This window comes from Thalassophryne amazonica, chromosome 20 (genome assembly GCF_902500255.1).
Source record: "Thalassophryne amazonica chromosome 20, fThaAma1.1, whole genome shotgun sequence".
NCBI classification, from domain to species: Eukaryota; Metazoa; Chordata; class Actinopteri; order Batrachoidiformes; family Batrachoididae; genus Thalassophryne; species Thalassophryne amazonica.
Window position 1 is genome coordinate 33732249 of NC_047122.1, and position 129297 is coordinate 33861545.

The 129297-nt window shown below is 39.9% G+C and overlaps 5 protein-coding genes and 2 long non-coding RNA genes across 9 annotated transcripts in view; 3 read left to right on the forward strand and 4 right to left on the reverse strand.

Moving 5' to 3' along the window:
• Positions 1–4540: 4540 nt before the first annotated feature.
• LOC117501374 (histone-lysine N-methyltransferase EHMT2-like) lies at positions 4541–29776 on the reverse strand. Its single transcript, XM_034160236.1, is given in 31 exon segments — positions 4541–5353; positions 6504–6679; positions 7885–7963; positions 8058–8144; positions 8461–8576; positions 9260–9337; positions 9418–9562; positions 12036–12203; positions 12519–12673; positions 14942–15046; positions 19192–19293; positions 19439–19561; positions 19815–19921; positions 20487–20569; positions 21062–21295; positions 21387–21706; positions 22608–22648; positions 22651–22693; positions 22695–22751; positions 22853–22927; positions 22930–22991; positions 23339–23425; positions 23540–23660; positions 25761–25901; positions 26009–26088; positions 26223–26301; positions 26474–26695; positions 26697–26725; positions 26855–27016; positions 27157–27226; positions 29696–29776. Coding segments are annotated over 31 exon segments (3561 nt in total). The 5' UTR covers positions 29729–29776; the 3' UTR covers positions 4541–5172.
• Positions 29777–30830: 1054 nt separating this feature from the next.
• On the forward strand, positions 30831–47236 carry LOC117501380. Its single transcript, XR_004558026.1, has 3 exons — positions 30831–30843; positions 36827–36835; positions 46994–47236. It is a non-coding gene; the product is annotated as an uncharacterized LOC117501380 (long non-coding RNA).
• LOC117501373 (histone-lysine N-methyltransferase EHMT2-like) lies at positions 38184–63164 on the reverse strand. Its single transcript, XM_034160235.1, is given in 34 exon segments — positions 38184–38749; positions 39898–40073; positions 41277–41355; positions 41451–41537; positions 41853–41968; positions 42648–42682; positions 42685–42724; positions 42805–42949; positions 45410–45577; positions 45893–46047; positions 48317–48421; positions 52560–52661; positions 52807–52929; positions 53180–53286; positions 53850–53932; positions 54424–54565; positions 54568–54633; positions 54636–54655; positions 54746–54858; positions 54860–54916; positions 54918–54978; positions 54980–55026; positions 55028–55069; positions 55975–56118; positions 56221–56357; positions 56709–56795; positions 56910–57030; positions 59126–59266; positions 59365–59444; positions 59579–59657; positions 59830–60080; positions 60211–60372; positions 60513–60582; positions 63038–63164. Coding segments are annotated over 34 exon segments (3555 nt in total). The 5' UTR covers positions 63071–63164; the 3' UTR covers positions 38184–38568.
• Positions 63165–63200: 36 nt separating this feature from the next.
• LOC117501376 (zinc finger and BTB domain-containing protein 12-like) lies at positions 63201–78117 on the forward strand. 3 transcript variants are annotated; one of them, XM_034160240.1, is made up of 5 exons: positions 63201–63332; positions 66409–66617; positions 67127–67321; positions 67646–67855; positions 76624–78117. In XM_034160240.1, the coding sequence occupies exons 2-5, from the start codon at positions 66414–66416 to the stop codon at positions 77764–77766; spliced, it is 1752 nt and encodes a 583-aa protein (XP_034016131.1). In that variant the 5' UTR covers positions 63201–63332; positions 66409–66413; the 3' UTR covers positions 77767–78117. The 3 variants fall into 3 exon arrangements, with proteins under 3 accessions (XP_034016131.1, XP_034016130.1, XP_034016129.1); XM_034160239.1 differs by having other exon boundaries at positions 63263–63340; XM_034160238.1 differs by having other exon boundaries at positions 63264–63385.
• Positions 78118–84778: 6661 nt separating this feature from the next.
• nelfe (negative elongation factor complex member E) lies at positions 84779–97606 on the reverse strand. The gene is made up of 11 exons (XM_034160241.1): positions 97473–97606; positions 96188–96273; positions 95328–95397; positions 93077–93222; positions 92793–92867; positions 86875–86912; positions 86549–86790; positions 85495–85639; positions 85351–85405; positions 85137–85239; positions 84779–85030 (listed from the first exon to the last, which is right to left on the reverse strand). Exons 2-11 carry the CDS (start codon positions 96260–96262, stop codon positions 84957–84959), a joined length of 1023 nt encoding a protein of 340 aa, XP_034016132.1. The 5' UTR covers positions 96263–96273; positions 97473–97606; the 3' UTR covers positions 84779–84956.
• Positions 97607–129297, forward strand: part of skiv2l (SKI2 homolog, superkiller viralicidic activity 2-like) — a 35568-nt gene continuing 3877 nt past the window's right edge. Inside the window, exons 1-27 of the mRNA XM_034160234.1 lie at positions 97607–97771; positions 97927–98045; positions 99735–99856; positions 103132–103249; positions 106714–106828; positions 106910–106984; positions 107071–107124; positions 107235–107395; positions 107543–107698; positions 107832–107977; positions 108628–108774; positions 108848–108932; positions 109030–109136; positions 109903–110049; positions 110196–110292; positions 110437–110649; positions 111061–111171; positions 115000–115111; positions 117059–117177; positions 119139–119270; positions 119364–119501; positions 119589–119693; positions 119847–119982; positions 121716–121842; positions 121949–122159; positions 125054–125164; positions 125781–125999. Of these exons, the coding sequence (XP_034016125.1) occupies positions 97759–97771; positions 97927–98045; positions 99735–99856; positions 103132–103249; positions 106714–106828; positions 106910–106984; positions 107071–107124; positions 107235–107395; positions 107543–107698; positions 107832–107977; positions 108628–108774; positions 108848–108932; positions 109030–109136; positions 109903–110049; positions 110196–110292; positions 110437–110649; positions 111061–111171; positions 115000–115111; positions 117059–117177; positions 119139–119270; positions 119364–119501; positions 119589–119693; positions 119847–119982; positions 121716–121842; positions 121949–122159; positions 125054–125164; positions 125781–125999 (3396 nt within the window). The 5' untranslated portion in view covers positions 97607–97758. The remainder of the gene's footprint in view (positions 97772–97926; positions 98046–99734; positions 99857–103131; positions 103250–106713; positions 106829–106909; positions 106985–107070; positions 107125–107234; positions 107396–107542; positions 107699–107831; positions 107978–108627; positions 108775–108847; positions 108933–109029; positions 109137–109902; positions 110050–110195; positions 110293–110436; positions 110650–111060; positions 111172–114999; positions 115112–117058; positions 117178–119138; positions 119271–119363; positions 119502–119588; positions 119694–119846; positions 119983–121715; positions 121843–121948; positions 122160–125053; positions 125165–125780; positions 126000–129297) is intronic.
• Positions 109798–110293, reverse strand: LOC117501379. The gene is made up of 2 exons (XR_004558025.1): positions 110200–110293; positions 109798–110053 (listed from the first exon to the last, which is right to left on the reverse strand). It is a non-coding gene; the product is annotated as an uncharacterized LOC117501379 (long non-coding RNA).

A 129297-nucleotide genomic window follows, 5' to 3' on the forward strand; every position in this document is an offset into this window, starting at 1 on the left:
TGTTATGTTCCCAAAAAAGATGCCCTGTCCCCAAAAATGATTTTGTGCAAACAAGATAAATGATTTTATGAGAACAGGTCAAATTGTGGAAACATAGGTGGGAACACAGTATTTCCACATGGCAATAGGAATCACATTCCCCCAGATGAGTCCCACTTCTGGCCTTGAGTTATTTTGTGTGCACAATAGTATTAACTTGTTACAACAGGTGTATAAACACTATTGCTTGCTTCAATAAGTAAGAATTTTATCCCCACCAAAAGATACAAACTAGTTCCCACAGGACAATTTATACTGTATCCACAAAATGTTCTCGTTCATTATTTTGGATGGGAACATATTGCTTAGTTGTAGGAATGGCTACAGTGTTCATGAACAAGAATGGGAATTGCTAAAATTTTAATTGATATTAAACTTTGATAAAAGGAACTGATAGGGTCATACAATTCTGATTTATTGAAAAATCTGGATCTGGTTCCAATCACGTTTCCAAGCTAATTGCTAATTATCTTGTGTAAGCAAAGCAATAACCTGTGGAAACAAGTTACTGTTTCTTGTGCAGGAAAACTACACATAATTGTTCCCACACAACACGTCCTTCAATACATTATACATACTTGATCATCTTGTGTACACTAAAGTTAAACAACTTAAAGGAACAAGTCTTGGGTTGAAAAACATTTTTATTTATGCCCACGAGTAAATTCTATCCACACAAAATAACCTGTTCCTAACAGTTACTTTGTGTGTGGTAAATTACCCGAGAACAAGACATCTTGCGTTCAAACAATACACTAACTTGTTGCCATTGAATATATACTTCATGCATAAAATAATTAATGAGAAGAAGTCATTTATAAATGCGATACCACGTTTTCCCACCAGTAAATGTTGTTAATGCCACACAAGTAGCTCTATATCATGAATGGGCAATTATGAGTAGAGGCCATGAAGGTCCAATAATATGCAGGTTTTTGTTCTGATCATTGATCAGCTGGCTGGAAAGCCAGTTACAGTTAATCAACAAGTGCCGCTTTGTGTTTAGAGATTCCGAACATACCCAATATTTGCAGGTTGTTGGCACTTCGTTTTATCATTCTTATCTAGATGCAAGATTTTAAGAACCTTTGTGTCAGATTCATTTGTCATGCACAGAGTGACTGTCAGAGTGCCCCATCTTCCTTTTCCCTGTACTTGTTCTCTTTGCAAACTCCAACTGACCCCTGCTGGTTTAGTTACTGTGCATCCACAAAGTATTCACAGTGCTTCACTTTTTACTTTTTACACAATTTATGTTACAGCTTTATTCCAAAATCGATTAAATTAATTTTTCCCCTCAAACGTCTACACACAATAAGGTCATTCCATGTGAAATCAACCAGTTTGTACGAGTACATTATGAGTTAATGGCTATAATGGTTTTCCCAATTTCTACTGATGCAACCAGGGTGTTGCTCAATATTCATGAAGTGAGCTCATCCCAAAGTGACAAGATCCACCCAAAATAACTTACATTTCTGATGAATGTTGTGAAATATCTGTGATTAATTAACTTGTGTTGTGAAATAAAATATCATACCAAGATATATTGTTGTGTTGTGAATCTCACAGCTTTGATACTGCACAGACTGCAAAAATATAAGGTTAATAAGTTGTTGAAATATTAACTAGTAATTTCACCATGCGTAATAAGTGTGTTACTCTGATGTGCAACACAATGCTACCAGAAGGAATCTCAAAAACACCACATTTGCAATATACCATCTTTAGCTGTATACGAATACATGGTAAAATATGTATTTGAATAGCAATTACCTCCATTGTTATCTGGGGTGTCAAAAAACGCCATATTTTAAGGCTTTTTGAAAATTAGCACAATTCTAGCAACCATAAATTTTCAATAAAAAAACTTTATATATAACCTAATAGCCAGTGTTGCCACAGTTACTTTGAAAAAGTAATCCAATTACTGATTACTCCTGGAAAAACTAACTTAGTTACTTTACTGATTACTCAATTGTAAAAGTAACCAAGTTAGATTACTAGTTACTTTTTTAGCTACTTTCCCCAGCTGCCGACAACAACCCATGTCAACATGACAATGATACCTGTTTTGCCAAAACTCACTTTATAGTCACCCTTTCTTGACTTCAATGAAAACAAATACTTGTTTTATAAAAAGTAAAATAAAGACCTCTTTCTTGACCTCATATTTAACTGTTGTCAGCACTGTAACAGTAAAACTTGCAATTTCAAACCTACATTGTTTATAAATGTAACTATTAAATTCTAACATTCTTCTAACATTTAAATTCTCTAAACATTTTACTTGTCGAAATTATTATTTTAAGCAGTATTAGTAGTTGTAGTACAAAACGGCTTCAAAACTGGACCTTTAATCTAGGGGTGTTGTGAGGGGGGCACATCCTTGCCCCACGCCCCCATTCCATCTGGATTCGCCCCTGCTTTGGCGTTTGAGCACAAAGAATGGATAACATTTATTTATGCAGAAAACAGGACCAGATTTACAGGTAAGAAAGTTTTATTGCGTTTTCACATCATGTGGTCCTCAGAAAGAGAGTTTAGGTGCATTTGAGTGGAAAACAGTGTTAGTTGTTGACGCGTCGCGGAGGATCAGCTGTTTTAACGTGCAGATACGGAGCGGCTCAGCTCAGAATTCTAAATAAAGGAGGGAAAAAAAGTATAAAAATGTCTTTGTAAAGCTCAGTGCAGGTGTGCTGATCACCGCGCTTTAAGAGGAGACGACGAGTCGAGCAGCTGCAAAAAACCGTGGATGAAAAGCTCACAGCTCACTTAAAGTGGGCCGTTCAGTCGAACCCCGACCTCCTGCCCACAGACCAAGTTTAATGCTGCTATCGACCCACAATGAAAAATAATAGTAACGCACAGTGACATGGAGAAGTAACTTTAATCTGATTACTGATTTGGAAAGATTAACGCGTTAGATTACTCGTTACTAAAAAAGTGGTCAGATTACCGGCATCACTGCTAATAGCAATGCTCAATCATATCAGAAGTCATAGTAAAACAAATTAGATTGCCATAGCACATTTATTTCCTTCATTTTGGCACTATCAGAAATATGACAGACAAGTCAAATTATGGGATTGCTACCATTTGAGGCCTTTATAGGTGGCAGATCATACCAGATAAACCACAACTGACTCAATTTTCCACCTCTACACAAAAAGCTAACCTAGGATACACAGTTTCAATGCTGTGACATTAGCAGAAGTCTAGTTATTGCTGTCCAAAGTTGGCAAAAACAGTTTTTGCAAAATGTGAAAAATTCACAAAAAATTCTCTGGGCTATAACTTCAAAAGTTTTCAAGATATAGACCTAATATTTGGTATTTCACCATAACTTTGCAATAGGAACAACATATTAAATTTGCAGACCAGGGCTAAGAGGTGACCTGGGAGCCTCTGGTTTACTTGAGTTGGAATGACCCAATACCCCATAAGGACAATGTGAAAAAGGTTTTTTTTTTTTTTTTTTTTGGAGCTTTTTACAAATTTCTTGGAAAAAAAAAAGAAAAAAATAAAGAAAAAAGAAATAAGTCTTTGCGATGAAGCTCAAAAATTAAGCTCAGGTTCATCGTGTTTCCACTGTCACCCTTGCGATGTTTCTACAGCTTAATTGGAGTCCACCTGGAGTAAATTCAGTCGATTGGACATGATTTAGAAAAGCACACACCTGTCCACATTTAAGGTCCCACAGTTGACAGTGCATGTCAGAGCACAAACCAAGCATGAAGTCAAAGGAATTGTGTGTAGACATCTGAAGCAGAATTGTCTCAAGGCACAAATCTGGGGAAGGGTACAGAAACATTTCTGCTGCTTTGAAGGCCCCAATGAGCACAGTGGCCTCCATCATCCATAAATGGAAGAAGTTTGGATCCACCAGGATGAGAATAGCCTTAGTCAGGGATGCGACCGAGAACCTGATAGGCGTTCTGTCAGAGTTGTAATTGCTGCCAAATGTGCATCAACAAATTACTGAGCAAAGGATGTACGCGTGCTTTCTTAGTTTCACTCACATATCTTCAACCGCTTACTCCAATTGAGGGTTGCGGGGGGCTAGAGCCTATCCCAGCAGTCATGCAGCGTGAGACGGGGTACACCCTGGACAGGACGCCAGTCTGTTGCAGGGCCACATATAGACAAACAAACACATTCACACCCGCATGCACACCTACGGACAATTTATAGTTTCCAATCCACCTAACCTGCATGTCTTTGGATGTAGGAGTAACCCGGCGAGAACCCACGCAAACACGGTGAGACCACGCAAACTCAACACAGAAAGGCCACAAGTAGGCATCGAACCCATGACCTTCTTGCTGTGAGGCAACAGTGCTAACCCCTAAGCCACTGTGCTGCTGCTTTCTTAGTTTTATATTTTTAATAAATTTGTAAAAATTTTAAGAAAACATTTCATGTTGTCATTATGGGGTGTTGTGAGTGCACTGTATGACATGATGCAAGTCCAGCTTGTAGACACAAAAACCATGTTTCACAGAGTGTAGTAGAGGTCTAATGGCCAGTAAAATTGTGAGACTCCTGTTTATTCCGTGTGCACTGTGGTCAAATCTTCTGAAAACACTTTAAATTTCCTGTACTAAGTACTGATATAAAAAGAACAATGAAAGATCAATTTGTGAGCTTATTCATTCCACATTACTTTAAAAACACATACAATGTTAAAAAAAAAAAAAAAAACATAATACCATCATCAGAACAAACCACCATTGTTTTGTCCCTACACAATCCATCAGGAATTACACTTTGCATCTGCGTACTTCTTGGCACAGCACTGAAAATTACTTGACAGAAGACAAAAAGCAAAAACAACTTGATATGGAGTCAGAAATATAAAGTATTACACAGTAAACATGTTTAATTACAAAGTCATGTAATTTTCCTTATACATCACTTCCTCACAGTTTAAAAATATGTTAAGGCCTGCGCCCTCGACTGTAAGGGAAATGAAATGACAACTCTGGAGTGGCAAAGTTGACCTACAAAAACAAATAAAACAAAACAATTTCAAGTACAAAAACAGCACCAAATAGAACGATTAGAACAAAGGTGCACTTCCAATGCTCTGCATGATTGACTGATGTGGTCGATGCAAAGGCCTCATGGGTGTTAAGAGTTTCCCACCGTACTCATCCCACAGTCAATTCCTGATTCCACGCAGGCCTCCATTCGAGCCAGCCTGCTCTGCTCCAACGCGATGGCCTCGGCCGAGTGCTTGCATTTTTCCGAGCCACACTGACAAGTGAAGTACTTGCTTTTTATGTCCCAAAAGCGATCTCCGTAGTCAAACCTAATGACAAAGACGAGCAGAGTTAAACTTCTATGTAGGAACCTCAAAGTACAATAATGCACATTTAGGGCTGCCATGCCTAGTCACGACTACGTCGACTATTAAAGCAGTTGACAACTAATTTAGTAGTTGACGAGTCATTTGCTTTGAACCTTGAACCAATGAAGCAGTGGTTTGATCCGCTGCTTTGTTGGATCTTTGCTTCACTCCTCTTCAGAAATGGCAACTCCGCTTCTTATTCTCTCTCAAAGCCATTAAAATATGTCAATCGTGAGTCACTTTTGTGCAGATTAAAGTGACTAACTGGGATTCCTGTCTTGTTGTGAAAAAGAAACGAGAATCGTCCTCTGTTCTGTTGCTCAAAACGCTGCGCCGCTGAGTCAAGTCAGAAAGACAGAGTCCACTCGGAATTTTCAAAGTGAATCGCCGTTTAAATCAAATGACATCTCTTTCCAAACACTGTAATACAAACAAACTGTAAATCGATCAAAATGTTTTTTTCCTTCCAAAATGAGAGTCCTGGCTGATGTGCAGCAGCCCAAGACTGTATGGCTGCAGAACTGCAGACTCCAACAGCCAGCTGAGCTCAGCTCAGAAGTATGGGGAGACATCCATGACGTTAATGTCTGACAGGAAATGTTTTGACAAAAACTACAGATTTTTTTTCTGTGTCCAGAGATCAAGGATCCACCATGTAGAGTTTATGTCCAGAGTTAAGGATCCAGTGACTAATTTCATATTTATTTACTTTAAAACTCAATAAAATGTTGTTGACCTAGAAAACCTGTAAAGCCTACTTGACTTGTAACACACAGAAAATTCAGAGGAGGTATCGATAAGGGAACTGATAAGGAATCAGATTGATTAGTGGAATCAGTAATGGTATCAATATCCATAAAATGCGATAAGCTGCAATTTACATATGATCCGACTAATCGCAAAAATAATCGCTGACTAGTCAACTATCAAAATAGTCGTTTGTGGCAGCTCTACACATGCTGTCCACAAATATTTAAAATATTATTAGACCAGCGATGATGAGAAAGTCAGGAGTGATTGAGTTTAGCATGAAAATATAGAATCAGCTGAGAACAGAGGATGTAGAGGAGGGGAAAAGAGGCTTTCAGAGTGTGATGATAAACATTCTCACCCGAGCTCTTGTCCACTGAGGATGTCTCTGGAGCTGAAGAAGGCAATGCGGGGAAATCTCAGGTCCTGGTGCAGCATGAACACGCGCACTGGGATCAGGTTGGGATCACAGAGGTGGTTAATGAAGCGGCTGATGTTGCCATAGTACCGTGCATCAATGCAGTACACCTCCCCGTCCTTCACAGAAAGCACAAGAGAAAAGATGGCTACAAGACTTCTTAATGACTCTGTATACATCTCATCTCAATAACTCTGACTCATTAAGATAAAGGAATAAAAATACTCAAGTCTCTAGTGAATTCAAGTTGCTATTGTATCTAGAACATGCCCACTTCTTATAATTCACAGCTATGTTCTGATGTATGATTTAGTCCTGGCAGTTAGGGAGTTATTAGAGGGGTAGATGTGTAGATTTGTCTAAAGGCATGAAATTTGACATAGCTGTAGGCCGGTCATGCTAAATTCATTATTGGAGGGCATCAGAGTCCATGATTTTTGGAGCCACCATATTGGACAAATCCATGATGACCGCCAGAAGACATTTGATTTTCTTATAACTTCACAACCAAAAGTCACAGGATCATGACTGAGGGTTCTCAAAGCGGAAAAACCCAAGTTATTTTATCCAAACGATTAAGCCTCATTGGATTTCTATAATGTGGCCACTCAAATGACTGCTAACTAGGCACACTCCAAAAATAAATTTAGTATTTTCTACTCTCTATCTGAGCCAAAAGACATTCTTGTAAACATATCTGTGCAATACCCACCTAATGGCTCCCTAAAATCGATTTAATTTGAATAACATATGTTTTCAACCTTCTCAACCTTTCAATCAGTGTACTTAGATGCATTTATGTCAAAACAGAGTACAGATTTGTATTCTCTGAGGTCAAAAATCTATTCAAAAAAGAACCCTCAATCATGATCCTATGATTCTTGGTTGTGAAGTTATGAGAAAATCAAATGGCGATCTTGGATTTGTCTAATATGGTGGCTCCAATAATTACAGAATCGGGTGCCGTCCAAAAATGAATTTAGCATGACGTGGCCCTATATCTGTGCCAAATGCCACACTTTTGGACAAATCTGCAAAATAATATTCTTTAGGGCCTAAACTAGATTACATTCAGCGGATTTCTTAGCAAACTGTTGCATAAATGTGAACTGTTAGCTTAAAATTTGGAGAATATTGTGTAGATCAGCTGTTGTGAAGGCACTGCATGTGCAAGTTCCGTTAAACTAATTGCTCATTATACTACTGGTTTATAATCAGTCAAACAGTGAACAGGACAAAATTCTCTCATTTTCCCATTAGAAACTTTTGTCCTTTTCACAAAACAGAATTTTTTAAATTAATTAATTTTAAAAGAGAGTTTCACCTTGTTGTCCAAGTCAAACAAATAGGAATCGTCTTCTCTAACGTCTGCCTCAGCGTCAGAGATCAGCTCCCCCACATACCTGTTTAAAACAGTTATGCTTAAGTTTTCAACTCTAAATTTTCATTTTAAAGTAACTTTTATTTATTTTTGCTCAGTGAAGCAAGCCTTCTTACTCGCAGATGAAGCTTCCCTGTGGAATGTCCTGCAAAGCTCGCACCCCCCAGCCCATCTTCTCTGTCCTGTAGAGCTGAAGACGAACTCTAAGCAAAGACAATGTAAAAACAGGCCACGCTGACACTCATCTCTTAGAAAAGAAATGAAATACATTTAACAAAAAAAAAAAAACCCCAAAAAAAAACAAACAAACTGTAGTACTGTTAATACTGTGACAACTCCACCTTTATTTTATTTTAAAATCAAGCTGTATTGCTGACACCATTTCCCCTTAAAGCCTAAAAATATACCCTATTTTAATTCTATTCCCTAATATCTTCATGTTGCATGAAACCAAAACCTACACAACTGTGCACCTTAAAGACAAATTAACATCCAGCATTAGATTGTTAAATTCCTTACTTGATGCCAGCCTGCACCACCCTGTTCTTGCATGTTCTGTGACAGGAACACACCATGTTACATTCAAATATAAGTGGAGGTTCAATTTTGTTGAACTCCTGCAGCAAACGTTGGTCCTGGAACAGAAATTGCAAAATAAATAGACATTAATTTCAGACCTGAATTAATCCGTTATTAGTGAATTTTGAACCTCACAGAGCTGGCAGGGTAAACATCTATCTTGACTACAAAATGTGCATCACTTTATTAAATCAAGAGTTTAGACTGTGATGATCAGTGATGTGAGTGACCCTGGGAAAAAAAATGTGTTTTTTTTTTTGTTTGTTTTTTTCATGACGTTGGGGCTGCAGCAACGAGTTTTTTTTTTTTTTGAAGGTGGGGGTATTACATTCAAGAGGAGCAGAAAATTTTATCCCTATTGAAAATTGACCTGATTTATGACTCCACCACTGTGCTTGCTGTCCGAGCAAATTCTGCCACCATTAAATGGAATCCAAGCAACCAATGCAGTAAAGGTGACAAAGGTACATGCCTGAGCATATTTAAATGAAAGGTCATTCTTGTCATTGTACTGTACATACAATGAAATTTGTCCTCTGCATTTAATCCATCCTAGTTACTTAGACACAATACTAACACACCAGTGGGCAGGCACAGTCCAGCGCCCGGGGACTAATTCCAGATGCCTTTGTTGGGGCAGACCCTAAATGAGCATGTATGGGATATTTTTATGACATATATCTTTGATTATATTTTTTTATAGAATAATGATTATGTGCCTTGAAAATCATTTCCATACCTTGTCATACCAGCAGCGAATGCTGAGCTGCCCGCAGAGGCAGTTACTGGATGAGCAGTCGTCAGTGCAGCTGCAGTGCTAGAAGAAAGACATTTTTAAGAAAGCATATGATGATACAACATCTGAGCCCCCCTAACAGAGACCGACTTGCACTTTACCTGTAAATGTGTAATGTTGCGGTCTATGTTCATTGCTGAAGTTTCACAGTTTTCTGAAATGTATTTGTAGTCTGAAGGACAGCCTTCATCATCCACTGCATTCACACATGGAATGGGCACATTTTCGTAGCCCTGTGCAATATCACTGGATCAGAAAAAGGAAATACAGAGGTCAAAAAACAGCAGGAAATAAGAAAACATGTCCGGTAAATCTATTGAAGAGGCCAACAGGTCTGTTAATACATGTAAGATATCAGACTGGAATTATTTTCCTTCATACAAATCTTCATATGATGTACTACCACTTTGTGAAGTTTCACTGAAATCTATCAATCTGTTTTCAGGGATTAAAATAATAATAAAAACAAAAAGTATAAATAATCTGACTGAATTTTTTTAGAACCAAATCATAAGCTGTTCACCATCTACCTTTTTATAGAAACCCTTTTGCGATCACCTCCTAAAATTTAAGGTAAACAAGGTGGAGACAGCTAAGAAAACAATTACAATCAACAGAAATCTTTTAAAATACAAAAGATTAAATACAAACTGAATTTCTTTTTCTTGGTATATAAGAAAGGGGTTGGTTGATTGATTGATTGATTGGTCAAAAAAGGATGAACAGAAATTCAAAACAAAGTTAAGATTTTCTCTTCATACTTTCCACCCCTGAGAAAATTCTTTGAAAATGAGGTAGCAAATGGTGCATTTTGAGTGCAATTTTGATGACTAGAACAAAAAGTCCATATTTATTTTACATAATTTCACAAAGTGAGGGTCGTGGTAGCAGAATTTTTTTTTAGTCATTCCCATTACAACACAGAAGTCATAACATAGAAGTCAAGCCACAACGAGGACACAATTGGGCAGCGTAGTCTCGTTTGAGGGCGGGCGCTAAAGGGGTAAAATATAACACATATGATGTAATTTCTCTACTTCCAGGGACAGAAACAGGGTAATTTTTCTGAGTTTTTGGGCAAATTACATGCAAACAAAGTGAAAATGCAAAGAAAAAGTGACGACGCTGTGGAAAGTGGACATGTGTTGCGGTTTGTTTATGACCCGGAGCTCAAACGTGTCAAGGCAGTTTTGCAGGCGACAGAACGTAGCTACTCTGGTTAGCTGTATAGGTTAACACTTACTGACACGACCTCTCCCATTTGCCTGGTCTTCCCTTCTCCACTGGAAACTGAAAAAAAAAACCCCTGCACTTTTCACAACTGCTTCGGTGATTGCAGCTGAAAACAAAATAGTACACCATTTTTCCATGTGAAGTTATGTTGCATATATATTGTGCAATGGGAGCAGATGTCAGTCAAATCCCGCGATATCACACAGGGTTCAAGCAAGACTGCACTGCCCTATTATGCAAAAATTTGAAATTGCACAGCTATGCATGGTAAACTGACTTAACAATATTCAATTAAACTTATTTGAAATGATATTCAATAATATAATAAGTTTGTCACTCATAGCTGCGTAGATTCAAGACGAGGTTCTAGATGATATGAGCTAAAATAAATCAGTTTTAAAACTGCGTCAGTGCTGTTTCATCATGTATCAGAGAAAATGAAACAGCTTAGATTGAACTAAAACATTACTGAGCCAATAGGACATCTGAACCACTTGGGTCAGAATTTATCTGTTTCATTGTCATTTTAATTTGTTTCCAGGTTGCCCACAGTAAATTCAGGTGGCATTAAGCGAGTGGGTGACCGGCTTTTTAAGCACAGTCAACACACGAAAATGACATGATCAGTCTTTCAGCAAAAACCCAGAATCAATGAGAAAAAATGTGGGAACTAATACTTTTTTAAAGAATCTATTTTTACAAACAACTGACCATCAATAGACTTCTTTGTTGCGAGAAACATCGCTGGAAGTTGTTGCGTTGACTGCGCAGACTTTTGGCAAACTTTGTGTTTCATGGTTTTGTATGGTCACGGAGGTGCTGTTTCCACATCAAGAGCCACAACTTATGGCAATTTAAGTTAAATACGATGCAAATGTCATATTTCATTATTTTTTTATATTTCACGCCACTTGATGTTACGCATAGGTCCTAAATAATGAGAGAGAGCTGTGTGTGTGTGCGTTTCTGTTCACTCCAACATCAAGCAGAGACGAGTGAGGAAGAATGTGCCCAATTAGAGAATCGGGTTCATTTATCTTAAAACAGTTGATCAGAAAAACACTTCTGCTGCTGCAGGAACATCACTGAAATACATAGATTTTTCACCAGATTTCATTCTAAATGCAGCTGAAAAATAACTTCAGGTCGGGCAAGTGAGGGATGTGAAGCACGAGTCCGACAGCACCGTTAACTCGCCAATGTCGAGCGGACAAGCGTTACTGTAGAGCCCTGTAATATATGGCCTTTTGGCAGCCCAATTGATGGAAATCCGTCGTAGCGACAGAGACCTTTAATCCCTGCATTCTGTACAAATGTAAATATTACAGGACACATCAATTTTGCACCAGAGTCCAATTATGCCCCCTCAAAGACAATGGACAAACAGGATGGACAGGGTGCTTCCTTTATACCTCCTAAACACTTGTTTTTAAGGGTAGAAAAAAAAAAACTTGACATATGTCTATTAAAGAGGAATGACATCTACCTGCAAATGATCCTTTCTGTCCGAATCATGCGATTTGTTATTCCTCTTCGCAGCTTCCTGTTAATTTGAAGCGCAACCCAAACCGGAGAATCGACCCGTGCGAGGCTGAGGGGTGTGTCTCCTTCTTTGTTGATGATATCAATATCTGCACCTCTGGACAGGAACAACCTGGAGAAGGAAGCAACAGAGAAATTAATGTGACAGCCACCCCAAATGCACGTTTTAGTCACTGCATGTTAGTACAACAACACAGGCAATTTACGATCTAAATTGCTGAAAGCCAGACGAAGGATACTGGCTGAGGAAATAATGACCGTGCTGGTGCAAAAAAAAAAAAAAAAAAAAAAATGGATATAAGAAAGTGCTCTTACCAAAAAAAATATCTCTCCATTTTATTTCATAAGCACATTTACAATAATTCAGTGCAGCAGCTCCAAGGCCAATCAGAGGACAGAAAACCTGGCTGCTGGTTGTAAGACTCACGTAACACATTCCAAGAAGCCTTCTCTGGCAGCGATGTGGAGCGGCGTATCTCCATGAATATTCATTGAAGCTAGGGAACAGCCCGCGTTCAAAACCAGCTCCGCTATGTCCACGCTTCCTGCATACGCTGCCCAGTGGAGGCACACGTTCAGCTCCTGGACAGAAAAGTGGGCGGAACATTTCGTTTCCAACAGCAGCATCATAAATAGAAGGAAAACCAAGGTGTATTCAGCATGAGCAGCGCAAGTCAACAGCGAAGCAAACCCACATCAACAGAACCCCAAACTCTACACTGACAACCAAGAAAGGTCTGGTATGAGAGAGCATGTGCTGTTTCTGCACACTGCCGCATCCACCTCAGTGTGAGCCCAGGGTCCTGATTAACAGCCACCCAAGCAAACAACTGGTGCATCCTCACCTCTTCAGCTGCTCTAATCATGCCCAGACAAATGCACCACATGGCCAAAAAGTTGTAGCTGACAGTCTGCCACGACATAAGTAGTATGCCTCATCTGAGTCTCTGTACGTATCTTCTCATTTGACACAAAGTCATACCATCAGCACCCAAGGATCCTCTGAAGACACGTCAGACCAAAGCTTTCCATACACTGGGTGCCGGTTATTGTCAAATTCTGACATCCACACAGTATAAAAGGAAATACAGGGACCCTGAAGACTTGGAGCTTGGTTTTCCTGAAACGATATCAGCTTCACCAAACACCTCTATCCACCAATCTTACAGCTCCCCAAGCTCCTCAGACATCTCTCAACCTCATAGGCCAAGCTCAAGGAAGGAAGGAAGGGGGAGAGAGAGAGAGAGAGAGAGAGACAGACAGACAGACAGTTTATTAATTCAGAAGGATATTATGTGGTGGTCTGTTACTCCCATTCACACAGATAAAACCCACATATTAAAATGCATATAAAAATAACAATAAATAATCAAGTAAAAAAGCAGAAGGCGTTTAAGGACTACATGGGACATTTACGGAATTTACGGCTCACATCTCCTGCTCCTGTCTGAAGTGGCTGCATTATACAGCCTGATAGCGCAAGGGACAAACGAGTTCTTCAGTCTCCCAGTGGAGCACCTCACTGAGAGGAATCTGTTGCTCACTGTGCTTCTCTGGTGAGAGAAGACCGAGTTCAGTGGGTGGTTCTGATTGGACAGGATCGCCCTGATCTTGGAGAGCATCCTGTGCTCCACCACCTTCTCCACAGAGTCCAGACCCAGTCCAACCAGAGCCTGCCTTCTTAATGAGCCATTTCAGCCGGAGAATGTCTTTTTTCTTAGAACTGCCCCCCCAACACACAACACCATAAAAAAGGGACACTGGACACAATGGACTGATAAACCATGTACAGAAGGTTCGGACTGACACTACTAAAAGAAGCCAGCCTTCTAGGAAAGTACATCCTGCTCTGCCCCTTCTTGTACACAGCGTCCATGTCGGCTGTCCAGCTCAGCCTGTTGTCCAGCTGCAGCCGCAGTGACATGAGCATCACTGCGGCAATACAAGAGGTGATTGAGAAGTTTTAAACCTAAGCCAGAAGGGAGTGGTACTCCATATTTTCCATTCTGAGAAACCAACATTTCTCAACACTGCACACATTAACTCAAAAGGTCACATATTCACATGATGACTTAGTGGTTAGCACTGATGCCTCAAGGCAAAAAGGCCATGAGATTGCTTCACAGCCTTTCTGTACAGAGTTTGCATGTTCTCCCAGTATCTGAGTGGGTTTCCTCCGGGTACTCCAATTTCCTCCCACAACCAAACAAATGCTTATTTAGGGTCTGCTCCTTTTCTCTGCCCCCTGACTAAGGCAGCGTCTCTACAACTTGAGTTGGTCCCCGGGCATCAGACTGTGGCTGCCCACTGCACCTAGTAGTTGGATTGTGTTCAATTGTAATCAGGCCTAAAATACATCCCCAACAAATGTCAAAATTCACTGCCAAGTGTCCACTTCTAGACAGCACTCATGGTGCTGGTGTGTAGGCCATCTATGAAAATCAACAACTTATTGGGCAATTCTCAGGATGTTCCAAAAAGCAGCCTGATCAACCGAATAAAGTACTTTGTGAAGTTCAACACAAGTCACATAGAAGCCCTGTTGATATTCAAGCTTGTGTTTAATGAGTACTAGCAGAGCTAGGATGGGGTTAGTGGTTCACTTCTTGGGCATGAAAACATACTGCTTTGGTAACCCAGCAGTAACCAGCTGGCACTGAAAGCGTAAAACATTGATTACAGCTGTGCAACAAGAATTTAGTAGTTTGTAATCAGCCCTTAAACTGGAGTGAAAAGCTCATCCCCCATTGGCATCCCTTTGGTGCAATTTTCTATGTTGGATTACATTAGCATTGAGTCATATTTTTGATTTAAGTTGGATTCCAAGGAACTGCATGAAATCTAACTTACCTTGTCAGTGATGGTGACATCAGCTCCTCTGTTTAGCAGTGCTTTGATCACCTCAACGTGTTTGTGCTCTGCAGCCCAGATGATCGGTGTCCAGCCACCACTGTCCTGGGCATGGACAATCCATAGACAATCATTACTACAACCCCTGGCAATAATTATGGAATCACCGGCCTCGGAGGATGTTCATTCAGTTGTTTAATTTTGTAGAAAAAAAGCAGATCACAGACATGACACAAAACTAAAGTCATTTCAAATGGCAACTTTCTGGCTTTAAGAAACAGTATAAGAAATCAAGAAAAAAAAATTGTGGCAGTCAGTAACGGTTAGTTTTTTAGACTAAGCAGAGGGAAAAAAATATGGACTCACTCAATTCTGAGGAATAAATTATGGAATCACCCTGTAAATTTTCATCCCCAAAACTAACACCTGCATCAAATCAGATCTGCTCATTAGTCTGTATCTAAAAAGGAGTGATCACACCTTGGAGAGCTGTTGCACCAAGTGGACTGACATGAATCATGGCTCCAACACGAGAGATGTCAATTGAAACAAAGGAGAGGATTATCAAACTCTTAAAAGAGGGTAAATCATCACGCAATGTTGCAAAAGAGGTTGGTTGTTCAGCTGTGTCTAAACTATGGACCAAATACAAACAACATGGGAAGGTTGTTAAAGGCAAACATACTGGTAGACCAAGGAAGACATCAAAGCGTCAAGACAGAAAAGTTAAAGCAATATGTCTCAAAAATCGAAAATGCACAACAAAATAAATGAGGAACGAATGGGAGAAAACTGGAGTCAACGTCTGTGACCGAACTGTAAGAAACCGCCTAAAGGAAATGGGATTTACATACAGAAAAGCTAAACGAAAGCCATCATTAACACCTAAACAGAAAAACAAGGTTACAATGGGCTAAGAAAAAGCAATCGTGGACTGTGGATGACTGGATGAAAGTCATATTCAGTGATGAATCTGCATTGGGCAAGGTGATGATGCTGGAACTTTTGTTTGGTGCCGTTCCAATGAGATTTATAAAGATGACTGCCTGCAGAGAACATGTAAATTTCCACAGTCATTGATGATATGGGGCTGCATGTCAGATAAAAGCACTGGGGAGATGGCTGTCATTGCATCATCAATAAATGCACAAGTTTACGTTGATATTTTGGACACTTTTCTTATCCCATCAATTGAAAGGATGTTTGGGGATGATGAAATCATTTTTCAAGATGATAATGCACCTTGCCATAGAGCAAAAACTGTGAAAACATTCCTTGCAAAAAGACACATAGGGTCAATAGGGCCTGCAAATAGTCCGGATCTTAATCCAATTGAAAATCTTTGGTGGAAGTTGAAGAAAATGGTCCATGACAAGGCTCTAACCTGCAAAGCTGATCTGGCAACAGCAATCAGAGAAAGTTGGAGCCAGATTGATGAAGAGTACTGTTTGTCACTCATTAAGTCCATGCCTCAGAGACTGCAAGCTGTTATAAAAGCCAGAGGTGGTGCAGCAAAATACTGTGATGTGTTGGAGCGTTCTTTTGTTTTTCATGATTCCATATTTTTTCCCTCTGCTTGGTCTAAAAACGTAACCGTTACTGACTGCCACAATTTTTTTTTCCTGATTTCTTATACTGTTTCTTAAAGCCAGAAAGTTGCCATCTGAAATGACTTTAGTTTTGTGTCATGTCTGTGATCTGCTTTTTTTCTACAAAATTAAACAACTGAATGAACAACCTCTGAGGCCGGTGATTCCATAATTTTTGCCAGGGGTTGTACACTGACACTTGTAATCAGTGTGAACCAGCTTCAGTAAGGCAGATATAATGCATTTTGTTGAATGATCACACACCTTCTGTTAAGGCTGCACTTGCACATTTTGAGCAATGTGGAGTTAAATACAATGGTATTATTTCAACCATTTAAAAAAACAAAAAACTAACAAACATCAATAATGGGTATGAGATTATGGGTCTTAAATTGCACTGAAAGCTACACGAAGACTAGATGAAGCCAAATGGCAAATAACCCAACCGGAGGACACTTCTGAGAGGTTAGTCAGAGATGGAGGAAGCCGAGCTAAACAGATGGAGGAGTCCCCAGTAACTGAGATGGAGGTAAAGAAAGCAGTCTCATTAATGAATAATGATAATTCACCTGCTAATGATGGTTTCCCAGTTGAATACTACAAAGAATACATGGCTATTATAGCCCCAATAATGTGTAAAGTGTACCAAGAAATATTCATGAAAGGGGAGATGCCTCACACTTTTAATGAGACCTGGATAATGTCAATCCAAAGCAGATAAGGACACAACTGACCCCTCAAATGTTAGACTGATAAGCTTGCTCAATTTGGATTACAAAATATTGACAAAAGTCTTAGCATTAAGAATACAACAGGTAATCATCTAATCATTTAACAATGTTGCTGCATTTGATGTGGTTAAATCAAACAAAGAAGGTTCCTTTGTTATTTCTCTAGATGCTGAAAAGGCCTTTGATAAGGTGGAATTGGAATTTTTGGTTTTTACCTTGATATAATTTGGTTTTGGGCCAGGCTTTATTAAATGGGTGAGGAAGTTACATAAAGAATGCCATAATTTCACAGTTTTTTGGTCTTACTAGAGGAAAGCATCGGGGCTGTACACTTAGTCCTTTACTTTTTATATTTTTTTGGAAGTACTAGCTATTGCCATTACATATACCCCACATGTTCAAGGGATTGAAGGGGATACTAAGGAGCACAAATTACTGCTTTATGCGAATGATATCTTGAAGGCTGTAACTGATCTGGTGTCCTCTCTGCTGCACTTAATAAACAATATAATTTTTTTTTCAAAGCTATCAGGTCATACAATTAACTTGAATAAATCAGAGGCCATGCCAATTTCAAAAAATTGTTCTTGAAATATAGTTGAGAGGTTTATTTTCAAAAGGACTTCAGTAGGAATGAAGTATTGTGGAATCAAATTAAGCCAAGATTTTGAAGAGATATTTCAATTAAATTTTAGCCCCCTGTTAGAAAAGATAAAAACACATTTAAATGACAAATGATCAAACTTACTTTATGGGGTAAAATTAACATCATAAAAATGGTAGTTTCTCCCCATTTCAACTATGTAGCTATAATGCTACCCATCAAAATATCAAACATAATTTTATTAAAAAACACAAAGGTATACATAGTGAAGTTTTTTTTTTTTTTGTGGGAGCAGAAAAGACCAAGAATAAATTTAAACAAATTGTACATATCCAAAAACAAGTTTTGGAGATATTTACAGATAAGGAATTGTGTGATCTTCAGCTATAAAATTGCTAGTAATAGCAGTCTTGGGTATCCGAGTCTGCCACAGGAGTGTCACACAGCCTCACAGGTTTAGAAAACTACCAGTAGTTTCAGGAGCACTGACTGTATTAACATGAAAAGGTTCTGGGAGAAGGATTTTGGGGAGGAAATTGAACAAGAGATATGGTTGACAATTTCAGCAGAATGTGGCAAATTCACTCAATATAAAACACTTCATAGGTATTATCATACACCAGTAAGGTAACACAGAATGAAACTGATGCCTGATCATTTATGCTGGAAATGCCACATAACAACGGGAACTTTTCTTCATTGTATTTCGGAATGCACTCAAATTGGACTATTCTGAGTGATGGACATTCTAAATGGATGGTATGGCACTAGAATTCCTTTGATTCCACATCTTGTTTTTTTTTTCTTGTTAAGGGATAAGTCTTGAGTGTTAAAATGGTCAAAGTCTACTTTTTCAGTTATTATGACTGGTATAATTACAGCTTTAAGGATCATCTTGAGACACTGGAAAACAACCAGGGCTCCGGATGTGGAAGAATGGCTAGACACAATTGTGGAAACAGCAGCATATGAGTGTATGCTCAACAGACTGAAAGGAGAAGTGGATGATGGGACTTCATTATGGAATAAGTGTTGGACTTATGCAAGAAGGTTTTCTGTTTAGTTAATACTGACAAAAAAAATTTGTATTCTGTGTCCTTTTTGGTTTTCTGTTATTTTACTTCATGCGACTGTTTATTATGTACTGTGCCTATCAAAAAACTAATAAAACTTAAATTATATTTTTAAAAAACCCACAACACCACCACCTTAGGACAGCTCTGTTGTAACTTGACACTGTATATATGAAATAAACTGAAATGAACAACAACAATGGGCATGAATATATATGGTCCTATAAAGGGAACAAGCTACCGCTTCATTTACTTGTGCATTTACTTCAACCTGCCCCGTCTCCAGTAGCATGTTGACAATTTCCAGGTTGCCCAACTTGGCTGCATGGTGGAGGCCAGTGTAGTCATCCTCCTCCTGAAAAAAATCATTTTAGGCTGTTCAGACAGGCAGATTTAAAAAGTTTAAGTCTTTAAAAATATCTTCAGACACTGGAATGTGTAACAACCACAAAACCGTAAGTTTACATTTATGTTACTTTCAGAAACGAACAGACACTCACAACATGGTAAACACATGCACCACTCTGGACCAGGTAACGAGCCACCTCCACATGATTGTTGACGATTGCTTCCAACAAAGGGGTCCTCATAGCTTTGTCTTTGGCATCAACTTCAGCACCAGCCTGTCAGCACAGAGTCAAAAATAATCTTTAATCTCACGCACAAAACCCACAAAAAAAGTTTTCAAAATATAAAGTGTGGGGAACTATTTCAGAAGAGGAATGTTGCTTTCAAATATTCCTATAGCATTCTTTTCACTCGACTTTCTTCCTTTATGCTTATTCAATAGGCTTTAACAAATAAATAAACTGAGCCAACTCAAAGGTAGAAGGGTAAAAAAAAAAAAAATTAACAACACTACACTAAAATTCTCACCTGTACTAGTATGTAACAGACTTCCAACAGACCTCTTTGTGCTGCAGCATGTAATGCAGAGCGTCTGTTCTGAGAATCAGGCTGGTATGTTGGATCGATACCTTCCACTAGGAATCACAGACACACACCACGTTAGTGCACAATTTAAAGCAATGGACCTTGGATCTACAACCCCAAACCAGAAAATGTTGAGATGGTATGAAGATTTAGAAAAAAAAGTGATTCTTCTATTTATTTCATTATAGACAGTATCATCTCAAGATATCCATGTTGTGTTTTTCTGGTCAACTTCATTTTATTTGTTAATATGCAACCATTACTGCATTTAAGACCTACAACACACTCCAAAATAAAAAAAGGGACACTAAAGCATTTACACTTTGTAATGCTGCCATGTCTTCTCACACTACTTAAAAGATGTTTTGACACTGAGGACAAAAAGTGGAGTGTTTTATGTGTTATTTGTTCCCAATTTTCTTGCAAACATGTCTTAAAGTGTCGAACAGTATGGGGGTGTTGTTTTTTGTTGTTGTTTTGCATTTTCCATCTCATCCCAACTGTTTCTGATTTGGAGTTGCAGACATGCAATTAAAGAAGCTTGCCCTTTAAATTTTTTATTTATTTAAATCAGCGTGCAGTGTTTGTAGCAGCGCCCACACTAAAAACACTCACTCAGCATAAGCAGGACTCTCAGCACCTCGCCTTGCTTGGCAGCAGGGTAGAGCTGACGGGGGTGGAACCTTAGTTTCTTCCTCCTGGTTAAGTACAAACACCAGTAACCAGTGTTAACTGAAAAACCCTGCAGTTCTCTTTTCTACTGATACCATACAACATAGCAGTGAAGAGCTAAATCAAAACAAAAAGGACATTTTTTTTTCTCAGTTACTATAACCTCAACCTTGCTTCTGGGCTGTCCATTCAGGCCATCTGTCACTGTGAACATTGTCTCTACATGATTGTTTACCTGTAACATTTATATCACTGCATGTTCTGACAATTCTGTTGTTTTCTTAGTTTGCCCAAAGCTGATGGTCACCCCACTGAGATTTGTCTACTTGCGGTTTCTTCCTAATCAAAGAATGCCTGAGGGAGCTTTTCCTGACTACTGCCACCATTGTGCTTGCTCGTGGGGTGGGTAAACCTTGCTTGTGTAAAGCACCTTGGAGGGACATTAGTTCTGATTTTGTCACTGTATAAATAAGATGAATGGAACTGGGGGTGAGTAAAACCTTAACTCAGAGTCAAACCTCTCAGTGTCCTGTGAAAGAATGGCTTTCTGAAGTGCAGTCCTGCTGGGCCCAGGTGGAAGTGCACTGGGGCTGATGGGTTTTCCATTTGGCATGCAAAGGGAAGGTCCCACACTGTCCACGCCCTCCTCTGCTGGGGGTATTAATGTCTCAGGGGCTGCTGAGACTACAATCTGCGGTGGCTGCTGCTGTTCCACTTCCTGCGCTGCTAGCCCATGGCTACGCATACGCGCACTGATTAAAGCAAGAGGTAAATGTGGATTAACTTCTTTCCTTGGCTCAAGTCAAACCAACCACTATCTTTTCCTATTTAATCTAGTTTTACCTGACGGGTCTTTCAGGCATTTTCCCATCCTTCATTCCACCTGTGGAGGCTGTGAAGGACGGTGCCGTGGGGGTGGGTGGTGGGAGAGATGGGGTGGTAGTAGAGGAAGCTGACATGGTTACAACTGTGGCTGAGGAGGGCATAGCTGAGCTGAAGGAGGGGATGGTGACCTCTTGAGCCTCTGAGGCATCCTCACCACAGTGTGGGCAAAAAAGCATCTCCCCGTTTCCGCGGTTGCGCCCGCCGGCCAGCACTGTCACACAGCCACGGTGGAAACGGTGAGCAATGCGCTGGTCTGGGCAGCACTCCAGAAAGGTTCCCTTTAAGGAGAAGATGATGATCAGATATGGCACGAGCGCAAGAAACAAACTATGTTACTGGCACGGGACTTAGATCTTTTAGCTGTTCTGCTCCCCGGCTCTGGAATACACTCCCACAAGGCCTCCATACAGTAACATCTCTGCCCACCTTCAAATCGCAGCTCAAAACTTATTCATCAGATTACCTTGTATGAGACCATTCCCCACTCACTACTATTTTACATCATATATGTGATGTATTTTAAACTGTTTTAGTCATTTGAATTGTATCTATCTGGACTAATTATTGTAGTAATTTGTTCATTTTAATAGGTTTATGTTTATCTGTTGTAAGGTGACCTTGAGAGTTGTGAAAGACACCTAAAAATAAAATGTACTACACTGGTCACCAAGATTTTCCTTGCATGGAGTTTTCCAATGAATTCTGGGTAATTTGGGGATGCTGAGTCTGAATCTGGTGTTAGTTTTTGCCAATCACATCATGTTTATGAGATATTTGTCATATACGTATTTTTCATATCAAGCATTGAAGCAAAAGCTGCAGTCTCGCACACCTGTTTGGTGCCATCAACAATATTACGTCTTGTTCACATTTTGTGGAGCTGGTTTAAAAACTATGCTTTTGGAGCTGCGTTTGTGCATGATAATTATTGGCATCAAACTCATCCATGAATGAGCATCTTTTGCGTAATCTATCAATACAGAACATGCAGATTGCAAAAAAAAAAAAAAGTGATGTGATAGAGGAAATCTGAGCTCAGATTGTGATTCAGCACCCCAAAATTACCCTAAATCAGTTCTCAAAGTCCATGCAAGAATTTTTTTGACCAGTGTTATTATTTAGAAATGTAGTCATAGTAAAATCATGGAAAACTAAGCCAAGAAACTGCTACTCCCTTACCGTGAGACAAAAGTATCCACAACCGGGGCAGCAGTGGTGTTAACCATGTGTGAGCGATGGGCATCGCAAAGAACCATGAGGGCCACTGCGACTTGATGGCCGCATTGTTTCCCCTTTAATAGTCCGACTGGTGCAAGCCCTCAGCTGAAAAAGCAGAACAAGAGAGGAACAAAAGAGGAGGTGAAGTTTTATGTCACCTTTGTGTACACCTGCAAACACAAATTAAACCAATAAAAAAAAAAAACCTCTCCATTGATGCTCTCAGTGGCCATGCACTGTCTGCTGACAATGTGATTGGTGTTGTCAACACGTGGGGCCTCTCCATCCTACAGCTGCACAGAGGAAGCTCCTCCATCCGCTCTGTATCTCCTGCGTCGCTGTCGTCTGCACAGAATAGTTAATTGTTCATAAAACTAATGAATCATTATAAGACAGTCATCCTTTTAAATCAACGTGATCACAATACTGTGTAAAAGGATCACCAGCTGTGAATGCTGACATATCCAGATAAATGCAGAGGGACTGCTGTGGATTACACACAGCCAGTTACTAAAGTCATTCAGAAACAGAAGTTTTCTCACAGATCGTCTTTTAGTCAGAACTTTTATTCTCTCAGAACATCTTTCTTGGACAGTGTGGCTTTTTGCATGATTGGCATTAATGAAGAACATATAAGATTACACTTTTCAGCCAATCCACATTATAGTCACCGCTGTAACCAATAAACCCACCATGATTAGGAGAAAGCGTCAGACTGTCAGCAGCAGCGATGTCCAGTGCACCTAATGGAACCTCTGTGTATTCAGTAGGATTTACTCCTGGAGAAAATTTATATAAAGTGAACATTATAAACAAAGGCCATGAGGAAAAAACAAAACTGGAAATTAAGCAATTAATTGCAGATGGTATCAGCACAAATTGATGTTGCTCACCTCCCCGTATCTCCACCACATCAGTGGTGTTTCCGTCTTTGTCTTGATCTGATTGCAGCCATGAAGAATCATCACTTTCATTTCTAATCTGGACACCACTCTGTGTGTCAGACTGTGAACTCTGTAAAGCAGAAATGCTCTCAGTCAGCATAAACATGCTACATCCATGCCAAATTGTGATTTAGCACTAACACTACAGGCCCACAATTTAATTCTGTAATCAAACATTTGCATTACGCATTTACAGTAGCTGTATATGCAACAGCGTTCTAGCAGGAATGAGAACATCTATCTCTTCTGGACAAAAGACTGTTTCTCAAACATATGTACATGATGATGGGATTGTCATTGCAAAGAATTAACATCCTGCATGTGGTGTGAGGTTTGTACTTCTTTCTTTGTGAAGATCAGCACGGGTAGAGGATCTGTTTAGTGAGGACCATTTTGGAAAATAAGGACAATTAGGCCGACCATCACAAGTTTTTAATGAAAAGGCTTCCAGAGGCTGTAATAATGCTCATCTCAAAGTGATTCTTCAAAATCCAAGGTGACAACTTGACTGAGAGAGACATCTAGAGTTTAAATGCAGTACCAGTTTATTTCTAAGTATAGCAGAAAGGGTGGTCCTCCCTCCCAATGGCGATTCCTGGACCTCACTTTGGTACCCGTACAGGAAGGGGGAGTGTGTGTGTGTGAGAGAAACACCACTGATACAAAAAATTCAACGTAATACAGCCTAAAGCCTGGTTCACACGGGCAAGATAATTAGGGCCAATATTGGACCAGATCTTCCCCTTCCAACAATCTTAAGGACCCCCGACAATCGTGATGACTCTAAAGATAAGCTTATCAGATATTCCTGCCGTGTATGGTGTGTTAAGAGTGCTCTCCTGATCTGCTTGGAAGGAAGTCAGCGCGTGCCGACCACAAAATCGGTGATATTCAACATGTTGGATTGTCTTGGCCCGATATCGCAGCGTGCGTGGTGTCCTCCGACCACAAATGAGCACACAGCCCTGCTGAATGTGCAAAATCAGAAAGCAAGGTGATGGACCACGTAGCGGAAAATAAGAGATCAAAAACAGCTGTTCTGACTTACCAGAAAGTCCGGGGGTCGCGCTGTCTCCACTCCTTTAAGAACGCCTTTTCTTTTTGTATTGTTTTTCCCCCCTCCGTTTTAAATAGTCCACAAACTATCTCCGTCGGTTTACTCTGAAGTCATGTTTAATCTTGAGAGATTTCACAAGATTTCCTGTCTGACCTGGGAATGTTCGTGTGTGAAATCTGTGTGGTGGTGTTGTCTTTACCGTGTGGCTCAACACCACACACTGTACGACCAAACCTGTTAGATCTATGATTTTTTTTATCTTCATGTGCAGATAATTTTAAAATCCTGCCATGTGAACCAGGCATAAGTGTGAAGTGTGAATCTCAATCTCTGTTCTTACAAGCTGCCTTCCTTTAAACACCTTTATACTTGAGATACAGCACAGGAAAAATCCTCTTCCATAGGAAAAGACAGAATATTTGACCCATGTATCTGCATGGGATTAGTATAACCTGAGGTAATTCTACAGATCGTTTTACAGAAGGTTAAGTCTTTGGGATCTTTACTATCATGGGAGTGTGCAGTCCATGAACATGACAAGGCATTCGGATAGGACTAAAAATCACAGAGAAACTCTGGTAATAAGTACATTACCCCACCTCCCAAGATCAAACGAAGCAATCCGAATACGGCTGGTGCACCCTCACCCACCCACTTCATGACAGAATCACTTGCATAATTTGATACTCCTCTCTATCTTTAGCATGCAGCCTTGCTTCTCTTTCACCATCATCAGACTATAAAATTAACAATTAAAAATTAAGTAATTGCAATAATAAGAATTACATTTTTCTTCTGTAAAAGTCAAACACATATATAAGCGCTATAGCAGAGCTCTCACACTGTCATCTTAGTGAGCAGATTACATACTAGACACATTAGCCTGAACCCCCCCCCCCCCCCCTCGAATATTTAGAGATTATTAAATCTGGCAACCAAATTGTTCCTTTGTAAACTGGAATGGAAATCCCAAACAGACAGGAGGTCCATTTGAATATTTGCTGATTGTTCAAGTAACCCCATTCCCACCCCAAGAGAGAACCGCTCAATCTTGCGATACAGAATAATGTTTGTTCACCACTGTGAGTAAGTGATCACATTCAATGGACAGACCTTATTTGAGTCTTGGCTTGACTGAATGTCAAGCTGAATTGTCTCTTCTGCTCCCTCCTCAGATTTCCTCACACAGCTGCTACTTTTCATTGGTAAGGACTTTGTAACAGACTCCACTCTTTTATGGAACAAAGCTTCTTCCTGATTTTTAAGAGAAATCAAGAAAATAAGCAGCCATATTGTTTTTTTTTTTTTTTTTTTTTTTGTGAAGTAACTATGTACCAGTAAAGATAGTGATTTCTGTTTACCACAGTTTGAGCACTGTTGGGAATGTTCTCAGACTTCTCATGGGTGTTATCAGACAAATCCAGTCTTCTCCTTTTTGCAGCTGTTGGGAAAATGTCATCCTTTTAACAATGAAACGTGTGACCAAGAGAGGTTTAACTTCAACATCTATTCATACATAAATACAGTGCAACCTTGATGATTTCACATAAACATTGAGTTATTACAATAACTAACCTGTTTCAGTGTCAGTGGAAAGGCAGGAAGAGGACCCTGAAATAATCACAGGTCCAACTGGGCTCTCAACATTGGCCATCTGTGCAACCAAATTAATCAATTAGTAATGAAGATTTGATCACAGAATTCAAATGGTGCTGTAGTTGGTAAATGTGTTGCTTATTTAGTCAGCCTGACACAGATAATGTCAAATACCACAAGACATGGCTAGATAATTTATTTTACATTGCTGAGGACGTATTGAAGCTCACCTGTGTTAGGGGTGGCCTGTTCATAGTCTTGCGTGCTCGATGTATCTTGTGTGGGGATGGAGACACAGATGGAGATGAGGAAGGTGTGGCAGAAGAGGATGAGGAAGAGAGAGGCGCAGGTGGCAAGACAGGTTTACTGCTGCTAGGTCCAGAAACACTCATCTTTGCTCGGCCAGGGGAAAATGCTGAAGAAGTAGAAGGAGACGAGGACAGTGAAGAGGAAAAGTGATGGAAGTGACTTTGCTGCATGTCCTACAAAGGAAAAAAGCAGAAGCAATTACCACTTGTATTATTCACCTTCAGGATCAATAAAGTTCCTCCACATCCAGACACACCTGTCAGCAACACTAGTGAAAACTGAGATAAAGATACAAGCTTCACCTGCAGCATATTTGTTTGGTGGAGAGGAAACAGAGGACTGTTTTTCATCTTCCTCTAACGCTTTGGAATTATCCTTCCCAAACTGTAGTTGTGATGACAACAACGATGAAATACCTCCCATGGGTTCAGTCTTCTCATCTCCAGCTGTGCAGGAGCCGTTATCTGGGAATGGGGAAGAGCTCTCAGTAGACTTTTAAAATAAGTAGTAACCCTAAGTGAATATCACAGTAAAAAAAAGTTTTATATGTTACCAAATCCGGCCTCTCTGTCAATGGTGTGAGAGTGAAATCCATTTTTCATACCTTTCTTTTCTTGACCTGGCTCCGGTATCTGTGCTGCTTGTATTTCTAAGACATCTTCTTTAGCAGACTCCTAACAGACATAAAAAAGCACATAGCAGCAAAATGTGAGAGCATATAAAAATATGCTTTTTGTTTTAATAAATTATGTTATGTTGGATGAGGAATGAAAAGATACTCTATTTGATATCACATAATATAATTAATGTTGGTCTTAACCCCACTGCAACCACACTAATACCTCTTGGAACCAGGACATGCTTGAGATATTTTAATGCAAATCTGATAAACAATACAACTAAAGATAAAATCACTGGTTCAAAAACAGAAACTTGCCAAACTATTTTGATAAACAATCATCTAAAGTAATTTATAAATGATCTATTTTTATTTGTTCTTGCTTATCGAATATGAGGACTGACTGGTTTTATATTTATGTGAGATTAACTTGTTTTGTCAGGACAATTTTGGAAAAAAAAACAAAAAAAAAAACAACAACAAAAAAGCCTATGGTTGGGTAGAGCTAGAAACTGTAAAATAAAAACAAAAATTGTGAAAGTAATGCAGTGCACGCAGTGCATCCCCTGCATGTTTTCCAGCTCTTCCTCAATCAAGAGCTTGGAAAGGCACACATGGAAAACATGCTGGACAATTTGAACTCCAGAACAGGGCTGGTGACCCTAATTCACAGATTTGTTATGTCTCACAAATCCATATTAACCCTCTGGGGTCCGAGGGCATTTTTTGGACAGTTCACTCGCCTGGCATAAATGTTTTATTATTGCTGTTAACAGCTCTCCCTGCATCCCACAATCAAGTTTTATGTCTCTTTTTTCAGAACAAACTGTGCTTTCAGAATATATATGTTTTTGTTGTGTTTTATAAGTGTAATAAAGGTTTACAATCAAAAATAGGCAAGAAAAAATAAAGCAAAAAATAATTTTCCACACACATTTATTCAAAACACACAGCAAACCAAACTATAATAAACAACTGTTTTGACACTTTATAAAGGTAATTTGAGGTCTTGTGTGAAAGACTGTACAACACAAAGGATCAAACATTAAACACAAATGCACATTTTGAACAATATATACAAAATGGCCTATGCGTTTTGTTGTCCATTGATATGGTAACAGTGCTTAAATAACGCAGAGAAAGCAACAGAGTTATCCAGTAACATTCACATGCAAAACTGGTGGAGCAATCCTGATAGTTACACACTCTTTGTTTAAGCATGTGAGATTGTCATCAAAGGCTCTCCATCTGCTCCTGCTTTCACTGATCGCTGTGCGTAATGGCGCAGGGCACACTGGTATGTACTAATAGTATGTACTCATTGGAGCACCCATGGGGGCTATTCAAACAGGCCAACTAGTAACATATCACTCCTGAAAACCAGATCTTTTGGTCTTTTCACGTGAGGTATATCTGCCCTACGATTAGATTTTGGCAAAACCCATGTGACGGTGAACACTTCCGAGTGGAACACTCACATTACGCACCGTCCTCACACCGCTTCTATGAGGAGTACAAAGATGGGCCGATGGTGTGCTCAAAAGGTCTGCAGAGTTACCTTTTCCGCAAAAAAAAAAGTAACTTTCTATCATATCATTAAAAAGTTATTTATAATTTAGTAAAGCTTGGTCTTAGCCGTCATATACAACGGCGTCTGCCCCAGAGGGTTAATAACAGGGCTGGCATTATTTTTTTTTAAATAATCAAAAATTATTTTGAGATGGTTTGGACATGTGCAGAGGAGGGACCCAGATTGATCTGCTGTGGTGACCCATAATGGGAACAGCTGAAAGACAAAGAAGAAGAATTTTTTTAATAAATCAGTAAATCAAAATATGAAATCAGTACCTAATGGTATGATTTCATTTTATTTTCATTTCATTTTATGATTTATGTTTTAACATGTCAATAAAGATTGTAACTAATCATATTATTTATATAGTCTCATTTAGAAGCGCGAAATAAATAAAAATGAAAAAAGCATGACTTTTTAGAAAAAAGTCGATTTTTTTATTTTTATTTTATTTATTTATTTTTTTGCCGGCCCCAAATTAATAACCGACAAACTTTTTCTTTCGATTTTTTTTTAACTTCAAAATACCATAAAACTTTTCAGCCAATGGCCGGTGTTCTCTGTTGTTACGTCAGCGCCGCCTTCAAGCAATCAAATCATTCATATCTTAACACAAACCAAAGCAGCAGCCTAAAACAAAAATAGGCCACAAAGCGCTATATAACAACCAGTAATGGACGTAGGGCAATAAATGCGTGGTCATACAACTCATAAAAATCGACAACACGCCATTATTATGACTGCTGCAGTCCTTTCACACAAAACTTCACATAAGCTAACATTGTTAGCACTGTAGCATATCCTGCGAGCTAGCAGCTCCTACAACGACATGGTAAATTGGAATAATTTGCAACGCGACGAACCGCAGTTGTCGCATGATACCTTTCCTGTACTCTGTAATTCGTGTTCGAGTGTTAAACATGAACTGCATTACCACGCAACTGGTTTTACCTTTGTCGTCGTCTCGCTCTCAGATGCAGACATGTTTCTCAGAGCGTGCTGACGTACGACGTGCGTGCCGTTTCGCCAGCCGATCCCGCCTTCTTTGTCTGTTGATTCGGCGAAGGCTGATCAGAAGTCAGCGCGTGTATCTTGGCGCAACGACGTTCAGCAGAGAAAACGTCGCGTCTCGCGAAGAAGACAGATTCAAAGTCAGTTTAGTCGCGAAAGGCCACAGTTCAGGAAATGTGCCGCGTTCAACAAGAGGCCAAAAAGTAAACAGAGGTGGCACCGTTTGGCAAGAGAGTAAGTGCGTGAACAAACGTTCAATTGATTTTTTAAGCTAAGGCAGTAACTGGGTAGGTTGCTCATACTTTGCTGGCAGCTTTTCATTGTTTGTCTGCCAAGTTGTTATTACGGCGAGACGTCAGTGCGCTAACTAGCATCAGAAGCTAAGTGGTAACGCTGGCTAACGTTCACACAAGTGTGTTAGCTAGGCCGAATGCCAAGAAGAAATGATTTGTCTTACAGTACCTGATAATTCAGCAGCCTTTAATCAATGTCACCAACCAATAAGAAAAGGTGTTTTTAATAGTCTGCATATATTAGCTGACTTTTCAATATCACTCAGTTCATCGATGTTAAAATACTGATATATTAATTCAATTAATATCGTGTTTTTTGTATAAAACATTTAGCATTACTATCAAAAGGGAAGCTAATGCCGAATATGATGTACTATGTTTAACATTTTTCAGGCATTTAAAGGGGTCATATTATGAGCAATCCCTTTCTTGTTCATGTTTTTGTGTGGAACATTTACAGAGGAATCCTTCAAATGGTGATACAAGCACCAAATTTGGCAAAAGTACACCTTAGATATTACTCTTTTGGAAAAAAACAAAAAACATGGGGTCAATTGAAGAATTACATAGGGGTCAAATATAAAAATGCTCTAGTCATATTGAAAATTATACCACATTATTTGTCTGATTGTAAAGGTTCCAAAAAGGTATAGTTTGGACTATCTATGACTGAATTATCATCAGCTGGTATGAGGATCAGCACCTCTAAATCTGAGGCCATGGTTCTCAGCGGAAACCGATGGATTGCCTGCTCCAGGTAGGGAATATGGCCTTGCCCCAAGTGAAGGAGTTCAAGTACCTCGGGGTCTTGTTCACGAGTGAGGGGACGATGGAGCATGAGATTGGCTGGAGAATTGGTGGCAGGGGCGGTATTGCATTCGCTGTACACTACTGTTGTGATGAAAAGGAAGCTGACCCAAAAGGCAAAGCTCTCGATCTACTGGTCAGTCTTCGTTCCTACTTTTGCCTATGGTCATGATCGAAAGAATTAGATCGTGGGTACAAGCGGCCAAAATGGGCTTGCTCAGGAGGGTGGCTGGTGTCTCCCTTAGAGATAGGGTGAGACGTTCGGTCATCCGTGGGAGGCTCGTCAGTAGAGTCGCTGCTCCTTCACGTTGAAAGGAGCCAACTGAGGTGGTTCGGGCATCTGGTAAGGATGCCTCCTGGGCGCTTCCCAAGGGAGGTGTTCCAGGCACATCCATCTGGGAGGAGACCCTAGGGAAGACCCAGGACTAGGTGGAGAGATTATATCTCAACACTGGCCTGGGAACGTCTCTGGATCCCCCAGTCAGATGTGGTTAATGTGGCACGGGAAAGGGAAGTCTGAGGTCCCCTGCTGGAGCTGTTGCCCCCGCGACCCGAACCCGGAAAAGCGGTTGAAGATGAGTGAGTGAGTTAGTGTGACTGAATTCTATAGAGTTATGGGGTAAAAACAACAAGAATGGTGACAAAGTTCAGTTTCATTTTGTACAGGGGTCAAAAGTTAGAGTTGCTCCAATTTTGTTCAAAGGTGATGCAGATTATTGGTTCAGTTAATAGGGTTTCAAAAAGGAATAGTTTGCACCATGTATCATGCTTGGTTATCATGTTACGGGGTAACACATGTCACATGTCATAGAATTCAATGGACATCAATATTATTTGACCTTTACTTTAGAGACCAAGCATTCAACACAGTCAAAACTATTCCATTTATTAATCCAAGTAGCTCAATCAACAATTTGCACCATTTTTTTTACTAAAATTGGAGCAATTTTAACTTTTGACCCCTGTACAAACTGAAACTGACCTTTGTCACCATTCTTAAGGTTTTTACCCCATAACTCCATAACATTCAGGCCCGTGGTCAAGTGGTCAGTGCAGCTGCTTTCAAAAGAAAGTCTTCTTTTTAAGATAGCTCGTGTCCATTCTCCAAGTAATATGGCATTGCGTCAGGAAGGGCATCTGCTGTAAAACATGTGCCAAATCAACATGCAGATCAGCTGTAGTGACACCAAGCATAAAGACAAAAGCTGAAAGAACTTAATAGGTTTCCAAGCCCACAATATAATTCTGAAAGCAGTCGTCTTTTAATCTACTTTGTCAAATGTCACGGTTGGCCAAAACAAAAGGGACTTCAGCCAATGTGGCCCACGAGCCCCAAATTAAACAGCCCTGGTGATACATTCACTGGAAGAAGAAAAAAAAAAAATACCAGATCCTAAAATGAAATTACGAATTTAAGAGTCAGTATTGCACCATTCAAAAAAAAAAAAAAAAAAAAAAAAAATTAGATTTTTTTTTTTAAATCAAAGTTTAATCTCGCAATCAAATTAGACAGAAACACAAACATGTTTCATGGCGTCAAATCATCAGAATCATCTTTTCTTGTGAAGTTTGCAACAAGACGACACATTTAAGTAAACTTTCTACATTTTATTTCATTTTTTTAAACCAGTCGAAAATGGAGCCTGCCGTCAGCTGACGTTAACTCACCACACTCGGACTCCGAGTTCGTTTCCTGTTTTTTACCCATTTTCCGCCTGAGCGGCCACGTTCTTTGCTTTAAAAAGAAAAAAACCTATAGACACTTTAAATTATCTTTAAAAAAACTTTGCCTAAAACATCCAGACTAAAAACCAAATAGCTCAAGTCGACTGGACGAGCTACTACTTAAATCTTTTCTTCCTGGCACTTGTTGCCAATGACGACACACGCGAGCGCACCTGTAGATGGATGTGTCCGCGCACCTGCTTTGCGTCAAAGATTGTCTGTTGATAAGATGGTTCACTCGAGCTCGACAGCTGCTGGAAATTCGTTACTTCTACTGGAGTGGAGTTCGACACTTATTTCGTGGTGGTGGCAAAAAATGTAATAAATCAATAAATCTTCATTTCGGATGGTGGAAAAACGAAGTAGTTCGACTTGGGCAGCTTCAGTCTGAAAACTTTACTCTTGAAGCATGCATAGGTGCAGTAATTATCTTGTATACATAAAATATCATGTTAGATCACATAACCAAGATTCTAACTTGTTCCTTTATTTTCTGTGCACAGTATAATTATGGCAAGCAGATTATTTGCCACTGTTTCCACACAAGAAATTTCTTTGTCGTCAAGAAAATGGGTAAAATAATAACTTGTGTGAACAACTTATCTTGTAAGAACACTGTGCTCAAACTCCTCTTATGCTGAAATTGTTCCCACAAGATATTTTATCTTCTGCACACAAAACAATAATGTGTGAGAACAGATTCATTGGAATGCAATATTTACTTGTGGCCCTATTGTATTCACATATGGGATAACTTTTTTGTGTGCACAAAAGTTGTGGGAACTAGTATCTTTGGAAAACTATACTGGTTCCCACACATTATCTCTAGATCTACATAAGACAAGTGTTATGTTCCCAAAAAAGATGCCCTGTCCCCAAAAATGATTTTGTGCAAACAAGATAAATGATTTTATGAGAACAGGTCAAATTGTGGAAACATAGGTGGGAACACAGTATTTCCACATGGCAATAGGAATCACATTCCCCCAGATGAGTCCCACTTCTGGCCTTGAGTTATTTTGTGTGCACAATAGTATTAACTTGTTACAACAGTGTATAAACACTATTGCTTGCTTCAATAAGTAAGAATTTTATCCCCACCAAAAGATACAAACTAGTTCCCACAGGACAATTATACTGTATCCACAAAATGTTCTCGTTCATTATTTTGGATGGGAACATATTGCTTAGTTGTAGGAATGGCTACAGTGTTCATGAACAAGAATGGGAATTGCTAAAATTTTAATTGATATTAAACTTTGATAAAAGGAACTGATAGGGTCATACAATTCTGATTTATTGAAAAATCTGGATCTGGTTCCAATCACGTTTCCAAGCTAATTGCTAATTATCTTGTGTAAGCAAAGCAATAACCTGTGGAAACAAGTTACTGTTTCTTGTGCAGGAAAACTACACATAATTGTTCCCACACAACACGTCCTTCAATACATTATACATACTTGATCATCTTGTGTACACTAAAGTTAAACAACTTAAAGGAACAAGTCTTGGGTTGAAAAACATTTTTATTTATGCCCACGAGTAATTCTATCCACACAAAATAACCTGTTCCTAACAGTTACTTTGTGTGTGGTAAATTACCCGAAACAAGACTCTTGCGTTCAAACAATACACTAACTTGTTGCCATTGAATATATACTTCATGCATAAAATAAAATGAGAAGAAGTCATTTATAAATGCGATACCACGTTTTCCCACCAGTAAATGTTGTTAATGCCACACAAGTAGCTCTATATCATGAATGGGCAATTATGAGTAGAGGCCATGAAGGTCCAATAATATGCAGGTTTTTGTTCTGATCATTGATCAGCTGGCTGGAAAGCCAGTTACAGTTAATCAACAAGTGCCGCTTTGTGTTTAGAGATTCCGAACATACCCAATATTTGCAGGTTGTTGGCACTTCGTTTTATCATTCTTATCTAGATGCAAGATTTTAAGAACCTTTGTGTCAGATTCATTTGTCATGCACAGAGTGACTGTCAGGTGCCCATCTTCCTTTTCCCTGTACTTGTTCTCTTTGCAAACTCCAACTGACCCCTGCTGGTTTAGTTACTGTGCATCCACAAAGTATTCACAGTGCTTCACTTTTTACTTTTTACACAATTTATGTTACAGCTTTATTCCAAAATCGATTAAATTAATTTTTCCCTCAAACGTCTACACACAATAAGGTCATTCCATGTGAAATCAACCAGTTTGTACGAGTACATTATGAGTTAATGGCTATAATGGTTTTCCCAATTTCTACTGATGCAACCAGGGTGTTGCTCAATATTCATGAAGTGAGCTCATCCCAAAGTGACAAGATCCACCCAAAATAACTTACATTTCTGATGAATGTTGTGAAATATCTGTGATTAATTAACTTGTGTTGTGAAATAAAATATCATACCAAGATATATTGTTGTGTTGTGAATCTCACAGCTTTGATACTGCACAGACTGCAAAATATAAGGTTAATAAGTTGTTGAAATATTAACTAGTAATTTCACCATGCGTAATAAGTGTGTTACTCTGATGTGCAACACAATGCTACCAGAAGGAATCTCAAAAACACCACATTTGCAATACCATCTTTAGCTGTATACGAATACATGGTAAAATATGTATTTGAATAGCAATTACCTCCATTGTTATCTGGGGTGTCAAAAAACGCCATATTTTAAGGCTTTTTGAAAATTAGCACAATTCTAGCAACCATAAATTTTCAATAAAAAAACTTTATATATAACCTAATAGCCAGTGTTGCCACAGTTACTTTGAAAAAGTAATCCAATTACTGATTACTCCTGGAAAAACTACTTAGTTACTTTACTGATTACTCAATTGTAAAAGTAACCAAGTTAGATTACTAGTTACTTTTTTAGCTACTTTCCCCAGCTGCCGACAACAAACCCATGTCAACATGACAATGATACCTGTTTTGCCAAAACTCACTTTATAGTCACCCTTTCTTGACTTCAATGAAAACAAATACTTGTTTTAAAAAAGTAAAAAAGACCTCTTCTTGACCTCATATTTAACTGTTGTCAGCACTGTAACAGTAAAACTTGCAATTTCAAACCTACATTGTTTATAAATGTAACTATTAAATTCTAACATTCTTCTAACATTTAAATTCTCTAAACATTTTACTTGTCGAAATTATTATTTTAAGCAGTATTAGTAGTTGTAGTACAAAACGGCTTCAAAACTGGACCTTTAATCTAGGGGTGTGTGAGGGGGGCACATCCTTGCCCCACGCCCCCATTCCATCTGGATTCGCCCCTGCTTTGGCGTTTGAGCACAAAGAATGGATAACATTTATTTATGCAGAAAACAGGACCAGATTTACAGGTAAGAAAGTTTTATTGCGTTTTCACATCATGTGGTCCTCAGAAAGAGAGTTTAGGTGCATTTGAGTGGAAAACAGTGTTAGTTGTTGACGCGTCGCGGAGGATCAGCTGTTTTAACGTGCAGATACGGAGCGGCTCAGCTCAGAATTCTAAATAAAGGAGGGAAAAAAAGTATAAAAATGTCTTTGTAAAGCTCAGTGCAGGTGTGCTGATCACCGCGCTTTAAGAGGTGAGGACGAGTCGAGCAGCTGCAAAAAACCGTGGATGAAAAGCTCACAGCTCACTTAAAGTGGGCCGTTCAGTCGAACCCCGACCTCCTGCCCACAGACCAAGTTTAATGCTGCTATCGACCCACAATGAAAAATAATAGTAACGCACAGTGACATGGAGAAGTAACTTTAATCTGATTACTGATTTGGAAAGATTAACGCGTTAGATTACTCGTTACTAAAAAAGTGGTCAGATTACCGGCATCACTGCTAATAGCAATGCTCAATCATATCAGAAGTCATAGTAAAACAAATTAGATTGCCATAGCACATTTATTTCCTTCATTTTGGCACTATCAGAAATATGACAGACAAGTCAAATTATGGGATTGCTACCATTTGAGGCCTTTATAGGTGGCAGATCATACCAGATAAACCACAACTGACTCAATTTTCCACCTCTACAAAAAGCTAACCTAGGATACCAGTTTCAATGCTGTGACATTAGCAGAAGTCTAGTTATTGCTGTCCAAAGTTGGCAAAAACAGTTTTTGCAAAATGTGAAAAATTCACAAAAAATTCTCTGGGCTATAACTTCAAAAGTTTTCAAGATATAGACCTAATATTGGTATTTCACCATAACTTTGCAATAGGAACAACATATTAAATTTGCAGACCAGGGCTGAGAGGTGACCTGGGAGCCTCTGGTTTACTTGAGTTGGAATGACCCAATACCCCATAAGGACAATGTGAAAAAGGTTTTTTTTTTTTTTTTTTTGGAGCTTTTTACAAATTTCTTGGAAAAAAAAAGAAAAAAAGAAAGAAAAAAGAAATAAGTCTTTGCGATGAAGCTCAAAAATTAAGCTCAGGTTCATCGTGTTTCCACTGTCACCCTTGCGATGTTTCTACAGCTTAATTGGAGTCCACCTGGAGTAAATTCAGTCGATTGGACATGATTTAGAAAAGCACACACCTGTCCACATTTAAGGTCCCACAGTTGACAGTGCATGTCAGAGCACAAACCAAGCATGAAGTCAAAGGAATTGTGTGTAGACATCTGAAGCAGAATTGTCTCAAGGCACAAATCTGGGGAAGGGTACAGAAACATTTCTGCTGCTTTGAAGGCCCCAATGAGCACAGTGGCCTCCATCATCCATAAATGGAAGAAGTTTGGATCCACCAGGATGAGAATAGCCTTAGTCAGGGATGCGACCGAGAACCTGATAGGCGTTCTGTCAGAGTTGTAATTGCTGCCAAATGTGCATCAACAAATTACTGAGCAAAGGATGTACGCGTGCTTTCTTAGTTTCACTCACATATCTTCAACCGCTTACTCCAATTGAGGGTTGCGGGGGGCTAGAGCCTATCCCAGCAGTCATGCAGCGTGAGACGGGGTACACCCTGGACAGGACGCCAGTCTGTTGCAGGGCCACATATAGACAAACAAACACATTCACACCCGCATGCACACCTACGGACAATTTATAGTTTCCAATCCACCTAACCTGCATGTCTTTGGATGTAGGAGTAACCCGGCGAGAACCCACGCAAACACGGTGAGACCACGCAAACTCAACACAGAAAGGCCACAAGTAGGCATCGAACCCATGACCTTCTTGCTGTGAGGCAACAGTGCTAACCCCTAAGCCACTGTGCTGCTGCTTTCTTAGTTTTATATTTTTAATAAATTTGTAAAAATTTTAAGAAAACATTTCATGTTGTCATTATGGGGTGTTGTGAGTGCACTGTATGACATGATGCAAGTCCAGCTTGTAGACACAAAAACCATGTTTCACAGAGTGTAGTAGAGGTCTAATGGCCAGTAAAATTGTGAGACTCCTGTTTATTCCGTGTGCACTGTGGTCAAATCTTCTGAAAACACTTTAAATTTCCTGTACTAAGTACTGATATAAAAAGAACAATGAAAGATCAATTTGTGAGCTTATTCATTCCACATTACTTTAAAAACACATACAATGTTAAAAAAAAAAAAAAAACATAATACCATCATCAGAACAAACCACCATTGTTTTGTCCCTACACAATCCATCAGGAATTACACTTTGCATCTGCGTACTTCTTGGCACAGCACTGAAAATTACTTGACAGAAGACAAAAAGCAAAAACAACTTGATATGGAGTCAGAAATATAAAGTATTACACAGTAAACATGTTTAATTACAAAGTCATGTAATTTTCCTTATACATCACTTCCAGTTTAAAAATATGTTAAGGCCTGCGCCCTCGACTGTAAGGGAAATGAAATGACAACTCTGGAGTGGCAAAGTTGACCTACAAAAACAAATAAAACAAAACAATTTCAAGTACAAAAACAGCACCAAATAGAACGATTAGAACAAAGGTGCACTTCCAATGCTCTGCATGATTGACTGATGTGGTCGATGCAAAGGCCTCATGGGTGTTAAGAGTTTCCCACCGTACTCATCCCACAGTCAATTCCTGATTCCACGCAGGCCTCCATTCGAGCCAGCCTGCTCTGCTCCAACGCGATGGCCTCGGCCGAGTGCTTGCATTTTTCCGAGCCACACTGACAAGTGAAGTACTTGCTTTTTATGTCCCAAAAGCGATCTCCGTAGTCAAACCTAATGACAAAGACGAGCAGAGTTAAACTTCTATGTAGGAACCTCAAAGTACAATAATGCACATTTAGGGCTGCCATGCCTAGTCACGACTACGTCGACTATTAAAGCAGTTGACAACTAATTTAGTAGTTGACGAGTCATTTGCTTTGAACCTTGAACCAATGAAGCAGTGGTTTGATCCGCTGCTTTGTTGGATCTTTGCTTCACTCCTCTTCAGAAATGGCAACTCCGCTTCTTATTCTCTCTCAAAGCCATTAAAATATGTCAATCGTGAGTCACTTTTGTGCAGATTAAAGTGACTAACTGGGATTCCTGTCTTGTTGTGAAAAAGAAACGAGAATCGTCCTCTGTTCTGTTGCTCAAAACGCTGCGCCGCTGAGTCAAGTCAGAAAGACAGCGTCCACTCGGAATTTTCAAAGTGAATCGCCGTTTAAATCAAATGACATCTCTTTCCAAACACTGTAATACAAACAAACTGTAAATCGATCAAAATGTTTTTTTCCTTCCAAAATGAGAGTCCTGGCTGATGTGCAGCAGCCCAAGACTGTATGGCTGCAGAACTGCAGACTCCAACAGCCAGCTGAGCTCAGCTCAGAAGTATGGGGAGACATCCATGACGTTAATGTCTGACAGGAAATGTTTTGACAAAAACTACAGATTTTTTTTCTGTGTCCAGAGATCAAGGATCCACCATGTAGAGTTTATGTCCAGAGTTAAGGATCCAGTGACTAATTTCATATTTATTTACTTTAAATCAATAAAATGTTGTTGACCTAGAAAACCTGTAAAGCCTACTTGACTTGTAACACACAGAAAATTCAGAGGAGGTATCGATAAGGGAACTGATAAGGAATCAGATTGATTAGTGGAATCAGTAATGGTATCAATATCCATAAAATGCGATAAGCTGCAATTTACATATGATCCGACTAATCGCAAAAATAATCGCTGACTAGTCAACTATCAAAATAGTCGTTTGTGGCAGCTCTACACATGCTGTCCACAAATATTTAAAATATTATTAGACCAGCGATGATGAGAAAGTCAGGAGTGATTGAGTTTAGCATGAAAATATAGAATCAGCTGAGAACAGAGGATGTAGAGGAGGGGAAAAGAGGCTTTCAGAGTGTGATGATAAACATTCTCACCCGAGCTCTTGTCCACTGAGGATGTCTCTGGAGCTGAAGAAGGCAATGCGGGGAAATCTCAGGTCCTGGTGCAGCATGAACACGCGCACTGGGATCAGGTTGGGATCACAGAGGTGGTTAATGAAGCGGCTGATGTTGCCATAGTACCGTGCATCAATGCAGTACACCTCCCCGTCCTTCACAGAAAGCACAAGAGAAAAGATGGCTACAAGACTTCTTAATGACTGTATACATCTCATCTCAATAACTCTGACTCATTAAGATAAAGGAATAAAAATACTCAAGTCTCTAGTGAATTCAAGTTGCTATTGTATCTAGAACATGCCCACTTCTTATAATTCACAGCTATGTTCTGATGTATGATTTAGTCCTGGCAGTTAGGGAGTTATTAGAGGGGTAGATGTGTAGATTTGTCTAAAGGCATGAAATTTGACATAGCTGTAGGCCGGTCATGCTAAATTCATTATTGGAGGGCATCAGAGTCCATGATTTTTGGAGCCACCATATTGGACAAATCCATGATGACCGCCAGAAGACATTTGATTTTCTTATAACTTCACAACCAAAAGTCACAGGATCATGACTGAGGGTTCTCAAAGCGGAAAAACCCAAGTTATTTTATCCAAACGATTAAGCCTCATTGGATTTCTATAATGTGGCCACTCAAATGACTGCTAACTAGGCACACTCCAAAAATAAATTTAGTATTTTCTACTCTCTATCTGAGCCAAAAGACATTCTTGTAAACATATCTGTGCAATACCCACCTAATGGCTCCCTAAAATCGATTTAATTTGAATAACATATGTTTTCAACCTTCTCAACCTTTCAATCAGTGTACTTAGATGCATTTATGTCAAAACAGAGTACAGATTTGTATTCTCTGAGGTCAAAAATCTATTCAAAAAAGAACCCTCAATCATGATCCTATGATTCTTGGTTGTGAAGTTATGAGAAAATCAAATGGCGATCTTGGATTTGTCTAATATGGTGGCTCCAATAATTACAGAATCGGGTGCCGTCCAAAAATGAATTTAGCATGACGTGGCCCTATATCTGTGCCAAATGCCACACTTTTGGACAAATCTGCAAAATAATATTCTTTAGGGCCTAAACTAGATTACATTCAGCGGATTTCTTAGCAAACTGTTGCATAAATGTGAACTGTTAGCTTAAAATTTGGAGAATATTGTGTAGATCAGCTGTTGTGAAGGCACTGCATGTGCAAGTTCCGTTAAACTAATTGCTCATTATACTACTGGTTTATAATCAGTCAAACAGTGAACAGGACAAAATTCTCTCATTTTCCCATTAGAAACTTTTGTCCTTTTCACAAAACAGAATTTTTTAAATTAATTAATTTTAAAAGAGAGTTTCACCTTGTTGTCCAAGTCAAACAAATAGGAATCGTCTTCTCTAACGTCTGCCTCAGCGTCAGAGATCAGCTCCCCCACATACCTGTTTAAAAACAGTTATGCTTAAGTTTTCAACTCTAAATTTTCATTTTAAAGTAACTTTTATTTATTTTTGCTCAGTGAAGCAAGCCTTCTTACTCGCAGATGAAGCTTCCCTGTGGAATGTCCTGCAAAGCTCGCACCCCCCAGCCCATCTTCTCTGTCCTGTAGAGCTGAAGACGAACTCTAAGCAAAGACAATGTAAAAACAGGCCACGCTGACACTCATCTCTTAGAAAAGAAATGAAATACATTTAACAAAAAAAAAAAAACCCAAAAAAAAACAAACAAACTGTAGTACTGTTAATACTGTGACAACTCCACCTTTATTTTATTTTAAAATCAAGCTGTATTGCTGACACCATTTCCCCTTAAAGCCTAAAAATATACCCTATTTTAATTCTATTCCCTAATATCTTCATGTTGCATGAAACCAAAACCTACACAACTGTGCACCTTAAAGACAAATTAACATCCAGCATTAGATTGTTAAATTCCTTACTTGATGCCAGCCTGCACCACCCTGTTCTTGCATGTTCTGTGACAGGAACACACCATGTTACATTCAAATATAAGTGGAGGTTCAATTTTGTTGAACTCCTGCAGCAAACGTTGGTCCTGGAACAGAAATTGCAAAATAAATAGACCATTAATTTCAGACCTGAATTAATCCGTTATATGGAATTTTGAACCTCACAGAGCTGGCAGGGTAACATCTATCTTGACTACAAAATGTGCATCACTTTATTAAATCAAGAGTTTAGACTGTGATGATCAGTGATGTGAGTGACCCTGGGAAAAAAATGTGTTTTTTTTTTTTGTTTGTTTTTTTCATGACGTTGGGGCTGCAGCAACGAGTTTTTTTTTTTTTTGAAGGTGGGGGTATTACATTCAAGAGGAGCAGAAATTTTATCCCTATTGAAAATTGACCTGATTTATGACTCCCCCACTGTGCTTGCTGTCCGAGCAAATTCTGCCACATTAAATGGAATCCAAGCAACCAATGCAGTAAAGGTGACAAAGGTACATGCCTGAGCATATTTAAATGAAAGGTCATTCTGTCATTGTACTGTACATACAATGAAATTTGTCCTCTGCATTTAATCCATCCTAGTTACTTAGACACAATACTAACACACCAGTGGGCAGGCACAGTCCAGCGCCCGGGGACTAATTCAGATGCCTTTGTTGGGGCAGGACCCTAAATGAGCATGTATGGGATATTTTTATGACATATATCTTTGATTATATTTTTTTATAGAATAATGATTATGTGCCTTGAAAATCATTTCCATACCTTGTCATACCAGCAGCGAATGCTGAGCTGCCCGCGAGGCAGTTACTGGATGAGCAGTCGTCAGTGCAGCTGCAGTGCTAGAAGAAAGACATTTTTAAGAAAGCATATGATGATACAACATCTGAGCCCCCCTAACAGAGACCGACTTGCACTTTACCTGTAAATGTGTAATGTTGCGGTCTATGTTCATTGCTGAAGTTTCACAGTTTTCTGAAATGTATTTGTAGTCTGAAGGACAGCCTTCATCATCCACTGCATTCACACATGGAATGGGCACATTTTCGTAGCCCTGTGCAATATCACTGGATCAGAAAAAGGAAATACAGAGGTCAAAAAACAGCAGGAAATAAGAAAACATGTCCGGTAAATCTATTGAAGAGGCCAACAGGTCTGTTAATACATGTAAGATATCAGACTGGAATTATTTTCCTTCATACAAATCTTCATATGATGTACTACCACTTTGTGAAGTTTCACTGAAATCTATCAATCTGTTTTCAGGGATTAAAATAATAATAAAAACAAAAAGTATAAATAATCTGACTGAATTTTTTTAGAACCAAATCATAAGCTGTTCACCATCTACCTTTTTATAGAAACCCTTTTGCGATCACCTCCTAAAATTTAAGGTAAACAAGGTGGAGACAGCTAAGAAAACAATTACAATCAACAGAAATCTTTTAAAATACAAAAGATTAAATACAAACTGAATTTCTTTTTCTTGGTATATAAGAAAGGGGTTGGTTGATTGATTGATTGGTCAAAAAAGGATGAACAGAAATTCAAAACAAAGTTAAGATTTTCTCTTCATACTTTCCACCCCTGAGAAAATTCTTTGAAAATGAGGTAGCAAATGGTGCATTTTGAGTGCAATTTTGATGACTAGAACAAAAAGTCCATATTTATTTTACATAATTTCACAAAGTGAGGGTCGTGGTAGCAGAATTTTTTTTAGTCATTCCCATTACAACACAGAAGTCATAACATAGAAGTCAAGCCACAACGAGGACACAATTGGGCAGCGTAGTCTCGTTTGAGGGCGGGCGCTAAAGGGGTAAAATATAACACATATGATGTAATTTCTCTACTTCCAGGGACAGAAACAGGGTAATTTTTCTGAGTTTTTGGGCAAATTACATGCAAACAAAGTGAAAATGCAAAGAAAAAGTGACGACGCTGTGGAAAGTGGACATGTGTTGCGGTTTGTTTATGACCCGGAGCTCAAACGTGTCAAGGCAGTTTGCAGGCGACAGAACGTAGCTACTCTGGTTAGCTGTATAGGTTAACACTTACTGACACGACCTCTCCCATTTGCCTGGTCTTCCCTTCTCCACTGGAAACTGAAAAAAAAAACCCCTGCACTTTTCACAACTGCTTCGGTGATTGCAGCTGAAAACAAAATAGTACACCATTTTTCCATGTGAAGTTATGTTGCATATATATTGTGCAATGGGAGCAGATGTCAGTCAAATCCCGCGATATCACACAGGGTTCAAGCAAGACTGCACTGCCCTATTATGCAAAAATTTGAAATTGCACAGCTATGCATGGTAAACTGACTTAACAATATTCAATTAAACTTATTTGAAATGATATTCAATAATATAATAAGTTTGTCACTCATAGCTGCGTAGATTCAAGACGAGGTTCTAGATGATATGAGCTAAAATAAATCAGTTTTAAAACTGCGTCAGTGCTGTTTCATCATGTATCAGAGAAAATGAAACAGCTTAGATTGAACTAAAACATTACTGAGCCAATAGGACATCTGAACCACTTGGGTCAGAATTATCTGTTTCATTGTCATTTTAATTTGTTTCCAGGTTGCCCACAGTAAATTCAGGTGGCATTAAGCGAGTGGGTGACCGGCTTTTTAAGCACAGTCAACACACGAAAATGACATGATCAGTCTTTCAGCAAAAACCCAGAATCAATGAGAAAAAATGTGGGAACTAATACTTTTTAAGAATCTATTTTTACAAACAACTGACCATCAATAGACTTCTTTGTTGCGAGAAACATCGCTGGAAGTTGTTGCGTTGACTGCGCAGACTTTTGGCAAACTTTGTGTTTCATGGTTTTGTATGGTCACGGAGGTGCTGTTTCCACATCAAGAGCCACAACTTATGGCAATTTAAGTTAAATACGATGCAAATGTCATATTTCATTATTTTTTTATATTTCACGCCACTTGATGTTACGCATAGGTCCTAAATAATGAGAGAGAGCTGTGTGTGTGTGCGTTTCTGTTCACTCCAACATCAAGCAGAGACGAGTGAGGAAGAATGTGCCCAATTAGAGAATCGGGTTCATTTATCTTAAAACAGTTGATCAGAAAACACTTCTGCTGCTGCAGGAACATCACTGAAATACATAGATTTTTCACCAGATTTCATTCTAAATGCAGCTGAAAATAACTTCAGGTCGGGCAAGTGAGGGATGTGAAGCACGAGTCCGACAGCACCGTTAACTCGCCAATGTCGAGCGGACAAGCGTTACTGTAGAGCCCTGTAATATATGGCCTTTTGGCAGCCCAATTGATGGAAATCCGTCGTAGCGACAGAGACCTTTAATCCCTGCATTCTGTACAAATGTAAATATTACAGGACACATCAATTTTGCACCAGAGTCCAATTATGCCCCCTCAAAGACAATGGACAAACAGGATGGACAGGGTGCTTCCTTTATACCTCCTAAACACTTGTTTTAAGGGTAGAAAAAAAAAACTTGACATATGTCTATTAAAGAGGAATGACATCTACCTGCAAATGATCCTTTCTGTCCGAATCATGCGATTTGTTATTCCTCTTCGCAGCTTCCTGTTAATTTGAAGCGCAACCCAAACCGGAGAATCGACCCGTGCGAGGCTGAGGGGTGTGTCTCCTTCTTTGTTGATGATATCAATATCTGCACCTCTGGACAGGAACAACCTGGAGAAGGAAGCAACAGAGAAATTAATGTGACAGCCACCCCAAATGCACGTTTTAGTCACTGCATGTTAGTACAACAACACAGGCAATTTACGATCTAAATTGCTGAAAGCCAGACGAAGGATACTGGCTGAGGAAATAATGACCGTGCTGGTGCAAAAAAAAAAAAAAAAAAAAAAAATGGATATAAGAAAGTGCTCTTACCAAAAAAATATCTCTCCATTTTATTTCATAAGCACATTTACAATAATTCAGTGCAGCAGCTCCAAGGCCAATCAGAGGACAGAAAACCTGGCTGCTGGTTGTAAGACTCACGTAACACATTCCAAGAAGCCTTCTCTGGCAGCGATGTGGAGCGGCGTATCTCCATGAATATTCATTGAAGCTAGGGAACAGCCCGCGTTCAAAACCAGCTCCGCTATGTCCACGCTTCCTGCATACGCTGCCCAGTGGAGGCACACGTTCAGCTCCTGGACAGAAAAGTGGGCGGAACATTTCGTTTCCAACAGCAGCATCATAAATAGAAGGAAAACCAAGGTGTATTCAGCCATGAGCAGCGCAAGTCAACAGCGAAGCAAACCCACATCAACAGAACCCCAACTCTACACTGACAACCAAGAAGGTCTGGTATGAGAGAGCATGTGCCGTTTCTGCACACTGCCGCATCCACCTCAGTGTGAGCCCAGGGTCCTGATTAACAGCCACCCAAGCAAACAACTGGTGCATCCTCACCTCTTCAGCTGCTCTAATCATGCCCAGACAAATGCACCACATGGCCAAAAAGTTGTAGCTGACAGTCTGCCACGACATAAGTAGTATGCCTCATCTGAGTCTCTGTACGTATCTTCTCATTTGACACAAAGTCATACCATCAGCACCCAAGGATCCTCTGAAGACACGTCAGACCAAAGCTTTCCATACACTGGGTGCCGGTTATTGTCAAATTCTGACATCCACACAGTATAAAAGGAAATACAGGGACCCTGAAGACTTGGAGCTTGGTTTTCCTGAAACGATATCAGCTTCACCAAACACCTCTATCCACCAATCTTACAGCTCCCCAAGCTCCTCAGACATCTCTCAACCTCATAGGCCAAGCTCAAGGAAGGAAGGAAGGGGGGGAGAGAGAGAGAGAGAGAGAGAGACAGACAGACAGACAGTTTATTAATTCAGAAGGATATTATGTGGTGGTCTGTTACTCCCATTCACACAGATAAAACCCACATATTAAAATGCATATAAAATAACAATAAATAATCAAGTAAAAAAGCAGAAGGCGTTAAGGACTACATGGGACATTTACGGAATTTACGGCTCACATCTCCTGCTCCTGTCTGAAGTGGCTGCATTATACAGCCTGATAGCGCAAGGGACAAACGAGTTCTTCAGTCTCCCAGTGGAGCACCTCACTGAGAGGAATCTGTTGCTCACTGTGCTTCTCTGGTGAGAGAAGACCGAGTTCAGTGGGGTGGTTCTGATTGGACAGGATCGCCCTGATCTTGGAGAGCATCCTGTGCTCCACCACCTTCTCCACAGAGTCCAGACCCAGTCCAACCACAGAGCCTGCCTTCTTAATGAGCCATTTCAGCCGGAGAATGTCTTTTTTCTTAGAACTGCCCCCCCAACACACAACACCATAAAAAAGGGACACTGGACACAATGGACTGATAAACCATGTACAGAAGGTTCGGACTGACACTACTAAAAGAAGCCAGCCTTCTAGGAAAGTACATCCTGCTCTGCCCCTTCTTGTACACAGCGTCCATGTCGGCTGTCCAGCTCAGCCTGTTGTCCAGCTGCAGCCGCAGTGACATGAGCATCACTGCGGCAATACAAGAGGTGATTGAGAAGTTTTAAACCTAAGCCAGAAGGGAGTGGTACTCCATATTTTCCATTCTGAGAAACCAACATTTCTCAACACTGCACACATTAACTCAAAAGGTCACATATTCACATGATGACTTAGTGGTTAGCACTGATGCCTCAAGGCAAAAAGGCCATGAGATTGCTTCACAGCCTTTCTGTACAGAGTTTGCATGTTCTCCCAGTATCTGAGTGGGTTTCCTCCGGGTACTCCAATTTCCTCCCACAACCAAACAAATGCTTATTTAGGGTCTGCTCCTTTTCTCTGCCCCCTGACTAAGGCAGCGTCTCTACAACTTGAGTTGGTCCCCGGGCATCAGACTGTGGCTGCCCACTGCACCTAGTAGTTGGATTGTGTTCAATTGTAATCAGGCCTAAAATACATCCCCAACAAATGTCAAAATTCACTGCCAAGCGTCCACTTCTAGACAGCACTCATGGTGCTGGTGTGTAGGCCATCTATGAAAATCAACAACTTATTGGGCAATTCTCAGGATGTTCCAAAAAGCAGCCTGATCAACCGAATAAAGTACTTTGTGAAGTTCAACACAAGTCACATAGAAGCCCTGTTGATATTCAAGCTTGTGTTTAATGAGTACTAGCAGAGCTAGGATGGGGTTAGTGGTTCACTTCTTGGGCATGAAAACATACTGCTTTGGTAACCCAGCAGTAACCAGCTGGCACTGAAAGCGTAAAACATTGATTACAGCTGTGCAACAAGAATTTAGTAGTTTGTAATCAGCCCTTAAACTGGAGTGAAAAGCTCATCCCCCATTGGCATCCCTTTGGTGCAATTTTCTATGTTGGATTACATTAGCATTGAGTCATATTTTGATTTAAGTTGGATTCCAAGGAACTGCATGAAATCTAACTTACCTTGTCAGTGATGGTGACATCAGCTCCTCTGTTTAGCAGTGCTTTGATCACCTCAACGTGTTTGTGCTCTGCAGCCCAGATGATCGGTGTCCAGCCACCACTGTCCTGGGCATGGACAATCCATAGACAATCATTACTACAACCCCTGGCAATAATTATGGAATCACCGGCCTCGGAGGATGTTCATTCAGTTGTTTAATTTTGTAGAAAAAAAGCAGATCACAGACATGACACAAAACTAAAGTCATTTCAAATGGCAACTTTCTGGCTTTAAGAAACAGTATAAGAAATCAAGAAAAAAAATTGTGGCAGTCAGTAACGGTTAGTTTTTTAGACTAAGCAGAGGGAAAAAAATATGGACTCACTCAATTCTGAGGAATAAATTATGGAATCACCCTGTAAATTTTCATCCCCAAAACTAACACCTGCATCAAATCAGATCTGCTCATTAGTCTGTATCTAAAAAGGAGTGATCACACCTTGGAGAGCTGTTGCACCAAGTGGACTGACATGAATCATGGCTCCAACACGAGAGATGTCAATTGAAACAAAGGAGAGGATTATCAAACTCTTAAAAGAGGGTAAATCATCACGCAATGTTGCAAAAGAGGTTGGTTGTTCAGCTGTGTCTAAACTATGGACCAAATACAAACAACATGGGAAGGTTGTTAAAGGCAAACATACTGGTAGACCAAGGAAGACATCAAGCGTCAAGACAGAAAAGTTAAAGCAATATGTCTCAAAAATCGAAAATGCACAACAAAATAAATGAGGAACGAATGGGAGAAAACTGGAGTCAACGTCTGTGACCGAACTGTAAGAAACCGCCTAAAGGAAATGGGATTTACATACAGAAAAGCTAAACGAAAGCCATCATTAACACCTAAACAGAAAAAACAAGGTTACAATGGGCTAAGAAAAAGCAATCGTGGACTGTGGATGACTGGATGAAAGTCATATTCAGTGATGAATCTGCATTGGGCAAGGTGATGATGCTGGAACTTTTGTTTGGTGCCGTTCCAATGAGATTTATAAAGATGACTGCCTGCAGAGAACATGTAAATTTCCACAGTCATTGATGATATGGGGCTGCATGTCAGATAAAAGCACTGGGGAGATGGCTGTCATTGCATCATCAATAAATGCACAAGTTTACGTTGATATTTTGGACACTTTTCTTATCCCATCAATTGAAAGGATGTTTGGGGATGATGAAATCATTTTTCAAGATGATAATGCACCTTGCCATAGAGCAAAAACTGTGAAAACATTCCTTGCAAAAAGACACATAGGGTCAATAGGGCCTGCAAATAGTCCGGATCTTAATCCAATTGAAAATCTTTGGTGGAAGTTGAAGAAAATGGTCCATGACAAGGCTCTAACCTGCAAAGCTGATCTGGCAACAGCAATCAGAGAAAGTTGGAGCCAGATTGATGAAGAGTACTGTTTGTCACTCATTAAGTCCATGCCTCAGAGACTGCAAGCTGTTATAAAAGCCAGAGGTGGTGCAGCAAAATACTGTGATGTGTTGGGAGCGTTCTTTTGTTTTTCATGATTCCATATTTTTTTCCCTCTGCTTGGTCTAAAAACGTAACCGTTACTGACTGCCACAATTTTTTTTTCCTGATTTCTTATACTGTTTCTTAAAGCCAGAAAGTTGCCATCTGAAATGACTTTAGTTTTGTGTCATGTCTGTGATCTGCTTTTTTTCTACAAAATTAAACAACTGAATGAACAACCTCTGAGGCCGGTGATTCCATAATTTTTGCCAGGGGTTGTACACTGACACTTGTAATCAGTGTGAACCAGCTTCAGTAAGGCAGATATAATGCATTTTGTTTGAATGATCACACACCTTCTGTTAAGGCTGCACTTGCACATTTTGAGCAATGTGGAGTTAAATACAATGGTATTATTTCAACCATTTAAAAAAACAAAAAACTAACAAACATCAATAATGGGTATGAGATTATGGGTCTTAAATTGCACTGAAAGCTACACGAAGACTAGATGAAGCCAAATGGCAAATAACCCAACCGGAGGACACTTCTGAGAGGTTAGTCAGAGATGGAGGAAGCCGAGCTAAACAGATGGAGGAGTCCCCAGTAACTGAGATGGAGGTAAAGAAAGCAGTCTCATTAATGAATAATGATAATTCACCTGCTAATGATGGTTTCCCAGTTGAATACTACAAAGAATACATGGCTATTATAGCCCCAATAATGTGTAAAGTGTACCAAGAAATATTCATGAAAGGGGAGATGCCTCACACTTTTAATGAGACCTGGATAATGTCAATCCAAAGCAGATAAGGACACAACTGACCCCTCAAATGTTAGATTGATAAGCTTGCTCAATTTGGATTACAAAATATTGACAAAAGTCTTAGCATTAAGAATACAACAGGTAATCATCTAATCATTTAACAATGTTGCTGCATTTGATGTGGTTAAATCAAACAAAGAAGGTTCCTTTGTTATTTCTCTAGATGCTGAAAAGGCCTTTGATAAGGTGGAATTGGAATTTTTGGTTTTTACCTTGATATAATTTGGTTTTGGGCCAGGCTTTATTAAATGGGTGAGGAAGTTACATAAAGAATGCCATAATTTCACAGTTTTTTGGTCTTACTAGAGGAAAGCATCGGGGCTGTACACTTAGTCCTTTACTTTTTATATTTTTTTGGAAGTACTAGCTATTGCCATTACATATACCCCACATGTTCAAGGGATTGAAGGGGATACTAAGGAGCACAAATTACTGCTTTATGCGAATGATATCTTGAAGGCTGTAACTGATCTGGTGTCCTCTCTGCTGCACTTAATAAACAATATATTTTTTTTTCAAAGCTATCAGGTCATACAATTAACTTGAATAAATCAGAGGCCATGCCAATTTCAAAAAATTGTTCTTGAAATATAGTTGAGAGGTTATTTTCAAAAGGACTTCAGTAGGAATGAAGTATTGTGGAATCAAATTAAGCCAAGATTTTGAAGAGATATTTCAATTAAATTTTAGCCCCCTGTTAGAAAAGATAAAAACACATTTAAATGACAAATGATCAAACTTACTTTATGGGGTAAAATTAACATCATAAAAATGGTAGTTTCTCCCCATTTCAACTATGTAGCTATAATGCTACCCATCAAAATATCAAACATAATTTTATTAAAAAACACAAAGGTATACATAGTGAAGTTTTTTTTTTTTTGTGGGAGCAGAAAAGACCAAGATAAATTTAAACAAATTGTACATATCCAAAACAAGTTTTGGAGATATTTACAGATAAGGAATTGTGTGATCTTCAGCTATAAAATTGCTAGTAATAGCAGTCTTGGGTATCCGAGTCTGCCACAGGAGTGTCACACAGCCTCACAGGTTTAGAAAACTACCAGTAGTTTCAGGAGCACTGACTGTATTAACATGAAAAGGTTCTGGGAGAAGATTTTGGGGAGGAAATTGAACAAGAGATATGGTTGACAATTCAGCAGAATGTGGCAAATTCACTCAATATAAAACACTTCATAGGTATTATCATACACCAGTAAGGTAACACAGAATGAAACTGATGCCTGATCATTTATGCTGGAAAATGCCACATAACAACGGAACTTTTCTTCATTGTATTTCGGAATGCACTCAAATTGGACTATTCTGAGTGATGGACATTCTAAATGGATGGTATGGCACTAGAATTCCTTTGATTCCACATCTTGTTTTTTTTTTCTTGTTAAGGGATAAGTCTTGAGTGTTAAAATGGTCAAAGTCTACTTTTTCAGTTATTATGACTGGTATAATTACAGCTTTAAGGATCATCTTGAGACACTGGAAAACAACCAGGGCTCTGGATGTGGAAGAATGGCTAGACACAATTGTGGAAACAGCAGCATATGAGTGTATGCTCAACAGACTGAAAGGAGAAGTGGATGATGGGACTTCATTATGGAATAAGTGTTGGACTTATGCAAGAAGGTTTTCTGTTTAGTTAATACTGACAAAAAAAATTTGTATTCTGTGTCCTTTTTGGTTTTCTGTTATTTACTTCATGCGACTGTTTATTATGTACTGTGCCTATCAAAAAACTAATAAAACTTAATTATATTTTTAAAAAACCCACAACACCACCACCTTAGGACAGCTCTGTTGTAACTTGACACTGTATATATGAAATAAACTGAAATGAACAACAACAATGGGCATGAATATATATGGTCCTATAAAGGGAACAAGCTACCGCTTCATTTACTTGTGCATTTACTTCAACCTGCCCCGTCTCCAGTAGCATGTTGACAATTTCCAGGTTGCCCAACTTGGCTGCATGGTGGAGGCCAGTGTAGTCATCCTCCTCCTGAAAAAAATCATTTTAGGCTGTTCAGACAGGCAGATTTAAAAAGTTTAAGTCTTTAAAAATATCTTCAGACACTGGAATGTGTAACAACCACAAAACCGTAAGTTTACATTTATGTTACTTTCAGAAACGAACAGACACTCACAACATGGTAAACACATGCACCACTCTGGACCAGGTAACGAGCCACCTCCACATGATTGTTGACGATTGCTTCCAACAAAGGGGTCCTCATAGCTTTGTCTTTGGCATCAACTTCAGCACCAGCCTGTCAGCACAGAGTCAAAAATAATCTTTAATCTCACGCACAAAACCCACAAAAAAAGTTTCAAAATATAAAGTGTGGGGAACTATTTCAGAAGAGGAATGTTGCTTTCAAATATTCCTATAGCATTCTTTCACTCGACTTTCTTCCTTTATGCTTATTCAATAGGCTTTAACAAATAAATAAACTGAGCCAACTCAAAGGTAGAAGGGTAAAAAAAAAAAAATTAACAACACTACACTAAAATTCTCACCTGTACTAGTATGTAACAGACTTCCAACAGACCTCTTTGTGCTGCAGCATGTAATGCAGAGCGTCTGTTCTGAGAATCAGGCTGGTATGTTGGATCGATACCTTCCACTAGGAATCACAGACACACACCACGTTAGTGCACAATTTAAAGCAATGGACCTTGGATCTACAACCCCAAACCAGAAATGTTGAGATGGTATGAAGATTTAGAAAAAAAAGTGATTCTTCTATTTATTTCATTATAGACAGTATCATCTCAAGATATCCATGTTGTGTTTTTCTGGTCAACTTCATTTTATTTGTTAATATGCAACCATTACTGCATTTAAGACCTACAACACACTCCAAAATAAAAAAAGGGACACTAAAGCATTTACACTTTGTAATGCTGCCATGTCTTCTCACACTACTTAAAAGATGTTTTGACACTGAGGACAAAAAGTGGAGTGTTTTATGTGTTATTTGTTCCCAATTTTCTTGCAAACATGTCTTAAAGTGTCGAACAGTATGGGGGTGTTGTTTTTTGTTGTTGTTTTGCATTTTCCATCTCATCCCAACTGTTTCTGATTTGGAGTTGCAGACATGCAATTAAAGAAGCTTGCCCTTAAATTTTTTATTTATTTAAATCAGCGTGCAGTGTTTGTAGCAGCGCCCACACTAAAAACACTCACTCAGCATAAGCAGGACTCTCAGCACCTCGCCTTGCTTGGCAGCAGGGTAGAGCTGACGGGGGTGGAACCTTAGTTTCTTCCTCCTGGTTAAGTACAAACACCAGTAACCAGTGTTAACTGAAAAACCCTGCAGTTCTCTTTTCTACTGATACCATACAACATAGCAGTGAAGAGCTAAATCAAAACAAAAAGGACATTTTTTTTTCTCAGTTACTATAACCTCAACCTTGCTTCTGGCTGTCCATTCAGGCCATCTGTCACTGTGAACATTGTCTCTACATGATTGTTTACCTGTAACATTTATATCACTGCATGTTCTGACAATTCTGTTGTTTTCTTAGTTTGCCCAAAGCTGATGGTCACCCCCACTGAGATTTGTCTACTTGCGGTTTCTTCCTAATCAAAGAATGCCTGAGGGAGCTTTTCCTGACTACTGCCACCATTGTGCTTGCTCGTGGGGTGGGTAAACCTTGCTTGTGTAAAGCACCTTGGAGGGACATTAGTTCTGATTTTGTCACTGTATAAATAGATGAATGGAACTGGGGGTGAGTAAAACCTTAACTCAGAGTCAAACCTCTCAGTGTCCTGTGAAAGAATGGCTTTCTGAAGTGCAGTCCTGCTGGGCCCAGGTGGAAGTGCACTGGGGCTGATGGGTTTTCCATTTGGCATGCAAAGGGAAGGTCCCACACTGTCCACGCCCTCCTCTGCTGGGGTATTAATGTCTCAGGGGCTGCTGAGACTACAATCTGCGGTGGCTGCTGCTGTTCCACTTCCTGCGCTGCTAGCCATGGCTACGCATACGCGCACTGATTAAAGCAAGAGGTAAATGTGGATTAACTTCTTTCCTTGGCTCAAGTCAAACCACCACTATCTTTCCCTATTTAATCTAGTTTTACCTGACGGGTCTTTCAGGCATTTTCCCATCCTTCATTCCACCTGTGGAGGCTGTGAAGGACGGTGCCGTGGGGGTGGGTGGTGGGAGAGATGGGGTGGTAGTAGAGGAAGCTGAACATGGTTACAACTGTGGCTGAGGAGGGCATAGCTGAGCTGAAGGAGGGGATGGTGACCCTCTTGAGCCTCTGAGGCATCCTCACCACAGTGTGGGCAAAAAAGCATCTCCCCGTTTCCCGCGGTTGCGCCCGCCGGCCAGCACTGTCACACAGCCACGGTGGAAACGGGTGAGCAATGCGCTGGTCTGGGCAGCACTCCAGAAAGGTTCCCTTTAAGGAGAAGATGATGATCAGATATGGCACGGAGCGCAAGAAACAAACTATGTTACTGGCACGGGACTTAGATCTTTTAGCTGTTCTGCTCCCCGGCTCTGGAATACACTCCCACAAGGCCTCCATACAGTAACATCTCTGCCCACCTTCAAATCGCAGCTCAAAACTTATTCATCAGATTACCTTGTATGAGACCATTCCCCACTCACTACTATTTTACATCATATATGTGATGTATTTTAAACTGTTTTAGTCATTTGAATTGTATCTATCTGGACTAATTATTGTAGTAATTTGTTCATTTTAATAGGTTTATGTTTATCTGTTGTAAGGTGACCTTGAGAGTTGTGAAAGACACCTAAAAATAAAATGTACTACACTGGTCACCAAGATTTTCCTTGCATGGAGTTTTCCAATGAATTCTGGGTAATTTGGGGATGCTGAGTCTGAATCTGGTGTTAGTTTTTGCCAATCACATCATGTTTATGAGATATTTGTCATATACGTATTTTTCATATCAAGCATTGAAGCAAAAGCTGCAGTCTCGCACACCTGTTTGGTGCCATCAACAATATTACGTCTTGTTCACATTTTGTGGAGCTGGTTTAAAAACTATGCTTTTGGAGCTGCGTTTGTGCATGATAATTATTGGCATCAAACTCATCCATGAATGAGCATCTTTTGCGTAATCTATCAATACAGAACATGCAGATTGCAAAAAAAAAAAAAAAGTGATGTGATAGAGGAAATCTGAGCTCAGATTGTGATTCAGCACCCCAAAATTACCCTAAATCAGTTCTCAAAGTCCATGCAAGAATTTTTTTTGACCAGTGTTATTATTTAGAAATGTATGTCATAGTAAAATCATGGAAAACTAAGCCAAGAAACTGCTACTCCCTTACCGTGAGACAAAAGTATCCACAACCGGGGCAGCAGTGGTGTTTAACCATGTGTGAGCGATGGGCATCGCAAAGAACCATGAGGGCCACGCGACTTGATGGCCGCATTGTTTCCCCTTTAATAGTCCGACTGGTGCAAGCCCTCAGCTGAAAAAGCAGAACAAGAGAGGAACAAAAGAGGAGGTGAAGTTTTATGTCACCTTTGTGGTACACCTGCAAACACAAAATTAAACCAATAAAAAAAAAAACCTCTCCATTGATGCTCTCAGTGGCCATGCACTGTCTGCTGACAATGTGATTGGTGTTGTCAACACGTGGGGCCTCCATCCTACAGCTGCACAGAGGAAGCTCCTCCATCCGCTCTGTATCTCCTGCGTCGCTGTCGTCTGCACAGGAATAGTTAATTGTTCATAAAACTAATGAATCATTATAAGACAGTCATCCTTTTAAATCAACGTGATCAACAATACTGTGTAAAAGGATCACCAGCTGTGAATGCTGACATATCCAGATAAATGCAGAGGGACTGCTGTGGATTACACACAGCCAGTTACTAAAGTCATTCAGAAACAGAAGTTTTCTCACAGATCGTCTTTTAGTCAGAACTTTTATTCTCTCAGAACATCTTTCTTGGACAGTGTGGCTTTTTGCATGATTGGCATTAATGAAGAACATATAAGATTACAACTTTTCAGCCAATCCACATTATAGTCACACGCTGTAACCAATAAACCCACCATGATTAGGAGAAAGCGTCAGACTGTCAGCAGCAGCGATGTCCAGTGCACCTAATGGAACCTCTGTGTATTCAGTAGGATTTACTCCTGGAGAAAATTTATATAAAGTGAACATTATAAACAAAGGCCATGAGGAAAAAACAAAACTGGAAATTAAGCAATTAATTGCAGATGGTATCAGCACAAATTGATGTTGCTCACCTCCCCGTATCTCCACCACATCAGTGGTGTTTCCGTCTTTGTCTTGATCTGATTGCAGCCATGAAGAATCATCACTTTCATTTCTAATCTGGACACCACTCTGTGTGTCAGACTGTGAACTCTGTAAAGCAGAAATGCTCTCAGTCAGCATAAACATGCTACATCCATGCCAAATTGTGATTTAGCACTAACACTACAGGCCCACAATTTAATTCTGTAATCAAACATTTGCATTACGCATTTACAGTAGCTGTATATGCAACAGCGTTCTAGCAGGAATGAGAACATCTATCTCTTCTGGACAAAAGACTGTTTCTCAAACATATGTACATGATGATGGGATTGTCATTGCAAAGAATTAACATCCTGCATGTGTGTGTGAGTTTGTACTTCTTTCTTTGTGAAGATCATCACGGGTAGAGGATCTGTTTAGTGAGGACCATTTTGGAAAATAAGGACAATTAGGCCGACCATCACAAGTTTTTTAATGAAAAGGCTTCCAGAGGCTGTAATAATGCTCATCTCAAAGTGATTCTTCAAAATCCAAGGTGACAACTTGACTGAGAGAGACATCTAGAGTTTAAATGCAGTACCAGTTTATTTCTAAGTATAGCAGAAAGGGTGGTCCTCCCTCCCAATGGGCGATTCCTGGACCTCACTTTGGTACCCGTACAGGAAGGGGAGTGTGTGTGTGTGAGAGAGAACACACACTGATACAAAAATTCAACGTAAATACAGCCTAAAGCCTGGTTCACACGGCAAGATAATTAGGCCAATATTGGACCAGATCTTCCCCTTCCAACAATCTTAAGGACGCCCCGACAATCGTGATGACGCTAAAGATAATCTTATCAGATATTCCTGCCGTGTATGGTGTGTTAAGAGTGCTCTGATCTGCTTGGAAGGAAGTCAGGCGCGTGCCGACCACAAATCGGTGATATTCAACATGTTGGATTGTCTTGGCCCGATATCGCAGCGTGCGTGGTGTCCTCCGACCACAAATGAGCACACAGCCTGCTGAATGTGCAAATCAGAAAGCAAGGTGATGGACGCACGGAGCGGAAAATAAAATCAAAACAGCTGTTCTGACTTACCAGAAAGTCCGGTGGTCGCGCTGTCTCCACTCCTTTAAAGAACGCCTTTTCTTTTTGTATTGTTTTTCCCCCCTCCGTTTTAAATAGTCCACAAACTATCTCCGTCTGTTTACTCTGAAGTCATGTTTAATCTTGAGAGATTTCACAAGATTTCCTGTCTGACCTGGGAATGTTCGTGTGTGAAATCTGTGTGGTGGTGTTGTCTTTACCGTGTGGCTCAACACCACACACTGTACGACCAAACCTGTTAGATCTATGATTTTTTTATCTTCATGTGCAGATAATTTTAAAATCCTGCCATGTGAACCAGGCATAAGTGTGAAGTGTGAATCTCAAATCTCTGTTCTTACAAGCTGCCTTCCTTTAAACACCTTTATACTTGAGATACAGCACAGGAAAAATCCTCTTCCATAGGAAAAGACAGAATATTTGACCCATGTATCTGCATGGGATTAGTATAACCTGAGGTAATTCTACAGATCGTTTTACAGAAGGTTAAGTCTTTGGGATCTTTACTATCATGGGAGTGTGCAGTCCATGAACATGACAAGGCATTCGGATAGGACTAAAAATCACAGAGAAACTCTGGTAATAAGTACATTACCCCACCTCCCAAGATCAAACGAAGCAATCCGAATACGGCTGGTGCACCCTCACCCACCCACTTCATGACAGAATCACTTGCATAATTTGATACTCCTCTCTATCTTTAGCATGCAGCCTTGCTTCTCTTTCACCATCATCAGACTATAAAATTAACAATTAAAAATTAAGTAATTGCAATAATAAGAATTACATTTTTCTTCTGTAAAAGTCAAACACATATATAAGCGCTATAGCAGAGCTCTCACACTGTCATCTTAGTGAGCAGATTACATACTAGACACATTAGCCTGAACACCCCCCCCCCCCCCCTCGAATATTTAGAGATTATTAAATCTGGCAACCAAATTGTTCCTTTGTAAACTGGAATGGAAATCCCAAACAGACAGGAGGTCCATTTTGATATTTTGCTGATTGTTCAAGTAACCCCAGTCCCACCCCAAGAGAGAACCGCTCAATCTTGCGATACAGAATAATGTTGTTCACCACTGAGTAAGTGATCACATTCAATGGACAGACCTTATTTGAGTCTTGGCTTGACTGAATGTCAAGCTGAATTGTCTCTTCTGCTCCCTCCTCAGATTTCCTCACACAGCTGCTACTTTTCATTGGTAAGGACTTTGTAACAGACTCCACTCTTTTATGGAACAAAGCTTCTTCCTGATTTTTAAGAGAAATCAAGAAAATAAGCAGCCATATTGTTTTTTTTTTTTTTGTGAAGTAACTATGTACCAGTAAAGATAGTGATTTCTGTTTACCACAGTTTGAGCACTGTTGGGAATGTTCTCAGACTTCTCATGGGTGTTATCAGACAAATCCAGTCTTCTCCTTTTTGCAGCTGTTGGGAAAATGTCATCCTTTTAACAATGAAACGTGTGACCAAGAGAGGTTTAACTTCAACATCTATTCATACATAAATACAGTGCAACCTTGATGATTTCACATAAACATTGAGTTATTACAATAACTAACCTGTTTCAGTGTCAGTGGAAAGGCAGGAAGAGGACCCTGAAATAATCACAGGTCCAACTGGGCTCTCAACATTGGCCATCTGTGCAACCAAATTAATCAATTAGTAATGAAGATTTGATCACAGAATTCAAATGGTGCTGTAGTTGGTAAATGTGTTGCTTATTTAGTCAGCCTGACACAGATAATGTCAAATACCACAAGACATGGCTAGATAATTTATTTTACATTGCTGAGGACGTATTGAAGCTCACCTGTGTTAGGGGTGGCCTGTTCATAGTCTTGCGTGCTCGATGTATCTTGTGTGGGGATGGAGACACAGATGGAGATGAGGAAGGTGTGGCAGAAGAGGATGAGGAAGAGAGAGGCGCAGGTGGCAAGACAGGTTTACTGCTGCTAGGTCCAGAAACACTCATCTTTGCTCGGCCAGGGGAAAATGCTGAAGAAGTAGAAGGAGACGAGGACAGTGAAGAGGAAAGTGATGGAAGTGACTTTGCTGCATGTCCTACAAAGGAAAAAAGCAGAAGCAATTACCACTTGTATTATTCACCTTTCAGGATCAATAAAGTTCCTCCACATCCAGACACACCTGTCAGCAACACTAGTGAAAACTGAGATAAAGATACAAGCTTCACCTGCAGCATATTTGTTTGGTGGAGAGGAAACAGAGGACTGTTTTTCATCTTCCTCTAACGCTTTGGAATTATCCTTCCCAAACTGTAGTTGTGATGACAACAACGATGAAATACCTCCCATGGATTCAGTCTTCTCATCTCCAGCTGTGCAGGAGCCGTTATCTGGGAATGGGGAAGAGCTCTCAGTAGACTTTTAAAATAAGTAGTAACCCTAAGTGAATATCACAGTAAAAAAAAGTTTTATATGTTACCAAATCCGGCCTCTCTGTCAATGGTGTGAGAGTGAAATCCATTTTTCATACCTTTCTTTTCTTGACCTGGCTCCGGTATCTGTGCTGCTTGTATTTCTAAGACATCTTCTTTAGCAGACTCCTAACAGACATAAAAAAGCACATAGCAGCAAAATGTGAGAGCATATAAAAATATGCTTTTTGTTTTAATAAATTATGTTATGTTGGATGAGGAATGAAAAGATACTCTATTTGATATCACATAATATAATTAATGTTGGTCTTAACCCCACTGCAACCACACTAATACCTCTTGGAACCAGGACATGCTTGAGATATTTTAATGCAAATCTGATAAACAATACAACTAAAGATAAAATCACTGGTTCAAAAACAGAAACTTGCCAAACTATTTTGATAAACAATCATCTAAAGTAATTTATAAATGATCTATTTTTATTTGTTCTTGCTTATCGAATATGAGGACTGACTGGTTTTATATTTATGTGAGATTAACTTGTTTTGTCAGGACAATTTTGGAAAAAAAAACAAAAAAAAAAACAACAACAACAAAAAAGCCTATGGTTGGGTAGAGCTAGAAACTGTAAAATAAAAACAAAAATTGTGAAAGTAATGCAGTGCACGCAGTGCATCCCCTGCATGTTTTCCAGCTCTTCCTCAATCAAGAGCTTGGAAAGGCACACATGGAAAACATGCTGGACAATTTGAACTCCAGGAACAGGGCTGGTGACCCTAATTCACAGATTTGTTATGTCTCACAAATCCATATTAACCCTCTGGGGTCCGAGGGCATTTTTTGGACAGTTCACTCGCCTGGCATAAATGTTTTATTATTGCTGTTAACAGCTCTCCCTGCATCCCACAATCAAGTTTTATGTCTCTTTTTTCAGAACAAACTGTGCTTTCAGAATATATATGTTTTTGTTGTGTTTTATAAGTGTAATAAAGGTTTACAATCAAAAATAGGCAAGAAAAAATAAAGCAAAAAATAATTTTCCACACACATTTATTCAAACACACAGCAAACCAAACTATAATAAACAACTGTTTTGACACTTTATAAAGGTAATTTGAGGTCTTGTGTGAAAGACTGTACAACACAAAGGATCAAACATTAAACACAAATGCACATTTTGAACAATATATACAAAATGGCCTATGCGTTTTGTTGTCCATTGATATGGTAACAGTGCTTTACGCAGAGAAGCAACAGAGTTATCCAGTAACATTCACATGCAAACTGGTGGAGCAATCCTGATAGTTACACACTCTTTGTTTAAGCATGTGAGATTGTCATCAAAGGCTCTCCATCTGCTCCTGCTTTCACTGATCGCTGTGCGTAATGGCGCAGGGCACACTGAGTATGTACTAATAGTATGTACTCATTGGAGCACCCAGGGGGCTATTCAAACAGGCCAACTAGTAACATATCACTCCTGAAAACGATCTTTGGCTTTTCACGTGAGGTATATCTGCCCTACGATTAGATTTTGGAAAACCATGTGACGGTGAACCAATTCCGATTGGACACTCACATTACGCACGTCCTCACACAGCTTCTATGAGGAGTACAAAGATGGCCGATGGTTGGCTCAAAAGTCTGCAGAGTTACCTTTTCCGCAAAAAAAAAAGTAACTTTCTATCTCATATCATTAAAAAGTTATTTATAATTTAGTAAAGCTTGGTCTTAGCCGTCATATACAACGGCGTCTGCCCCAGAGGGTTAATAACAGGGCTGGCATTATTTTTTTTTAAATAATCAAAAATTATTTTGAGATGGTTTGGACATGTGCAGAGGAGGGACCCAGATTGATCTGCTGTGGTGACCCATAATGGGAACAGCTGAAAGACAAAGAAGAAGAATTTTTTTAATAAATCAGTAAATCAAAATATGAAATCAGTACCTAATGGTATGATTTCATTTTATTTTCATTTCATTTTATGATTTATGTTTTAACATGTCAATAAAGATTGTAACTAATCATATTATTTATATAGTCTCATTTAGAAGCGCGAAATAAATAAAAATGAAAAAAGCATGACTTTTTAGAAAAAAGTCGATTTTTTTATTTTTATTTTATTTATTTATTTTTTTGCCGGCCCCAAATTAATAACCGACAAACTTTTCTTTCGATTTTTTTTAACTTCAAAATACCATAAAACTTTTCAGCCAATGGCCGGTGTTCTCTGTTGTTACGTCAGCGCCGCCTTCAAGCAATCAAATCATTCATATCTTAACACAACCAAAGCAGCAGCCTAAAACAAAAATAGGCCACAAAGCGCTATATAACAACCAGTAATGGACGTAGGGCAATAAATGCGTGGTCATACAACTCATAAAAATCGACAACACGCCATTATTATGACTGCTGCAGTCCTTTCACACAAAACTTCACATAAGCTAACATTGTTAGCACTGTAGCATATCCTGCGAGCTAGCAGCTCCTACAACGACATGGTAAATTGGAATAATTGCAACGCGACGAACCGCAGTTGTCGCATGATACCTTTCCTGTACTCTGTAATTCGTGTTCGAGTGTTAAACATGAACTGCATTACCACGCAACTGGTTTTACCTTTGTCGTCGTCTCGCTCTCAGATGCAGACATGTTTCTCAGAGCGTGCTGACGTACGACGTGCGTGCCGTTTCGCCAGCCGATCCCCGCCTTCTTTGTCTGTTGATTCGGCGAAGGCTGATCAGAAGTCAGCGCGTGTATCTTGGCGCAACGACGTTCAGCAGAGAAAACGTCGCGTCTCGCGAAGAAGACAGATTCAAAGTCAGTTTAGTCGCGAAAGGCCACAGTTCAGGAAATGTGCCGCGTTCAACAAGAGGCCAAAAAGTAAACAGAGGTGGCACCGTTTGGCAAGAGAGTAAGTGCGTGAACAAACGTTCAATTGATTTTTTAAGCTAAGGCAGTAACTGGGTAGGTTGCTCATACTTTGCTGGCAGCTTTTCATTGTTTGTCTGCCAAGTTGTTATTACGGCGAGACGTCAGTGCGCTAACTAGCATCAGAAGCTAAGTGGTAACGCTGGCTAACGTTCACACAAGTGTGTTAGCTAGGCCGAATGCCAAGAAGAAATGATTTGTCTTACAGTACCTGATAATTCAGCAGCCTTTAATCAATGTCACCACCAATAAGAAAAGGTGTTTTAATAGTCTGCATATATTAGCTGACTTTTCAATATCACTCAGTTCATCGATGTAAAATACTGATATATTAATTCAATTAATATCGTGTTTTTTGTATAAAACATTTAGCATTACTATCAAAAGGGAAGCTAATGCCGAATATGATGTACTATGTTTAACATTTTTCAGGCATTTAAAGGGGTCATATTATGAGCAATCCCTTTCTTGTTCATGTTTTTGTGTGGAACATTTACAGAGGAATCCTTCAAATGGTGATACAAGCACCAAATTTGGCAAAAGTACACCTTAGATATTACTCTTTTGGAAAAAAACAAAAAACATGGGGTCAATTGAAGAATTACATAGGGGTCAAAATATAAAAATGCTCTAGTCATATTGAAAATTATACCACATTATTTGTCTGATTGTAAAGGTTCCAAAAAGGTATAGTTTGGACTATCTATGACTGAATTATCATCAGCTGGTATGAGGATCAGCACCTCTAAATCTGAGGCCATGGTTCTCAGCCGGAAACCGATGGATTGCCTGCTCCAGGTAGGGAATATGGCCTTGCCCCAAGTGAAGGAGTTCAAGTACCTCGGGGTCTTGTTCACGAGTGAGGGGACGATGGAGCATGAGATTGGCTGGAGAATTGGTGGCAGGGGCGGTATTGCATTCGCTGTACACTACTGTTGTGATGAAAAGGAAGCTGACCCAAAAGGCAAAGCTCTCGATCTACTGGTCAGTCTTCGTTCCTACTTTTGCCTATGGTCATGATCGAAAGAATTAGATCGTGGGTACAAGCGGCCAAAATGGGCTTGCTCAGGAGGGTGGCTGGTGTCTCCCTTAGAGATAGGGTGAGACGTTCGGTCATCCGTGGGAGGCTCGTCAGTAGAGTCGCTGCTCCTTCACGTTGAAAGGAGCCAACTGAGGTGGTTCGGGCATCTGGTAAGGATGCCTCCTGGGCGCTTCCCAAGGGAGGTGTTCCAGGCACATCCATCTGGGAGGAGACCCTAGGGAAGACCCAGGACTAGGTGGAGAGATTATATCTCAACACTGGCCTGGGAACGTCTCTGGATCCCCCAGTCAGATGTGGTTAATGTGGCACGGGAAAGGGAAGTCTGAGGTCCCCTGCTGGAGCTGTTGCCCCCGCGACCCGAACCCGGAAAAGCGGTTGAAGATGAGTGAGTGAGTTAGTGTGACTGAATTCTATAGAGTTATGGGGTAAAAACAACAAGAATGGTGACAAAGTTCAGTTTCATTTTGTACAGGGGTCAAAAGTTAGAGTTGCTCCAATTTTGTTCAAAGGTGATGCAGATTATTGGTTCAGTTAATAGGGTTTCAAAAGGAATAGTTTGCACCATGTATCATGCTTGGTTATCATGTTACGGGGTAACACATGTCACATGTCATAGAATTCAATGGACATCAATATTATTTGACCTTTACTTTAGAGACCAAGCATTCAACACAGTCAAAACTATTCCATTTATTAATCCAAGTAGCTCAATCAACAATTTGCACCATTTTTTTTACTAAAATTGGAGCAATTTTAACTTTTGACCCCTGTACAAACTGAAACTGACCTTTGTCACCATTCTTAAGGTTTTTACCCCATAACTCCATAACATTCAGTCATAGATAGTCCAAACTATACCTTTTTGGAATCTTTATGAACAGACAAATAATGTGGTATAGTTTTCAATATGACTGGAGCATTTTTATATTTTAACCACTGTGTAATTCTTCAACTGACCCCTACGTGGCCCCCTATTGAAAATTCAAGTGGCCTGTTGGTTTTTTTCAAAAGAGTGATGTCTAAGGAGAATTTGTGCTGGATTTGGTGCTTGTATCACCATGTGAAGTATTGTTTCAGTTATTTGCTGCACTATAAAGCTGACATCCACTTCATGTTGGGATTAGGTAGTATGGTCTGTTGGTGTCTTGTGCTTTTGGTGCATCTTTGCTAACGTGAGTTGACAAATGTCTATTTTGTTAAAGATTACGATCAGATACTTTGAGAGCTGTCTTATTAGTCACACACATTTGTGTCTTCAGGAATTAGGGAGGTCTGCTAGTCATTTGTATGTATATGTTATATGTATATGTCACAGACATGAACGAGCGAAGCTCTTCAGCATCTCACCCTCATTTCCAGTTTGTGGCTTCATCTACCATCGGTTTGTGGCTTTTTACAACTTTTTCCCACTGGGCAGATTTTTTTTTTTTGTGCCATTTCCAGTTTGTGCTTTTGTCTACCACAAGAGCGAGCTTTGCACCGATGCGCGGCACTTTGTTTGTATTAGATCCAGTTTATATAGGTTGCCAGGTGTTTGAAAAGAGTTTGGCATAGATACTAATTCTATGCCATCATCTACTAGAAAATATACCATCGATATGGGCTTGCTTAAATAGTTTATCATATGACCTGTTTAAAAGTCTGCACATTCATAGTTACAATGTGAATTTATTTGATTGAGCCACTTGTCAGAAAATCTCTCTTACTGTTGAGCCATAAGCACATTGAGGAGATGATGGTCGTGTGGTTAAAGCAAATCACTATATGCAGTTGACCACATGGCGGCATGCTGACATTGGTGTGTGTGAAGATTGTAAAGTGTTTTGAACTTCTGATGCAGATGGATAAGACCTATATAAATGCACTCCATCTTTGAAATATGTAGTATATATTGGTAAAACACTATTAAAATAGGTTTGATGTGCTTTATTTCAATTAATTACAAAATTCTGCTCAGCAGAGTCTATATATCTCCCCCCCCCCCCCCCCACATTAATCCACATGAATTTTTATGCAGACAAGATGGAGATGCTGTGTTTTCAGTTGCCGGGCCACGGGGACACAACTTTGAAGCATATGAATACACTGAGATCTCGCCAACATTTCTGCGACATTACCATCGTGGCCAGTGACAATCTGACCTTCAGGGGGCATAAGGTGGTACTAGCTGCCTGCTCACCCTTCCTGAGAGATCAGTTCCTCCTCAACCCATCTTCTAAGCTTCAGGTAGGGAGATGTGATCACACCTGGTTTGGGATCTTATGCATACAAATTACAAAAGAATCAATGAACAGTTGCATTGCAGTAACTAACAACCCATACACGAAGGCTCAGTCCTTTTAATGTATACTTTTTAACAAATCTATAAGCAAAACCTAGCATGTCAGGAACATGTTTAAAGGTGCCATGAATGAGATTTTACACATTAATGTAGCAGCTAACACCTATTTTCTAAATAAATATTTAGTGAATTAATGGCTTCCTGTGCAGAGAATGAAGCAACACTCATTCTGTGCTCAGCACTTTTCTTTCCACTATTTACATTCTCATTATGGAACATGATGATGTGCTGAATGTATGGAATTGGATGTGTGACATTATTCAGCTGACAAGTAATGTCAAATTCCATTTTGGCAATTTAAAAAAAAAAAAGTTTCATTTCCATTGCCCCACCCCCAGTTCCCACATCCTTTTTTAATTAGTGCATGTTTGTTGCATTTCACATTGCTCCACAGGTGTCAATGCTGTATAGCTCCACAGTGGTGTGTGATTTGCTCCTGTCCTGCTACACTGGCATGTTGCAGTTCAGCCCAGAGGAGATAGTCAACTATCTGACCACTGCCAGCTACCTGCAGATGGAGCACATCGTAGAACGCTGTCGAGGAGCACTGAAGAAATATGTACAGCTTAAAAACCCTAGTCAATCAAAAGTGAGTCTTTATTTATACTGTAGGACTCTGAAATGCAAAGTTACTCTAAACCCCCCCCCCCCCCCCCCCCAGCCATATCAAGCAATTATTTCTTCTAAATGTGACAAATGTCAGTGGTTTCACTGTATGTGCATCTGTTCATTGCATATGTTGTGATGCTAATTCAATCACATCTTTAAGTAACTTTTATTCTTGAGCTAAATATATGCAGCCTCTCACATTTTACACTTGTCTTCATGGTGATGTGTTTTTCCTCGCCATTTTAACAGCTGTCCTGAGAGGTTTTCAGCTGTGCTATCATGTCTTTCCTGTCTCCTTTTCTAGATTACCGAACAGAACAGTCAGACTAACCCAGCGCCTGTCGGCCGCAGTATTCATTCTGCTGCGACTGGATCAACTCACACAGGCCAGCTGTCCCCTGTACACCCACACAGCCCCATGGGACAATCTGTGGAGGAAAGTGGAAATATGTGCAGCGAGGGAAGCAGCCAACAGCACAGTGACAGTTTTGTGGTGAATGAGCCACATATTAAGGTGCATGTAAAACTGATATAGTAACTTTTTCAAAAATATTTTTTTCCTCCTACGTCATATGGTTTTTGCTACGTAAATGTTCTTTCAGAAGTCAGAGAAACCAGACAGAGAGACCAGGTGAAATGCGGGCGACCCCTTAGCTTTTTCCACCCGCCGGAGTCCTCAACACTGAGGGACCCACCTAGAGAAAAGTGCCACGTGGTCAAGCTGTCAGTGCAGTCTCTCACCCAACTCCTCACATTTTGAGGCAAAAGGTTTGATTTGACCGAATATCAGTATGTGAAGAGTTGAGGAGCCCCTTTTCATCACTGTGTGATGTGCAGGGGAAAGGCTAACCATAACCTTAACCAGGGTTCTAGTCACAGTGGCCCCGCCCAGGCTGTGCCACCCAACACAGAATTTCTGAAAAATGAACTGAAATGTTGCTGAAAATGTACCACTTCAATCATATATCAAGCTTATAGAGTCATAGTTTTGCAATTTTAAACCAGTAATTAAAGTAATAAGAAATATATTTCTCATTTTCTTCGTATCAAATATCAAACAGCAGAGATCAGAGTCAGAGTGTTCTGTGGCCACAGAGCTGTGAACGGCAGCAGCTGAAAACAGCGTCTACTCCGCTCTGAACTGAAGAGAAAAAAAGGCCATGAAAATCCAAAATTAAATAGTCCAGAGGTCCTTCTGTATCTGATATTCAGAAAGTTTATTTTACAGATAAAATTTCAATTTTCAATTTATTTTAATTTATATAGCACCTAATCACAACAAAGTTCGCTCAAGGCACTTCACGCAAGTAAAGTCTAATCTTACCAACCCCCATAGCAAGCACACAGGTGACCGTGGTAACGAAACCCCCCCCCCCCCCCCCCCCCCCCCCCCGATGATTTGAGGAAGAAACCTCAAGCAGACCAGACTCAAAGGGCAACCCTCTGCTTGGGCCATGCTACCGACGCAATTTACAGAAATTTTCACAAAACGAAAATGCAGGAATTGTTGCCGGTGTGCAAGACAGGAGGGTACAGAAACAGATAATAGACACCACAGCCATCTCTGGATGGAGCCGCACCTTAAACAGAGAGAAAAACAGAATTGGGCATCAGAAAGACAACAAATACAGTATAATATGTCAGTGTTGAGCAACAAGAAAAACAAAGGAAATACTAAGGTGACTGCTGGCCACTAGCCCAAAGCTTCACTAAAATACCCAGAATTTAGATAAAGTTGAGGCTGTGGCTCTATTTCCTATTAAAAAAAAGTCAAAAGCATAGTAACATACTATGCCAGTATTTTAGCCATACAAAAGTGAAAATAAGTGCGTCTTAAGTCCGGACTTGAAAGTCTCTACAGAATCTGACTTTTATTGACAAGGCTTATTTATTGAAAGGCTTTGTGTTTCCAAAAAGCTCCAAAAGCTTCAAAAACAGCAGACGCGAGTCATCGGGGGGGCACACATACACAGAGACAGAGAAGAGACAGAGAGCAGAGGAGGAGGGGTACAGCATGAAAGAGGTGAAAATCTGATTCACTAAGTTTTTCATTTAAAAGAGCAGGTTTGACAAATCAGTCCCAGTTCAGCTCTTGTTCAAACAAGGCAATTAAGTGTTATAGTGTTTAAAAAGAAATGTCATACAATCCCACTCAAATTGTGGGAAAAAAAAACTGTCAGGATGACAGAAAAACTACCTGCTTCACTGGATTAAAATATACTGTCGTTTTTTAAGAAGAGAGTAAATTCTATGTCCATTAAATAATGTTTTTAACATTTTAAACGTTATTTAATTTATTAACTTAGACTTTGACACAAACATGCAAAAATAACTTTGATCTTACAAACATTACAACATAAATATAATTTTTTTGTTTATTGCCTTCAGTGCGTCTAAAACCACCCAAAATTAGTTAAAATAAGGCTTGCCAATAATGTTTTAGTGGTATAATTGAACTAAACACTCCCCTTGAATATCTAGCTTTAAATATAATTTTGTCACCTACTATGAATTTTAATGTCCTTGTTCTTTACAATCCACCTTCCCATAAGGTGTCCTTTTATGATGAACTAAGTTGTGCAGTAAAGCAACTTGAGCTACATGGAGAAACAATATGGTATGGGGATTTTAACATTAATTAGGCTGACGGTGCAAACAGAAACTTAAAACAATTATGACAAAATTTAATCATCACCAAATGATTAAAGGACCTACCAGGATTACCCGGCAGACAAACAAACCTGAGCGTATTGTTAAGACTTATAATTTAATAACAGGGTTATCTGACCACAATCTGACTTTGACTATGAGGAAGCTGACTAAAAAGTGATACCAATATTTTGGTAAGTTATACAATCATGAAAATGGCACTAAATCATTTATCCCTAAATCCAAAACCTTACAGTTTGAAAGGAAACTAAGACTTTTTGATTGGGCACAAGTTTTGGCCATGGAAGATGTGGATAAATTCCATCACTGCAGCTATCACACCATTAGTTGATAAATTTGCCATTCAAAAAAAGTGTAAACAAAATGAAAACAGACTTCCTTGGCTTAATAATGAGATAAGGAAACTTATGAAGAAGCGAGATTTGGTTTTGAAGAAATCATTACAGTCTAAACTTAATACAGATCATTTTATTTTTAAAAGCTTAAGAAATAAAGTAGTTCAAGAGCTTAGAAAAGCACAAGCTTCATATTATACAAACCTTATAGGTAATGCAAAGGGCAACAATAATTCCCTTTGGAAGCACCTAAATAATTTGACTAATAAAACAACTAAATTCAAAGGCATTAGGGAATTAATTATAAATGGCCAAAGTATTAATGACAGTGCCATTATGGCTAATGAATTTAATGCTTGCTTTGTACAATCAGTAGAATTAACAAAACATTTTGAGGGACCTAAATGTGAGAGTGAACCACTTCAGCCTTCCTCTGTCTCCTTTTGTGTTAAAGAGGTAAATGTGACTGAAGTCACCCAGATCATTCAAAAACTGCCTAATTCTAGAGCAAAGGATATTTATAATATGAACTGTTGCTTCCTTAAACGCTACGCTAACTTGTTAGTTAAACCCTTGACACACCTTGTCATTTTGTCCATTAGTAAAGGTAAATTTCCCCCAGGGTGGAAGAAAGCTGTTATTGTCCCAATTTTTAAATCAGGAAGCCAGGACTCTATACACAACTACCGGCCAATATCAGTTTTACCTGTACTGTCTAAGATTATGGAAAAAGTTGTGGCGGCTCAACTGACTGATCACTTGGTGGCTAATCAGCTCCTCCACCCACAGCAGTTTGGCTTTAGATCAGTTATTCCACTGAGATTGCAAACTGCTGCTTCATAGAAAATGTAAGAAGTCCTTGGTTAGGGGTGAGGTGGTAGGAGCTATGTTTCTTGATCTTAAAAAGCTTTTGAAAACAGTCAGCCATAGCCTTCTTTTAGCCAAAATGCCTTTATTTAGCATCTCCCCTGAGGCAGTGCGGTGGTTTCCTCGTTTTTCAGGATCGGGAACATTGTGTGAATGTGGCCCTGGAAAAGTCGTCCCTCATAAACATCTCGATGGGTATACCTCAGGGCTCCATATTGGGACCATTGCTGTTTTGTTCATAAATGATCTGCCTTTGATTTGTTGTGTCCCCTGTCAACTTGTGGATGATGCTGTTTTTTTATGCTCCCGCAAAGACACCAGAGCAAGCTGCAGCAGTTTTATCTGCATGCATGGCTAAGGTTAGTCTGTGGCTTTTCAAAAATGAATTGGTTCCTAATCTCACTAAAACAGTTGCCATGTGTTTTTCCATCAAAACACAAAGTTTAGAACAGAATTTTCAAATACTTTTGCAAAATAATAAAATACAATGGGTAAATGAAACTAAATATTTAGGTTTAGTTCTTGATTCACAACTAAAATTTGATGGACACATAAAGAAGATATCGAAAACAATACAACGAAACCTAAATTGTTTTAAACTTATCAGACATTACATTCCAACCTAGGTGGCCCTGCTGTACATGCATGGGATGATATTTTCACATATATCCTACTGCATGACAGCATGGGCCCAGGTAGTTCCCTTAGCTACAAAGCACATTGGTTCACTTTATATTCAAGCTATGAAAAAAATTATGGACAGAAAACCTGTCCGTTTTCACCACTGTCAAATTCTCAACAAGTATAATTTATTAAGTTTTGATAGTTTCAGTGATTTGTCCATCCATCCATTTTCTTCCGCTTTATCCGGAGTCGGGTCGCGGGGGCAGCAGCTCAAGCAAAGCCGCCCAGACCTCCCGATCCACACACACCTCCCCCAGCTCCTCCTGGGGAACCCCAAGGCAAGAGGTGTAATCCTTCCAGCGTGTCCTGGGTCTTCCCCGGGGCCTCCTCCCAATGGGACGTGCCCGGAACACCTCTCCAGCGAGGCGTCCAGGGGGCATCCGGAAAAGATGCCCGAGCCACCTCAACTGACTCCTTTCGACGTGGAGGAGCAGCGGCTCGACTCCGAGCTCCTCCCGAGTGACCGAGCTCCTCACCCTATCTCTAAGGGAGTGCCCAGCCACCCTGCGGAGGAAACTCATCTCGGCCGCTTGTACCCGCGATCTCGTTCTTTCGGTCATGAGCCAAATCTCATGACCATAGGTGAGGATCGGAACGTAGATCGATCGGTAAATCAAGAGCTTTGCCCCCCTACTCAGCTCTCTCGTCACCACGACGGTCCGGTACAGCGACCGCATCACTGCAGACGCTGCACCGATCCGTCTATCGATCTCACGCTCCATCCGTCCCTCACTCGTGAATAAGACCCCAAGATACTTAAACTCCTCCACTTGAGGCAAGGACACTCCACCGACCTGAAGAGGGCAAAGCACCTTTTTCCGGTCGAGAACCATGGCCTCGGATTTGGAGGTGCTGATTTTCATCCCGGACGCCTCACACTCGGCTGCAAACCGCCCCAGTGCACGCTGAAGGTCCTGATTTGACGAAGCCAACAGAACCACATCGTCCGCAAACAACAGAGACGAGATTCTGTGGTTCCCAAACCAGACCCCCTCTACACCCTGGCTGCGCCTAAAAATTCTGTCCATAAAAATAATGAACAGAACCGGTGACAAAGGGCAGCCCTGGCGGAGGCCAACGTGCACTGGAAACAGGTTTGACTTACTACCGGCAATGCGAACCAAGCTCCTGCTGTGGTCGTACAGGGACTGGATAGCCCTTAGCAAAGGACCCCGGACCCCGTACTCCCGGAGCACTCCCCACAGGGTGCCCCGAGGGACACGGTCGAACGCCTTCTCCAGATCCACAAAACACATGTGGACTGGTTGGGCGAACTCCCATGAACCCTCGAGCACCCGATGGAGCGTGTAGAGCTGGTCCAGTGTGCTGCGACCAGGACGAAAACCACACTGCTCCTCCTGAATCCGAGGTTCGACCATCGGTCAAATTCTCCTCTCCAGTACTCTGGAATAGACCTTACTGGGGAGGCTGAGGAGTGTGATCCCCCTATAGTTGGAACACACCCTCTGGTCCCCCTTCTTAAACACAGGGACCACCACCCCGGTCTGCCAATCCAAAGGCACTGTCCCTGATCGCCACACGATGTTGCAGAGGCGTGTCAGCCAAGACAGTCCCACAACATCCAGAGACTTAAGGTACTCAGGATGGATTTCATCCACCCCAGGAGCCTTGCCACCGAGGAGCTTTCCAACCACCTCGGTGACTTCTGCCTGGGTAATGGATGAGTCCGCCTCTGGGTCCCCAGTCTCTGCCTCCTCTTCGGAAGACGTGACGATGGGATTGAGGAGATCCTCTAAGTACTCCTTCCACCGCCCAACAACATCCCCAGTCAGAGTCAACAGCTCCCCACCCGCACCGTAAACAGTGCCGGTGGAGAGCTGCTTCCACCTCCTGAGGCGTCGGACGGTTTGCCAGAATCTCTTCGAGGCCAACCGATAGTCCTTCTCCATAGCCTCCCCGAACTCCTCCCAGACCCGAGTTTTTGCCTCTGCGACCGCACGGGCTGTGGCACGCTTGGCCTGCCAGTACCTGTCAGCTGCCTCTGGGGTCCCACCTACCAACAAAGATAAGTAGGACTCCTTCTTCAGCTTGACGGCATCCCTTACTTCCGGTGTCCACCACCGGGTTCAGGGATTGCCGCCGCGACAGGCACCAGAGACCTTGCGACCACAGCTACGAGCAGCCGCATCAGCAATGGAGGTGGAGAACATGGTCCACTCGGACTCCATGTCTCCAACCTCCCCCGGGATCTGGGAAAAGCTCTCCCGGAGGTGGGAGTTGAAGACCTCCCTGAAAGAGGGTTCCGCCAGTCATTCCCAGCAGACCCTCACGATACGTTTGGGCCTGCCAGGTCTGACCGGCTTCCTCCCCTCCCAGCGGATCCAACTCACCACCAGGTGGTGATCGGTCGACAGCTCTGCCCCTCTCTTTACTCGAGTGTGCGAGACACGTGGCCGAAGGTCGGATGATACGACTACAAACTCGATCATCGACCTCCGGCTCAGGGTGTCCTGGTGCCACGTGCACTTATGGACACCCTTGTGCTCGAACATGGTGTTCGTGATGGACAAACTGTGACTAGCACATAAGTCCAACAACTGAACACCACTCGGGTTCAGATCGGGGAGGCCGTGCTTCCCGATCACCCCCCTCCAGGGCTCACTGTCGCCGCCCACGTGGGCGTTGAAATCCCCCAGGAGAACAATGGAGTCCCCAGTCGGAGTGCTATCTAGTACCCCTCCCAGGGACTCCAGGAAGGTCGGGTACTCTGCACTGCTGCTCGGCCCGTAGGCCGAGACAACGGTGAGAGACCTGTCCCCGACCCGAAGGCATAGGGACGCGACCCTCTCGTTCACCGGAGTGAACTCCAACACATGGTGACTGAGCTGGGAAGCAATAAGCAATGCAACCCCAGCTCTCCGCCTCTCCCCGTGGGCAACGCCAGAAAAATGAAGCGTCCAGCCCCTCTCCAGGAGTTGGGTACCAGAGCCCATGCTGTGCTTGGAGGTGAGCCCGACTATCTCTAGTCGGTATCTCTCAACCTCCCGCACAAGCTCAGGCTCCTTGCCCCCCAGCGAGGTGACATTCCACGTCCCAACAGCCAGGGGCTGTGAGCATGGACCGGGCCGCCGGGCCACCCGCCCTCGACCGCCACCCAATCCTCTCTGCACCCGACCCCCATGGCCCCCCCTGCAGGTGGTGAACCCACAGGAGGGCGGGTCCACGTTGCTCCTTCGGGCTGAGCCCGGCCGGGCCCCATGGGCTAAGGCCCGACCACCAGGCGCTCGCGCGCAAGCCCCAACCCCAAGCCTGGCTCCAGGGTGGGACCCCGGCTCCGCCATACCGGGCAACGTCTCGGTCCTTGATCTTTCACTGGTCACGGAGGTTCTGAGCTGCCCTTAGTCTGACCCGTCACCTAGGACCTGTTTGCCTTGGGAGACCCTACAGGGAGCACAAAGCCCCCGACAACATAGCTCCTAGGATCATCCGGGTACGCAAACTCCCCCACCACGATAAGGTGGCAGCCAGAGGGGGGGTCAGTGATTTGTGCTTTCTCAAATTATTTTTAAATGTTACCATAATTTGGTTTCAGAATCACTCAGTACAGTTGTGCAGAGACCAAGAAGCAGTAGGACAGCACGAGGCAGCTTAAACCACAACTGTACAATCCTCAAGTATAGAACATCATTTGGACAGTCGGTCTTTTCTTATAAACCCTGTAAACTCTGGAACTCATTGCCCACAGAAATGAAGTCCATCAGCAAGTTTAAATTGTTCTCATCCAAACTTAAATCTTGGCTTAAAATAAACCAAAACTGCACCCATGTGTGAGAGTGTGAATGAATGAGATGGGTGAGTGATGAACTTTTGAACTGTTATTTATAGATGAAATGTTTTCATGTAAATGAATTTGTATTTTAGATAATGTCTTGTTAGTGTAGAAAAGCTCAACCAGGGATGGGAGTTGAAAACTAGCAGTAGCCATACTCTGTGTGCATCGCATCAGCTGCAAACTTTGTTTTGTAACTATGTTTGATTGCATTGTCCCTGTCAAATAAATAAAGAATAAAACTCTATAGCTTCGAGGGGCAGTGGGCCCCTGGAATTGTGGCCCATCATAGCTGTGATCCGCGATCACATAATTTACTGGGCACAAAAATGGTCCTAGCTAGAACCCTGACCTTAATCATGATAATAACCTTAACCAAAATATAGATGGATGTTTACTGATGATGCAGAAGTGAAGCAGATAGTTTAGTGCGATGTCTGAGAGAAATGATGCTACTGTCAAAAAATGTATTTCCGGGGTTCTGACCAAGCATAAAGATGTGATGAGTTGGGAGTGAGAATGTGTTGACGCCTCAGTCTCCTTAAGTAAACATTAGTTTGACAGAGCCATTCCAAGGATCTTCTGAAGGAATCTAGTAGCAAAAACACCCAATTGTTACCTTAGGTCACGGTTGATGTCCAAGTCTCACAACCATATAGTAAGACAGGAAGCACTAAGACCCTAATGATTGGACCTTCACCTGCAAAAAGGTGCATCTCCAGAGACTCCAGCACTCTGTCGACTTTAAAGCCTGAAGCGTAATACATGAGTGTCACTGCAAGAATAACTTAATCTTGCTATAGAATCAACAGTCTTGGCGTATAGAAATACGTTATAGGCTCCAGTTTCATTGACTTTCCAAGAAATCATATTTTAAAACTTACCAAGCACCTCACAAAAACAAGACACTTTGCTTAATCTTCACCTCTGTTGCAGGTTAACATGTCTGATGAGGAGGAAGAGACCAGACAAGAAGAATATGGTGTATTCCAAGTGTACATCCCTGAAGAGGAGCAGATCAACAGGGACAGGCAAGAGGAACGAAACACTCCCTCTGGTGACCCTCAGGATGTACGCAACTCAGAAACTGAAGGGGTAAATATCAGAGAAGGCACCAGTGACTATGGGTTGAAAACAACAGAAGAAGACCTGAGTGCTGGCAGCCACTTGGGGGAGGATCTTTCCATGGAGGGGCTTTGTGCTTTGAGACGCAGACTGCCTGACCCTAAAATGGGTTGGGGCAGAGGGAGAGGCAGGGGGAGAGGTTTCAAGAGGAGAAGGTGGGCCACATCTCAAGAGAGAAGGCCTCCAGACATGACTCAACAGCATGATCTGTGGTACATAGCTGCGGGGGTGGGAGGCAGTTTGGGGCTGGATTACAATCAAGAAAGCGTGAAACCAGGAAGTTACCTGTCGGTTGACCTTCCGCGATTGGAGTTCAACACAAGCAATGCACAGGGAGACAGAGCCTCCACAATGGCCGGCAACAGTATAGGCCAGTACGCTCTGGAGGACTCCGGCTGTGGTGCCGGAGAGGGCAGTTCTGGGTTAACAGCTGTTTCACCAAACGAAGGAGGGGATGAGTCGGTGGCCGTGGTGGGTTCCACCTCCAGTGTAGCCGGGCCTGTGATCTGTGAACACTGCGGCATGACCTTCCCCTCGGCGCACTCCCTCGCTGTCCACTCTCGCGCCACTCACCTGCTGTACGCTTGCCCCTGCTGCGGAAAGCACTTTCACCATGCCGCCAACCTCACCAGGCATATGGCGGTGCACCGAGGCGGCGGTAAAACCCACCAGTGCCCGCTGTGCTACAAGACTTTCACCCAGAAGTCAACACTGATAGACCACATGAATCTCCACAGCGGTGAGCGGCCTCACCACTGCGCTTACTGCCACGCACGATTTGCCCACAAGCCCGCACTTCGGCGCCACCTCAAGGAGCAGCACGGGAAAACCACAGGACAAAATTTCCTGCATGAGCAAGAGGAGAGGCAGCGGGAGCAGCAGCAGGGCAGAGGAGTCACCGGAAGAATACGAGAGGAAGAACAAGAGTGTCCAGTAACTGAGCAAGTGTCCTAAATGTTTTTTTTCTACATATAATCAAAATGACTCAAGTTTGAGAGACACTGTTAAACCCAAAATGTGAATCTGCTGCAAATTGTGAATTATCCACAAACCTTGAATTGCAAAACATGAACACTGAAAAAATACCTCACGTGATGTGAATGCATATTTCACAAAACGTGAATTTCTTCATTACTACGGATATTTCATGTCACTATGAATTAATTTTTGATCATTAATGGAGCAAACCACAAGAACAAGATAGAAAAAGTGTACATTTTCCAAAATATATTCAACTAATCAACAACTTGTGCACTTATTTGTTGATTTTACTATTTATTCTGCCATGCTAAAACCTCACCTGAGTAACAGAAACATGCATGTATACATACAGACATTAGGCATATGTGCCTACATATTTTAATTTTATATATTTGATTGCCCAGTAGTAGTAATCTAGTGAATATCTATTGAAATCAGACATTGCTCTGCCAACATTTCATCATTTTGGGGGACAAACAGCTAATCCCTGATCCCCCCTAAGTAGTATCACAGAAAAATTTAAGTTATGAAACATATGCGGCGTCCTTGCAGTAGACAGTTAAGTTTTTCAATTCAATCATTTTATTCAGATTAACACAAAATGACTATAAAATTGAATATGATTATAAATGGATGGTGATACTCCAAGAAGCAATCTGAAGCAGAGCCTATAAATGACTACACCTTTAAAAAAAAAAAAATCACGTTAAAATACTTTTGTAAATGATGATGATAATAATAACAAATAATTGTACGGGTAATGTTGAGTGTAATTTTTATTTGTTTTCTAAAACATATATTAGCTGTACATGTAACAATCCATAGGCCTTTTGGCTGTACCTAATGATATAATGTTTAGTTAAAAACCAAATGGATATTATTTAAAGACACAGTCATATATCAGTGGTTTGAGGGATTTAATTATACTGAGCGTGTCATTCATTAAGTTATTTGAGTGAAATGTTTTCTATAAACTTAGCTGTCATGTACAACCCCAATTCCAATGAAGTTGGGATGTTGTGTAAAATGTAAATAAAAACAGAAGACAGTGATTTGCAATTCCTCTGCAACCTATATTCAATTGAATACACCACAAAGACAAGATATTTAATGTTCAAACTGATAGACTTTATTGTTTTTGTGCAAATATTTGCTCATTTTGAAATGGATGCCTGCAACACTTTTCAAAAAAGCTGAGACAGTGGTATGTTTACCACTGTGTTACATCACCTTTCCTTCTAACAACACTCAATAAGTGTTTGGGAACTGAGGACGCTAGTTGTAGGTGGAATTCTTTCCCATTCTTGCTTGATGTACGACTTCAGTTGTTCAATGGCCCGGGGTCTCCGTTGTTGTATTTTGCGCTTCATAATGTGCCACACATTTTCAATGGGCAACAGGTCTGGACTGCAGGCAGGCCAGTCTAGTACCCGCACTCTTTTACTACGAAGCCACGCTGTTGTAACACGTGCAGAGTGTGGCTTGGCATTGTCTTGCTGAAATAAGCGGGGACGTCCCTGAAAGACGTTGCTTGGATGGCAGCATGTGTTGCTCCAAAACCTGGATGTACCTTTCAGCATTAATGGTGCCATCACAGATGTGTAAGTTGCCCATGCCATGGGCACTAACACACCCCCATCCCATCACAGATGCTGGCTTTTGGTAACAATCTGGATGGTCTTTTTCGTCTTTTGTCCGGAGGACACGATGTCCATGATTTCCAATAATGCATTTCTGCTAAAGCGTATTTACAGTCAATTCCGTCAAATCTCAAGCTGTATTTTTATGGCATTAGATTTTAACAATTTATAAATAGTCATTGTATGAATGTTTTAGTTGTTTTAAAACATTGCTGATTAGTTTTTAAGGAAGATAAAATTCACATTAAACAAATATAATGCACATTTGAACATAAAAAAACAATTCTGTTTTATAAAAAAAGTAATTGTTTTTTGTGCAGCTATTGCTTGGAATGATATCATAGTGAATTTAAGCCCACCAGTACATTTGGAAATATGGATATGACTTCCATATAAATAGTATGATCAAGAGAAAATTATATTTTGTGAATGGATACTTTTTTCGTAAAATGTTGAAAAATATACATACACTAATAACTGTAAACAGCAGTGTACAGGTGTAGAACATAGGCTCAACTTTAAATTTACACATAAAGCTGATGAAAATTAATGATACAGATCTTTTGGTGTGTGTGGGGTGGAGTGGGTGGGGACATACTACCAAAAGATCTGCATCATTGTTTTTTTTTTTTTTGTTGTTTTTGTTTTTCTTGGCTAACATAGGGTTTGTGATCAAGATTTCCTGAAGTAACTGACCCATAAACTACTTACCAAAAGAAAATACCATGAATGATATTGACAGTTTGTGACTTAAGTTTTGCGAGACCTGCGCTCACATTTTGTAGGATGTATTGTTCAGAGTTTGCAGCAAAATTATTAACAGTTCGCAGATTTTCACCGTTTGTGTAAATTTCCTTGAATGGTTTGCAAATAATTCAAGATTTGCAGCAGATTCATGTTTTGGTGGTCAACAGACATTCAGAACTCACACGGAAATATGGCAGATCAAACATTTTACCTTCAGTTGGTGTTGGAAATGTGATGAGTTCTCTGTGAGCTCAACAAGCTGTGAAAATACGAGCCCTTTTAACTTTTAAATATTTAAGTTTTGTAATCATGTCTTTGTGGATCCAACATGACAAAAATTAGCAAGTGCTGCCTGAAACCTCACTGAGATATTTCCACATCCTAGTTTAAAGGTGTAACATTGTTGAACTGTGTGTTTCACTGTCAGAACTGCTCACAATTTTAAAGACAAATGAAAAATGGTAAATGTAAATGAGTTGTATGAAAAAATGAAAGTGATTCCCCCCATTGTAAGTAACAAATACAGCTGTATACATGAACAAACACAAAATCTTAGAACAAACATTTGATTGGAGGTGCTAATTGATTGTTGAACAAATGCATTTTAAAATTAAAAGTTTATTTTTTAAGTTTTTCCACAGTCATTCAGTCAGCAGTGGCTTTTCTTAATCCGTTGTATGATTGACCGGCTTCAAATGCTGGTTTAAAAAAACAAAAAAACAATTTCTTGTCATAAGTTTCAGATACGAAGTGTCTGTTTTTAATCCATGGATGCTTATGAAAGTGTTGAACAAACACTTAATTCTTTTGTCCTTTCTGAGTATGTCAGCATTCTGTGGTTTCCTGAAGAGCTCATCAACTAAAATATGCACATTGGGTTTGTGGTCTTTTCATTCAGCAGTGGGATAAGGAATTGGGCTACTAATACATTGACCTGGGTTCAGTTCCTAGTCGTAATACCTGTGTCCTTGGACCATACCCTTCATCTGCATTGTGTCAGACCACCCAGCTTTAAATAGGTGCCAGATTTATCTGGGAAAGTAACATGGGACTGGGATCCCATAGAGACACTCATCTACTTCATGATATGCATGAGCACTAGTGAGGATTTACTTTTACATCTTTTCATAGATCTGAAGTTGCATCAGTGGATCATAGAAGTTCCATACTGGAGTAGGTGAGGGAGATGGATGATCTGCTGTGGTGACAACTAGTACAGCAGATAATTGTAAGAATCATTCAAATCCGGTTACAAGCACCAAAATTTGACTGTATACCTTTTGGTACATATTGTAGAAAAATAACTTTAACCATTTGAATTTTCAATAGGGGGCCAAGTAGGGGTCAATTGAAGAATTGCACATGGTCAAAATTAAAAAAATGTTCCAATCATATTGAAAGTGATACCACATTATGTATCTGATGACAGTGATTCCTAAAAGGTATAGTTCGGACTATCTGTAACTGAATGTTCTGGAGTTATGGGGTAAAAACAGCAAGAATAAGTCAGTTTCAGCTTGTACAGGGGTCAAAAGTTAAAGTTGCTCCAGCTTTGGTAAAACGTGGTGCAAATTATTGGTTGAACTAATAGGATTAACAAATAGTTCTGTGTTGAATGTTTGGTCTCCGAAATAAAGGTCAAACAATGTTGACCATTGGATTCTGACACGTGACATGTTACCCCGTAACATAACTAAGCATGACACATGGTGCAAACTATTCCTTTTTAAAATCCTACTAACTCAATCAATAATTTGTATCATGTTTTACCGTAATTGGAGCAACTTTAACTTTTGACCCCTGTACAAACTGAAACTGACCTTTGTCACCATGCTTGCTGTTTCTACCCCATAACTCCAGAACAGTCAGTCACAAATAGTCCAGACTATACCTTTTTGAAATCGTTGTGATCAGACACATAATGTGGTATAGTTTTCAATATGATTGGAACTTTTTTTTGACCCCTATGCAGTTCTTCAATTGACCCCTACTTGGCCCCTTATTGAAAATTCAAATAGCTGTTATTTTTCTACAATATGTACCAAAAGGTATACACAGTCAAACTTTGGTGCTTGTAACTGGATTTGAAGGATTCCTCTGCAAATATTATCTGCTGCACTAAACCAGGAATAGCCAGAAAAAGAAGTGTTTTAGGTCATAAATGCAGTTAAGAGGTTTCCCTGAGTGATGTTGGATGCAGTTGAATCTTACCTTTTTTTCTTTTTTTTGTAATGTAGATTAAATTCAGATTTCTGAGATTTTTTTTACTACAAGACAGCCCAATTTTAGCCCAAAGGATACAAGTACAGTTTCTGAATAAGTGCTGTAATTTATCATTGGTTTTGAAATACTTATGTATAGTAAAGCATGGGACAGCATTGTTTCCATTATCCCCTGTTACAGAATTCCTCCAAATTAATAATCACAGAAATTGCTTTGTGATGTTTGCTTTTTAGACACAGAATGTTTCTTAATGAATAAACTTAATGTAGCATTGAAATGCTTTATTGGTGAAATCCAGAATACAAATAAACAGTAGTACAGTAGCTGCTCCCGGTGTGTAGTGAGGGCCGTGCATAGCAGCATCCTGGCATCTGCACGTGTATGAATGGGAGAATGTGAGGCATCATTGTAAAGTGCTTTGAGCTTCTGATTCAGATGGAAAAGCACTATATAAATGCAGTTTATTTACTGTTTAGCAGAGCTTTCAGCTGCCTGAAAATACTATGAAAGAAAAAAAGCAGAAACTAAAAAAAAAAAAGTGCAAATACTTCTGCATACATTCAAAACTGATGCACAATTGAGAAATGCAGCAAATTTTGAATGTATTTCTGTTGAGTGGGTTTACACTGTGACTTGTTTGATAGGATTTGGACAAATGTGTGGTATAAAACCTATCTCTACTCTTCTACCCAGTGAATTCTGATTGGAGGCCTGGACTCCATCCACACCTCCAAGTTGTTTATTGATACAAAGGATGGACTGACGCCAACAATATACGCAGTGTTACTAATACTGCTTTTTCCATTGAGGTATATCGGCATATAACATCAGCACGTTGGGGGTGGGAGTGGAGGGGGGGGGGGGGGGGTTGTCTGTGTGAACAAAATAACTCAAGACTTACGATTTGATTGGACCAAACTTGGTGAAATGGATTGTGGGCCAGCCAATAACAAAGTGACTTGATTTTGAGAGTAATCGAGTGGAATGCAAGGTCATAGGTCAATGTCAAAATTTTGACCCAATGTGTGTTAGAATTAATGAAGTAAATAATGGAAAAAATATTAATTTGGTGACAAACATAAAATTTGGCATGGTAATTCTCATAATAGCACTTAAAATAGGTGGTTGATCAGTCACTTGAAAATTCAAGGTGGCAGCCATTTTCCAAGATGGCTGCTCAAAGGACCTACCAAAAATAACTTTTTGCATAGAAATGCTCATGTTTGAACGATTAAAATATTGAGGTCAAATTCCATTTTGTTGCATTACCATTTATTTTATAGTTATGGTATTTATTATGTTTAATTTTGCTCGTGCTGAATTAAAATTGTTTGTTGTATTTGGTATTAATTTTTTTAGTGTTAAAAGTGTTCGTCTCTTGTAAATAGTGCATGCCGGCCTATTGGACTGTGTTAGTCATAATATATAGCGATATTTTTAATATCTGCACTCAGCATGGTCAAATGCCAATTTATGCTACTAAGTGTCATGTTGTTGGAATATAAATCGGGGATGCCTGAAAACCTACAATTTGTCAGAAAGATCACACAAATGAAGTAATGGCGTTTTTGTGAGGAAAAAAATAGATTTGGGGGTCTATTTAGTGACTGTCTTGAAATTAGACGACATCATAGATTTTTAATATTACACAGATAAATCAAGTAGAACTAGTTCAATGCAAAAAGTCATTCTTGGTAGGTCTTTTATTTTTACGACTGGCAAGCATGTAATAAAATCATTGGCATTTATTTATTTATTTGTCTGTCTTTTAGCAGGATTATATGTCAAAATTACTTCATGGGTTCTCAACAAATTGGCACCAGAGATAGATATGTCATTGAAGACTCCACTGAATTTTGGAGGTGATCCGGATCCGGATTGTCGAACGTCAGAATTTTTTTTTTTTTTTTTTTTTTGCAGTCATCTTGGAAAACTGCCGCCATCTTGAATTCCAAGTGGCCAATCAATTACATTTGGTACATACTACCATGGGAATCATCATGCCAAATTTGGTGCTTGTATCAGCATTTGCATGGTTTTGCTGTAAAATTGATGTCATCTTCTCCACTAAATGGCTTTAAGGAGGAATTGTTAGGATACACCTTTGTATGAAGCCATATCACCTTTCTATTTGTCACATGACCTTGGAGCCAATATCCTTTAAGCACAATAGAAGGGTTGTGTGTTCATCACAAAGTGGCTAAATTTTTGACAGAACTGAAAAAGATGCCAAGATCACAAGAACTGTATATTATAGTGTCACAGAATCACAAATTAATTTGCATAACTGAAATGTAAGGTGTGGGTGCTGCACTCTCCAAGTGACTGAAAACAATTCCCACCTTTAATCCAAAAACAATGAAACTACAGAACTTCAGTAATGCATTGATACTATTTATTAGTCACAAAGTTAACGGCATCATGGCGCCCGTGTGAACTAAAGTTAGCTTGTTCAAAAGCACAGCAGAATAGCTTTGTCCTGCAAGACATGCAGGTAAATAAGCCAGATAACAAGTTAGTGAAACATCATACAAATTATTCATTTGGTCTTTGTTACAGGAAGTCTTCACTGTACACAACCTGGTTCCTCTTGTCCCTGTAGGAGCCTTTTGTGCTGTTCTGCACAGCTGTGAGGCACAGAGTATTGAAGAGGTTATCCATGTGTGCAGATATACAACATATCTGGTCGGTGACTTAATTGTTTTGTTTTCCCAATAAGCAATGTTTGCTTACCCAGTGAAGCCCAGACAGATTTTCCAGTAGCTGCATCCAGCATAGGTTGCTTCCTGGCAATGCTGACTTTGATGTGGACATCTCCCACAGTGCTTCCATTCAACTGCAAGACAAAACAGTGAGAAAGGTGTTGGACTACCACGCCGCTCCTTATACATTATGCATGAGCAGGTGTGAAATATTCAGGAGATCATTTATGTCACTGAGAACAAACCTCAGCCACAGCCTGATCTGCAGACTCCATCTTCTCAAAGGTGATAAATGCACAGCTGGAAAAGAGAATCAAACGGAAGATGTATCAGAAAACGGTGCACAGGACAGGAACTGAGAACAAAGCTTCATTCTGAAGGTTTCACACTTGCGCGGGTTGTCCATGGAGATGTCAATGATGTTTCCATGTTGAGAGAAGGAAGAGCGAAGGCTGTCCTCAGTGAGCCCAGATCCGTACACGTAGACCGTATTTCCCTTTCGTGCTCCTCGTCGCTCTGGGTAGGAGTCTGATCCTGAAAATGAAGACGACAAAAAAAAAAAACACTTTTAAAAATAAATTTTAAGATTCTCGCAATCGTTACTTTGATCAAATTTATTTTTCCCCCTGCTAATGAAGTGGAAAAAGTTGCACTCCACAAATCATAGCACAGAATCTGGTAACGTTAGTTGCAACACTTGCTCACTATTTTTCTTGATGCTGTATAGTATGTTTTCATATGCCTGATGTCTGTGCCCTGTCACAGAGTACGGAGTTTAAATAAAATATAGTCAATTTTATGCCATTTAAACAATTGTTTAATCTTTTTGGATTTGTTCTTGTTAGCTAAGTGGGATGCCCTGCTACAGTATCCCAACCCAAATCCACTTCCGACAGGCATGTATCCTGATCTCTGTCTCAGGGTTGCCAATTTAACAACTTTGTTGCTCAATTCAGAGACTTTTTGACCTTTGACCTTCTCTAAACCTTCCCAACACTGATGATTTGGCACTATATAAACCAAAGCATCAGAAACACTGTACTGTAGGTCCTGTCAGCCCTTTCTCAAAATTTGGCAAACTGACTTTAAATATGAGCTTGAGCAAAACTTTGATGCAGAGCTACCTGAGCAACACTGTGTAGGAGAAGAAGGGATCTTTATGTTGTTATTAAAGTGGCCATAGAATCTGGCCTTTGACCTTGGACATAACCTCAACTCTCAGGACTCCCAGGACCACCAGGGGAACATTGCATGCAAGTTTGAACCTAATCAGACAATTTTTCAAATGTAGACACATAAGCTGCGCAGCGGATTAAGGTCATCTGTTGTTCAGCTGGATGAGCTAATAACCTGAATAACTTGTTGCCTCACTGGTGAACTGAACTGCAAATTGCAAAAGTACAGAACACTAAACACTGTAGTCAACACACAATGGACACTCACTCCTGAATGGTCCATCTCTATCTCTATCCCGGTCTCTGTCGTGGTCTCGATCCCTGTCTCTGCTTCGATCTCTCTCACGGTCACGCTCGCGGTCTCGGTCCCGGCCTCTGTCTCTGTCCCTATCACAGTCTCTATCTCTGTCCAGGTCTCTGTCTCGGTCTCTGTCTCTGTCCATGTCACGATTGGACGACATGCCACCACCATCGTCCTCATCCCGGTATCGGTCACTGGAACTGACAAAGCTGCAGGAGCATAAAGCAAAACAATGTGATCACAGGAAAACACTGACAGTACATCAATAATTCGTAGGGACTTTTTGATGTTACCTTTCATACAGAGATTTTCTGTGAGCTCTCTTCCCAGACTAGAACCAGCAAACAAAAAATAAATCATAATCAAACATTAGTTTTCTGCTCAAGTACTGCATAAGACTCTACAGATAATATCTTAATGATCTATCGTGCACGGAAGTGCACAGTGCAAGTGCATTATGGTATCGTTGCATCACAAAGAACTAATCTGCACGAGTTGCTGTCAAACATAAGGTGCAGCTGTTGCACTTTCAAAGTGCCCATTTTCGTTATTAAATCCAATCCACACCCTTATTAATACATGTTAATCCAAAAGCAAAGAAACCTGCCTATGTGAGTCAGACCCGAATGTTGCACTGTTAAAAAAAAAAAAAAAAAAATGGAAAAACTCTATAGACGTTTGCTGGTCTATGTTGCAATCGCTTTCTGCTGCCTTTATGACAGCAATGCACCAGAACTGCTCTGCATCTATTGTTACATTAAAGAAATAGTGCAGAGGTCTTCAACTGATTCCAAAAAGAGCCGAGAGGGTGCAGGTTATCTTTGCAACCACAGCGAGTGGGTGGTTGCAATAAACCTGGAATCAGCTGAAGACCTCTGGTATAGTGCCACTGAGTTTTTAAAGATTTAAGTCATAAAAATAATTTTCCCTTGGCACCACTATAATTTTATTTCTTAGCATTTAGATAAGAGATTCACAATATGATATTGCCAATATGATCTAAATTCATGCTGTCTGGAAACAATTTAGAATTTCAACCCCTGAGGGAGAGAAATTCAAGGAACCAGATGCTATGACCAACATTTGGCAAATTTGGAAATGATTTACAAGAAATTTTATGGCTGTTAACATAAGGTGGGTCACAGGTAATCTCAAAACTTCACACATGCATGCACGCGTGTCTTACTGTAGTTAGTCTGCATGACAGCGATGAAGGAACAGACAATATTCACAATGGAATTTCCCCCCCAAGATAAATATGTTCTCTTCATTAAAATGAGCTGTAATTTTGCAACATGTTACAAAAATATGAAAAAAAAAATCATAAACCTACATTATAATGCTTGGATTTTGGTAGAAACTAAATTTTCTCAGTTTTGTGAAATTTAAAAGGCCCTATAGCTTTAAGATAATTGGATGTCTGCATGTTTTTGTATAACTTGCATCCTAGCCTTCAAAAACAAAACAAAACAAAAAAAAACCCTTGAATTTCAAAATCATAAACAAGGTTTAATGTTATCTTTAAATATTTCATGTGTTGAACCAATATTGTGAAACTGAATTTTGAACTGAACTGAACTGAATTTATTAGGCACCAATGCTTACAAAAAAGCACTCATTTACAGACCACAAAATCAATACAAAAAACCCCCCAACAAAAAACAAAACAAAACAAAAGTTAAAGGAAAGAAAGAACATGAAAACAATGAACATGGTGCCCAAAAGGTGTAGGCAGAAGCAACGTGAATCAATGCCTACACCCACTCGTACAGTCAAATCAACCCAGGCTAAGTGCCAGTTCATACACGATCATTTCCAACAAAGTCTGACCAGTAGTAGTTCATAACTATAGCTGAGGGAAGTGAGTATTTCACAACTGCTCCTATTTTGTTCTAGTTACCCCAGTACACATTCAATAATAAGAATTCAAATTAAGCAAATTCATCATACAACACAACTCAACGTTTTCCATATATCCGGCGAACATCATTTCTTTGTATAAATATTTAAACTGGTTGATATTTGGACATCGTTTGAGTTTCTCAGGTAGCTTATTCCATTTTTTTGGGCCACAAATAGAGACACAGAAGCATTTCCTGGTCGTTCTAGCGCCAGCAATTTTAAAATGATACAAACCCCTTAAATTATATATTCCTTCTCTTTGCATAAAATATCCTTGAATTCTAAATGGAACTTGCTTATTTTTCACTTTATACATCAATTGAACAGTCTTAAATGAAATCATGTCATAGAGTTTTAAAATCTTTGATTTGATAAACAATGGATTGGTATGATCCCGATAGCCTGCATTATGAATTATTCTTAATGCTCTTTTTTTTTTTGAAGGATGAATAATGGTTGCACTGTAGTTTTATAGTTATTGCCCCATACTTCAGCACAGTTAAGTCAAGTAAGGTGCAATCAATGTGCAATACAGAGTATGTAGTGATTTGCCATCAAGAATATGCTTTGCCCTATTTAATATTGCAATACGTTTTGATACTTTCTTTTGAATATATTGAATATGACCTTTCCAGTTGATTCTATCATCGTTGATCACACCTAACAACTTTTCTCTTTGACACATACTATGTTTACCCCCTGTACGTTTAACTGTATTTGTTCATCTTTTTTATGGTTTCCAAATAACATTATTTTAGTTTTAGACCAATTTAATGACAATTTGTTCATATCGAAACATCTCTTCAACTTTATCATTTCAGATCCCAAATCAACTAATAATTGTTGCAAATTATCTCCTGAACAAAATAAGTTTGTCATCTGCAAATAGAACTGCTTTAAACACAGACTTTACATAAATCATTGATGTACAATATAAATAATTTTGGTGCCAACACAGAACCCCGAGGGACCCCACAATGTCCAGATACGAAGAACAGCAGTCTCCAAGTTTAACAAACTGTTTCTGGTTTTGTAAATAGCTTTTAATCCAATTCAAAGCCACTCCTCTGATCCCATAAAGCTCCATCTTTTGAAATAATATGTTGTGATTGATTGTGTCAAAAGCCTTTTTTAAGTCAACAAATAATCCTATCACTATTTTCCTTTGGTCCACATGTTTATTAATCTCTTCTATTGCATTGAACAAAGCCAGTGCTGTGGACCTTTTTGCTCTAAACCCATATTGACTATCATTAAGCAAGTTGTGTCGTTCAATAAATTTATCCAATCTGTTATTGTAAAGTTTTTCCAATATCTTTGAAAACTGTGACAATAAAGACACAGGCCTATAGTTAGTAAAAAGATGCTTGTCACCAGATTTGAATAAAGGCAATTGTAATTATTTGCTTTACTAAGGACATATGTACATCATTATGATCAGGTGACTTTTTGCTTTTACATGTACTGACTACCTTAATAATTTCCCTCTCATCAACTGGGCCAAGAAACATTGTATATGGATTTCTGTCAATTAATTTATGATTTTCCCATGGGCTGTGTGGAATGTTAGCTGCCAAATCTGGCCCAAAATTAGCAAAAAAAGTATTGAAACTGCTCACAACTTGGTTCATGTTATATTCATCCTTGTTGTTATAAGTAAAGTATTTTGGGTAGTTCTTTTCCTTTGGTTTATTTGCTATAATGCTATTCAGTATTTTCCATGTTTCCTTTATGTTATTTTTATTATCATTTAGTATTTTTGCAAAGTATGATTTTTTGCAGTTCCGCATAATGGTTAATTTATTTTTATAGTCCTTATATTTAATCTCCGTCTCTTTTGATTTGTTTCTAATAAACTCTCTATGTAGCATATTTTTCTTCTTGCAAGCTTTTTTGCAGCCCTTTTGTTATCCATGGACACTCCTTATATTTATTATTTACACTGTAATAAATCAGTAAACAGAGATGCATAAATAAATCAGTAAATAAATAAATCAGTAAACACTGATTTAAAATGCATAAATGAACAATCATTTAAATTCAAGCCATCGGCATGGAAGGTTTTAATATTTCAGGTACAACTCACACTGTATCTTCCACAGTACAAGTCCCATTTAAAAAAAATAAAATTGGGAGGTCCTGTGACTTACTGTATATTCAAAAGTGAATTATGTAAAAAAAAAAACTACACAATCACATTTCTGTCCATTTTTGGTACAGTGGAAACAGGAAATGCAATAATAAAGACATTTAACCTGTTCTTTAGGCTAGTGGGTGACTGAATAGTCTTTCCAGATCATTAAATCTTAGTTTGTATTTAATATTTTTGAGTTTTATTATTTAAATGTTGTAATGTTTGATGTGTGACTTTACATGCAACCTTGTACATTTTTAATCACATAAATTAATTATGTTATGTTTTTTCTTGAATTATTGTGAAATACATTTTAAAAATAAATACAACTTACATTGTGGTGCATCTTATATATGGAGTTTCCCCGAATCTTGATGCATTTTTGTTTTTTTTTTTGGACAGGTGCAACTTAAGAGTCCAGAAAATAAGTAATTACATGCATGGAGCAATCACAGTTTTCACTTTTAATCTACAACCCCTGGCAATAATTATGGAATCACCAGCCTTGGAGGACGTTCATTCAGTTGTTTAATTTTGTAGAAAAAAAGCAGATCACAGACATGACACAAAACTAAAGTCATTTCAAATGGCAACTTTCTGGCTTTAAGAAACACTATAAGAAACCACGAAAAAAAATTGTGGCAGTCAGTAACGGTTACTTTTTTAGACCAAGCAGAGGGAAAAAATATGGACTCACTCAATTCTGAGGAATAAATTATGGAATCACCCTCTAAATTTTCATCCCCAAAAGTAACACCTGCATCAAATCAGATCTGCTCATTAGTCTGCATCTAAAAAGGAGTGATCACATCTTGGAGAGCTGTTGCACCAAGTGGACTGACATGAATCATGGCTCCAACACGAGAGATGTCAGTTGAAACAAAGGAGAGGATTATCAAACTCTTAAAAGAGGGTAAATCATCACGCAATGTTGCAAAAGATGTTGGTTGTTCACAGTCAGCTATGTCTAAACTCTGGACCAAATACAAACAACATGGGAAGGTTGTTAAAGGCAAACATACTGGTAGACCAAGGAAGACATCAAAGCGTCAAGACAGAAAACTTAAAGCAATATGTCTCAAAAATCAAAAATGCACAACAAAACAAATGAGGAACGAATGGGAGGAAACTGAAGTCAACGGCTGTGACTGAACTGTAAGAAACCGCCTAAAGGAAATGGGATTTACATACAGAAAAGCTAAACGAAAGCCATCATTAACACCTAAACAGAAAAAACAAGGTTACAATGGGCTAAGGAAAAGCAATTGTGGACTGTGGATGACTGGATGAAAGTCATATTCAGTGATGAATCTCGAAACTGCATTGGGCAAGGTGATGATGCTGGAACTTTTGTTTGGTGCTGTTCCAATGAGATTTATAAAGATGACTGCCTGAAGAAAACATGTAAATTTCCACAGTCATTGATGATATGGGGCTGCATGTCAGGTAAAGGCACTGGGGAGATGGCTGTCATTACATCATCAATAAATGCACAAGTTTACGTTGATATTTTGGACACTTTTCTTATCCCATCAACTGAAAAGATGTTTGGGGATGATGAAATCATTTTTCAAGATGATAATGCATCTTGCCATAGCGCAAAAACTGTGAAAACATTCCTTGCAAAAAGACACATAGGGTCAATGTCATGGCCTGCAAATAGTCCAGATCTTAATTCAATTGAAATCTTTGGTGGAAGTTGAAGAAAATGGTCCATGACAAGGCTCCAACCTGCAAAGCTGATCTGGCAACAGCAATCAGAGAAAGTTGGAGCCAGACTGATGAAGAGTACTGTTTGTCACTCATTAAGTCCATGCCTCAGAGACTGCAAGCTGTTATAAAAGCCAGAGGTGGTGCAAAAAAATACTAGTGATGTGTTTGTGCGTTCTTTTATTTTTCATGATTCCATAATTTATTCCTCAGAATTGAGTGAGTCCATATTTTTTTCCCTCTGCTTGGTCTAAAAAGTAACCGTTACTGACTGCCACAATTTTTTTTCCTGATTTCTTATAGTGTTTCTTAAAGCCAGAAAGTTGCCATTTGAAATGACTTTAGTTTTGTGTCATGTCTGTGATCTGCTTTTTTTTGTACAAAATTAAACAACTGAATGAACATCCTCCGAGGCCAGTGATTCCATAATTTTTGCCAGGGGTTGTATATGAATCTCCATTCTACCTCAGGTTGTTCTTCATCTGCAGAGACACTCCTTTGAAAAGGCAAGAAAGCAGGAACAGGGCCTTTCTCTGGGTCCTGTGAATAAAAGCAAACAAGTCAGGGGAGTTTAACAAGTAGCACTGGACACATGTAACATTACACACGATTTTTATACTAGTGCTGACATGTAAAGTCTTGTTTCTTGCCAAGCTGTTCATAGTTTGACAACACATTAGTAACACTAAATATGTGCGCACTTCATGAGTTAACTGATTCCATTCGCTATACACTGAACAACAGCTCACCTTGAGTTTGATCTCCAGCATTCGAGAACGTTTAAAACCAGAACTCTTATTCTCTGCCTTGATGGCGCTGATGGCACCAGACTTGATCAGCATCTTTGCTTGCTCTGTTGCCGTTGCTGTGTCCACCACTGGTTGGTCAGACAACGCTGCAATAAAGCACAGTGTAAAGTAAATAAGGGAGAGAGCTATTCTACGTGTTGTATCAGTAAATGGCATGTTTGGCATTCATGTAAATCCAGACAATTTTCTGAAAATTAGTTTTTGCAACTATACAAATACGCAATCACATGCAACTTGGCATGTAGTGCACATGCAAAAAAAATTAAAAGCTGGAAAATCTTAGAGAAAAAAATTAAACTGGTTTCAAGCAGACACATATTTTGCATCATGACACTGCAACACTGCAGAATTTCTTTCTGTATTTATTGTTAAGATGTATGCCTCTGACATTACACTCACAGTGTCCTATTTAAAATACTGCACCGCTCATGAGCAACTCTGCATTTAAAATAACGTCAATTCATTCAACAGCTCTTACTCAAAAGTAAAATACCCAAAATTCTAAGTCATAGAATATTTTCAGTAACTGACAAAAAGTCATGATCCTCTGTAGCTTAAAATCAAAGTCAAGTTTTAAGATGGTTTGTTTTTGTTCGAAGCTTCGAATAAATCCAGATAAATTCAGGTAAAACTTGTATTTTTTCCACAACACATATTTAAATGAACAGAACATGCAATTATTTTAAAAAGTGAGAAACCGTGAAATGAATTCTATATTTGTATTTAAAAATGTGAATCCGCTCAACAGCTGGCATTTACCTTTGACAAACAGCTAATGTTCAATCAATTCTCAAAATAGTTGACAGTTCAACTACGTTAAGGGCCCCTTCACACAGAGTATGAATATGTACAACTCGGCAACTCCCGTCAGAACAGCTCATATGAGGGCACCATGAAACATCGCGCTGACGGGTAGGGGTGCACGATGCCGGTGACTGTTCATGCACGCAGGAACACACTGCCAGCAGTGAAGAAAAAAACAATTAAAAAAATATATGTTGCAATGGTTTCATGCACGGGAACAGAATGCGAGCAGCAGTGTGATGTGTAACCACATCACGCAGCTGCTGTGAAAACAAACAAACAAACAAACAAAAAATACATGTCACCCAGGGGATTCGAACCCGCATTTTCCAAAAGCTCTGGTTGCCAGTCAGAAACTTTACCACTGAGCTACCACTGCTGGCTTGTGAAAGATGCAGGAAACTGCCTGATATCAGGAAGGACATGGGCGTATTTAAAAAATAAAACTACACACCAATGTGTGTGTTTTTTGCAAAACATTGCATTATATTGAATCCCTTTTATCAAGCGGGCAATACAATATGATTCGTCTGTTGCTCTGTATATGACCCATGGCCACAGATGTACAGTCATGAAATGACATGAATGAGAATGCCTGACACGCGTGTCTTGTGGACGGCGCACCACAGGACTGACAGTGCATCATGTGGAACAGAGCTCACATGGGTGACATGACAATCAGATCAGCCGCTGCATGTTATGATCTGACAGTCCATTTCAACCCGGGGGCAGCCTGTCAATGGGCTGCAGCATGCACAACGACACGTTTTTATTTATGTCCACATAATGACAGCAAGCAGACACATGCGCGTCACAGTGGGCAGTTGTTAGTCCATGTCCGTCCAAACACAGTAGTGTTGTTCAGCTGGGATGTCCAGAACAACAGATCTCCACAGCTGCTTCTGTCGGCAGTCACACCTCCTATCAATTCAGTGCACAGACCAAAGCCACACTCATGGGGCACTTAGACAAATTTCACTGCCAGCACCACAGTGATTGTCTGATGACTGTTGTCATGTTAACAGTGCGAATGGCCATACATTTTCTAAGTGCCGTGCGAGCAGTGTTAGATGTGCGTGCGTGTCACCTGGAATTTGGCCGACACCTGCCGTGAGAGGGTTCAATGGGTTCGCACAGCGCCCACTTTGTCTTTCAGCCACTGGTGTACATGCTCAAATAGTTGTAGCAACAGGTGTATGAGGCGTTGGAAGCAGCTACGATTCTACACGTTTTGCATATAATTTCTGCTTCATACGCACAAAAGGCCCTAACAATCGTCCAGAAACAATGACATTTATGACATACTGGCTCCACAGTATTAGATAATACAATGATTATTTATCAGTTCAAATGCGGGAAGGGGGTGAGCATGGAGTCAAACCCTTACTGCGTTTCAAGCCGCTCTGGTTGGTCTGGTTGGACGAACTTTGCTTCTTCAAGGCAAGCAGTGCCTTTTTCTGAAACAAACAGAATGACAGACTGAAAGAATGCAAACATCTATCAGGAGCTGGTTTGATTTGTCAGTGAAACTATATGAACACACGATCCTGACATGCTGTATTCTGAGTTCAACTGTATTTAACACACTTGCCATTAAAATATTTGTAAACACTCATGCATTTTATGCATGTTAATGAAGTCTTAAACCCTTTTCACACGGTCCTACGTAAAGTTACGTAATGTGGCATACCGACTACGCCGAGCCTAAGCTACCCTATGTGGCAATACACTGAGGGACACAAAGGGGTCCACGAAATTGATGCAGAAATTTAAACATGTTTAAAAATTTAAACATGCTTAAATTTTTCGCGTACTTTCGGCATAGAGCACTGGACACAGAAAGTATACAGTTTTTGTGCAAGTCTACGCAACTGTACGCCATGCCTAGGCAATAGTACACTACCCTACACCAATCCAGTGAAAAATCTTTTAGGTTTTTTTTTTATCAGTACATACTTGCATTGCTAGATTTTATTCATCCAGCTGGACTCTATATTGCTGCTGAACTTTATTATTCCTGGTTTGAAGATCTGCACAGCGTACACAACCATACAGCATTATACCCCAGCATGCATAACCTACGCAGAGACTACACCAAATCTGCACATAGCAACATTTTTTAATGAGCATGCAGCATAATTCTGGCGTACTTGATACGCAGCACAACGCAATTCTACGTAGGCCCTATGTCAAAGGGGCTTTACTCTACCATGGTATGTGAGGAGAGTGAGGCATCGAATTACTTGCCTTTTTCTTGAGTTTAGCATATTTCTTTTGCAGGGTTTCCTCTTCCTCCGTCAGTGAACTTGGAAATGCCACCATGATGGATGGTGCTAGAAAACAGAGAGGTGCACATTCAATAGGAAATACACACACATTTACAGCACAACAGTGAAAAAATAATGTTCACTCCTTTGACTGTAATCTAGAATAAATGACAGATTTTGATTTATTCAGTTTCTTAAATGTGAAGATTTGCTCCTTTTCTGTTCAAACTCCAAAAGTGGATTAAAAACTGACAATGCCATGTTTGAAAGAATAGTTCAGTGTTTTTAAATTACTGATGTAATTTAAAAACACTAACATGTAACACAAACAGTAACATGTTTTAATGTGAAGTTGTTTTGTATAATTTGCTTGCACTCGACGTTTCTATTTTAAACTGTTCTTATGCATGATAAGTTTTAGTTTTATTGTGCTTTGATGGTTTCATTGTGAATAAATGATAAATGATGATTATGAATGCAATACAATTTTTTGCACCTGAAAGCGTGACGTATTGATTGATTCAATTTATTTAGCACAATTCAATGTGCACACCAAAGTATGTATGTTACAAATACATGGATAACCACAGTAAAGTGAAAACACTTATTTTCACTGTGGTCCATACAGAAAACACAAGCTAAAAGCGCTGAAACAATAAAAACAAATACAAAATAAATGAACAATTATAGCAATATTTAAAATAAGTTAACAATACAAGTACACTAGCTAACATAAAAGCTAACATTTGATGTATAATACCAGAAAATTATGCTGATGATAACATTGACAACAAGAACAGCAAATTATTATTTCTGTTAGAAGCATTGTAGAAACACTAACAGTACGTATTTTATCTCCAGCAAAACTAAAATGTCATATTTTAGATGCCACAAAAAACTGGCAATTTTTAATTTAATATTTTAATTATTAATCGACCAAACTAGCTGTGGATATGTATTTTCCTCGTATTCAACTAATCGATTGGTTCCAGTTCCACACTTGATAAATTAAACGACTGTTTTCTTTTTTTAATAATCGGCTATTGTTATGAAAATAATCGTTATAGGTGCCAATTTCTTGTCACTAGCCAAATTTAGGGACGATCAAACTGATAAATTAGCCATGAATTAACACTGCCATTCGCTCAGAATTTGATGGTGCCATTCCGGATCAGACAGAAGTAAACAAAAAATATAGACGATAAATAAAAATAAAAACAGAACTGTTCATAAGCAAAAGAACATTTATCTCGTTGCTAAATTACCTTTACGCCCAGCTCACTTAGCAACAACACCGGCGCAGTGTGATGACGTCAGCAGTGGTTGCTATCAAACGACTATACTGAAGTTCCATAAAGTGTTTTTAATAACACCTCTAATTTGAAGTTAAAACCTGCTAACTCAAACCACGCCTGAACGCTAAGTGTTTTCTTGTGTCTAATTATTTTGTTTCTGAATGCGGCGGCTTCACTGCGTAATTCCGGTGCGACAACAGTGTTTTGTGGCAACTTTCGTTTCCCAGTGAGTGAGGACCGTGGACTGGTGAGGGTTATGGACACAACTGGTAAGCTTTGGATTCTTAATCATGCGCTTCAAAAGTAACAAAGAAGGTGCTGTGTTTATAACAGCCTGTATGATAATGTGTTGATACTATGTGAATTTCTGGCTGTTAAATCAGTTTGTCTTTTGGTGTGTTTGAAATTGATGATCCATCTGCAGAATTGGCCCCTGAGGGCCCCTTAGACCTGCCTCTGTCCCTGCTGGAGATGGGATGCTCAGGCAGGTTTGAGCTGATCACACATCCAATACCTGACCAGCCTTTGCCTCCACTCAGCACGGTCAGTATGGCCCAGGATCATGTTCTTTTCCAATCCATGTTAATGTTTAGAGACCATCTCCAGAGCGGTACATGCTGACCTATCACAAACCAGCTATATGCTTAAGACCCTTCCAGTTGCTCGTGTGCAACTGAGCAATTGTAGTCCTGATCTCTCCCAGTTATCTGCTGTCCTTCCAGCACCATTGGTTGTCAGACACATTACATAAGGCTGTTGTCTTTCAACTTTAACTGACGTATTGAGTGTTAATACAATCAGGCGTACCCTAAATGTAGCCCCTGATTCTAACCCAATCCTGAGACATACTGTTACCATTTAAAAACCATTAAAGCTACAGGTATAAAGACTGTTGGGAGCCTTCACGGGTGTAGATGTGTAGACCCTTTATGGAAAACAGTTGTGTACAAATAGCATTTTGGGCATCAAGTAATTTCCATAAGTAGTTGGACAGTCACAGTGCCTCAGCAGTTCTTAAAAAACTGAGAGGCCATGCAGAAAGAGATGAGTGAGGGAAACCGCCAAGACAACTCCAGAAGTTAGATTTCTGTGGCTGTGATAGTGCAACTTTTCATCTGTTGCACGACCAGTCACAGTTTCATTGTGGAGTTGCACAGAGCAGGATTTTCATACAAGAAAATGGTTCACATCTAGACTTGAGTCTCCCATGTGCCTTCTGGAAAAAAAATTGACGCATCAGATTTTAAAATCTTTACATTTCAGAAGTTGAACATATCAAATTCCTTAATTGTCCTTGTTGATAACTAAATAGTCAATGCCCTGTAACTCATTCAGAGTTGTCATGGGTGTCTTGGTGGCTTCCCTCACTCATCTTCTTGCATGGTCACAGTTCTAGAGAACTGCCTGCTCTATGAAGGTTTACCATGGAGTACCATTCTGTTCTTCTTTTGGTTGCTCCCTGTAGGAGAGTTCACGGCACATTATCAATCTCTAAAAAATTCTGTTATCTGTTATTTTTACAATATTTCAACCAAAGCAAAACATTCAACTCCCCATTCATTCAGCACGCTATGTGAATATTACTTTGGTAGCAGAAATTTTCAACAACATTGCATGTTGTAGTATATTTTCTTATAATTGAGCTTTTTTTCCAGCACATAATTTCACTTGCTTATTGTCATTGGGTTGTGTATGGCTGACAAGTTCCATAAAGATAAGCATACTAGCTTTTCAGAAATAAATTGAAATGTCCAAAAAAATATACCAGTGGTATCGCTCTGCAAAAGTAAGAAAGGAAATTGAGAATCCTTGTCCAGATTCCCATTAACACAGGAATTATTATTGAATAGTCTATGAAGATTTGTGGAGATCAAATGAAAAAGTTTTTTTTTTTTTTTTTTTTTTTTTGCACAGTCCTGCGAAAGACAAAATTACAGTAAAACAAATGATGCCGATCATAAACTAAAGCACATAACTTCATAAATTTGGAAAGCATAAGTGATTGTCCACAAATTCAATTTGATCCAAATGTAGATTACATTTACATTTAGTAGATTTTTTTATACTGTGTATCTGACAGCACAGAATGACAAAACGTCCAGCAGAAAATAATGACCAGTGCCAGCTGCAGCTGAACAGCAGGTTGCCATGGTTACGTGTCTTCCTCACCAGGATTCTCTGTCCTGATTATCTTAGCTCATTTTTTTTTTCTTTTTTTTTGCTGCTCCACAGCTCCCTCATGGGCTGCCTCCCACCAGCCTGAACCTGGAGGCAGAAGTAGAGAAGCAGTTTTTAAGGGACCCCGCCTGGCTTCCAATACATGACACAGACTTTGCCTTCAAGAACTTTCTCAAGTACAAATGCTTGCAAATGATTTTGTATTTGGTGGTTAACATTTTGGGGTTACAACAGTATTTTAAAGAACATAACTGAATAGGTACCTTTGATTGGGATTAGGGGTATTTGTTAAGAGGTATTACTGATAAATGTGTCATTATTTGTTTTAAAAGAATACTTGATAATGTATCACATATAAGACGGCCCCACTCATAATATTATATACAGTGCCCTCCAAAAGTACTGGAACACTTGGTATTTCACACATTTTAATTTGTGTATGCCATTTCAAATACAAAATAAAATTTATAAAATTATCAAATCAAATCAAATCAATTTTATTTATATAGCGCCAAATCACAACAACAGTTGCCCCAAGGTGCTTTATAATGCAAGGCAAAAGCCATACAATAATTACAGAAAAACCCCAACGGTCAAAACGACCCCCTATGAGCAAGCACTTGGCGACAGTGGGAAGGAAAAACTCCCTTTAACAGGAAGAAACCTCCAGCAGAACCAGGCTCAGGGAGGGGCAGTCTTCTGCTGGGACTGGTTGGGGCTGAGGGGAGAGAATCAGGAAAAAGACATGCTGTGGAAGACAGCAGAGATCAATCACTAATGATTAAATACAGAGTGGTGCATACAGAGCAAAAAGAGAAAGAAACACTCAGTGCATCATGGGAACCCCCCAGCAGTCTAAGTCTATAGCAGCATAACTAAGGGATGGTTCAGGGTCACCCTGATCCAGCCCTAACTATAAGCTTTAGCAAAAAGGAAAGTTTTAAGCCTAATCTTAAAAGTAGAGAGGGTTTTTATTTTTTATTCTATTTTTTATCTATTTTTTATTTTATTTATTATCTTCCTTAAACTCAAACTGAAAGCAAATCTCTACAAATTGATATAAAGTAATTAAGCCAAGATTATGGGTGGTATAAGTAATGGGCCCCTTTGGTATAATACCTGTAAATAATCAGTTTTATTGCCAGTTTTCTTCAGACAAGTCAGGGGATGGATACATGAACATTTCCAAGTGACTGAATATGTCTTGAACTTTATTTACTGCAATTATGAAGAAATACAAACAGTATGGCACTCTCTGGCAAATCTGTGTGTAGTGGGCAATTCTTAAAAACTAAGTGAGGGTTTTCTTTCACCAACACATCACATCTAGGCTTGCATCTCAGATGTGCCTTCTGGCAAACTGTAGGTGAACTTTCAGGTCTTCTTTTTAAGAAACTCTTCCTCTATAGCAATTCATCATGAAGCTGTATAACTGGAGATACAAAATGCAAAACATGCACTATGCACAATTTCTCCAATCACAGCCACAGAAGCCTATAAGTTCTTCTGGGTGTCTTGGTGGCTTTCCTCACTCTTCTCCTTCTTCCGCAGTCACTTTTTGAGAACTGTCTGCTCCATACAGATTTACCATAGAGTACCATACTGTTTGCATTTCTTCATAATTGATGTAAATAAAGTCCAAGACATATTCAGTGACTTGAAAATGTTCATGGATCCATCCTCTGACTTTTTTGAAGAAAACTGGCAATAAAACTGATTATTTACAGGTATTTTACCAAAGCCTTCCATTACTTATGCAAACCAACAATTTGGCTTTTACAGTAGTGTTCAGAATAATAGTAGTGCTATGTGACTAAAAAGATTAATCCAGGTTTTGAGTATATTTCTTATTGTTACATGGGAAACAAGGTACCAGTAGATTCAATAGATTCTCACAAATCCAGCAAGACCAAGTATTCATGATATGCACACTCTTAAGGCTATGAAATTGGGCTATTAGTAAAAAAAAAAAAGTAGAAAAGGGGGTGTTCACAATAATAGTAGCATCTGCTGTTGACGCTACAAACTCAAAACTATTATGTTCAAACTGCTTTTTTAGCAATCCTCTGAATCACTAAACTAGTATTTAGTTGTATAACCACAGTTTTTCGTGATTTCTCCACATCTGCGAGGCATTAATTTTGTTGGTTTGGAACCAAGATTTTGCTCGGTTACTAGTGTGCTTGGGGTCATTGTCGTGTTGAAACACCCATTTCAAGGGCATGTCCTCTTCAGCATAAGGCAACATGACCTCTTCAAGTATTTTGACATATCCAAACTGATCCATGATACCTGGTATGCGATATATAGGCCCAACACCATAGTAGGAGAAACATGCCCATATCATGATGCTTGTACCACCATGCTTCACTGTCTTCACTGTGAACTGTGGCTTGAATTCAGAGTTTGGGGGTCGTCTCACAAACTGTCTGTGGCCCTTGGACCCAAAAAGAACAATTTTACTCTCATCAGTCCACAAAATATTCCTCCATTTCTCTTTAGGCCAGTTGATGTGTTCTTTGGCAAATTGTAACCTCTTCTGCACGTCTTTTATTTAACAGAGGGACTTTGCGGGGGATTCTTGCAAATAAATTAGCTTCACACAGGTATCTTCTAACTGAACTGTCACAGCACTTACAGGTAACTCCAGACTGTCTTTGATCATCCTGGAGCTGATCAGTGGGTGAGCCATTGCCATTCTGGTTATTCTTCTATCCATTTTGATGGTTGTTTTCCATTTTCTTCCACGCGTCTCTGTTTTTTTTGTCCATTTTAAAGCATTGGACATCATTGTAGATGAACAGCCTATAATTTTTTGCACCTGCGTATAAGTTTTCCCCTCTCCAATCAACTTTTTAATCAAACTACGCTGTTCTTCTGACAGTGTCTCGAATGTCCCATTTTCCTCAGGCTTTCAAAGAGAAAAGCATGTTCAACAGGTGCTGGCTTCATCCTTAAATAGGGGACACCTGATTCACACCTGTTTGTTCCACAAAATTGACGAATTGTGAACATCCCCTTTTCTACCTGTTTTTACTAATAACCCAATTTCATAGCCTTAAGAGTGTGCATATCATGAATGCTTGGTCTTGTTGGATTTGTGAGAATCTACTGACTCTACTGGTACCTTGTTTCCCATGTAACAATAAGAAATATACTCAAAACCTGGATTAATCTTTTTAGTCACATAGCACTACTATTATTCTGAACACTACTGTATATTTTTTAATTAATTCATATCAAATTGTAGAGATTTGCTTTCAGTTTGAGTTTAAGGAAGATAATTATAAAAAAAAAAAAAATTTTTATATTTAAAATCACATAAACAAATTAAAATGTGTGAAATACCAAGTGTTACAATAATTTTGGAGGACATTAATTATAGCACTTATATTCAGGCCAGTGTGCTGTAGTTTGTTGGAAGGTGTGACGGTTCTGTTGTCTTCACCAGGGTGACTCGTAGAGAGGTTCATGTGGACTCTCTGCTCAGATGCAGTCCGTCTTCTCTTCACTCTGGCCTCTCTGTTGTCAGGGATCCGACCACAGGAATGCTGCTGGACTTCACAGAGGTGGCTGACAAAGATGTCACAATACACTTCCCACTGTTTTCATCTTCACTCATTAGTGTAATTGCTTATAGTGCATAATGAATGTTGAGGGAAAAAATGTGCTGAGATACCACATTATTTCCCCTGGAAAAGGTGTTGTAGACCTGCACAGATATTTGTTTAAGAAATGGAAATTACAAGATGATTCCATGTTTATATCTGTTTCACCAACAGTAAGTGGTTCCATCATAATTTTTTTTTCTCTACTTGATCTGGAAAGAAATATGCCATTAATTACACTTTAGTTTTTGGTGTGATACTTGAAGCCAGCTGTTGTTTTTTAAGGTATTGGGTCACATGTGTGCTATATTTACAAAGCTTGGTGAACAATGAACATCCTCTACATGTGATTCTTCTTCTTCTTCTTTGTCTTTTGGCTGTTCCCGTTAGGGGTCGCCACAGCAGATCAATCGTTTCCATCTCACCTGTCCTGTGTATCTTCCTCTGTCACACCAACCACTGCATGTCGTCTCTCAGCACATCCATGAACCTCCTCTTGGTCTCCCTCTTCTCCTCTTGCCTGGTGGCTCCATCCTCAGCATCCTTCTCCCTATATACCCTGGGCCCCTCCTCTGACAGTCCAAACCATCTACAATCCGCCTCTCTGACTTTGTCTCCAAATCGTCACCACCTGAGCTGTCCCTTTGATATGTTCATTCCTAATCTTGTCCATTCTTGTCACTCCCAAAGAGAATCTCAACATCTTCAGCTCTGCCACCTCCAGCTCTGCCTCCTGTCTTTTTGTTAGTGCCACTGTCTCTAAACCATAAACATAGCTGGTCTCCACTACTGTTTTTGTAACTTTCCCCTTCACCTCTTGCTGATATTCTTCGGTCACAAATCCTCCTGCCACCTTTCTCCACCCACTCCACCCTGCCTGCACTCTCTCTTCACATCTCTACCACACTCTCCATTACTTTGAACAGTTGACCCCAAATATTTAAACTCATCTACTTTCACCACTTCTACTCCTTGTAACTGCACTATTCCACTGGGCTCCTTCTCATTCCCACACATGTACTCAGTCTTGCTTCTACTGACTTTCATTCCCCTTCTCTCCAAAGCATATCTCCACTTCTCCAGACTAGACTCAACTTGCTCTCTACTCTCACTACAGATCACAATGTCATCTGCAAACATCATAGTCCATGGGGACTCCTGTCTGATCTCATCTGTCAACCTGTCCATCACCACTGCAAACAAGAAAGGACTCAGAGCTGATCCTTGGTGTAATCCCACCTCCACCTTGAATGAGTCTATCATTCCGACTGCGCATCTCACCGGTGTCACACTATTCTTGTACATGTCCTGCACTACCCTAACATACTTCTCTGCCACTCCAGACTTCCTCATACAATGCCACAACTCTTCTCTTGGCACCCTATCATAAGCTTTTTCTAAGTCCACAAACACACAATGTAACTCTTTCTGTCCTTCTCTGTACTTTTCCAACAGTATTCTCAGAACAAACATTGCATCTGTAGTGCTCTTTCTCGGCATGAAACCATATTGCTGCTCACAGATCTTCACCTGTTTTCTAAGCCTAGCTTCTACTACTCTTTCCCATAACTTCATGCTGTGGCTGATCAGCTTTATGCCTCTGTAGTTACTGATCACCCTTGTTTTTGAAAATAGGAACCAGCACACTTCGTCTCCACTCCTCAGGCATCCTCTCACTTTCCAAGATTTTATTAAACAATCTGGTTAGAAACTCTACTGCCATCTCTCCTAGACATTTCCATGCCTCCATTGGAATGTCATCTGGACCAACTGCCTTTCCACTCTTCATCCTCTTCATAGCAGCCCTCACTTCTTCCTTGCTAATCTCTTTTACTTCCTGATTTACTCTCACCACATCATCCAGCCTTTTCTCTCGCTTATTTTCTTTATTCATCAACTCTTCAAAATATTCCCTCCGCCTTCTCAGCACACACTCCTCACTTGTCAGCACATTACCATGTGCATCTTTTACCACCCTAACCTGCTGCACATCCTTTCCAGCTCTGTCCCTTTGTCTGGCCAATCGGTACAAGTCCTTTTCTCCTTCCTTACTATTCAACTTCTTGTACAGCTCGCAATATGCCTTTTCCTTTGCTTTTGCCACTTCTCTTCTTGCCTTACGCCGCATCTCCTTGTACTCCTGTCTACTTTCTTCATCTCTCCGACTATCCCAAAACGTTTTCGCCAACCTCTTTCTCCTTATGCTTTCCTGGACCTCTTCATTCCACCACCAAGTCTCCTTGTCTTCCTTCCACTGTCCAGATGTCATACCCAGTACTGCCCTAGCTGTCTCCCTCACCACATCTGCAGTACTTTTCCAGTTGTCCAAAATTGCTTCCCCTCCAACTAGTGCTTCTCTCACCTGCTCGCTGAATTTCACACAACAGTCTTCCTCCTTCAGCTTCCACCATCTGATCCTTTGTTGAGCTCTCACTCTCTTCTTCTTCTTTATCTCTAAAGTCATCCTACAAACAACCATCCTATGCTGTCTAGTGACACTCTCTCCTGCTACCACCTTACAGTCTGTGATTTCTTTTAGCTTGCATCTCTTATAAAGAATGTAGTCCACCTGTGTGCACCTTCCTCCACTCTTATATGTTACCCTGTGCTCCTCCCTTTTCTTAAAGTAGGTATTCACCACAGCCATTTCCATCCTTTTTGCAAAATCAACTACCATCTGTCCTTCCCCATTCCTATCCTTGATACCATATCTACCCATTACTTCCTCATCACCTCTGTTCCCTTCACCAACATGCCCATGAAGTCTGCTCCTATCACCACTCTTTCATGCTTGGGCACACTCTCCACCACCTCATCTAACACACTCCAGAAATCTTCTTCTCCTTCATCTCACAAACCTACCTGTGGGGCATATGCACTGATGATATTCATCATCACCCCTTCAATTTCCAACTTCACACTCATCACCCTGTCAGACACTCGCTTAACCTCCAACATACTTTTAACATACTCTTCCTTTAAAATGACCCCAACACCATTTCTCTTCCTGTCCTCACCATGGTACAACAACTTGTACCCACCGCCGATGCGCCTGCTCTTACTTCCCTTCCACTTGGTCTCTTGCACACACAATATGTCTACCTTTCTCCTCTCCATCATATCAGCCAGCTCTCTCCCTTTACCAGTCATACTACCAACATTCAAAGTCCCTACTCTCATTTCCACCCTTCTAGTTTTCTTCTTCTCCCGCTGTTCGTGGCAACGTTTTCCTCCTCTTCTTCGTCGTCTTCGCCCATGTGATGATTGATGATCCTCTACATGTGATGATTCTATATTTTTTTACACACTTGTATAACTCTCTTTATCTGTGTCTCATTTCAATAAATTGTGGGCTTGTGCATAGGTGTTTTTTTTTTTACGGGTTAATTATAGAGTCTATATTTGCATTTTAATTTGCCTTGTAGGTGTTGCTGGAGAACACTAGTCTGTCGTCAAAGAACTCGCTGTCACTACAACGCCAACCTGGACCCCCTTCGGAGAGCCTGCGAGGAAGCAACACCAACTATCCTTTTCTGCCTGGTAAGATGTTTTTGTGAGCTCCTCTTCCAATTTTGCCAGTGGGTTTAATTTTCTCAGTAACATATTTATGCTGCTTTATAGGTGGAATGGAGGAACTGACTCTGGAACAAATCAAAAAGAAATCTGAGCTGGAGGAGGACATAGACTTTGAGAAGGGTGAGTTTCGCTTTTTTATTTTTTGTTTGCAGTGTGACAAAATAATGACGAGACAGCTCTTTCTGATTGTTGCTTTCCCCTCACAGATTTACTCAGAGTCCCTCCCGGACTTAAAGCTGGGATGGACTTCAGTGACAAAGGTTTGTCTTCATCACGTTGTCCTGTGCAAACAATCACACGGCAAATGTAAATTATAATCAGACCTGCTGTAATGATTTATTTGCTCTTTGTTTTTAATTGTATTTTGAAGTTGCCAAAGTGGCAAAGCCAGAGGTCAACCTCATGTCCTTGCTGTCTACATGTGATGACATCAATTTGCAGCCTGAGTTGGAGGAGAAGGAGGAAGACCACGGGGATAAAGGAGCTCCCAAACTACCCCGAGCAAATAGTTTAGAAGACCTCGGTATCAAGGTAAGGCAGCTGCTTTTTAAAGTTGGGTAGACCAGCTGAGGAAATGAAGTTCTCAGCTTTTTTTAGTTTTTTTGGAGGGGGGCGGGGGCAAGGCTTCTAGCCAAACATGAGCTGCACTGAAATCTGGTTCTCTTCCTCTGTCTCCAGGATTCCGTGTCACAATTGAGTCCTTCAGGCAGCGGAAAAGATGAGAAATCTAAGACCAACCACGACATGGAGGAAAATAAAAAGTGGGCCATCCCCATGGACATAACTTCACCCTGCGATGATTTCTACAAGCGTATCCCACACCCGGCTTTCAAAGTGGGTACAGCCTGCACTGACTGTGGCAGCGATGGTGTATATCTGTCCTCAAATCTGTTGTTTCTGCAAATATCTGGTCCCATTTCATGGTGAATCAGCGTGTGTTGATGATGAACCTGCTTCTCTTCTCCAGTGGCCCTTTGAGCCGGACATTTTCCAGAAGCAGGCCGTGCTGCGGCTGGAAGATCACAACTCCGTCTTTGTAGCTGCACACACATCAGCTGGCAAAACAGCGGTGGCCGAATACGCCATTGCCCTCTCTCAGAAACACATGACCAGGTCTGTTTTTTGTTACAGTTAAATTACTGTGACTAATGTAATTATTGTGTTAAATTACTGGGACTTTTCATAGGATATGAGAATTCATTCATTTATGATTATTTCCCAGGTAAAATTATGAACATTTTCTGCTTTCAGCTGCTTTTCTGTCTGTCTTTTTTTTATTTTGTAAATTCAGTATTGTTGGGGTTTGGTAAAATCAAGACACCAGCATGGTGATTTTGTGGAAATGAGTTGGAGCCTGTGCAAAAGGCCAGGTATCCAAAATGTCATTCAGGGCCTCAGAAAAAAGTATTTTATTATTTGTATTATATTATCATTAAAGTGCAAAACTTCAAAAGATTAAACTGGTTTTAAGGAATTTTTATAAGGTTGGAGGAATTTCCCATCCCACTGTTGTAAATCATGATCCATCCATTTTCTATACTCACTTACTCCAATTAAGAGTTGGGGGGGGGGGGGGGGGGGAGCCTATCCCAGCAATAGGAGCAAACCATTTCTTACAAAAATTTCTTCTAAAAACATGAAAATGGTGGGTTTTAAAATATTTTTTTATTTGACATGACATTGATGAATGTCGTACCGTTAAGGTATTTTATCTGTCAGCATATCATCGTGTTCTGTCTCTTTCTGATTATATGTGCTGATAGGACCATTTACACATCCCCTATCAAGGCTCTGTCCAATCAGAAGTTCAGAGATTTTAAGAACACATTTGGGGATGTTGGACTCCTGACGGGCGATGTCCAGCTCAGCCCAGAGTCTTCGTGTCTCATCATGACGACGGAGATCCTCAGGTACTTGATAGTGGTATTAATGATTTTGTAAATAAGACCCAATGAACTTCTAGAGTCCTTTCTCTTCTCTCAGGTCGATGCTTTATAACGGCTCAGAGGTCATCAGAGACCTGGAGTGGGTGATTTTCGATGAGGTTCACTACATCAATGACACAGAGGTTTGAAACCGATTTCTGCCTCCCCTTGATCTCCGGCCAACCGCTGTCACAAATGATGGGCTGTTCTCTTCTTTTGGCTTTCTTTCCTTTTCTTCAGAGAGGTGTCGTGTGGGAAGAGGTTTTGATCATGCTTCCCGATCACGTTGGGATCATTCTCCTAAGCGCCACAGTGCCGAATGCACTGGAGTTCAGCGAGTGGATTGGGTTTGTGCTCCACACTGACATCTCTGTCAACACAGAATATTAGAGGAACACTTGTGATGTCTGTAATCAGTTTATGTGGTGAGGGAGAGTTTCAGTCAGAACGTCAAGAGTCAGAGCAGGTCAGGTCTGGAGGCAAAATGTGATTCCATCAATCGGTTCACATTCAGGTCTCACAATTATACAGTAACAGAGATCTGCAAAGATACCAGGATCTTCAAACATCTCTGTCCGGTGACTTCCTATCTCCATATACTCTTCCCAGGCATCGCTCCGCTGCAGAGATGACTGTCTTTAAAAGTTCTACTAGCTCTACTAGTAGACTGCTTACAGATACACTTCTGCTGGCTAAGTCCAGGAAGTCATTGAAAGCCCGGATTTTAATTTTTATCCAGGACAATCACAAACTCTTACAGAAGTCCATCCAACAAGCATCCAAATTTTTTTGGAAACAGGGTTGTACTTTAAAGTTTATAAATTCAAAAAAAATATTTTTATGTCTCTGTCCAAAGTCTTTGGTTTTTTGGGGGGAGGGGGACAAGTATGCTGCTCATTACCCCCTTAGGATTTTCATATTTTGCATACATGATTAGCAGATGGTTCGAAATATTCAACAGATTATTTAAGAAAATCACCATTATTTGCAGTCATAGTTTTTTTTTCCACTGGTAGATTTCAGTAGAAATTTTTAGAATGATGTGTTCTTGTTGTTGACTTACATTTTTGTGTCTTTGGAACTTTTTTCTTTCTCTTAATGTTTTATTTCCAGTCGTATTAAGAAAAGGAACATTTACGTGATCAGCACAGCTAAGAGACCTGTGCCTCTGGAGCATTATCTATATACTGGAAACAGCACTAAGACTCAGAAAGAGATGTTCCTGCTGGTGGATGCTACAGGCAACTTCCTGACTAAAGGGTACCTTTTTTTTACTACACAGTAGCATCTGAAACATATGAAATAGTACATATCCAGATGTTACTGCATATTATAGTACTTCATTAAATGGTTGTTGCTGTTGTGGCCACAGAAAAATGCTTTAAAGGGTCTTGTTTGTTGTTCAGGTACTATGCAGCTGTAGATGCCAAGAAGGAGCGCACCAGCAAACACGCCCAAACATTCGGCACCAAAAACACATCTCAGAACACCACAGCCAGCCAGGTCATTTACATTCATTGTCTTTTGTTGTCCTCGTCACTTTCTTTCTCTATATAACATAATCCAAAGATGGCCGAGTTCATCCATCATTTATTGCTTGTTATTCATCCCCATGTTCGATTGCGTTCCTCTTATTCTGCCGACTAGGATCGAGCGGTGTGGTTGGCGCTCCTGCACTTTTTGTCCCAGCGGCAGCAGACCCCTGTCGTTGCATTCACCTTCTCTCGGACACGCTGTGACGAGAACGCTCGCTCGCTGGAGTCCATGGACTTCACAACCTCGGTAGAGAAAGCCGAGATCCACTCGTTCTTCCAAAAAAGCATAAGCCGCCTGAGAGGAGGAGACCGACAGTTACCTCAGGTAAACGACAAACATTACAATAAATATGACTTATACATGTATATATTAATCTGTCCAGTTTGTCTATCACGTCATATTAAAGGAAGAAAATGTAATATGTACTGACCATCATCAGTTGAGAAGCGCTCCTTGAATTTTAAGGGTTTGTTTTACACTTTATTGTGATCACATCTTTTATATGATGGCGTGTCAGATCAGAAGGTACTATGGGGGAATACAGTGCTAGTGTAATTTGTTTATGACTTTTGGCATATTTTTCCTGCTGACGTGGATGTAGAGAATCGGACCATGTGTTCATTTATAGAAGATTATATTATAAGTATAATGTTGAAAGTTTAACATTTACGGCTTTTTTTTAACAATAAAATAAAGTGTCCAACTTATTGGCTAGTTGTTGCAATAAACTTTTAGATCCTTCTCATGAGGAACCTGTTGAAGAGGGGAATCGCAGTCCATCATAGCGGGATCCTGCCAATCCTGAAGGAGGTCATTGAGATGCTCTTCTCACGAGGTCTGGTAAAGGTGCGTCAGACTTCATTAAAACAAAAGCAAAGTTGGGGAGGATCTGAGGGATAGAGAGATGCAAGCGTTTCATTTGCTCACGGATTCACGAAATTTTGCATGATGAACTATCAGTTTTGATGGCCCATATGAATCATCTAGATAGCAATTAAATAAGCCATTAAGGGGGGGATTGTTAGTGACCGCAGATGCTCATATGAATTGGAGTAGCATTAGAAGTCACTTTGTTTACTCTATTTTTGCACAAAAATTGGTTGAGACCCAAGTTTGTTTTCACGTTCTACAAACGTTTCCCTTTTGCCTGACAAAATAAAAGTACCGTAAGTCCCTTTGGCTGCTCCCTTGACTTTTTTTTTTAACTGCACATGTTGATTTGGCACAGATTTTATGCCAGATGCCCTTCCTGAGGCAACTCCACATTACATGGAGAAACGTGGCAGCAGTGGGGTTTGAACTGGGAACCTTCCACACTGAAACCAAGCACGCAAAGCACTTGGCCACCACCCCACTCCTTTTGCCTGACAAAAGAACGTTTGTTTTTTTGACTGTCTTTGTAAAGAGAGTCCTTGTTGGTCGTTTGGTAGGGATTTCTTAGAAATTCTTATGGGCTAGAAATAGTTTCCTCATCATCTCACGGTGTTTCTTGCCTAATCTAATGCTTGTGATTTACTTTGGTTACATTATCTTGAGGAAAACAAGATGATCACATCATCCACTGTGGTGCAAAAACAAATCCAAATAACAGGAAAAGATTATATGATATGGCAAGAATTATTGCCAGAAGAGAAGAAAACCGAGTGAGAGAGGTGGATGAAGGAATAACACTGAAACTGACCATATTCTAAGTTTACGTTTCAGTGAATTTTGTGTATGACAGTGCACCAGATGTTACTATTTCAAATTAGAACTTTCCAAACCCTCCTGCCATATCAGCCATTGCACTCCTTTGCCTCTAAGATTTCACTTATTTTTTTCAATTACCTGTCAAACTGGAAAATCATTCAGGTTCTTAATCCCCAAATTGTTTCTGGTGTGCAATTTAGCTCCTTTCATGGCAGCATGACATCAGTGTGTTTGTGCGATGTACTCTATTTTCTATTTACAAAGATGATGATGATGAAAACTGTTTATTTCGAACATTTGATACAACAACAATTACAAGATAGATCAGTAAAGACAACAACAAAAAAGTTCCTACTGTGTACCCAACATGTCCGAAAAGGGGTAGGGTGAAGCATCAGCTTATTTATCCCTACCCCTTCTTCCCCACAACCAGTAATACCCTTTGCCACATATACACATAGATTCCTACACACCTAAACCGATATCAATATATATATATATATATATATATATATATATATATATATATATATATATATATATATATATACATACACATATACACACATATATACACAAACATAAATATACACCTACACATACCTACTTACATACAAAATACTATATATTTACAAGCCGAAGCAAAGAACAAAAACACCCTAACCCTCATTACCCTTCCTCCTCCCTATACCTAGAAAAAAACATATTTTTGTACCGCTGTTTGAACTGGTTCATGCTTGGACATTGCTTGAGCCCCACTCCCAATCTGTTCCACATCTTCACCCCACAGACAGAAATACAGAAACCTTTTAATGTTGTTCGTGCCCACTGATGCTTTAAATTAAATTTCCCCCTCAGACTGCAATCCCCTGATCTGTTAAAAAACATATTTTTAATATTTGCTGGAAGTAAATTGTTTATTGCTTTATACACGATTTGTACTGTTTGAAAATGAACCAAGTCTGTGAATTTTAAGAATTTGGATTGTAAAAATAGTGGATTTGTATGATCTCTATAGCCAGTATTATGAATAATTCTTATAGCTCTTTTCTGCATTACTGATAGTGATTGTGTTGTACCTTCATAAGTATTACCCCATACCTCTGCACAGTACTGTAAATATGGTAAAACCAGTGAGCAGTAAAGAATGCGGAGTGAGTTGTGGTCCAGAATATGTTTCGCTTTGTTTAGAACTGAAATGCTTCTTGACAGTTTACTTTGTATATGTTTTATATGAGTCCAGTTTATCTTATCATCTATTATCACCCCCAGAAACTTATTTTCATGTACCCTTTCAATATCTACCCCCTCGACTTGTAACTGAACCTGTATGTCTGTATTACAATAGCCAAATAACATGTATTTTGTTTTACTTAAGTTTAATGATAATTTGTTTCTGTCAAACCATATTTTCAATTTTCCCATTTCTATACTGATCCTCCTCAGTAACTCCTGCAAATCCCCCCCTGAACAAAAAATGCTTGTGTCATCTGCAAATAATACTAATTTTAATATTTTGGAAACATTGACAATATCATTTATATAAATTAGAAACAGTTTTGGACCCAATACTGACCCCTGTGGGACGCCACAAGCATTGTCCAAGCATGATGATGTATATTCCCCCAACTTCACAAACTGTTTTCTGTTACTTAAGTAGCTTCTCACCCAGTGCAACACCAACCCCCTAATCCCATACGGTTCAAGTTTACTGATTAATATGTCATGATTGATTGTATCAAAAGCCTTTTTAAGGTCTATAAATATTCCAACTGAATGTAATTTGTGGTCTATGGCGTTTGTAATCTCCTCAACTGATTCTATTAATGCAAGTGATGTTGAACTATGTGCTCTGAATCCATATTGACTATCAGTAAGTAATTTATGTTTATTTATGAATTTGTCTAATCTATTATTGAATAACTTTTCTAATAATTTGGAAAATTGTGGAAGCAAAGAAACAGGTCTATAATTTGTGAAGTGGTGTCTATCCCCAGTCTTATACAGCGGCACAACCTTAGCTATTTTCATTTGATTGGGAAATTTACCGGTTTGAAATGATAAGTTACAGATGTATGTTAATGGTTCTACAATCCATTCAATGACCTGTTTTACCACCACCATATCAATTTCATTTAAATCGGTAGATGTTTTATATTTACAATTATTCACAATGTCTATAATTTCTTTTCCATCCACTGCTGTGAGGAACATTGAACAGGGATTTCTTTCTATGAGATTATTATCCCAATCCTCAGGTTGGGAATTGGGAATTTTTTCTGCCAACCTTGTTCCAATATTTACAAAAAAATTATTAAAACCGTTGACTACCTCATCCTTATTTTCCTTCTTGACATTATTATCAATGAAATACTGAGGGTAACTCTGTTTTTTATTACCATTTTTGATAATGCTATTTAATATATCCCATATTCCTTTAATATTGTTTTTGTTATTATATAATATGTTACTATAATATTCCTTCCTACATACCCATATAATATTAGTTAATCTATTTTTGTATTTCTTATATCTATTTTCTGCCTCTTTAGTCTTTAGTTTTATGAATTCTCTATACAGTGCATTTTTCTTATTACATGCATTTCGTAACCCTTTCGTCATCCATGGTTGAGCTTGGATTTTTTTGTTTTCTGTAGTCTTGTTTAATTGGACAATTTTTATCATATAATAATGTAAATATTTGTAAAAAAGTTTCATATGCACTATCAACATCACTTTCACTGTATACCTTTTCCCAGTTTTGCTCCTGTAAATCCTTCTTTAGTGTGTTCATGTTTTCCTCTGTCCGCACTCGCCTGTATTTTATTTTCTACACCTATTTTAGCACCTGTTAGGGTGTAAAAACTGTTTTTGCAGCATCAACCCATTTTCTTAGGTTAAAATGGTCTTACAGCACACTTTAAGCAGAATTCGTGAAGCCATGCAGACCCAGTATTCATTCTGAGTCCTGTGTTTGTCTCCAAGGTGCTGTTTGCCACTGAGACGTTTGCCATGGGAGTGAACATGCCAGCCAGGACCGTGGTATTTGACAGCATCAGGAAACATGACGGGAGTGGCTTTAGAAATCTGCTGCCTGGTATGCTACACTCCAAACTGACATTTGGTATCTTTTTATTATCCTTTATTTACTATCCTTTTGTTCTTTTTGGTATGGTGAATTTTGGGGGATATGTGTAGCAGTCATGCGCCACCTATTGGTTACATTTCACTATAAGCAGCCTCAGCTGACTTTCTCCTCTCCAGCAGACAGTGTCCTGCACTCACATAATAGTGATCAGTCTACTCCACTGACACGAGCATGCCTTTGATTCACGACACAGCACGACCTGTGTTGTGCTGGAGAGTAAACTCCTCTTTAACGGGTGCAGACAGGACGCGAGAGGGGCGCCGCTGCGTGCTATTGTGCACAGAGAATTTTGAAATGTTCAAAAAAATCTTTCACGAACAAATGTCATGCTGTGTGGCGCGATCTAATCTCCAACACTACATGCAGTTCGTCAAGTGGAGTAAAGAAGAAGTGAACAGAATGAGTGGTGACATCAGCAGATCGTATCAGAGCGCATCTCGTCTGAAAGATTATAACAAGAAGTTAAATCTGCTATAAACATACTTTGACAGCTGCAGGCAAGAAGGAAAGAACACACAACTGTTTTACCAAGCCATGACAATGTAAACATGACAAATAATTACCTTTTTAGATGGCTCAAAATGCTTTCTGCAGGAAGTTGGGCGCGGCCATGCGTGCAAACGGCTCCGCCTGCAGCCTCCTCTGTGATTCAGGAAGTGATTAGAGCCATTTTTAACGGGCAATTTGCAGAAAAAAATGATTAATCCGCCACAAAATAATTATTTTATATATTCAGCGCAGAGCGCATGGCAGCCAGTAGAAGAGAGAACAGCGTCCATCTGTGAACACAGCAGGTGGGATCGTCACAACGACGTTCGTGTTATTGCGTGAGTCACAGGCATGCTCCTGTCAGTGCACCTTAAGCAAGTGATCAATGCGCTTTACCATTAATATTAGTCTGCCAACAGAACTCCTGCCCAGGTGGCAACTGATTGTCCGCTCCTGCTTTATACATTTGTTAATGCTCTTTCATGTCCCGCTTCCAGCTGTGGGTGTTAACACACCAAGGTGCAATGTGTATTACATGCGAATAAAGCCTTTTGGCCTCTTTTGATGTGGTTCCGTCTTGGCCTGTGTGTCAGTCGACAATGCTATTTCCTAATGGCCCAGTCACACGGCACTTAACGAAGGGCAACGAAGACCTAATGAAAGAAGAAATATGGACTTTCGTTGGTTTCGCAGTGGCTCCAGGCGCGTTTTGGTTATAGTGTCGAGATCAGCGTTAGCTTCAGTTTCGTTTTGTTCCTCTTTCGTCCCTTTTGCACTCTTGCTTCGCAGGCTATTCTGGGATAAAGCTCTTTTGTCCACATTTTCTCAATGAATTGTGACTTTTTTACTTTTTTCCCTTCGTTCAGGAATCGCCGTATGCCATGTGACCGGGCCAGAACCAGCTGTATCACACACTGAACGATCGCTGGTCGTTTATTCTGCTCAGGCAAAGCTGTTTCTTGTAGTCACCAAATTGAGCTCTAGGCAACGACACACTGTCTCACACGCCAGGGGTTTCCTGCTTCATTGTTAATTACATTGTTTATTATCATTGCATGGGTTTCCTCTAAGTACTCCGGTTTCCTCCCACAATCAAAAACATGCTTACTTAGGGTCTATTCCTTTCTCTGCCCCTGACCAAGGCAGAGTCACTACATCTGAAGTTGGTTCCTGGGTGTCAGACTGTGGTTGCCCACTGCTCCTAGTGGTTGGATTGTGTCACACTGTAACTAGGAAGGGTTAAATGCAGAGGACAAATTTCATTGTGTGTATGTATATGTACATACATACAATGACAATAAAGGCTCTATTCATTCATTCATGCATGTTTCATCTTCAAAGAGGGGAAAAAAAAACAACAACAACTACATTTTGTAATGTCTTTGATGTGTTGCATTGTACTTTCAGGTGAATATATTCAGATGGCAGGCAGAGCAGGCAGGAGAGGTCTGGATCCTACAGGCACAGTCATCATTCTGTGTAAAGCCGGTGTGCACGAGATGGCGGACCTGCACACTATGATGCAGGTGAGACTCTCCATGTCTGCAATAGAAGAACCAATTTCCTAGTTTTGAAACATCCGCCTGCCTTGTAGTTGCTCTTATGTTAACATATTTAAGGTTAAGCCCTTTCTGAATGTGATTTTTTTTTTCTTGTTTATAAAGTAGATTTGTTTTCTGAAAGTTGTTGGATTGTTTATATGTGTTTTAATCACCCAATTAAGTGGGTTTATTTTAACTAATTATCCCTACATTCTGGTTTGGTGAAGTGTGTGTTTTGAGTTTCATTTGGCTGTTCACCAGCGTAAAAAGTAATTTGATCTGTTGGTGCAGCTGCATATCAATAAGGGTGACAAAGGAAAAAACAACATAAAGGACCCTATTTTGACATTCTTTACCACATAATTTAAAGTGCATAGTGCATGTGCATGTAGGGTGTGTCCATCTCCACTTTGGTATTTACACAGTGAATAATCTGAGCAAAATGTAATGCAGTGAGAGCAAAGGATTTAATTACCTCCGCCCTGTTTTCACCCTGTTTGTTTGTGAACAGCCTGGAACCCACAATTTTTCATATATATTGTGAAGTTTTTACAGAGGATTCATATCCTGATAGGCAAGAACTGATTCAGTTTTCAACGTCAAAGGTCAAAGTCATGAAAAACCTTGAAAAATTGGAAAAATAATTATCCTTTAACAATGAATGAATTTTCAAAAATTTATAACTGTAAAAATGATCAGATTTCTTTCATATTTGAGAGCATTATGTAGGACGTTATCCTTTATGGACTGACAAAGTTTGATCCGGATGACAGATTTTGAAGCCATTTAAATTTAACATTGAAATCCCATTTTAATGTATATTTTGCATCATATATTAATCAAACATGCCCCAGTCACTCTCATATTTGAAAGTGAGGTGCAGACAGGCACTCACTATCGCTTGACAAAGTTTGACCCAAATCTGATCCAGATTGTGGATTTTGTGGACATTTGATGTACATTTTATATTATGTTTCAATCAAAAGTGCCTCAATCACTCTCATTTTTCTGTTATGGATTTACCTACACAACCAAAATTTGATGGAGATTCCAATTTTATGCCTGTTTGTTTATCTTCCCGTTATCTGTCAGAAACCAAGTGCCAAAAAGCAATGACAAAAGAGATAACCAATGTTCTGTGAAAATTATCTGAAAAAGAATTCAGAAACTGAAAAAGTTGGGAAAATAAACCTAACACCACCACAAAATAAGCTTTGATTCAAGTGCATGAACTAAATACATTCTCCTGACATTTGATCACATGTAATTAAACTTATGAAAAGCCACTTCTAACAGGATCTTGACCTTGAAAATTTTTTCCAAGGTAAAAATTTTGGAACTGGAAACTAGTGTTGGCGGCGGTTTGCGCTCTGTGTGCAGTGCTCTAGTATAGTTTATTTATTAGTCGTGAGTGTTTTTTGGGGGGAATAACATGAATTAAACCAATCAGACTGTCATTCCATTTAAGAGGCATGTGCGCTAGAGCCTTGTGCACTGCTGTTTAGATGATGGATGTAAGTGAGGTGTTTCCTGAGGAGGAAACTGATGCATGTAAAGTGTTGAAACAAACCAGTGGAATATTTATGAAGGCAGTCACCAAGGCTGCCTGAGGTGAAGCAGAGGAGCACCTCATTCCTGCAACAACACCTCCTCCATCTCCATCCACCTGTTCTCCTCCATCCCATAATGCACAGACATCCCATAATGCGCAGCCCTGGCTGTACAAACAGAGCATTGGCCCTTTGTGAACCCACCTGTTGAAGGCACATCTCATTATTGCATTGCATAAATGGCGTTTGACTTTGGACCACCTTTTTGTTGATGCATAGCGTAGTTGCTTTCTGCTGCCTCGTCGTAGCATTGCACAAGCACCGTGCTTTACCACTCCATGTTTGTTTGTTTTAATGCCTTTTTAAAATTGACACTATCTTCTCCGTTGGGTTCAGGGTAAGCCGACCACCCTGCAGTCTCAGTTTAGACTGACCTACACCATGATTCTCAACCTGCTGCGGGTCGAAGCTCTCCGTGTGACCGACATGATGAGGAGGAGCTTCTCTGAAAGCCACAGAGAAACACAGGTTGACATAAGCCGCAGTATACCACCAGAACAAAGCAGGACAGCGTATTACTGTATAAAAGTTCTTCACCTCCTCCTCTTCCTCCTGTGATAGGCCCACGAGAAGAGGATCAACCAGCTCAAGCAGGCACTGTCCTGCCTGCTGCCTCTGGACACGGAAGGCCAGCTGTCTGATCTGCTGCTGTACTACCACACCATCACAGAGCTGCGTATCATCACCGAGACCCTGCAGGTCCTCTTAAAAAAAATTAACTCAGTGAAGCACTAATTCATGCATTCTGAATCTGCCGCTTCATCATTTGCATTTGCTGTTTTTTAGTGCGCAGTACTGGAGTCTGTCAGTGGGCTCAAAGCTCTGTCTGTAGGTCGAGTTGTGGTGGTGAACAACAAACAGCATCTCAACGCTCTCGGAGTTATCCTACAGGTTGGTGCTTTTGTGAAAGCTTGACGTATAACAATAGAAATTTGGAACTGGGGTGCAATGACGGACTGTGAACATCTTAACATTCTATGTATTTCCTGGTGTGAGTTGTCTCGTGATACATAGTTTCTCTGGTCTGTTATGTCTCCACACCAGGTGTCCAGTGACTCTGTGAACCGCACGTTCACGGCTCTCATCATCTGTGAGAAGGGAAATGAGGAAGGTGACGGAAAAGTCACTGACCACACCGCATTTCCTCACCTCTATAATACGGCTCTCTTTATACCCGAAGGTTGGTTGACCGGCACTGAAATGATGCAGATCATCTAATCACCAATTTCCATAGCTTAAGTCATTTACAAAGAAAATTGGCTGAGCTTTGACTTTTCCCCCAATTTTTAAATAGAGAATTTGCTCTTTTTTATATAATTAAAGATAAAACATTGAAATATGACTGAAATATGCTGGTTTAACCTGAGTTTAAACCAAATTTAAATGGACCAAAGGTTAAAGTGGTTTAAAAAAAGCTGCAGTCATCATAAATTACTGATCAACAGGTTTTAGACTTCTTTTTATAATATGCCCTTTAAGATGAAATGAGGCATTTTTAAATGGGTTTTTAAACCTATTTAAACTGGCAGTTTTGATGGGGCTTTAAGCCGTATAAACAGTGGTTTAAACTGGGAATAAATGAAGATAACATAATTTTATATGGTTTTCTTCTGTGGACTTTTGTTGGATGCCATTGCAACATCTCAATATTTTCAGTTTTGAGAATTGCAATTGCATATTTTTTGTAACATTGACCCCAATTTGTACAAATGATTTCTTTTTAATCCAGTGATGCCATAAAATGTGGATCTGTGTGGCCGTATTTGATTAATTCAGTTCAAAATTGAACCACTTTATCCGTGTGTAAGATGAATCCTTCCAACATGTTTAAGTCATACTTCAAACTGTTTGAATTCAAAAGTTATGACCTTGGGTTTAATCTTTAAAAGTCTTTTCAAGGACAAAGGTCATGTGACCAAGGAAAAAATTGAAATATGTCTTCATATTAGTGTTTCATAGTAACAATAGGTGGGTTTTTAACAAATAACTTACAATAGCTATTGTAAATGAGTCTGACTTTTCAAGGTCAGTGAAGGTCAAAGGTCATGTGACCAATAGAAATGTGGTGTAGGACTTCATATTGGTGTTTAATAACAACCGTAGTTGGAGCTTTAACCAAATCCTCAGAACAGCCTTTCTAAATGCCCGTATACATTAGCATTGGGCCCATAATTTGACCTTGACCTGTGACCTTAATTTCTAACAGATTTTTGTCTGAATCAAATTACATTGTTCTTGGCTGATCCTCATTTGGTCCACGAAGTTTTATACAATTTGGACATACTGTCCACGGACATAGGACTAAAGAAAATACCCCTGGATGAACTATTTGATGTGCATTGGTATAATAATTCATTGTCAAAATAATCAGTTGATTAATTGCTATTTAAAGCAATCAAAATAGAGGCAGTATCTGCAGTTCCAACGAAATCCTCATGCAGATTCACACTCTGGTTTCCTCTTGACTGTGTTTATCCCAGAATCTTCCAGGCATGTACATTTACAATGGCGAGTATATTTAAAGTGTATGTTCTGTGTATGGGGCAGCACAGTGGCTTAGTGGTTAGCACTGTTGCCTCACAACGAGAAGGCCATGGGATCGATTCCCACCTGTGGCCTTTCTGTGTGGAGTTTGCATGTTCTCCTCGTGTCTGTGTGGGTTTCCTCCTGGTGCTCCGGCTTCCTCCCACATCCAAAGACATGCAGGTTAGGTGAATGGGAAACATTAAATTGTCCGTAGGTGTGCGTGCGGGTGTGAATGTGTTTGTTTGTCTATATGTGGCCCTGCGTCCTGTCCAGGGTGTACCCTGCCTCACGCCCTATGACTTCTGGGATAGGCTCCAGCCCCTGCGACCCGATCTTCGATAAACTTTGAAGGTTGTGTGTTCTGTGTATTTTTAATCTTCTTGTCAGGTCCATGTAGCCACACAGTACAGAAACTGAAGCTACATGACATTTCAGCTATCACGATGAAAACCATCAAAGTGATTCCTGACAGGATCATCGATAACTACAACAAGAGGCAACAGCCACGATTCAGGTGCCAGTGTGTTTGATGTCTTTATTCTGGGTTATGAGAGTCTGAAACATCTCCTCAGTAATAAAACCCCAGAATGCCATTTTCAGTATTTCTCTCTCCTCGTCAGGCATGATCCTCCTGGCCAGGCCATCTCTACAGCCACCCAGGAGCTCCTGAGATTGGCTGAGGCCTGTCCTGGGGGGATAGCAACCCTTGACCCTGTCAATGATCTCCAATTAAAGAGTGTTGATGTGGTCGAGAGCTCCATGAGGCTCCGCGTGCTGCAGGAAAGCCTCAAAGATTATAACTGCATCCACTCACCAATGTTCTCAGAGCAGGTCAGTGTTGGAGTGTCAAGATTTTGTTTAATGTCCCGGCACTATGTACTGTACATAGTAAGGTTGAGCCTGCGTCTGTTTGGACACATTCTTGTTGTTAACATTAAATGGCAGACACTTCTGATCAGATGTTGTGGTTAACTGACATGCGCTTACCCGCCACTTTATTAGGTACACCTTGCTGAAACTGGGTTGGACCCCCTTTTGCCTTCAGAACTGCCTTATTTGTTTGAGGCCTAGACTCAACAAGGTGTTGAAACCATTCCTCAGAGATGCTGGTCCATATTGACATGGTGGCATCATGTAGTCGGCCATTCAGCCAGTCTGCCCATTCTCCTCTGACCTCTGACATCAGCTGTCGCATACTGGATATTTTCTCTTTTTCGGACTATTCTCTGTAAACCTTAGAGATGGTTGTGCATGGAAATCTCGGTTTCTGGAGTACTCAGACCAGCCTGTCTGGCACCGGCAACCATGCCATGTTCAAAGTCACGTAAATCCCGAGTCGTCTTCATCACGTCTAGATGCCTAAATGCATTGAGTTGCTGGCATGTGATTGGCTGATTAGATATTTGTGATAACAAGCAATTGAACAGGTGTACCTAATAAAGTGGCCGGTGAGTGTATTGTCTTATATTGAGGATTAAGTGAATTTCCTTGTGTGTATGTATGAAAGCTCAGCAATAATATATGCGGTAAATACTTAATACTTACACTGTAGGGGGAGTAGAAGAGCTCATTAGAATTTGAGGATGTTTCGTTCAGATAGTTTCATATTGCAGTGTAGGCAATACCGGAGAAGGTTTCATAATAGATGTTATATTTTCAAATATATGATTGGAACAGAAAATGGATGAGATATACAAATATACTAATGTGGCTACTAATTTGCATACTTCATTTCCAGAAATGACTGAAGAATATTTAATAGGAGATATCAAAATCACAACATAAATATGTAGTTGTGGGGAAAGCCTTGAGGCAGCTTTGCTGTGATTTGGTGCTATATTAAATTAAATAAATTGAAATTGTTGACACCTTTGCAATGAAATGCATGGATATGCTAATTAGGGCGTTGATTTGCAAACACATTAGCAAATTTTTGTGAAAAAAGGTACCTAAAACTTTGCAAAATATTGGTATTTGCAGAGTGTTTTTTTATCTTTTTAAGTGAGATTTGTATTATTTAGATGTACATTGCAATGTCACTGAGTAGTTTTGTAAAGATTTATCTTACATCCAGCACGTCACAAATCTCCCTGCTAGTTTCAGACTGATGCAGTTGCCATTTTCATGGCCAGCACCCAAATTCATTGAAAACAAAAATAAAAGATAAAATCAAGGTAAAACCTAATGGAAAAAATACAGAATTTTAATATTTTTCCATTGTTTGGCTTCCTGTCTGGGTGCATAAGCAATGAGCACCAAGATGGCGTTGCCCAAGAAAAGGTCAAGGATCAGCAGAAGGATACCCCTGAAGGAATATGGAACAAGGCACTCAAGTTCATCACCTCAGGCAGCATTGGTGGATGGCTTTACATTCACACACAAACTCAGTTCTATCATCTGAGTCCACCATCTAAATAGTAATGCACCAGATTCAAGCACACACGACTTGTAAGGGCAGTGGCAGGTGACCATCTGATTGGTGCACTTGCGTAATGCACTTTAAGCCGTGCCCTATAGATTGTGCAGATAGGGCCCACGTTCTTTTGTGTATCAGATGTACATTCCTGCTGGCTACATACATCTTTATTACATATTTTAAAGTGTGCACTCTTGTGCTTTGACCACCATACTGCAGAATTGTTGAGCATGCCTGGCCTTTTGCATGTGCACTGTTCAACTCACAGTGAAAAACCATCTGTTTGGTCAAATTGTCACAACTCGGACTGAAACACCTGCTGACATCTCAAGATGGAAATTGATAACATTTTGTTTATCAATTCTGTTTTATCAGTCCGATTCTTTATCAATTCCTGATCAGTTTTCTGTGTGGGAAAAATGTAGCCTGACACAGGTTTTCAGCATCAGTGCAGCTGTTAATCTTGTTAGTAGATGCAGAGTTGAAGAGTTGATAACATCTGAGGGATTTTATGTGATTTGAGCCGGCATCACTGGAGTTCTTATGTTCAGTGTTGGGTGCCTCTTTGCTGTTTTTCTTTTTCCTGTTTAAATCTGTGATGTAGCTGCAGTTGAGCATCAGGACATCTTTGTAGAATGGACTCAAACAGTGGTAATCCACAGTTCATGCACATTTGTTTGACAGCATTAAAGCAGAAATACAAATGTTTGACACTGTCAGAAAGCAAATATTTGCAATCCCCCTTCTGTTTCACTCCATTGTCAGCTGGCTTTTATCCTTCCATCATTCCTCTTCTTATCTCTTATTTCACAATCATAACCTCAGATTTCCCCCTCGAGTTTTTTGCTTTCATGTTTCATATCCTGCTTTCTTGGCAGCTTGGTGTAGGTGATAAGATGGAGCCAGATGTTCTATAATTACACGAGAATGCAAGAAGCTGCAGCTCGTCACTCTCACAGGAACAGAGTGTCACTTACACAATCTCGCACACGTGTACATCTCCGCTGTAAAGCAACAATCTCTTCATTGCAAAATCAGAACCTTGTCACAGCAGCTTCACCGTTCTTTGTATATTTCTACAGTTTTGTATGTACTGGAAAATAAGCGCTGATACATTGCAGCTGCTTTGTTAAATAATTAACGTCAGTGGCTTTATTTTCACGCAAAAATTACACATGATGAATGTACAACAGGAGTCGTTTTCTTCACTGCTAAAATGCAGCATTGCTTTTTTTCCCATCGAAATGAGGTCAGGTACCTCGATGCTGTTATTGTGCCGCTAGAGATGAATAATGTGTGTTTGTTTCAGTTTGCACGGGTGAAGGAGAGGATGAGTATGCAGGAAGAGCTGGACAGGCTGCTGTTCCTTGTGTCGGATCAGTCTCTGTCTCTGCTGCCTGAATATCACCAGAGGATCAAGGTTTGTATCAGACATTTGATGTGCTACACAGCAATAAGCCGTAAAGTTGGATTGTCATATTTAGTTTTCAGGATGATGTCAAACCCTGCACTTGTGAGCAAGATTACTTCAGTAGTACTGACCCGATTGTCACAAAACTCGGTATATGCGTTACCCATAGTGACCCCAAGAAACCTATTCATTTTGGGGTCAAAGGTCAAGGTCACTGGTGGTACTTTGTAAAGCTCTTGTGAATGCAGCAACCACTATCCTAATTGCCTGATTGCCACCAAACTTGTGAAGTGTGTTAAGGCATGATGACCCCCCCCCCCCCCCCCGGAAGCCTATTGATTTTGTAGTCAAAGGTCAAAATCACTGAACTGTACTTTGTAAAAGCCTTCTGCAGAAAAGTGTCGCTTATCAATGTTTGCACAGGGCACCATGAGTTAGTTCAGATCATGTGTGTGTTTGTTTTCTTTGTTTCTTTTTAAATCTGGCCTCTTTTTGTTTGTTTTTTTTTACTTTGTCTTTAATTCAAGTGAAGTTGGTGAAACATTTGCATGGTTACAGTTTCAGCAGCATAGGTCATTCCGTACAAACCCAGTGAATGCTTTACTGTCCTGGTGGTGCTCTCCAGGTTCTGCAGTCGCTGCAGTACATCGATAGCAGCGGCGCGGTGCAGCTGAAAGGCCGCGTAGCATGTCAGATCAGCAGCCACGAACTGCTGCTGACGGAGCTACTGTTTGAGAACGTCTTGAGCCCCCTGGCACCAGAGGAGAGCGCCGCCCTGCTGTCTTGTTTGATCTTCACACAGAACACACAGGTGGAGCCTCACATTACCAACACACTGCAGGAGGTAAGGAGTGGAACTGTGGATTTGTTTTTTTTAACTTAGAATTCTTATTTACCCTCCGCACTGTCTGTAGGTGTCACTGAATGGCAAAGTCACCTTCTGATACACTTGTGACAAGCTAATCTGGCTCCAGTGTTATGTATGTGTCCTACATTTTCAGATCTGATCACAACTACACTTTTTGCATATCCAGTGCATATATGACACTCTTATCTACTTTCTGTTTCTCTTCAGAAAACTATTTTAGGAATAAGGAATTTTTAGGAATAAAGGTGAGCTGCAGTAACTGCAGAGACATGAAGCTGATCAGCCACAGCATGAAGTTATGGGAAAGAGTAGTAGAAGGTATCCTTAGAAAGAAGTGAAGTTCCGTGAGCAGCAGTGTGGTTTCTTGCTGAGAAAGAGCACTACAGATGCAGTGTTTGCTTTGACAGCCCTGATGGAGAAGTCCAGAAAGAGTTACATTGTGTTTGTGGATTTACAGTAAGCTTCTGACAGAATGGAGGACCATTGCCTCCCCAAGATCATGCTGTATGGCGAGGTGTCCACTGGCCATTGTGATGTGGGCACAGAAGAAACGATACAAGGACTGTTTGAAGAAATCCCTCTGTGTTTGTCACATCGACCATGGCTTAGCTTAGTATCGCTTAGCAACCCGAGCTGCGAAGTGCAATGCCTGGCGTCACATCATCAACCATTCTGTCTCCTCCTTCGAAGACTCCTGCAGAGTCACCCTTAAGGACAAATAGTGTATAATCATTTTGGGATTACTAGGAGTGCCCTTGCATGGTTGACGTCATACCTCACCAGTTCTCACTGTGTTTTGTACAATAACACTACCTCTAACCTTAGTGACATGAAATTTGGTGTTCCACAGGGGTCTGTCTTAGGCCCCCTGCTTTTCTCCCTTTATATAGCACCCCTTGGGCACATATTGCAGCGTTTTGGGATTACCTTTCATTGCTATGCTGATGATACTCAGTTATACATGCCGATAACTGCTGGTAATCTCATCCACATAAAATCCTTAGATTTCCTTGCATCAGTGAAAAGCTGGATGTCTGACAACGTCCTACCTTTAGACTCTGATAAGTCTGAAATGATGGTTCTTGGTCCAGTGAGACATCGGCATCAATTTGACCAGGTAACGCTTAGCCTAGGCTCGTGTGTCAAACGTCACACTGACAAAGTGAGGAACCTTGGGGTAATTTTTGATCCTGTGTTGTCCTTTGACCTCCACATTAGAGATATTACAAGGATTGCTTTCTTCCATCTGCAAAATATAGCGAAGATTCATCCCATCCTGTCTATGGCTGATGCTGAGACCCTGATTCATGCGTTTTTCTCTTCTTGATTGGACAACTGTAATGTTATATTTTCTGGTTTACCGCAGTCTAGCATTAGGGGTCTCCAATTGGTTCAAAATGCTGCTACCAGACTTTTGACATGAAGCAGAAAGTTTGACCACATTACACCCATTTTGGCAACTCTTCACTGGCTTCCTGTCCCTGTGAGATCAGATTTTAAGGTTCTGCTACTAACCTATAAAATTGTTCACGGACTGGCACCTCCCTACTTAACTGACCTAATTAAACCCTACGTACCGGCCCGGGCTCTGCGTTCTCAGGGTGCAGGACTACTTTGTGTCCCCAGGGCGAATAAAAAGTTTGCAGGTTACACAGCTTTCTCTTATCGTGCCACTGTTCTGTGGAATGATCTCCCTGCATCAATAAAACAGTCAGATTCTGTGGAGACTTTCAAGTCCAGACTTAAAACACACTTACTTTCCCTTTTGTATGGCTAGCACACTGGCATAGTATGTTACTATGCTTTTTACTCTTTTAATTCATTTTATTAGGAAACAGAGCGACCTGTGGCCTCAACTTTATCTAAATTCTCGGTCTTTTAGTGAAACATAGGGCTAGTGGCTGGTGATCATCTTAGTATTTCTTCTGTTAATGCTGACAAATTATACTGTATTTGTTGTCTTTCCGATGCCTATACTCAACAAAAATATAAACGCAACACTTTTGGTTTTGCTCCCATTTTGTATGAGATGAACTCAAAGATCTAAAACTTTTTCCACATACACAATATCACCATTTCCCTCAAATATTGTTCACAAACCAGTCTAAATCTGTGATAGTGAGCACTTCTCATTTGCTGAGATAATCCATCCCACCTCACAGCTGTGCCATATCAAGATGCTGATTAGACACCATGATTAGTGCACAGGTGTGCCTTAGACTGCCCACAATAAAAGGCCACTCTGAAAGGTGCAGTTTTATCACACAGCACAATGCCACAGATGTCGCAAGATTTGAGGGAGCATGCAATTGGCATGCTGACAGCAGGAATGTCAACCAGAGCTGTTGCTCGCGTATTGAATGTTCATTTCTCTACCATAGGCCGTCTCCAAAGGCGTTTCAGAGAATTTGGCAGTACATCCAACCAGCCTCACAACCGCAGACCATGTGTAACCACACCAGCCCAGGACCTCCACATCCAGCATGTTCACCTCCAAGATCGTCTGAGACCAGCCACTCGGACAGCTGCTGGAACAATCGGTTTGCATAACCAAAGAATTTCTGCACAAACTGTCAGAAACCGTCTCAGGGAAGCTCATCTGCATGCTCGTCGTCCTCATCGGGGTCTCGACCTGACTCCAGTTCGTCGTCGTAACCGACTTGAGTGGGTAAATGCTCACATTCGCTGGTGTTTGGCACGTTGGAGAGGTGTTCTCTTCACGGATGATGCGAAGGAGATGTGTTGCACTGCATGAGGCAAATGGTGGTCACACCAGATACTGACTGGTATCCCCCCCCAATAAAACAAAACTGCACCTTTCAGAGTGGCCTTTTATTGTGGACAGTCTAAGGCACACCTGTGCACTAATCATGGTGTCTAATCAGCATCTTGATATGGCACACCTGTGAGGTGGGATGGATTATCTCAGCAAAGGAGAAGTGCTCACTATCACAGATTTAGACTGGTTTGTGAACAATATTTGAGGGAAATGGTGATATTGTGTATGTGGAAAAAGTTTTAGATCTTTGAGTTCATCTCATACAAAATGGGAGCAAAACCAAAAGTGTTGCGTTTATATTTTTGTTGAGTATATATATATATGTATATATGTATGTGTATGTATATGTATATATGTATGTATGTGTATGTATATGTATATATATATGTATGTGTATGTATATGTATATATATATGTATGTGTATGTATATATATGTATGTGTATGTATATGTATATATATATGTATGTGTATGTATATGTATATATATATGTAT

Coding starts and splice junctions, on each gene's coding strand:
- LOC117501376 (XM_034160240.1), top strand. CDS start 66,414: ATGGAGATGCTGTGTTTTCAGTTGCCGGGCCACGGGGACACAACTTTG. Junction 66,618..67,126: donor ACCCATCTTCTAAGCTTCAG/GTAGGGAGATGT, acceptor ATTGCTCCACAG/GTGTCAATGCTGTATAGCTC. Junction 67,856..76,623: donor TGAATGAGCCACATATTAAG/GTGCATGTAAAA, acceptor CCTCTGTTGCAG/GTTAACATGTCTGATGAGGA.
- nelfe (XM_034160241.1), bottom strand. CDS start 96,262: ATGGTGGCATTTCCAAGTTCACTGACGGAGGAAGAGGAAACCCTGCAA. Junction 86,791..86,874: donor AGAAAATCTCTGTATGAAAG/GTAACATCAAAA, acceptor ATGCTCCTGCAG/CTTTGTCAGTTCCAGTGACC. Junction 85,406..85,494: donor TCCATGGACAACCCGCGCAA/GTGTGAAACCTT, acceptor TCTCTTTTCCAG/CTGTGCATTTATCACCTTTG.